Raw genomic sequence first — 144179 nt, 5'->3', positions numbered from 1 at the left:
TCATGGACGCTACCCTAGTTTCTAAATTAGGTGTCCCCACTCAACTCCTCTCTGTTCCCATGGACGCTAGAGCACTGGACGGCCACTCCATTGGTAGAGTTACCCACAGCACTGTTACTGTTAATCTGCGGGTTTCAGGAAATCACAGTAAGGCTATACAGCTTCTCCTCATTGAGTCTCCCCATGTTGCTGTTGTTTTGGGATTTTCTTGGCTCAAAAAACACAACCCTGTTATTGACTGGACCACAAGTTCCATTCTGGGTGGAGTCCATTCTGCCATTCCCATTGCCTCAAAGCAGCGCAGCCTTCCCCGAGACGGCCTCCTCAGGGCTTAAGTCAAGTCTAGGATTTCTCTGCCGTCCCCATAGTGTCATGGCCTCCTCGAGGTCTTCAACAAGGCACGGGCTACTTCTCTTCCCCCACACCGCCCTTATGATTGTGCCATTGATCTCCTCCCAGGCACCACACCACCTCGTGGTCGGCTATATATGCTCTATCCGGGCCGGAGACCAAGGCTATGGAGGAGTACATAGGAGTCTCTGGCTACTGGGGCCGTCCGTCCGTCTGCATCTCATGCCGGCGCAGGGTTTTTCTTTGTGGAGAAGAAGGACAAGACCCTGCGTCCGTGCATTGACTACCGGGGTCTGAATGATATTACGGTTAAGAATCGTTACTCCCTACCACTCCTCTCCTTGGCTTTGGCCACCATTTTTTCCAAGCTGGACCTACGGAATGCCTACCACCTGGTTCGGATACGCGAAGGAGATGAGTGGAAGACAGCATTTAACACAGCCAACGGACATTATGAGTACCAGGTCATGCCGTCTGGACTCACCAACTCACCGCTGTCTTCCAGGCTCTGGTAAACAATGTGCTCCGGGACATGCTAAACCGTTTTGTGTTCATCTACCTTGACGACATCCTGTTTTTTTCCCGGTCTGCCCAAGAACATGTTCTTCATGTCAGACAGGTCCTTCAGCGCCTCCTGGAGAGCCAATTGTTCGTAAAAGCCGAGAAGTGTGAGTTCCACCGCTCTACAATTTCCTTTCTGGGATATGTCATCGCTGATGTAAATGTCCAGATGGATCCTGGAAAGGTGAAAGCAGTGGTGGATATGCCTCAACCTACGTCCAGGGTGCAGTTGCAGGGTTTTGCTAACTTCTACCGACGTTTCATTCGGGGTTACAGCTCCCTGGTGGCCCCTCTCTGCACTCACCTCTCCCAAAGTACCGTTCACATGGTCTCCAGCTGTCGACAGAGACTTTGTGGACCTGAAGCACTGGTTCACCACAGCACCCATCCTCATCCATCTAGATCCGTCCCGTAAATTTGTGGTAGAGGTTGATGCTTCTGATGTTGGAGTGGGGGCCATCCTGTCCCAGCGATCTGCCCAGGACCAAAAGATTAATCCCTGTGCCTTCCGGTCCCATCATCTCAATCCTGCAGAGAGGAACTACGATGTAGTCAACCAAGAACCACTGGTGGTCAAGATAGCGTTGGAACCACTGGCCGGAAGGAGCAGAACAGCCATTCCTGGTCTAGATCGACCATAAAAAATGTGGAATATCTCTGTACAGCAAAGCGCCCTAACTCCAGGCAGGCCCGGTGCACTCTCCTGTTTACAAGATTTAACTTCACCATTTCCTACTGTTCAGGGTCCAAGAATGTGAAGCCTGACGACCTCTCTCGCCTATACAGCTCATCTGCCAAACCCTCAGTCTCCGAAACCATTCTCCCTACCTCATGCCTTGCAGCCTCAGTGGTTTGGGGTATTGAGACCCTGGTTCGCAAGGCACAACGTTCCCAGCCTGGACCTGAAGGGGGCCTGGCTAACCGGCTGTTTGTCCCTATCTCAGTCCGGTCCCAGGTCCTGCAATGGGCTCATTCCTCCAGGCTGACCTGTCATCCTGGTTCCCGCCTACCCTAGCATTCCTCCGACAACGTTTCTGGTGGCCCACAATGGTCCCTGACATCTCTGCCTTCGTCGCTGCATGTACAGTGTGTGGCCAGAACAAGACTCCATGGCAAGCTGGGCAGAGGGTATGGCTGTCCACACGGGACCTGCCCCTTCGGTTAAAGTCCGCAAACTGTCCCCTCGTTTCATTGGTTCGTTTCCCATCTCTAGAGTCCTTAGTTCCACTGCTGTCCGTCTCTTGTTACCCTGTACCATCTGTATTCACCCTACGTTCCATGTATCTAGGATTAAGCCCGTGTCTCACAGTCCATTGTCTTCTGTCTCCAGGCCCACCCCACCTCGCTGTGTCATTGATGGCCATCCGGCATACACGGTGAAACGTCTCCTGGGTGTTCGACCACGGGGCAGGGGTTTCCAGTACCTGGTTGACTGGGAGGTGCTGGGTTCCCACTAGAGACATCCTGGATCCAGCCCTTATCGCCGACTTCCACCTCCGGTCAACTAGGTATGTGCCCAGGTAGGACGCCAGCTGTCACACCCTGATCTGTTTCACCTGTCTTTTGATTGTCTCCACCCCCTCTAGGTGTCGCTTATTTTCCCTAGTGTCTGTTTCTCTGTGCCAGTTCGTCTTGTATGTTTTTCAAGTCAACCAGCGTTTTGCCCGTACTCCTGCTTCCATTCTCTTTTGCTAGTCCTCCCGGTTTTTGACCCTTGCCTGTTTTCTGGACTCCGTACCCGCCTACCTGACCTCGAGCCTGCCTGCCACTCTGTACCTCCTGGACTCTGAACTGGTTTTGACCTTTTGCATGTCCACGACCATTCTCTTGCCTAACCCTTTTGGATTGTTTAATACATATCAAGACTCAAACCATCTGCCTCCCATGTCTGCATCTGTGTCTCGCCTTGTGCCTTTATAAGATTACCATCGCAACAATTGATCAACAAACTTACCGTATCTTAGCCAAACAACCTGCGCAGCTGTGAAAAGTACAATTTACCTAAAAATAGAGGGCATCACGTCCCTCAATCCATTGTGTTATGCATTGAGGTGAAAGATAGAGTGAACATTATTTGAAGTCTCTCTCATAAATATATCCACTTACACCTTTTTCCTCACCGACAAATAAAGTGCTGTTGTCTGTAAATTGATAAGGTGTTAGAAAGGATCAGACCTTAGCCATTTTATTCAATCATTCCATTGTCCTTGTTCTCTGACAGGAAGGAAGTCAATGGCTTCTGAAATTGACTTCTAAAAGGAAGAGTGCACCCTGTGATTTGCAAGATTGAGACTTCTCACGTATCACAGTATACTGAATATCAACCCAAAGGAAAAGAAGACGGTGGGTGCTGTTGCCCGTAAATTGCTGTTGTTACTTGTTCTCTGCCAGAAAGGAAGTGAATGGCTTCTGAAATGGACTTCTAAAAGGAAAACTCCATCCACTGATTTGTAAGATTGAGACTTCTCAATTATAACAGCTATACAGAATATCAACCGATGGTGGGTGTAGTATTAAATCTAATCCAATAATGTGCCTAACCATATTTCATAAGGAAGGTAGCTACTTTATAGCATTTTCTTGGCTCAATTTCCACACTCACTATGAGGCAAATTAGGGTTATTTTCAAATGTAGCTGTTCCTGAAAGTTACACTGTGGAATAAGAATGGTTACCATTTTAAAACGATGTCATATCACTTTACTTTATTGACATTGCATAGCTAACATGACGTTATTAAAAAATGTGTTTCAATACAATCACTCTCTATCTGTGGAAGATCACAAATCTAATACTAAAAGGTATTGAAATGGATTCTGGGAAGGACTGTGTACATGACGAACGCCATCTCAGGAATTGGCAGCTGAGAGCTGAAACACTACACCTCATGTTATTTCATTTTTGCAGATGTGCGATTGAGGCTAAAGAACGGAAATGCATGGCTGCTTAACAGTAGAAGCATACGGATCAAAAAACAAGCAATGGAATTAAATTGCAACTAGGGAGCCCAGCCTGAAGAGGAACACTCAGCCCTGGCAGAGGAACAAGATAGACAGCGATTGAGAAGGCAGACTTGCATCTTTAGATCCAACTTCTTTTTGAACAGACAAAAAAAATAATGAAGAAAATAATGTCTGTTGGCTACAGCAGTGAACAACATACCAAAGAAAGCATTGACATTTGAAGAACAAAAAGACCAGAGGGAGATTCATTCCAACCATGATGATTTTTTTATGTTCATATTTCTTTCTCTATACATGGGTCATGAAAAGATATTACTTCTGCTATGTGTCTGTACACAAAGCATTGCACCATCAATATATTGAAACACAATTACACTGACTGTGCCACGGTATATTGATCAATGGTGGGTTTCAATCAGAAACCAGACTTCCTGGAACTGGTCATCTTGATCCACAAAAACTTTATGAAAACTCCTTGAGTGTTATTGTATCTTTTTGTGAGCAGTGATTCATTGTATGTTCATGACTTGTGTCTGTGTCAGTCAATAACAATGCTTATAATTCCAGCTTTTTAATGTCTTAACATAAAAACAACGTCTCAGAGACATTCCATTATTTACTGTCAGCCAGATGAAGACTCATCAGTCCTTTACTCTGTATCTACCAATCATAGAGATGTGTGTCTGAAGAATTACAAATTGAAATCACGTCGCCAAGAAAAACATCTCAAATTTAGAAACAAACGCTCTAAATGTAGATTGTGTGTTTACTGTGAGAGATGCTGAGAACGCTTGGTTTAGCACAGGGCTACTCTAACAGATAAGTACAGCAAACATCTAATATTGGGGTACATTTCTAGGATTTGTACGATGTGGCGGCATATGTTTAATTAATGCCTCGATCTAAACCTTATTTCTTTGGGACCAATTATTCTCAGTGTGGACAGTTATGTATACTAACATGTACACAGACCGGCACATGGTGCCTTAGTTTAGCTGTGGCTTTGTGGAATCCCGCCTAGTCTCAGTCTCTCTCTCTCACACCCAGGAGAGGAACCCCTAGATCACATCTGAAATTAGCCACATTGAGGAGATTCCCCTTGCTGAATATGATACAGATGGATTTTTATCCTCTTGTTAGAGAGCACACTTATTCCTATTCACTTTAGATGTATGGTATAGTAAATTAATGCAGAAGTACAAGCCCTTTCCTGGGGTTTGGGTAGAATTCATATCCTGATGCATCTGCTTCTCTAATTAGCAAGGAGAGGAAAGGGAGATAGTCAAGAGATGGTTGCTACAGTATTACTGTACATTACCAATTCAAATTGACTCGCGTGGGGAGGCTACTGCCACTGACAGTGCAGTGAGCGTACAAGGTCGTGACTAGATGTGTGTGTTGCTCAGAACCACACAGGCAGCAGACCAGTATATCACAATGCTTTGAAACATATTCTGCCTAGACCTACTCTATTGGTAATTAATAATAATAATACCTTTGTCAAGCAGTAGTGCTCAGAATTACAGTATACTCTCACAATGAGCTGAATACAAGCCACCTCAAGCTGACATTATAACATCCTCAATGAATAGCAAGACTGGAAGGAGATTGGCAAGGCACATCCAATAATGCAGTACCTTCATTTGGCATTCCTTCAGTAACAGAAAGACTACCTTTAGAGATGAACAAAAAAGAATAGAGAATAATTATCTTTAAACAAGGTAAACATGTCAGGAAAAGGACAGGGAAAAGTAACAGGCAGATGTGACACGCACAGTAGAGAGGTGTTTTTCTCAAATGTGCTTTGTTTGCTCATCGTTAAGTCTTTCAAGAAGGCTCCCCTGATATCTCTGACAACCCAGAAAGTGGTTGTGGGAGATCATGGGAGGATGTAAATGATCCGCACACGCATTCTCAAACAGAAACCAGGATTTAATTTGTGTTCATCTAAACCTCCCTGCAGCGAACAAACACCCAGGTGTTCCTTCTACTAATCCTTTAAAATAGACTAGTAATGGAAAGGCAACAACCTCTCTCTGAACTCCTCCATGGGAAAACAGATGAGCGTCCATACCCAACAGCAACAACCCAATTCTTTGCCCTGGTAACAGCTCATCATGACCTCCAGCTGGCTGTGAAAGCAAGCCAATGTTAAACTGTTTCATATTATATATAAATACTGTATGTTGGATGTGGATGGGAATATAATGTTACCTACATGAAGATTAATGTAATATAAAGATATCATAAAGAGATCCTATACACAAACCGGTCTTCAAGTTGTACAAGGATGTAGTGTGTATATCGGGCTTACCATTAAAAGGAAAGAAACAAGGTAAACACAAACAGGAAATTAACTGCACTGGAGTGGCTCCCAAACAACCAAAAGACAGTATTGTCCCACACAACTGTTTGACTGAATGAAAGTGTGAGGCACAATGAGCCTGTAAAAAAGCAGCCCAATGAATGAAGACATGGGTCATTGACCAGCCCAAATCCCCTCTCTAAAGCTGAGATTAAGCTCTCTGTAATGTGATATAGACAGACACTGGTTGTGGCTGTGACTGAGAACTTCCCCTCAGAGATGGATTCTAGATTTATCAAAGACACGATTTCCCCCCCAGGTCAGTCAGGGGTTGAAGGTAATCAAGTAGACTTCTGTAGGATGTTAATGTGGGGGTATAATTATTTTCTTCAGGGGGAAAAGCTTCTCAACATCAATTTTGTACCTTCTGTATATACACTATATACAGCGCACTCAAAGTATTCAGATCCCTTGACTTTTTCCACATTTTGTTAAGGAGTGTGTGTGCAAAGTTTAGACTGATCCAATGAACCATTGTATTTATCTGTAAAAAAAAAAAATCAAGACTGCCCAAATGTGCCAAATTTGTTTATTAAAACTTCTCTAGGATAGGGGGCAGCATTTTCACTTTCGGATAAATAGCGTGCCCAATTTCAACCTCCTTCTACTCATCCCCAGAATATAAGATATGCATATTATTAGTAGATTTGGATAGAAAACACTCTGAAGTTTTTTTAACTGTTTGAATCATGTCTGTGAGTATCACAGAACTTATGTAGCAGGCAAAACCCCGAGGACTAACCATTCAGATTTTTATTTCTTTTGAGGTCACCGTCTGTTCAATGAGGTTTCATTGGGATACTAGATTTCTAATCAACCTGTTTGCAGTTCCTACCGCTTCCACTGGATGTCACCAGTCTTTGGAAATAGGTTGAGGTTATTCCTTTGTGCAATGAAGAAGAACGGCCATCTGGAATCAGTGTAACGTTATGTGTACTGTTTGAGAGTTGCGCAAGACTAGAAAAGTATCGTTAGTTTGTTGTCCTCCTGTATTGAAAACAGATAGACCCGTCTTCAATTTGATCGATTATTAACGTTTACAAATACCTTAAGTTGTATTACAAAAGTAGTTTGAAATGTTTTGGCAAAGTTTAGAGGTAATTTTTTATTAGATATTTTGTAGTGACGTTGCGCAAATTGGAAGCTGTTTTTTTCTGGATCAAAAGTGCCAAATAAATTGATATTTTGGACATATATGGACGGAATTAATCGAACAAAAGGACCATTTGTGATGTTTATGGGACATATTGGAGTGCCAACAAAAGAAATTCGTCAAAGGCATGATTTATATTTTTATTTCTGCGTTTTGTGTTGCGCCTGCAGGGTTGAAATATGCTACACTCTCTTTGTCTACTGTTGTGCTATCATCAGATAATAGCATCTTATGCTTTCGCCGAAAAGCCTTTTTGAAATCTGACATGTTGGCTGGATTCACAACGAGTGTAGCTTTAATTTGGTATCTTATATGTGTGATTTAATGAAAGTTTGATTTTATATCATTTTTTGGAATTTGGCGCTTTACATTTCCCCTGGCTATTGGCCAAGTGGGACGCAAGCGTCCCACATATCCCAGAGAGGTTAATAATAATTAATGTTCAAAATTGTGCACTCTCCTCAAACAATAGCATGGTATTATTTCACTGTAATAGCTACTGTAAATTGGACAGTGCAGTTAGATTAACAAGAATTTAAGCTTTCTGCCAATATCAGGTATGTCAATGTCCTGGGAAATGTTCTTGTTACTTACAACCTCATGCTAGTCGCATTAGCCTACGTTAGCTCAACCTTCCCATGGAAGGGACACCGATCACGAAGAAGTAAAGAGTTTTTTTTTAAGTTACAGCCTTATTCTAAAACTGATTTTTTTAAATTCTCAATCTAGACACAATACCCCAGAATGACAAAGCGAAAAAAGGTTTTATAATTTCTTTACAAATTTCTTTTACAAAAGTATTCAGACCCTTTGCTACGTATGAGACTCTAAATTGAGCTCAGGTGCATCCTGTTTCCATTGATCATCCTTGAGATGTTTCTACAACTTGTTTGGAATTCACCTGTGGTAAATTCAATTGATTGGACATGATTTGGAAAGGCACACACCTGTCTATATAAGGTCCCAGTTGACAGTGCATGTCAGAGCAAAGAGCAAGCCATGTGGTCGAAGGAATTGTCTGTAGAACTCCAAGACAGGACCGCGAGGCACAGATCTGGGGAAGGTCCCCCCAAAAATTCTGCAGCCTTGAAGGTCCCCAAGAACACATTGGCTTCCATCATTCTTAAATGGAAAGATGCTTGGAACCACCAAGACTCTTCCTAGAGCTGGCAACATGGCAAAACTCAGCAGTCAGGGGAGAAGGACCTTGGTCAGGGAGGTGACCAAGAAGCCGATGGTCGCTCTGACAGAGTTCCAGAGTTCCTCTGTGAAGATGGGAGAACCTCCCAGAAGGACAACCATTTCTGCAGCACTCAGGCCTTTATGGTAGAGTGGCCAGATGGAAGCCACTCCTCAGTAAAAGGCACATAATAGCCCGCTTGGAGTTTGACAATAGGCACCTAAAGGACTCTCAGACCATGAGAAACAAGATGCTTTGGTCTGATGAAACCAAGCTTGAACTCTTTTGCCTGAATGCCAAGTGTCACGTCTGGAGAAAACCTGGCACCATCCCTACGGTGAAGCATGGTGGTGGCAGCATCATGCTGTGGGGATGTTTTTCGCATATGTGTTTGAGTTTGTTAGGACGTAAACACAAGCCCCAGGACATGGTCCTCCTGTCAATGACACGGTTGATTCTTTGTGTTGATGCTAGCTGTGTGTTTATCAGACACACAGTGAGCCTCAAAGAGACAGGCCAGACGCCAGTCTCCCTCTTTATGGGAGAGGAGCCAACAGAGTCAAGTGACTAATGATAACAGACAAGCACATCACCAGGCCCTTCCTCAAGTCACCCATATTGATGCAGGCCGGCCGTGTCACTGCCTACATCAAGCGCTCAATGTAACTTTCTGAAACATTGACAACATACAGAGGGAACGCCACCTGCCATCGCTGAGCATCTCTCTTCTTACAGTGTCAACAGTCATGCCTGGGCACCGCCTGACACGATAATCGCCTGTGTCTCTCTTCTGGAAGACTTTTGGTTAAGATGGATGGCTGTTAAAATCCTCCCTGGGATCCTGACAGGTTTGTTTCAGGTCTCCTCTCAGTAAACAAAAGTGTCAAGGCTGACCGATGGGGATAGATCCCAGAGTGACAGATACAGTATGTGAGGCTTTTGTGTGAATGTGTGTATGCCAGTGAGTGCAGGGGAGATTGTGTTTGGGTCATGGCAGTGTACACGAGAGAAGGTATAGATCTGAAAGGATGTTTGTGGATGTTAGATTATGGGAGACACTGAGTACAAAAGTGTGAATGTGTGTGTGTGTGTGTGTGTGTCTGTATGCGCAGCCTCATACCAATGTGTATGAAAATGTTTTGCTCTTGGCACTGTCAGAGAGGCCCAGGGCCGTGGCATATTTGTGGCCCTGTCAGGTGGGGGAGCGCTATTCTGGTGTCACAACTTATCAGCGTCCCTGAGGTGGATAGCCTACATATCAGCCTCTCTGGGATCCACACACACAGGTACACATACCCACAAACACACAGATGCGGTAACGTTAATTAGCAGGCTGTCTATGAGGACTGTAACTGGGGATTCAACTTGTCACCAGGTTTACTCTGGAGACTGTCGTGCTCTGCCATGATTACCAGTCTCTGTACCAGCACATTTGTTCACCTTCAACATATTCTGGCTGAACTTTACAGACAGCCTGAGAATAAACAGCGGGAGAGTGACTGTAAAGTCGGACGGGATCGACCTTCCTTCACTCAGTATGCTGACTAACAACAGCCTGTTAATATGAAAGCTTATGTAAATGACAGACCGGGACCAACCCAGTTGTCAAATATTAGTCCATACGTCTTCATTAATGTTGTCACCTTGTATTCTGTCACCGTAGATGGGGTTTGTTATTCTCTTGATGGCGGGAATACTTTTGGTTGTTGTTGGGGAATCAATTGGCAGAGCGCTCCATAAATCCTCTTTGCAGAAGTAGTATCGCAATTATTCGAAAGTTAATTAACAAGCCAATATTTTCCAGTCAGGTTTGTAACATAATGTGTGGGGCCTCTGAGGCACTTTGAGGTTTACCGATTCTACAACGTGTGAGTACTCCTAAGTCAATACTAACCACGTGTCTATAGTATTTCATTTTGAGACGCTGGGAGGTGGGGATAACGATCACTGGCTGCTCCTAACAGGTTAAGAGCATATTGAATTAGTTAAGGACTAGTTGATTCATCAATACATTTCAGGTTGCGGATGGCGTTTCCAGACACACTTTACTTTGTGGCTGGTTTTTATTGAGATCCCTTTTCATGTCCATCCTAACCCTGGTTCGAATTTCTCTTAACAACGACCACAAACTTTAGTTAACATTAGCCACCCCTAGCTAAACATCAGTGGGAGTAGGGGGCATATGTACAATTGTCCAATTTATGAGCAAATCACCTGAAATCAAGGCCCAAAGACTTCTTTCAGGGTGAGGAACCATCTTACATCAAGTTGTAAAATCCAGAATTTCTCTTTAAAGAGCTTCATGCTGAGCTAATGTAAGCTTATGTAAGCATGTAAGCTAAGTCTACTAAGGTCTCACATGCATGGGACGTGCACATTTCAAAGCACTTGAATACCACTGTCTGACATCATGGACGAGCGCAATTTGACACTTATTTAAAAAAAGAAGTATGCTGCATCCTGTAAGATGTTGTGTGTATTTGTCTGCTAATTAATTAGACCAATGCAAGTTAAACTACCAGCTAACCTACAGGTGTACTATCTTAATATATCTGCTTCTCTTCTAGTTTTTATGAGAAGCATTAACGTAATGAAAATTCCAGATTGTCTGCAAATAACATTCAGCTCAGACATACATACATACATGCCACCAGAGGTCTCTTCACACAGTCCAAAACTAATTCAAACAGTTGATGTAAATGTATATTTTGTTTATCATAGCCTATCAACGTCATTGTCACGACTTCTTCCAAAGTCGAAGCCTCTCCTTGTTCGGGCGGTGCTCGGCGGTCGACGTCACCGGTCTTCTAGCCATCATTGATCCATTTTTCATTTTCCATTAGTTTTGTCTTGTCTTCCTACACACCTGGTTTCGATCCCATTCATTACCTGTTGTGTATTTAACCCTCTGTTTCCCCTCATGTCTTTGTCAGAGATTGTTTTATGTTCAGTATTCGTGTTTTGTATTTGGTGCGCGACGGGTCTTCGTACCCACTTTTGTTTCATTGTATTTTTATGGTTTTGGAGTTGTGTTTTTATGGTTTTGGAGTTGTTGTGTTTTAAGTTATTAAACTACTCCATTCCACCATGTTTTGATTCTCCTGCGTCTGACTTCCCTGCCACCTATACACACACACACGACTGACAGTCATCAACATTTCATAAATATTAAACATATTCAAATGGACATAAATCCATCATTTCAAAGCTCACTACATTTAATCAAACATTACAAAAACCATTTCATAGAGAGTGTTACAAACTGAACTATATTCTGGCTTGCAAAAGTATTCACCCCCCTTGGCATTTTTTCTATTTTGTTGCCTTACAACCTGGAATAAAAATGTCATTTCATCATTTGTATCATTTGATTTACACAACATGCCTACCACTTTGAAAATGCTAAATATTTTATGTTGTGAAACAAACAAGAAATAAGACAAAAACACAGAACTTGAGCGAGCATAACTTTTCACCCCCCCCAAAGTCAATACTTTGTAGAGGCACCATTTGCAACAATTACGGCTGCAAGTCTCTTGGGGTATGTCTCTATAAGCTTGGCACATCTAGCCACTGGGATTTTTGGCCATTCTTCAAGGCAAAACTTCTCAAACTCCTTCAATTTGGATGGGTTCCACTGGTGTACAGTAATCTTTAAGTCATACCACAGATTCTCAATTGGAATTCTGGGCTTTGACTAGGCCATTCCAAGACATTTAAATGTTTCCCCTTAAACCACTCAAGTGTTGCTTTAGCAGTATGCTTACGGTCATCGTCCTGCTGGAAAGTGAACCTCCGTCCCAGTCTCATATCTCTGGAAGACTGAAAAAGGTTTCTCTCAAGAATATCCCTGTATTTAGCGCCATCCATCATTCCTTCAATTCTGACCAGTGTCCCAGTCCCTGCCGATGGAAAAACATCCCCACAGCATGATGCTGACACCACCATGCTTCACTGTGGGGATGGTGTTCTCAGGGTGATGAGAGGTGTTGGGTTTGCGCCAGATATAGCGTATTCCTTGATGGCCAAAATGTGTTTGCTTATTTTTTTTCTTTAAGCAATGTCTTTTTTCTGGCCACTCTTCCATCAAGCCCAGGTCTGTGGAGTGTACAGCTTAAAGTGGTCCTATGGACCGATACTCCAATCTCCGCTGTGGAGCTTTGCAGCTTTGCAGATAACTTCAGGGTTATCTTTGGTCTCTTTGTTGCCTGTCTGATTAATGCCCTCCTTGCCTGGTCCCTGAGTTTTGGTGGGGGGCCCTCTCTTGGCAGGTTTGTTGTGGTGCCATATTCTTTCCAATTTTTTTTTATAATGGATTTAATGGTGCTCCGTGAGATGTTCAAAGTTTCAGATATTTTTCTATAACCCAACCCTGATCTGTACTTCCCCACAACTCCCTGACCTGTTTGGAGAGTTCCTTCGTCTTCATGGTGCCCGCTTGCTTGGTGGTGTCCCTTGCTTAGTGGTGTTGCAGACTCTGAGTCCTTTCAGAACAGGTGTATATATACTGAGATCATTTGACAGATCATGTGACACAAATTGCACACATGTGGACTTTATTTAACTAATTATGTGACTTCTGAAGGTAATTGGTTGCACCAGATCTTATTTAGGGGCTTCATATGCACGCACCACTTTTCCGTTTTAATTTTTTTAATTTTTTGAAACAAGTAATTTTTTTCATTTCACTTCACCAATTTGGACAATTTTTTTGTATGTCCATTACAAGAAATAAAAATAAAAATAAATTTAAATTACAGGTTATGTCACGACTTCCGCCGAAGTGGGTCCCTCTCCTTGTTCGTTCGGCGGTCGAAAACGACTTTCTAGCCATCGCTGATCCTCTTTTCATTTTCCTTTGGTTTTGTCTTGTCTTGTATCACACCTGGTTCCAATCCCATTCATTACATGTTGTGTATTTAACCCTCTGTTCCCCCTCATTGTCCTTGTCGGTGATTGTTTGTTTGTAAGCTATGTGCAAGTTATGTTCTGGTGTGCGACGGGTTTTGTTCCCACTTATATTATTTTGAATATTTTGGTTTTCAGAGTTTTTGATCACTTATTAAACTGCTCCATTTTATACCAAGTTCGATCTCCTGCGCCTGACTTCCCTGCCACCAGCACGCACCCCCTTACAGGTTATAATGCAACAAAATAGGATGAATACTTTTGCAAGAGATGGTGATTGGGTTTAAATAGGCGTTTGGCGTTTGGTGGTCTATATTCAGTGTACTTTAACTTTAACTGCCATTTCCCGCACGTCACTCTTCCCACACACCAAATTATATTTCTCCGCTTCAGAAGCATCTGCATTCACAAAATGTTGTGTGGTTTTCCTTAGATATACTGTATTCTCCAGACTTGTCCAGACAGAATTGTTAATATGTTTTATATTGTAGACAACGTTTTATTGCTCCAAATTCATTTTCCGGAAATGTCTTTAGTATTGTACAGATAGAAAGATGAAATAAGTATTTATCCACAATCTCCTTTTAGACCGGTCCCGGTCCCGGAGTGTCTTAACAAAATAAAACAAAACATTTAGCCTGACTTCATCCAGTGTCCCGAATTTTTTGGGGGTGCAAATATCTTATTACATGCGATATGCAAATATCTAATTACATATAGCTTCATTTGCAGACCACTTATGAGTTGTGAAGTATTCAAATGTGACAGATGAGTAGAAACCCACAGACATCTTGAATAGCTAGAAGCTGGGATGAACTGCTGTCCATTTATGAATCTACTTCCCATTTATGCACATGTATCAAGGAAACAGGACTTTATACATAATAAAATGGCGCTGAAAGGAGGTCTACACTGCCACCGTACACACTCAGGTTGTTCAACTGATGTACAATGCATCTGACACAATGATTGTGCTACAACTGATATTTTGTAATGGAGAGTTCAGAGAGTTTGTCTGGACAAACATGTTGATAACTATTGTGCGGTATCTCCAGAATGCTTGTGAAGTCATTTTTCTGCAGAGAAACTTGAGTGTGTACAGGCCTGGTTCTGGGATGCTTGCGTGGTTGGATGATGTAACATTCATTTGTATCTCTGCATTATAGGAACATTGTTTGGCTGCCTAACTTTGAGTAGAAACCTAGAAACCACATTGGGCATTACAATCAATCACAAGTTTCCAAATCAAAAACATATTAAATACCTTAGCTTTCCACCGCCTTGAAATAGACATGTACCTGACATTCAACCGTCTCCTGTTCATACCGTACAATCAAATCGCTGAATAATCTAGATTTTGTTTCTTGTCAAGTCCATGTCATTGTGCATGCTTTAAACCCAGTATTTTTGAGTGACAAGGCTTTCATGGGCCTGCCATTTTAAAAGCAGCCAGGAGACAGCTTATATTTTATCTCACTGACTTCTGTTGCTCCTGGTGTAAAGGTTATTATTTTTCTCTTCCAACCAGGGGCGCAACTTTGGTTTTAGAAGTTGGGGGGATATTATTATTATTATTACATTTTTATCCAGTCGGATAAACACTCCAAACAGCCTACCCTGGGGGGGGACAAAAATGCAATTTCACAATGTGGGGGGGGGACATGTCCCCGTCCCCAGTGAAAGTTGCGCCCCTGCTCACAACACATCATCCACCTCAAGCGAGAGCTCGCTGGAAGACTTCCTGGTTGTTGCTTTCTTTTGAATTCCACTTTTTATTTTGTTTCGTCATCTTTCCCCACTATCAAAGGGGCGTTAAATCCTTGTGTAAAATCGAACAAATATATTTATTTGTTTCTAGATGGCTGTCTTCAACTTCTTGTTTCCACTTAAAGATTCAGATTGGAGGTGTATGACCTCATTTAAACAATGCTTGTGAATTAATATTAAATCACTTTATTTATTGTGTCAGTCTAAGACTTAAAAGGCAACAAAATGCTTTACCTCGTAGCCTTAAAAGTAGGTTTCAGCTGCCTTTGGTTTGACATCTCCTGTCTAGCTGATGTATCTCTAGATCCTCCTCTTCGTTATTGTTCTGCTCGACTTTGATTTAGAAGTCATGGATATATTGTATCACAAAGGTTAAACAAATGTGCTTTAGATTAACTAAGAACTTTTAGAGCCTTAGAAACACATGACCTAGAATCATACTTTTACATTCAGTCATATGTGTGGACCCCCCAATGACTTTGAGCTCCAGTTTCAGTTGCAACACTTATTCTATATCCTCCATTAAGCATTCCTTTGTCTATTTTCAGTGGCACTACCCCGTGGGCTCGGTTACATGCCCCCCACAGTTGATTATTTCCGACTCTGTTGAGAGCATTTGATTAATTCATGTTTTGCTCTTCTTATACTTGGACACTTTGCACCACTTCGCCTCTGGTCTCAGCGACAGTCCCATGCAGCAGCTCCAACAGTTAGACAGTTTCACATGTCTTTCTAGAGGGCTGAGACTCAGTTAATGCCCCAATACACAGAGAACACTATTAGGCGGCCATTTCGGCTCCCTGTTTCAAGAGCCAAGTTTCCTGTCACCGTGCTCTTAGACTATAGGGGTTGGTCGTCTCTTCTCCCGCCTGGACTGAGAAGTAATCATGCTAAGGGGAAGAAACAAGCCAGAGAGAATTACATTAGTTAGTTCAAGAAGAGTAATTACAAAGTGCTCTTTCTGCTCCACTGGTTTTTTAATACAGAATAGTGTTACAATTCCTTGAATAAATGCAACTAGAATGCATATTTATAGAGCAGGCACAAGGTAATGAAGAGTTGATAAATTGTGAGTTAAAAAAAGAGTAGGCTTTGACGTCTCTCACAGTGTCGGTCCTTGTATCCAGGATACTCAGAATGCATATATTGAATACTGTATATAAAACCATTGTTCTCCTAATGCTGCCTTCAAAGAAAACCATTGTGAACAGATTCAGGAAGGTGGAAGTTTGACCCTAGTTCCTCCTTCACAGTAGGGCCGTTTGAAATATATATTACTCTTCTTTGTTGTTGTTGCAGAAATCCCTTCTTGAACATCTGAACTTTCTTATGCCTTATAACAAACTTGTATGTGATCTGTAAATAAAAAGGAGAAAGCACTGAGCTATAGGGAGAAAGACAGGATCCTTCCGTGCTTCCTTTTCAGCTCATTTATCACCTGATTTACTGAACAAAAGGCACATCTCAATAGGTGGTGCAGGTATGTCATGATATAGCACAAGTGAGGGCCTTTCCTCTTCTGTTCTCTATTGCTCCTCAAGCAAGTGGGAGGCCGATGACATTACGAATCACCATCAGACCAACTCATTGAATGCCTTACTCTTTGAAGTTTGCAATTGTGTCTAAAAAACACTTTTATTCCAAACATATTTGTATAGCCTTTAGTGTGTGTACTTTACTGTATTTATAAACTCGGCAAATAAAGAAACGTCCTCTCACTGTCAACTGCGTTTATTTTAAGCAAACTCAACATGTGTAAATATTTGTATGAACATAACAAGATTCAACAACTGAGACATAAACTGAACAAGTTCCACAGACATGTGACAAACAGAAATTGAATAATGTGTCCCTGAATAAAGGGGGGAGGTGTCAAAATCAAAAGTAACAGTCAGTATCTGGTGTGGCCACCAGCTGCATTCACCTCTCTGGGATATTCAGGACGCTAGCGTCCCACCTCAACAACAGCCAGTGAAATTGCAGGGCGCCAAATTCAAAACAGAAATCGCATAATTAAAATTCCTCAAACATACAAGTATTTTACACCATTTTAAAGATACACTTGTTGTAAATCCAGCCACAGTGTCCGATTTCAAAAAGGCTTTAGGACGAAAGCACACCAAACGATTATGTTAGGTCAGCACCTACTCACAGAAAAACACAGCCATTTTTCCAGCCAAAGAGAGGAGTCACAAAAAGCAGAGATAGAGATAAAATGAATCACTATCCTTTGATGATCTTCATCAGATGACACTCATAGGACTTCATGTTACACAATACATGTATGTTTTGTTCGGTAACGTTCATATTTATATCCAAAAATCTTAGTTTACATTGGCGCGTTATGTTCAGTAATGTTTTGCCTCCAAAACATCCGGTGATTTTGCAGAGAGCCACATCAATTTACAGAAATACTCATAATAAACATTGCTAAAAGATACAATTGTTAAACATGGAATTATAGATAAACTTCTCCTTAATGCAACCGCTGTGTCAGATTTCAAAAAAACTTTTAGGAAAAAGGACACCATGCAATAATCTGAGTACGGTGCTCAGACACAAAAACAAGCCATACAGATACCCGCCATGTTGTGGAAAACAACAGATGTCAGAAATAGCATTATAAATATTCACTTACCTTTGATGATCTTCATCAGAATGCACTCCCAGGAATCCCAGTTCCACAATAAATATTTGTTTTGTTCGATAAAGTCCATCATTTATGTCCAAATACCTCCTTTTTGTTCACGCGTTTAGTACACAAATCCAAACTCAGGAGGCGCGGGCAGGTCCAGGCGAAAGTTCAGACGAAAACTCATATTACAGTTCGTAGAAACATGTCAAACGAAGTATAGAATTAATATTTAGGATGTTTTTATCATAAATCTTCAATAATGTTTCAACCGGAGAATTTCTTTGTCTGTAGAAATGCAATGGATCACAGCTAACTCACGGGAGCGCGCGAGACTGATCTCGTGGCACTCTGCCAGACCCCTTACTCAATCAATATTGAGCAATATGACCCCATAGACACTGTATATTCGATAGACAAGGAAATGAAAAACTACAAACCTCAGATTTCCCACTTCCTGGTTGGATTTTTTCTCAGGTTTTTGCCTGCCATATGAGTTCTGTTATACTCACAGACATCATTCAAACAGTTTTAGAAACTTCAGAGTGTTTTCTATCCAAACCTACTAATTATATGCATAAATTAGCAACTGGGACTGAGGAGCAGGCAGATTACTCTGGGCACCTTTTTATCCAAACTACTCAATACCTTCCCCCAGTCCCAAAGAAGTTAAGTACTGCAGTGCATCTGCACCAGATTTGCCAGTTCTTGCTGTGAGATGTTATCCCACCCTTCCACTAAGGCACATGCAAGTTCCTGAACATATCTGGGTGGAATGGCCCTAGCCTTCACCCTCCATTCCAACAGGTCCCAGAGGTGCTCAATGGGATTGAGATCCGGGCTCTTCGCTGGCCATGGCAGAACACTGACGTTCCTGTCTTGCAGGAAATCACGTACAGAACGAGCAGTATGGCTGGTGGCATTGTCATGCTGGAGGGTCATGTCAGGATGGGCCTGCAGGAAGGGTACCACATGAGGGAGGAGGATGTCTTCCCTGTAACGCAGAGCGTTGAGATTGCCTGCAATGACAACAAGTTGAGTCCGGTGATGCTGTGACACGACTGCCCCAAACCATGACGGAGCCTCCAACTCCAAATCAATCCTTCTCCAGTGTACAGGCCTCGGTGTAAAGCTCATTCCTTCGACGATAAACATGAATCCCAATATCACCCCTGGTGAGACAAAACCATGACTCATCAGTGAAGAGCACTTTTTGCCAGTCCTGTCTGGTCCAGCGATGGTGGGTTTGTGCCCATGGGCGACGTTGTTGCCAGTGATGTCTGGTGAGGACCTGCCTTACAACAGGCCTACAAGCCCTCTGTCCAGCCTCTCAGCTTATTGCGGACAGTCTGAGCACTGATGGAGGGATTGTGCATTCCTGGTGTAACTCGGGGAGTTGTTGTTGCCATCCTGTACCTGTCCCGCAGGTCTGATGTTTGGATGTACCGATCCTGTGCAGGTGTTGTTACACATGATCTGCTTTATACAAGTAGATTATACAAGTCTGCTTTATACACGCAGATGAGCAGGGACCCTGGGCATCTTTCTTTTGGTGTTTTTCAGAGTCAGTAGAAAGGCCTATTTTTAGTGTCCTAAGTTATCATAACTTTGACCTTAATTGCCTACCGTCTGTAAGCTGTTAATGTCTTAACAACCGTTCCACAGGTGCATTTTCATAAATTGTTTATGGTTCATTGAACAAGCATGGGAAACAGTATTTAAACCTTTTACAATGAAGATCTGTGAAGTTATTTGGATTTTTACTAATTATCTTTTAAAGACAGGGTCCTGAAAAAGGGATATTTATTTTTTGCTGAGTTTACATGGAATATTACTTTTCAACAGTAAAAGTAAAAGAATATATGGAGAACGTATTTAACGAGATGGTTGGGGCTGTCTATGGCTTAAGAAGGTGTGACGGATGCTGATTGGGCGTACACAAAGAAGAGCTCTTCAGTAAGTCTAAAAACCTTTTACAAAAACTTTGAAGGACTTTTTCTCAACTGGGTAAACAAGTATATCAACTTTCAAAGCAGCATAATGGCTCTGAGTCTGTACTTTTATAAACTAAAATTACAATAAGCTGGGCCTCCCGAGTGGCGCAGCAGTCTAAGACACTGCATCACAGTGCTAGAGGCGTTACTACAGACCCAGGCTCATTCCCAGGCTGTGCCACAACCAGTCGTGGCCCGGGAGTCCCATAGGACAGCAAACAATTGGTCGCCACACAACCCCAGTCGCCAGTTGAGCGGTGTTTCCTCCGACACATTGGTGCGGCTGGCTTCCGGGTTAAGCTGGCGGGTGTTAAGGGGCGCGGTTAGGCGGGTCATGTTTCGGAGGACTCCCGAGCCCATTGGGGAGTTGCAGCGATGAGACAAGATCCAAATTGGGGAGAAAACACAAAAAAGTATAATAATAAAATGACAATAAGCCTACGATCTTGTAACCAGTCACACTTGTATAAAGCATTGTATCATCACATATTATGGTATGCTAGCTGGCAATTATACTGAATAAATATATTTTTATAAACCACTTGTATCCACCTTACTGTTTAATGTATGTGGGTTACACCCTGGGTTGAGGAGGTATTCAGAGTGCATTCTTATATCAACATTTAATTTAGGTCAATTATTTTGCCCCTTCATCGCTAAGCACCGGGCAGCAGCCTTCCTCTGTCAGTATCCCCAAGTCATGAATAACAAAGGCCTAAATAGGGCCATAGTAGACAGCCAGCCAGCCAGGAGAATAAAATGGAACCCTAGCTCTGGGCAGGCTATTATGTGCTGGGTGTTCTGTAGTCACACCAATGCTGCTAGCAGAAATCAATTCAGATTTGGGCATGTAATGGATGTTCAAGTGCTTTCCTGAGAGAACCACTGTGCATTCAAATTGAAACCCGAGGCCCTCTGATTGGCTCAATTTGCTCACCTCGTCCCTGGTTACCCATTTGACTTTGAGATCGTGTGATGGATGAAGATGGTGTGTGTTGCTTTGGGGGTAGTGTTTTGGGAATATTGCTAAGTTCCACTCTCAACTTAGCACTAATTACCTTACTGTACATTAGGAGTTGGGCATATTTTGACAGTATTACAGTATAATGCAAAATATGTCCATTAAAGAGTTTTTCTAATGTTATTCAAGAATTGTTGAAAGTTATACTGGACTTAACATTTGGGAGAACAGATGAAAGCGAGTTTTCCATGTGTGTGAATTCAGCCATCGCTCTCCAATGCCCTCAGGATTGGATGACATTTACATTTAACCCAAATCAAACGTAAACACTTAACTTTTCTCCAGGCGAAAGAAATACATGGCAATCCTAATCAATAGGGCCTTTAGAGTTTTGAGAATGTCATCTAAACATTCATTCAACCTTAGGAATGTCAGGACCCGGTGCGAGAAACAGTCACTAAATCGGCAGAACCCAGAAGATGAGGCAGACACAGCAGTACTAGAGATGGTGGTTTAATAAAAAATAGATATCTTCCAAAATACAAAGAAAATCCACAAAGTGGTAAAAACAAACCTCAAAAGACTAATCCAAAATACAAAAGAACAAAACCAGAGAACCTCTGGAAAATCCAACAAGAGAAAAATATATGTTCACAACAAGGCTTGGGCTGGGGCTGGGTGCTAACATACAAACACTGAGCAAGGAACTGAGGAACACACAGGGATTAAATACTAACAAGGGAACGACATACAGGTGCAAACAATAATTAGAGCAAGGGAAAAACAAAAGGTACAAAAAAGGTGCAATGGGGACATCTAGTGACAAAAAAACAGAACAGTCCTGGCCAAAACCTGACAGAATCCCCCTCCTAGGAACGGCTCCTGACGTTCCTACCAGCCTTCTCAGGGTGGAGGGCCCTGAACTGACGAATGATGTCAGGGTCCAGTATGTCCTTGGCAGGAACCCAGGAGCGCTCCTCGGGACCGTAGCCTTCCCAGTCCACCAGATACTGCCAGGACCGCTGCACCCGGCGGGAGTCCAGTATCCGGTGGACGGTATAAGCCGACTGGCCTCCGATGACACGGGGCGGAGGGGGAGGTCTGCCTGCCGGAATAAGGGGAGAAAAAACAACAGGTTTTAATAAAGAAATGTGAAATGTGGGATTGATTTTAAGGGATCTGGGTAAGTGCAGGCGAAAAGTAACGGGATTGACTCTCCTGGCAATCTTAAAGGGTCCGATGAATCTCTGGGACAGCTTGCGAGACTCCACCCGTAGCGGTAAGTTTTTTGTTGAGAGCCATACTCTCTGGCCGGGGTACAGGGTAGGACCGGGATGGCGACGTCTGTTGGCTTGTCGTTGGTACTGCTGTGAGGAACGCAGAAGATTAAGACGGGCCTTCTTCCACGTAAGCCGACAGCGTCTGATGAACCTCGAGGCTGAAGGCACTCTGACTTCTGCCTCCTGGTCCGGGAACAATAGAGGAGCATAGCCAAACTGACACTCGTGCGGGGATATACCAGTGGAGGAGGAGCACAAGGTGTTGTGCGCGTACTCAGCCCAAACAATGAAGGATGACCATGTGGATGGGTTGTTGGAAACCATACATCTGAGGGTGGTTTCCAGCTCCTGATTCATCCTCTCAGTTTGGCCGTTGGACTCCGGATGGTACCCTGAAGATAAACTGGCCGTGGCCCCTATGAGTTGGCAGAAGGCCTTCCAAAACCTTGAGGCGAACTGGGGACCTCTGTCGGAAACCATATCTTGCGGGATGCCAAAGACTCGGAACACATGGTTAATCACCAACTCAGCTGTTTCCTTGGCAGAAGGTAATTTGGTCAAGGGAACAAACCTGGCCGCCTTAGAAAACCTGTCGATGATGACTAGGATCGTAGTATTACCATGGGACGGAGGAAGGCCAGTAATAAAGTCCAGCGAGATATGGGACCAGGGTCGGTGGGGAATAGATAAAGGGTGAAGGAGTCCTTGAGGGCGGAGGTGAGAAGATTTGCCCTGGCAGCACACGGAACAGGCCTTGACGAAAGTGGCAACGTCTTCTTTTATGGTGGGCCACCAGAACTTACGCTGGATGAACTCCAAGGTGCGACCTACGCCCGGGTGACAGGTGAGGCGAGAGGAGTGCCCCCACAGAAGGACTTGGGACCTTGCTGCCTTGGGAACAAACAACCGATTAGCAGGACCTCCTCCAGGGCCCGGTTCGATGGCTTGAGCTTGTTTCACGGTATCCTCCACTTGCCACGAGATCGGAGCCACGATCTTAGCGGCAGGAAGAACAGTCATGTCAGTATCTTCTCGAATGGCAGGAGAGTAGACTCGTGACAAGGCATCCGGTTTGAGATTCTTCGACCCGGGTCTATAGGTGAGAATAAACTGGAATCGGCTGAAGAAAAGAGACCATCGAGCTTGTCTGGAGTTCAACCGCTTCGCCTGCTGGATATACTCCAGATTTTTGTGGTCCGTAAGCACTTGAAACGGTTGAGAAGCCCCCTCGAGCCAGTGTCTCCATTCCTTCAATGCCATCTTAACCGCTAGGAGTTCACGATCCCCCACATCGTAATTCCTCTCGGCCGGGGTAAGCCGGTGAGAGAAGAAGGCGCAAGGATGAAGCCTCTTGTCTTCACCCCTCTGAGACAGGACAGCTCCAACACCAACCTCTGATGCGTCTACCTCCACCACAGGTTCATCCGCCGTCGGTAGTGTCAGGATGGGAGCAGAGAGGATGCGCTGCTTGAGTCCTTGGAAGGCCGTCTCAGCTTCTCTTCCCCACAGAAACCTTGTGTTGCCACCCTTGGTTAAAGCTGAGAGAGGGGCTGCCACCGAGCTGAAGTTCTTGATGAACTTGCGGTAGAAGTTAGTGAAGCCCAGGAAACGCTGAACTTCCTTAACGGACTTGGGGGTGGGCCAATCTGCTACTGCCCCTACCTTCTTGGGGTCCATCTGGACTCGACCGGGTTCCACTACAAATCCCAGGAACTGTACTCGAGAGGAATGGAATTCACACTTTTCCGGCTTAACGTACAAATGGCTGTCTAGGAGGCGTTTGAGCACTTGTCTGACATGCTTAGTGTGTTCTTGAAGGGAGCTCGAAAAGATGAGGATGTCATCCAAGTAAACAAACACGAAAATGTTAAGCATATCCCTAAGCACATCGTTTATGAGCGCTTGGAACACAGCCGGGGCGTTGGTCAGGCCGAAGGGCATCACCAAGTATTCGTAGTGACCAGTAGGCGTGTTGAAAGCGGTCTTCCACTCGTCACCGGGTTTGATCCGCACAAGATGGTATGCGTTCCGCAGGTCAAGCTTAGTGAAGACCACTGCTTCCTGGAGCAGCTCAAAGGCTGTGGCCATAAGGGGTAGCGGGTAGCGGTTACGGACGGTTATGGCATTAAGTCCCCGGTAGTCGATGCAAGGACGTAATCCCCCGTCTTTTTTTGGCCACAAAGAAAAACCCTGCTCCCGCCGGCGAGGTGGATGGACGCATGAGGCCTGCTGCCAGAGCGTCCTTGATGTAGGTATCCATAGCAGCTCGTTCGGGAGGAGATAGGGAAAAGATCCGACCCCTGGGGGGGCAGGTGCCCGGAAACAGGTCGATGGGGCAATCGTAAGGTCTATGGGGTGGTAGTTTGGTGGCCCTCTGTTTGCTAAATACCGGTTTGAGGTCATGGTAACACTCGGGAACTCGGGACAGGTCGATGGATTCTAGAGACTCGGGAGGGGAACTCGGGGAACTTGGGAAGATACAAGTGGCTTGGCACGTAGGACCCCACTGCTTGATAGTGCCCACAGACCAGTCGATGTGAGGGTTATGGCTGTGAAGCCAGGGGTATCCAAGGACGAGAGGGAACTCGGAACACGAGGTCAGATGAAAGTTCATCACTTCCTGGTGTTGGGAAACTGAAAGACGCAAGGGGGTAGTGACACGAGTGACAAGTCCAGATCCCAAAGGGCTTCCATCCAACGTAGTAACCCTTATGGGGTCACTTAGAGGTTCAGAGGGAACGCCATTCTCCTTCGCCCAGACACCATCCATGAAGTTACCTGCGGCTCCAGAGTCTACCAAGGCTTGAAGGGGAAGCTCGTGGTTGTCCCAGGAAAGGGTAACTGGAATGAGCAGGCGGGAGTTGGATGGATGAGAGGAGGTTATGTTTCCCGTTACCGTCCTCCCAGGCCTGCACGGGAGAGTGCGTTTTCCCTGGAGCCCGGGACACGTGGAGAGGAAATGGCCCGGTTTGCCGCAATATAGACAGCATCGCTCCCTCATCCGGCGGTCTCTCTCAGCCTGGGAGATGCGTCCAACCTGCATGGGTTCCGGTGGAGTCAGCGGGGATAAAGGTGGAGACTCGGAGCTGGGACCGATAGGAGCTAGGGTGAGAGATCTACGGTTGAGCTCTCTCTCTCTCAGACGCTGGTCTATGCGTGAAGCCAACTTGATCAGGGACTCGAGGTTGTCCGGTGGTTCCCGAGTGACCAGTTCATCTTGGATGGTGTCGGAAAGACCCTTCAAAAAGCACACTGTGAGCGCCTCGTCATTCCAGCCACTCGCTGCTGCCACCGTGCGGAACTGGATGGCATAGTCCGTCACGCTGCGCCGACCTTGGCGGAGAGTCAGGAGCTGTTTGGCTGAGTCAGGACCGCTGGTAGGACCTTGAAACACTCGCTTGAATTCTTCAGCAAAGGTAGAGTAGCTGGCACAGCAGGGACTTTGGGCATCCCACACAGCAGTAGCCCAGGCTAGGGCTTTTTCCGACAGCAGGGTGATGATATATGCTATCTTGGACCGGTCGGTGGGAAATGACGAGGGTTGCAGCTCGAAGGAGAGAGAACATTGGGTGAAAAACCCCTTACAACCACTCGGATCACCTGAGAACCGTTGGGGAGGCGGCAGACGAGGTTCAGCCAGGGGGTTAACTGCCACGGGCACTTGAATCTGATGAACTGGAGCAGAAGCGGTTGCAGGAGAAAGTTGATCAGAAATCTGCTTTATGGAAGTCATCATCTCCGACAGAAGTTGAGAATGTCCAGCCATTAAGGCCTCTTGCTGAACCAGAGCAGCTTCGTGACGTTGGACAGTCCCCTCGTGGTGGGACAGCATGGGAAAAAAGTCCTGGGTACTGGCTGCCTCTGGGTTCATTTTAATGGCTCAGTGTTTCTGTCAGGACCCGGTGCGAGAAACAGTCACTAAATCGGCAGAACCCAGAAGATGAGGCAGACACAGCAGTACTAGAGATGGTGGTTTAATAAACAATAGATATCTTCCAAAATACAAAGAAAATCCACAAAGTGGTAAAAACAGCAAGGGAAAAACAAACCTCAAAAGACTAATCCAAAATACAAAAGAACAAAACCAGAGAACCTCTGGAAAATCCAACAAGAGAAAAATATATGTTCACAACAAGGCTTGGGCTGGGGCTGGGTGCTAACATACAAACACTGAGCAAGGAACTGAGGAACACACAGGGATTAAATACTAACAAGGGAACGACATACAGGTGCAAACAATAATTAGAGCAAGGGAAAAACAAAAGGTACAAAAAAGGTGCAATGGGGACATCTAGTGACAAAAAAACAGAACAGTCCTGGCCAAAACCTGACAAGGAAGTGTGTTATAGATCATCATTGTGCCTTTTGAAAAGATCTAGAAAGTCTGTCAGTCATTTACTTGTAAATCCTGAGCTATATATTTAAAAACTATATGATACACATTATGAGACCTACAGAAAATGGTCTTATCCAGCCAATGTAGAAAAGCCCCATATTCAGTGTCCCATCAGTCTCATTTATAGCAGCGACACATTTATGGCATCTCATGTAAAACGCTGTATGTCCATGGCCAGGCATAAAGCATGGCCGTGCTCTGACAGTTTAATAAAGTTAAAAGGTTTCTGCAGTGATCAACAGTGGCAGGAGCTTAACATATATACTAAAGATTGTCATTCCTGGCTGTAAAGATATCTATCAGGGTAAAGAAGGAGAGAGCAGGGAGATCAAGAAAACAAAACCAGAGCCAACCCTTTTAGAGCCATGGTCCATTGTGGAGGTTGATAATATGTAGTGTTAACCTTTCACGAGCCTCTACCCCGGGTCCGGGATCACCCCCCACCCCCCCCCACACACTGATTAGCATAGCTAGCATAGCTTCACAAGTAGATAGTAGCATCTAAATATCATTAAATCACAAGTCCAAGACTTGAATCTAACACTGAAAGCATAAGCTACAGCTAGCTAGCACTGCAGTGCATAAAATGTGGTGAGTATTTGACTCAAAGAGGAAGACAATAGTTCAACAGTTTTTAACAAATGCATTTATTTTAAAATGAAGGAGAAGCAAGAGAGAGAGAGAAAGAGAGATGGCTATATTTAGTTGTATTTCATTTTCACTTCACTTCACTTCACATCAAATCAAATTGTATGTCACATGCGCCGAATACAACCTTACAGTGAAATGCTACTTACAAGCCCTTAACCAATAATGCAGTTTTAATGAAAATAATTGGTAAGAAAGTATTTACTAAAATAAACTGAAGTAAAAAAATTATAAAATTTAAGAAAAATAACGGTGACTGCAGCCAGCTAGTTTAGCCTATTCAAACACCCGGCTCAAACAGAGAGGGATGCTATGTTAGCTAGCTGGCTATGGCTATCCAATATTGGAACTCGTCTAAGTGAAGGTAAGCTTTTGGTTTTATTCATTTATTGCCACAGGGGCCCGCCGGTGTAACTGCTAAACTGCTTGCTGACTGTACACTGTACTGTATGATTGTTTACTAAAACGTTAGTTCTAATAGCTATAATGATGTAGGCTGTGTGTAGCAGTTAGAGGTTATGATATGAAGGTTTGGCTTAGAAACGTTTTTTTGCCTGGTCACAGACAGCTGATGTGTTGTGCATTGAAGTCCACAAGCGAAGGGAAAAGGTAAGAGGAGGAAAGCATGTAGATGCAAGAAGGAATTCTACAACGAGCAAAATGATCATGCTGTTTGTATGTGGATGCTAAGAAAGTGAACTGTGTTAACTTTTGATCAGAGGTGTATTCATTCAGCCGATTCATTTGAAAAATGTTTATTAAAACAGAAGCAAGCGGAACAAAACAGGGATAAAACCTGAATTTGTCCTGTAGAACCTATTATTTGTAACTGTTGGAGTAATGATTACACCCTAGATCAGCTAGACGCAAGCAAGAGTGTGCAAGGCGGTATTGAATGTGTATCTGTCACCTTGACTACTCACATTTTTCTCTAACTGTATTTAAATTATTTGATTTGATTTCAACTAACTTATGTTTTGAAGTCGGAAGCATAGCTTCACAAGTAGATAGTAGCATCTAAATATCATTAAATCACAAGTCCAAGACACCAGATGAAAGATACAGATCTTGTGAATAAAGCCACCATTTCTGATTTTTTAAATGTTTTACAGGGAAGACAAAATATGTAAATCTATTAGCTAAACACGTTAGCAAAATACACAATTTCTTTGTCCACCATTTTTTCTCTCCACCAGTAGCTATCACCAATTCGGCTAAACTAAGATATTGATAGCCAATAACCTATAAAAAACCTCATCAGATGACAGTCTGATAACATATTTATGGTATAGGATAGGTTTTGTTAGAAAAAAGTGCATATTTCAGGTAGAAATCACAGTTTACAATTGCACCGACCATCACAACACGACTAGAATTACTATAGAGAGCAACGTGTATGACCAATTTACTCTTAATAAAACATTTCATAAGAATAGACAAAGCATAGCAATGGAAAGACCCAGATCTTGTGATTCCAGACAATATTTCAGATTTTCTAAGCGTTTTACAGCGAAAACACAATAAATCGATAAGTTAGCATACCACATGTGAAAACGTTACCAGAGCATCGATTCAAGCCAAAGAGAGCTATAACGTAATCATCGCCAAAATATATAAATTTTTTCACTAACCTTCTCAGAATTCTTCCGATGACACTCCTGTAACATCATTTTACAACATACATATACAGTTTGTTCGAAAATGTGCATATTTAGCCATACAAAACCGTGGTTACACAATGAAAATACTAGGAAATCAAGCCTCAAAATGTCGGACGTCATCTTTCAGAGTGATCTAGTTTAATTGAAAGCTAATCATATACTTGACTAAAAAATACAGGGTTGACAGGAATCGAAAGACAAATGAGTTCTTAATGCAATCGCTGATTTACATTTCTAAAATTATCCTTACTTTCTTATACAGCGTTCGCCAAGAGAAGCTATAACAAACAAAATGGCGTAATATGCGTTTAAAATATTTCGACAGAACAACGATTTATCATATTAAATATTCCTTACTATGAGGTGATTTTCCATCAGATTCTTGGGCAATGTATCCTTTCTTGGGTCTAATCTTCTTTTGGTCGATAGATGTCCTCTGTCCTTCGAAATATCCACTAACGATCGAACGGGACCCCGAAACGTGCCCAAAGTTTCAGAGTGCACGACAAAGAAATTCCTCAAAATCGCACTAAACGGATATAAATTGCTATAAAACGGTTCAAATTAACTACATTATGATGTTTTTAACAACTATAACGACTAAAAACATGACCGGAGAAATATCACTGTCTAAACAACCATTTGGAAAGAGGCAAGTCCGATGTTCATCTTGCGTAAAACGCGCGAAGGGAAAAGACTGTACTTCCACGTTTTGTTGTTTTATAGTGGCTCTGATTGCGCAATCGACTCCATTCAAAACGTCATGACGTACTGACACCCAGAGGAAGACGTAGGCAGTGTCGGTTTCTCCATAGCATCTACTGGCACCTTAAAACCGATCCCAGATCAGGGGTAAAAATTTCTGAAATCTGACTCCCTGTCAGGAAAAGTGCTGTAGAAGTAGTTCTGTACCACTCAGAGACAAAATTCCAACGGCTATAGAAACTAGAAAGTGTTTTCTATCCAATAATAACAATAATATGCATATTGTACGATCAAGAATTGAGCACGAGGCAGTTTAATTTGGAGACCAAAAAATGCTAATGCGGAACAGCACCCCCTATAGTTGCAAGAAGTTAACTATTTCTGATTAATGCTACCCAAGTCCTGGAGAGAAGGTTGTTAATCCCAGTATATTGTTTTACCACATATCCCAAACAAAAGCCCACACCGCTTGTCTCTAGTACAAATTCACTACTTGAGCGATATCTCTAAGAATACCAATCTCAATTTCTCTTCTCACAACAGAGCAAGTTTCTCTTACAAACCATTCCACGTACGATTCCTTTGGAAAAGGGAGGTAGAAAAACACTAAGGATAAAGTATATGTGGAGTAACACCTTGAGTATTATTGTGATTAAAATATGCTAATTAACATTGCACCAATATGTAAAGATAGTTCATTACTCAAACTCACTGCAGAGTACTTAGCTAATCGAAATCCATCAGCAACAACCCTTCAAATCCAGAGAGTCCATTAACATCCAAAAAGCATATTGATCCATTTGAATGATCAATTTCACTGTTTAAGAGTATTCACTTACTTATTCAGAATTATTACAGGTCAAGATGAACTTGTAATTATTGTTTATGATTGCGCTTTTTTTTTTGTCCAACCGGCTCAAATTGGATATTGACTATGACTATATTTTCTTCCAGTGAGTAAGCCCTGCCTCCCAATGGGTTGTTGAAGTGTTGCATAAATAAAAATAAAAATGTATTTGTCACATGCTTTGTAGACAGTAAATGCTTTCCAAAAATGCAGAGTTAAAGATTAAAAAAAATACATTAAAAACTGTAACCAGTAAAAATAACATGGCCATATACAGGGGAGTCCCTGTACCGAGTCGATGTGCAGTGGTACGAGGTAATTGAGGTAGCTATGTACATATATGTAGGGTTAAAGTGACTAGGCAACAGGATAGATCATAGACAGTCGCAGCAGTGTGGTGAGTGTGAAAGTGTCTGTGTCAGTGGAGGCTCTGCAGAGGAGGAACATTCTCCTCAGTGGATTTAATAAAAAAATGGAGACTTTAAAAAAGTTATCATTTTTAGATACAACTATACTAAATATATTCACGTCACCAAATAATTGATTAAAACACTGTTTTGCAATGAAAGTCTACAGTAACCTCAACAACACTCTGTAGGGTAACACCATGGTGTAGCCGGTGGACAGCTAGTTTCCATCCTCCTCTTGAGGTACATTGACTTCAATACAAAACCTAGGAGGCTCATGGCTCTCACCCTCTTTCATACACAGTAATTAGGACAACTTTCGGAGGACGTCCTCCAACCTATCAGAGCTCTTGCAGCCTGAACTAACATGTTGTCCAAACAATCAAAGGATCAGAGAATGAATCTAACACTGAAAGCATAAGCTACAGCTAGCTAGCACTGCAGTGCATAAAATGTGGTGAGTATTTGACTCAAAGAGGAAGACAATAGTTCAACAGTTTTTAACAAATGCATTTATTTTAAAATGAAGGAGAAGCAAGAGAGAGAGAGAAAGAGAGATGGCTATATTTAGTTGTATTTCATTTTCACTTCACTTCACTTCACATCAAATCAAATTGTATGTCACATGCGCCGAATACAACCTTACAGTGAAATGCTACTTACAAGCCCTTAACCAATAATGCAGTTTTAATGAAAATAATTGGTAAGAAAGTATTTACTAAAATAAACTGAAGTAAAAAAATTATAAAATTTAAGAAAAATAACGGTGACTGCAGCCAGCTAGTTTAGCCTATTCAAACACCCGGCTCAAACAGAGAGGGATGCTATGTTAGCTAGCTGGCTATGGCTATCCAATATTGGAACTCGTCTAAGTGAAGGTAAGCTTTTGGTTTTATTCATTTATTGCCACAGGGGCCCGCCGGTGTAACTGCTAAACTGCTTGCTGACTGTACACTGTACTGTATGATTGTTTACTAAAACGTTAGTTCTAATAGCTATAATGATGTAGGCTGTGTGTAGCAGTTAGAGGTTATGATATGAAGGTTTGGCTTAGAAACGTTTTTTTGCCTGGTCACAGACAGCTGATGTGTTGTGCATTGAAGTCCACAAGCGAAGGGAAAAGGTAAGAGGAGGAAAGCATGTAGATGCAAGAAGGAATTCTACAACGAGCAAAATGATCATGCTGTTTGTATGTGGATGCTAAGAAAGTGAACTGTGTTAACTTTTGATCAGAGGTGTATTCATTCGGCCGATTCATTTGAAAAATGTTTATTAAAACAGAAGCAAGCGGAACAAAACAGGGATAAAACCTGAATTTGTCCTGTAGAACCTATTATTTGTAACTGTTGGAGTAATGATTACACCCTGGATCAGCTAGACGCAAGCAAGAGTGTGCAAGGCGGTATTGAATGTGTATCTGTCACCTTGACTACTCACATTTTTCTCTAACTGTATTTAAATTATTTGATTTGATTTCAACTAACTTATGTTTTGAAGTCGGAAGTTTACATACATCTTAGCCAAATACATTTAAACTCAGTTTTTCACAATTCCTGACATTTAATCCTAGTTAAAATTCCCTGTCTTAGGCCGGTTAGGATCACCACTTTATTTTAAGAATGTGAAATGTCAGAATAATAGTAGAGAATGATTTATTTCAGCTTTTATTTCTTTCATCACATTCCCAGTGGGTCAGAAGTTTACATACACTCAATTAGTATTTGGTAGCACTGCTTTTAAATTGTTTAACTTGGATCAAATGTTTCAGGTAGCCTTCCACAAGCTTCTCACAATAAGTTGGGTGAATTTTGGCCCATTCCTCCTGACAGAGCTGGTGTAACTGAGTCAGGTTTGTAGGCCACATTGCTCGCACACGCTTTTTCAGTTCTGCCCACAAATGTTCTATAGGATTGAGGTCAGGGCTTTGTGATGGACACTCCAATACGTTGTTGTCCTTAAGCCATTTTGACACAAGTTTGGAAGTATGCTTGGGGTCATTGTCCATTTGGAAGACCCATTTGCGACCAAGCTTTAACTTCCTGACTGACGTCTTGAGATAATTGCCCTTCCTCATGATGCCTTCTATTTTGTGAAGTGCACCAGTCCCTCCTGCAGTAAAGCATCCCCACAACATGATGCTGCCACCACCGTGTTTCACGGTTGGGATGGTGTTCTTCAGCTTGCAAGCCTCCCCCTTTTTCCTCCAAACATAACAATGGTCATTATGGCCAAACAGTTCTATTTTTGTTTCATCAGACCAGAGGACATTTCTCCATAAAGTACGATCTTTGTCCCCATGTGCAGTTGCAAACCGTAGGTTTTGGAGCAGCCTTTCAGGTTATGTCGATATAGGACTCGTTTTACTGTGGATATAGATACTTTTGTACCTGTTTCCTCCAGCATCTTCACAAGGTCCTTTGCTGTTGTTCTGGGATTGATTTGCACTTTTCGCACCAAAGTACGTTAATCTCTAGGAGACAGAACGCGTCTACTTCCTGAGCGGTATGACGGCTGCGTGGTCCAATGGTGTTTATACTTGCGTACTATTGTTTGTACAGATGAACGTGTTACCTTCAGGCGTTTGGAAATTGCTCGGATGAAGGATGGATGAACCAGACTTGTTGTGGTCTACAATTTTTTTTCTGAGGTCTTGGCTGATTTCTTTTCATTTTCCCATGATGTCAAGCAAAGAGACACTGCGTTTTTTTTTAATGTATTTTTATTTCACCTTTATTTTACCAGGTAGGCTAGTTGAGAACAGGTTCTCATTTACAACTGCAACCTGGCCAAGATAAAGCACAGCAGTTCAACACATACAACAGAGATAGACATGGAATAAACAAACATTCAGTCAATAATACAGTAGAAAAAATAAAAATCTATTTACAGTGAGTGAAAATTAGGTAAGATAAGGGAGGTAAGGCAATAACTAGGCCATGGTGGCAAAGTAATTGCCAAAACTATAATTTTGTTAAGAAGACATTTGTGGAGTGGTTGAAAAACAAGTTTTAAAGACTTCAAACAAGTTTTAAAGACTTCAACCTAAGTGTATGTAAATTTCCGACTTCAGCTGTACGTTGTAAACGTTCATTCATAGGCTAGGTTGTAGCAACCTCATGGGTTGGGAAAATGGGTATAGAGAAAATGTGAGTATCATGTAGTAGCCTAGCCTAAACCTATCGATGTTACATTGAGGTGGGTGAATGGAATATAAATGACAGTCAACCAATATTCTGTAATAGAAATAAGGCCAAGTCCATTCATCTAAAACGTCACTGACTGCCACATAGTGACCTCCCCGTTCCCTTTGTGCTTTACACACTCTTATGGGTCAGTGGTTAGGTTTCATTTGTTAATGGTGCTCTGCTCCAGCCTGTCCAACCTAATGTGGGTTTGTGTGTGTGTCTGTATATCGGGGGGGTTGGATAACAGCAGAAGACACATTTCCATCTTGTGTGGACTAATAAAATATATCTTTAAAAAAAGAATTCATGTTCAGGGAAAATGGTGTCCTCACTATATGATAGGTTAGTGATGCATAATATGAAGCATCTACCTGTTATGGAGGTCTGAGTTGGTTTGAACTCTTCGCAGATTTTGGTTGCTTATGTACTTGGACATTGCACAGCTGGAAAGATCCACTACAGACTACGTGTGGCCAAGTCTGAAACTCTGGTTAATTAGTCTCCCACTTGTAAGAGCTAATTTAACAACATTGCTTGGTCTTGAGCATTGGGACATAGCATTAGCATGCTCTGTCTTTTTCCTGTTTTCCTATGTGGCTCTGGATTGGTAGCCTTTGAGAATGAAATTTGAAAAGACCGATTGAATTTTGAAATACCAAAACATGATTTAATCTTTATTTTTTCCCCCATTTGTATGGTGTTCTTTTTGTTTTTACATTTTGCTTGTTTTCCCGTTATTTAATTGTATATATTTGTATGTATTGTATCTTGAAACTGTCTAGGACATGAAATAAAAATAAAAATAGTTCACCAAAACAATTGACTGTTGATGTAAACATAACTAATTCCCTATCACTGCTACAACCGAGCAGTCCTATGTACAAAATAATGAGTTGATTTCTCTCCTTGGAATGAAGGTTGATAGGAACTTTCCCATACCAATTTTGGCTTCTACGCCAGGCCTGATTCATTTGGCATGGCAAGGCTAATCCAGTTGCCAAGCCTGAAAGGCCCCACAGGACCAATGCTGATTTGGTCCCAGTCTCAATTTCACACGTGCTACTAAACATATGACTAGAAAATATCACGATTCACAGAGACAGCTCACAAATATCTCCTTTTATATCTATCAGACAGTGAGTCACAGTCGAGGGGGCATAATCACAGTTTCTGCTTTGGATACAACGAGGAAGGTCATTTGAAAAAATAAAAACTCTTTCAATGATGCTTAACAAAAGTCCTACAGTACGTTGGTCCGTGCAATGTTCTGTAGTAGGTCCAGACAATTTATTAAAAGGCTGGAAGAAATAAACCCAGTCTCAGAATTCAAATACAGCACAAAACAGTACATTATACAGCTCTAAAAAACATGAATTCTGTACTTTTAGTTGAAAGAGACTTCTGCATATTGGTTGCAGGCATTACACATTTCACATTCGTCTCACATTAGTATGACTAATAAAACATTCATAAGCCTGATTTAATGCTAAATACTGCAAAACTGCACGACTAGAGTATCAATATTCCTCACAGTCCCTGATAATAATGGCCCCTGTTGTGAATGTCCAGATAAAAGACTATGCCACCTTTAGTCTATCTGTAATTTGGACATCATTGGGCATCTGTCTGATGGCAGCAGTGGATTATTGGCCTGAAATATCTGGGAGGCGCTTCTCCAGCTCCAGTCCAGCCAGTGTTTCAGAGCAAAGACTGCTGAAGCACTGGCTTCCTGAGAGGGGGAGAGCAGCATTGCTGAAATGTCCTCAGGGCAACACTGTGTGAGTAATGAACACTAGCTCAGCAGCATGGAGGATGGAGGAGAAACTCAGCATAAAAACGCACTCTGTAGCATCCACTAAAGAAAGAGAAGAGAGAGTGCAATTTACAACTCCCACGAAATAAATCCACCCACCACTGCCACAGAGAGAAAGCAAAACCCACGAAAACTGTCCTGAGACCGTTGAAAAAAGAGAGGTAATGAAAGAGGGAGAGAGGAGGGATAGAGGGGGGGAGAGAGAGGAAATGTATTCACAACAGACACTCTATCCGACCACCATGGGAGAAACGATTTGGTGTCTAAAATAAATAGTATGTTGCAGTTGCACAATCACTGTTCTCTCGCCTCCTTCCAGAACTTTCCACTAGACAACCAGTGAAAGGAAGGGGGGCAGTAAACTACTTATCACACCATGTCTCTCAAATTACAGTAAGTCCATTGATGAAGTGTCTCTCGCAAATGCCACAGTAATGTATTTAATTAGAACATCCTGAGACACCAGACTGCCCTTACTGTAGCATAAGCTGCCATGGTGACATAATCATGTCATGGCCCATATCCACAACGGAAAGCAATGACTGTATCAAGACTAGTCAAATTTGACCGACCGGCTCGATTCAGTCTTACGTAGCAACATTTGAAAGAGTTTTTTACGTTGGATAAAAGTAGAGACTCAAAGCTAGAAAATGGTATATATCAAACTCTACAGTTGAGGAACAGTGGGAAAGTAACTGCTTTAAAAGTTGATAAACTTGCAACTTTATTTCCAGGACACTATAGTGTAATATAGACTGAACATTCGTTGACCTCCGTCCAGAATGACTGGGTTTATCACAACTTTTGGGCATCACTATGGCACCACCGGCAGAGGGCGGCTTGACAACGTTCATAACAATGGCATGACGCGACGGAGTGACAAGAGGTACAACCTACAGTATGAATAGCAGCCCATTGGATTAAATGAAAATGCGATGCCTAGAATTTGGGTGAGCAGCTACCGGAAGTGATGTCAAATCCAATGGGTTGCTTTACCATTAGCTACCCTAGCGTGCTGACAAAAACGGCAGTTTAATTCAAAGCTAGCAGTATATCGTTCTGCTCAATGTATCATTTTGAATAATAGGATAATTAGGAGTACAGCGCCCTCTCCCATCCATGGACTGAGGTACGTTTTCCGAGCCATATCTAGCGGTGGCTCCGCGGTGTCCTGATCACGGCAGTCTGCCGTTCAGACCTTACAGGGAAGAGGTTATTTCAGCAATCGTAAGGTCTTGTAACGGTGTTCCTCCTCCTCTTCATCGGAAGAGGAGGAGCAGGGATTGAACCAAAACGCAGCGTCGTGATAAGACATAATATTTATTTAAACAAATCCGAAAACACGACGAACACTTGAATAGAAACAAAACAACAAAACACGTAGACTGACCTGAACGTAAGAACTTACATGAAACACGAAGAACGCACGAACAGGAAAAACAGACTACACAAAAACCGAACGAACAAACAAACCGAAACAGTCCCGTGTGGCGTAACATACACTGACACAGACACAGGAGACAACCACCCACAAACAAACAATGTGACACCACCTACCTTAATATGATTCTCAATCAGAGGAGATGAAAACCACCTGCCTCTAATTGAGAACCATATCAGGTACCCATTAAACCAACATAGAAACACAAAACATAGACTACCCACCCAAACTCACGCCCTGACCGTCAAACACATACAAAATAACAGAAAACCGGTCAGGAACGTGACATAACCCCCCCCCTCAAGGTGCGTACTCCGAACGCACCACCAAAAGTCTAGGGGAGGGTCTGGGTGGGCGTCTGACCACGGTGGTGGCTCAGGCTCTGGGCGAGGTTCCCACCCCACCATAGTCAATCCCAGCTTACGTCTCCCCCTTAGAATGACCACCCTCATATTCCACCCACTTAATTTAAATGGTAACATCAATATAAGGGGCAGCACCAGGATAAGGTAGCACAGGACAGAGATATAGCTCAAGACAGAGAGGTAGGTCAGGATAGAGAGGTAGCACAGGATAGAGGGGCAACTCCGGACAGAGAGACAGCTCTGGACTGAGAGGCAGTTCTGGATTAATGACAGCTCCAGGCTGAGGGGCTGCTCATGGCTGGCTGGCGGCTCTGGACGCTCATGGCTGGCTGACGGCTCTAGACGCTCATGGCTGGCTGACGGCTCTAGACGCTCATGGCTGGCTGACGGCTCTGGACGCTCATGGCTGGCTGACGGCTCTGTACGCTCATGGCTGGCTGACGGCTCTAGACGCTCATGGCTGGCTGACGGCTCTAGACGCTCATGGCTGGCTGACGGCTCCGGACGCTCATGGCTGGCTGACGGCTCTGTACGCTCATGGCTGGCTGACGGCTCTGGACGCTCATGGCTGGCTGACGGCTCTGGACGCTCATGGCTGGCTGACGGCTCTGGACGCTCATGGCTGGCTGACGGCTCTGGACGCTCATGGCTGGCTGACGGCTCTGGACGCTCATGGCTGGCTGACTGCTCTGGACGCTCATGGCTCACTGGCGGCTCTGGCAGATCCTGGCTCACTGGCGGCTCTGGCAGATCCTGGCTCACTGGCGGCTCTGGCAGATCCTGGCTCACTGGCGGCTCTGGCAGATCCTGGCTCACTGGCGGCTCTGGCAGATCCTGTCTGGTTGGCGGCTCTGGCAGATCCTGTCTGGTTGGCGGCTCTGGCAGATCCTGTCTGGTTGGCGGCTCTGGCAGATCCTGTCTGGTTGGCGGCTCTGGCAGATCCTGTCTGGTTGGCGGCTCTGGCAGATCCTGTCTGGTTGGCGGCTCTGGCAGATCCTGTCTGGTTGGCGACTCTGGCAGATCCTGTCTGGTTGGCGACTCTGGCAGATCCTGTCTGGTTGGCGGCTCTGGCAGATCCTGACTGACGAATGGCTCTAGCGGCTCCTGACTGACGAACGGCTCTGACGGATCGGGACAGACGGGCGGCTCTAATGGCTCGGGACAGACGGATGACTCAGACGGCACTGGGCAGACGGATGGCTCAGACGGCACTGGGCAGATGGATGGCTCAGATGGCGCTGGGGAGACGTATGGCTCAGATGGCGCTGGGGAGACGTATGGCTCAGATGGCGCTGGGGAGACGTATGGCTCAGATGGCGCTGGGGAGACGGATGGCTCAGATGGCGCTGGGGAGACGGATGGCTCAGATGGCGCTGGGGAGACGGATGGCTCAGATGGCGCTGGGGAGACGGATGGCTCAGACGGCGTTGGCCAGACTACAGACTCTAGCCGACTGAGGCGCACTGTAGGCCTGGTGCGTGGTGCCGGAACTGGAGGCACCGGACTGGAGACACGCACTTCAAGGCTAGTGCGGGGAGCAGGGACAGGGCACACTGACCTCTCGAAGCGCACTATAGGCCTGGTGCGTGGTACCGGCACTGGTGGCACCGGGCTGAGGGCACGCACATCAGGACGAGTACGGGGAGAAGGAACAGTGCGTACAGGGCTCTGGAGACGCACAGGAGGCTTAGTGCGTGGTGCCGGAACTGGAGGCACTGAGCTGGAGACACGCACCATAGGAAGAGTGCGTGGAGGAGGAACAGGGCTCTGGAAACGCACTGGAAGCCTGGTGCGTGGTGTAGGCACTGGTAGTACTGGGCTGGGGCGGGAAGGTGGCACCGGAAATACCGGACCGTGCAGGCGTACTGGCTCCCTTGAGCATTGAGCCTGCCCAACCTTACCTGGTTGAATGCTCCCCGTCGCCTGACCAGTGCGGGGAGGTGGAATAACCCGCACCGGGCTATGTAGGCGAACCGGGGACACCATGCGTAAGGCTGGTGCCATGTAAGCCGGCCCAAGGAGACGTACTGGTGGCCAGATATGTAGAGCCGGCTTCATGGCACTTGGCTCAATGCTCAATCTAGCCCTACCAGTGCGGGGAGGTGGAATAACCCGCACCGGGCTATGCACACGTACAGGAGACACCGTGCGCTCTACTGCGTAACACGGTGTCTGCCCGTACTCCCGCTCTCCACGGTTAGCCTGGGAAGTGGGCGCAGGTCTCCTACCTGCCCTTGGCCCCCTATCTCTTAGCCCCCCCCAATACATTTTTGGGGTTTCTTCTCGGGCTTCCTTGCTAGCCGCGTACCTTCATATCTTCGGTCCTGAGCTTGATTCTCCGGCTTCCAGCCACGTCTCCTTGCTGCCTCCTCATATCGCCGCCTCTCTGCTTTCGCTGCCTCCAGCTCAGCTTTGGGACGGCGATATTCTCCCGGCTGTGCCCATGGACCTTTTCCGTCCAATATTTCCTCCCAACTCCAATAATCCTGTGTAGCAGGCCACTGCTCGAATTCACGCTGCTTGGTTCTGGTTTGGTGGGTGGTTCTGTAACGGTGTTCCTCCTCCTCTTCATCCGAAGAGGAGGAGCAGGGATTGAAGCAAAACGCAGCGTCGTGATAAGACATAATATTTATTTAAACAAAACCGAAAACACGACGAACACTTGAATAGAAACAAAACAACAAAACACGTAGACTGACCTGAACGTAAGAACTTACATGAAACACGAAGAACGCACGAACAGGAAAAACAGACTACACAAAAACCGAACGAACAAACAAACCGAAACAGTCCCGTGTGGCATAACATACACTGACACAGACACAGGAGACAACCACCCACAAACAAACAATGTGACACCACCTACCTTAATATGATTCTCAATCAGAGGAGATGAAAACCACCTGCCTCTAATTGAGAACCATATCAGGTACCCATTAAACCAACATAGAAACACAAAACATAGACTACCCACCCAAACTCACGCCCTGACCGTCAAACACATACAAAATAACAGAAAACCGGTCAGGAACGTGACAGGTCTGAATCTTTAGGCTAGCCAAGGACTGAGCCCTGGAGGACAGGGATTTTCCCTCCAGCTGGATTTGAAAGCGTGAGTTTGAAGTGTCACAAAGTAAAGGGAGAGGTTATACGCCTCACTTATATCACCTACATTATAGGTCTATTCAGATATCCCTCCAAAATATCACAATGTGAGTAACTACAAAGGTTTCACTGGCAACAAATCAATCCAAATTTGGTGGTAGGCAGTAGGTTTGTAATGCTGTTATAGTAAATATATATACTAGTCAACGAATAGTAAATGTTGTTACTCAGTAAATGTCAACATAACTAACATCTTGTGCATATTTCTCATATTTAAAAATAAACTCACAAAGTCACAATGGATATGATTTTATAATATTGGACAATCATTAAAGGGTGAGGAGTGTTGCAGTTGTAACATTTTTACATTTTTGTCATTTTAGCAGACGCTCTTATCCAGAGCGACTTACAGTAGAGTGCATACATTTTATTACATTTTACATACTGAGACAAGGATATCCCTACCGGCCAAACCCTCCCTAACCCGGACGAAACTATGCCAATTGTGCGTCGCCCCACGGACCTCCCGGTTGCGGCCGGCTGCGACAGAGCCTGGGCGCGAACCCAGCCCAGCCTGGGCGCGAACCCAGAGACTCTGGTGGCGCAGCTAGCACTGCGATGCAGTGCCCTAGACCACTGCGCCACCCGGGAGTGGTCTAGGGCACCCGGGTAACAATACCTTCACTGTAATGACAATGTAGCTGCCTATATAATAACCATGTAAACACATGATGTATGCTTCACATAATTTAAAGTGGGACTGCAAAGTTACAACACCAAAGTATTTTCTATTCTGGAGAGTAAAACATAATGCCAGGGGTTTTGCACTGTTTAACATGATGCCCACATGCACACTCCAGTTCATGTTCCTAATAACATTTATTTCACTGAGTAAAATAAGCATTAACAATGTCTCTCTCTTCTCTGAATACATACCTGTAGGTGGTAGTTTCAGTCCTTAATTTATGAGAACATTTCCAATGTCCTGAATCAGCATAACTAAGTGTAATTAACACAAAAATGAATGCTTGGTTAAAACCTAAGGGCAATATAATTTCCTGATATCAGGTGATTTAACGTTCATTTCCTCCATTATAAACGGTCATCTGGTTCCATCTGCTCCACTCCAGTGTTTATCAATGGTGGAGACGTGAAGCAGTATAATGGGATCAGACAGGCATGGAGAGAGACAGCCGAAGAAGGCCAACAATTCTGTTTAGCTACACAGCCATGTATGTCAAAGTAAATATCCCACCCAACCATCCATATAGACACAAACATAATGTACACCAGGAGAAAATACAAAATAAGCCATTCAATTACTCAGCATGTTTTAGGAGACCTTAATATTTCCTGTGAATCCCTGAGATCTAGATGTAATCTGGTACAGTCATTAGACTGCTCACCAGGAAGGTTAGATAGGTATAGGATATCAGTCTAAAAAAATGACACTAAAACAGAATCATGACCTTCATGACCTTAATCTTACTGAACTCAATATAATTCCTGTGTAATGAATACTCCTAACAAAACCATACATCATTTTACATAATAGTTTTCCATATACCCTTTTGACCAACAAGTTCATATTTAACCCTGTGAATTCTAAGCAGTGCTGTTAGAAGAATGTCAAAACACTTCAAAGTTGTGTTTAAATGTAAGCTTTCTGAGAGATTGATTCACAGGGGTGATATTGTAGACTTTCTTAAATTTAGTTTTCTCCTGCAAACTGCAAGGAAAGATCAGCTATGCTGCTTTGATGTCTGGAGCTAATCTAATTTTAGTTGTCATGGCCAAAAGCATTCAGTACTCAGCTTAGGAGGAGAAATCTTAGTCATACTCTGAATACTCAATGTATACACTCTGGCTCTACCTATTATCCGCAACCATCACTCCTGTGTTCCAATGGCATGTTGTGTTAGCTAATCCAAGTTTATCATTTTAAAAGGCTAATTAATCAGCTGAAAACTGTTGTTCTGATTAAAGTAGCAATAAAACTGGCCTTCTTTAGGCTAGTTGAGTATCTGGAGAATCAGCACTTGAGGGTTCGATTGCAGGCTTAAAATGGCCAGAAACAAAGAACATTCTTCTCAAACTCGTCAGTCTAGTCTTATTCTGAGAAATAAAGGTTATTCCATGCTAGAAATTGCCAAGAAACTGAAGATCTCGTACAATGCTGTGTACTACTCCCTTCACAGAATAGCGCAAACTGGCTCTAACCAGAATAGAAAGAGGAGTGGGAGGCCCTGGTGCACAACTGAGCAAGAGGACAAGTACATTAGACTGTCTAGTTTGAGAAACAGAAGCCTCACAAGTCCTCAACTGGCAGTTTCCTTAAATAGTACACACAAAACACCAGTCTCAACATCAACAGTGAAGAGCCGACTCCGGGATGCTGGCCTTCTAGGCAGAGTTGTAAAGAAAAAGCTCAGACTGGCTAATAAAAATAAAACATTAAGATGGGCTGGTGTTTTGCGGGTACTATTTAATGAAGCTGTCAGTTGATAAACTTGAATTAGCTAACACAACATGCCATTGGAACACAGGAGTGATGGTTGCTGATAAAGTGCCTATGTAGATATTCCATAAAAAATCAACTGTTTCCAGCTACAATAGTCATTTACAACATTAATTAAAACATCTCCAGGATCGGTGTCCTGTCCACGGGACGGTTGAGCTAATGTAGGCTAATGCGATTAGCATGAGGTTGTAAGTAACAAGAACATTTCCCAGGACATAGACATATCTGATATTGGCAGAAAGCTTCAATTCTTGTTAATCTGACTGCACTGTCCAATTTACAGTAGTTATTACAGTGAAACAATACCATGCTATTGTTTGAGCAGTGTACACAGTATTGAACTTGAACAATTATTAATAAACCAATTAGGCACATTTGGGCAGACTTGATACAACAGTTTGAACAGAAATGCAATGGTTCATTGGATCAGTATTAAACTTTTCACATACACTGCTGCCATCTAGTGGCCAACATCTAAATTGTGCCTAGGCTGGAATATTATATTATGGCCTATCTCTTGCATTTCAAATATGATGGTTACATTTTTTTTATGTTGTTTTTTTCTTTGTATTATCTTCTACTATATCTAATGTGTTATATTCTCCTACATTAATTTCACATTTCCACAAACTTCAAAGTGTTTCCTTTCAAATCGTATCAATAATATGCATATCCTTGCTTCAGGTCCTGAGCTACAGGCAGTTAGATTTGGGTATGCCATTTTAGGCTAAAATTGAAAAAAAAGGGGAGGATCCTTATTAACAATGTCTACACTGTATTTCTGATCAATTTGATGTTATTTTAATGGACTTGTTTTTCTTTCAAAAACAAGGACATTTCTAAGTGACCCCAAACTTTTGAACGGTAGTGTATTTGATTACTTGCTGGTTGAAAACACAGTCTACACAGGATCTTCTATTTAGCGGGCTTTGCATGGATGGAGTTTCGGATTGTCTCGTGAGCTCACTAGGAGCTACAAGTTAAATTAGTTAATAGACGAATAACAAAGCGGTTCCAAACCCCTTTGCCAATAACAGCTAGTTTTCAGGTTGCATATCCCTCCAATTTGGCGCCTCCGCTCTGGTCTCTTCCCCGACCGCTCAGACCACTCCCAGACAATACTAGCAAAATGCTTGCTTGAAAATGTTTTTTTCTTTCTTAAAAGCTATTTTTGTTTTGTTTTTGACCATTTTAATGGAAGACTATTACAGTAAGTAACTTAATTCTTATCCAGAAATTATTTGAGTTGTACAACAAAATGGAAATCTGCATTGACCCTTTAATCTTATTGAAATGTTTGCACTGACTCAATGCACACTCAAAGGACTCAACACATTCACAATAACACACATGCCATCACACACACATTGCATGCGCAAACATTCATACTGACTCTACACACATGCACAGACACTCACATACAATCATATATGCTAAAATGTAAAATGTAATATGCTGCTGCTACACTGTTTATCATATATCCTGATGCCTAGTCACCTTACCGCTATATACAGTTGAAGTCGTAAGTTTGCATACACCTTAGACAAATACATTTAATCTCAGTTTTTCACAATTCCTGACATTTAATCCGAGTAAAGATTCCCTGTCTTAGGTCAGTTAGGATCACCACTTTATTTAAAGAATGTGAAATGTCAGAATAATAGTAGAGAAAATTATTTATTTAAGCTTTTATTGCTTTCATCACATTCCCAGTGGGTCAGAAGTTTACATACACTCATTTAGTATTTGGTAGCATTGCCTTTAAATTGTTTAACTTGGGTCAAACGCTTCGGGTAGCCTTCCACAAGCTTCCCACAATAAGTTGGGTGAACTTTGGCCCATTCCTCCTGACAGAGCTGGTGTAACTGAGTCAGGTTTGTCGGCCTCATTGCTCGCACACACTTTTTCAGTTCTGCCCACAAATGTTCCATAGGATTGAGGTCAGGGCTTTGTGATGGCCACTCCAATACCTTGACTTTGTTGTCCTTAAGCCATTTTGACACAACAGGAGGCTGAAGAAATTCGGCTTGTCACCTAAAACCCTCACAAACTTCTACAGATGCACAATCGAGAGCATCCTGTCGGGCTGTATCACCGCCTGGTACGGCAACTGCTCCGCCCACAACCGTAAGGTTCTCCAGAGGGTAGTGAGGTCTGCACAACGCATAACCGGGGGCAAACTACCTGCCCTCCAGGACACCTACACCACCCGATGTCACAGGAAGGCCATAAAAATCATCAAGGACAACAACCACCCAAGCCACGGCCTGTTCATCCCGCTATCATCCAGAAGGCGAGGTCAGTACAGGTGCATCAAAGCAGGGACTGAGAGACTGAAAAACAGCTTCTATCTCAAGGCCATCAGACTGTTAAACAGCCACCACTAACATTGAGTGGTTGCTGCCAACATATTGACTCAACTCCAGCCACTTTAATAATGGAAAAATTGATGTAAAAAATGTATCACTAGCCACTTTAAACAATGCCACTTAATATAATGTTTACATACCCTACATTACTCATCTCATATGTATATACTGTACTCTATACCATCTACTGCATCTTGCCTATGCCGTTCTGTACCATCACTCATTCATATATTTTTATGTACATATTCTTCATCCCTTTACACTTGTGTGTATAAGGTAGTTGTTGTGAATTGTTGGTTATTAAACATTGTTGGAACTAGAAGCACAAGCATTTCGCTACACTTGCATTAACATCTGCTAACCATGTGTATGTGACAAATAAAATTTGATTTGATTTCATGCTTGGTGTCATTGTCCATTTAGAAGACCCATTTACGACCAAGCTTTAACATCCTGACTGATGTCTTGAAATGTTGCTTCAATATATCCATATCATTTTCCATCCTCATGATGCCATCTATTTTGTGAAGTGCACCAGTCCCTCCTGCAGTAAAGCATCCCCACAACATGATGCTGCCAACCCCATGCTTCATGGTTGGGATGGTGTTCTTTGGCCTGCAAGCCTCCCCCTTTTCCCTCCAAACATAATGATGGTCATTATGGCCTAACAGTTCTATTTTTGTTTCATCAGACCAGAGGACTTTTCTCCAAAAAGTACAACCTTTGTCCCCATGTGCAGTTGCAAACTGTAGTCTGGCTTTTTTATGCCGGTTTTGGAGCAGTGGCTTCTTCGTTGCTGAGCTGCCTTTCAGGTTATGTCGAAATAGGACTTGTTTTACTGTGGATATAGATACTTTTGTACCTGTTTCCTCCAGCATCTTCACAAGGTCCTTTGCTGTTCTGGGATTGATTTGCACTTTTCGCACCAAAGTACGTTCATCTCTAGGAGACAGAACGCGTCTACTTCCTGAGCGGTAAGACGGCTGCGTGGTCCCATGGTGTTTATACTTGCGTACTATTGTTTGTACAGATGAACGTGGTACCTTCAGGAGTTTGGAATTTGCTCCCATGGATGAACCAGACTTGTGGTCTTGGCTGATTTCTTTTGATTTTCCCATGATGTCAAGCAAAGAGGCACTGAGTTTGAAGGTAGGCCTTGAAATACATCCACAGGTACACCTCCAATTGACTCAAATTATGTCAATTAGCCTATCAGAAGCTTCTAAAGCTATGCCATAATTTTCTGGAATGTTCCATGCTGTTTAAAGGCACAGTCAACTTAGTGCATGTAAACTTCTGACATACTGGAATTGTGATACAGTGAATTATAAGTGAAATAATCTGTCTGTTAACAATTGTTGTAAAAATGACTTGTGTCATTCACAAAGTAGATGTCCTACAAACCGACTTGCCGAAACTATAGTTTGTTAACAAGAAATTTGTGGAGTGGTTGAAAAATGAGTTTTAATGACTCCAACCTAAGTGTATGTAAACTTCTGACTTCAACTGTATATCTACCTCTATCAGTACTGGCACTGAAACTGACCCTGCATATAGCTTACTTACTTTGTCCTTTTCTTCTTATTTCTATTTGTCATTAGTTTTACTTTACAGTATAATGTTTTTACTAGTGATATTGATTACTGTATTGTTGAGAAAGAGATTGCAAGAAAGTCATTTCACAATATTTGAGCATGTGTCAAAAATTGAAACTTGAGATGGACTCTGTAACCATGTGAATACAATCCTACTGGAGAACAGGTTCACAACAAAAGCGTTGGAAACAGCAATGGTGTTGCATAACATTTTCCCTGGAGTGTATCCTTGAAAGAGTACCACAAAGACTGTCATATAATTCATATTATTCATTATTCTTATTGAGGATCCCTCCTGACAAGAAAGGTTGATAGGGTTTACAAGTATACTGTCCCTTATGGAGTGCTACAATCAGTGTTTACCTGTTGCACTGGATGGGGGACTGACCTGTGGAGACTTGACACCTGTTCAGTGACTCACAGATGAGTAACAAGGGGTCAAAAAACATTTAGCTAATTTCCATTTTCAGGGTTTGTACTTTTACACAAAAATGTAATTGAGCATGAGGAACACTTTAATGAAGAGACATTTGATGTTGTATAGTTGTAGGATAACCACGCCTGTTTTCTCACTGTCTTTAAATTCATTTAAATTAATCAAATTCATTTTAAGAAATCTAATGTGCTCAGTTTGATGCCTTTTGGAAAATATGAGACAACAAATTATATTAACTTGCAGAGACTTAATAGTTATTACCTTGATAAAGCAAAGCAGTGTCCTCCACTGGTAGATTCAAACAAACCAACATTGTAAAAATGAGGGGAACCTATTTTCTTTGGACACACAGAAGCCATCCTATTTCCCTCTACTTCATAAATCTTGTATTGGATCTTTGCTTTGAAGCCTTTGTGGTGGTACAAGATAGGAAGTGCCCACCTTAAAAATAAACATAAGAGTGGTTGCCTCAGATCATACAGCGGTCAACACCAAACATGGCAAACATTGGAGAAGCACCTTGAAGTGAATACCAACCCTGCACGTTGTTATATCACTAAATATGTCTGGAATTAACATCTTCACAGGGGTCTTCTGTAGAAATATTTTATCTTGCAAGATTTCTGCAACTGTAGATTTTTATGATGAACTTAACAAGGAGTTCAGACACATTGGGTAGTAAAAATAGTGGTTGCAGTTGTTATGGAAATATCAGGTGGAAAGTGGAAATAGAGACTGTCTAGAACCTGGGGATATTAGTAATGGTGGTTTCTAATGATATGAGTATGTACAAATACAATGTATGAGTGACATGGATATTAACTTGCAAAGTTATCATGAACACAGCTTATGGAGCATTATAGTGTGCTGTTGATGGAATCTGATCATCATTTGTCAGATAAATGCCTCAAAATTCAAAACGAAACACTGTCAATTTAATAACGTGAAAGAAATTCGTGACATCTATGTTCAGAGCAAATTGTATTCGAGTAATCTCTGCCATCTTAATTTAAAGTTGCAACGCTTCTTTTAAATATCAACGCTTCTTTTAAAATATCAAATGATGAATCTTTGGAAAGACTATCTCTAATTATTTCTCTATTTTAATATGCATATCAAGATGTAAAGCCTAGGCTATATTGGGTTAAATTACCTGTCATCTCCATGTATTAACATCTATTTTAAAAGCTGACACATCTAATTTTAATCTGAAGTAATCAACTTGTTTTTCACCTCATCAGACGGTTTCAACCAAGGTATTTTGTTCCATGCAACAGTGTTCTAATTTTTTCATTTATAATTTCTCAGTAAGAATAATGGCTATTTTCAGCCAACTACCCAAGTGAGTATTTTTTACAGTTTGCGAGTTGGTATTCAGTATGTAATTAAAAATGGCTATGCTTATGCAATATTACACATTGGTTCTGACCAAATCCCTCATATTACCTGTCCCTCTCCCATTAGATGAGTCAAATCAAAGATGATGATGTATCATTGTCCTCGGGGAATGTGAGGCAAGTCCATTTACCATGACATTCTCCAGTCACATCGGAACCCTCCGAGTTGGTTCACATCAAGGAGAATTACACAATCCTGCAAATGCTTCAATAGGCTGTGTGTCTATGAAGAGTGGATGTGACCCTTAAAATGGCTGGCTTTTCTCCCTCGTTAAATCTACAGCATATTGTGTGTTAGAGTTTAGTGATCTATTTACTAAACCTGGAGGGTTTTGCATATGTAGATCATGGCAAACAGTCTGGACTGTGAAATAGTGACGGGAAAAAGTGTTAACAGTCTAAATAAGCAGGAGTGAGTACATATCTGATTCTTGAACAACGCTCAGATGAATGGCTCCACTGAGTGCTGGCTTTTCACTTGAGTATGTCCTTCAAATAGACTATTTCGGTTTGGGTTTAGCGTGATTGAGAATACCAATTGAGGTTTGAAGGGTATGCACAAGCACTTCAGAGCCATTTCTGCTTCAAATCAGGGGATAAACACGTCATAACCTCTCCAACAAAACAGACACTACCCAAGTCAATCAGAGAGGAAAACAAACCGGTTAATCTTTTACTCGTCAGACAATGGAACACACAGCCTCCAACTTTTTGTGGGTTTGGAAAATATCACATGCTAAAACCTAGGCCTTATGAAGACTTCACATTAATTCATATATTTTCTAATTTTCAACATTATTGTCATTGTAACACTAATCACAATGTCATTTCTTTTAGTATGGCGTTTTCCATCCTCATAAAATGCACACTCCAAAAAAACATGGACTAACAGTTGACAGAGTCTGGACACACTAAACAGTACAAAATATCAACTTAAAAAAAAAAATCTAAAATACATAGATTTTTTTTCATTAAATGTTTTTATTTTTTATTTAACCACGTGAGCCTTTTCCTCAAGAGACCTGGTGTCACGGCCGTCAAAAGAAGTAGACCAAGGTGCAGCGTGGTGAGCGTACATTTTATTTTTATTAGAAAAGACGCCGAACAAAACAATAAACACTACAAAACAAACCGTGAAGCTAAAGGCTAAGTGCCATAAACAAAGTCAACTTCCCACCAAGACAGGTGGGAAAAAGGGCTACCTAAGTATGGTTCTCAATCAGAGACAACGATAGAATGCTGTCCCTGATTGAGAACCCTACCCGGCCAAAACATAGAAATACAAATAATAGAACATAGAATACCCACCCCAATTCACACCCTGACCAAACCAAAATAGAGACATAAAAAGGATCTCTAAGGTCAGGGCGTGACACCTGGCTAGACAACCAGGATACTTTACACAATGACAATACATTAACTTTGCTTTGGCAGATTTTAATCCAGCCCACTGTTCTTGATATAGTTATGCACAGTAGAGATGCGGTTTACATTAATACTGTGGTCAGACAGCCAAGGAAGTGGATGGGAAATATCACAGAAGGACCAAAACCAAAGCAAACCACACTTCCCCTGGCAGAGATCCAAGTGAGTTATGTAATAGCAAAGTTCAAATCACAGCACCCTGGATCAAACAGTTCTCACACGCTCTGAACAGTCAAATGTTAACCCTGTGAAATTAGTAAAATAGACTCTCATACTGTACTGTACGTGGTCATAGCAGCAGCTCAGCTGTATTGTCCTTCATAGGACACTGGACAGCTGAGAGAGAGAAGACTGCTATTGGGGGGGAGTGAGGAGACCTCTACGGTGAAGCAATGGAGAAGATCACCAACTCACTGTAAGTCGCTCTGGTAAGGGCGTCTGCTAAACGACTTAAATGTAAATGCAAAATTGAACTTTTGAAAATGCTGTTGTCGAAGTCGTTTCCTTAGTAGGTGACGTCAGAGGTCAGCATGTGGGAAAAGTGGGAGCTCAGGATGATAGAATAGTTTGCCACTAGCAATTACTAGCTGGAGGGACATTCAAGGGGATTTTCCCCAGTCATATGTTGTAAATCCCCACTTGATTGCAAACGCAGCACTAATCTCAATTAACCCAAAAAAATCTTGCATAATTTGGTCAGCTGTGGATTCATTTATAGGTCTATACATGTTAGAAATTGAGAGTTCGGGCAAAAACAAAGTCTCCAACCTCACAAAAGGAAACTAACAGCCAAATATGTCAATAAAAAAAGGTCAGCCAAAGCAAATACCTGATAAAATATTTTATATGTTATATGTTATATGTTGCTCACTGGGAAATGACTATCCAACTTGTCACGGACAACTGTGTTGAGTTTGTGACAGCAATTGTGTAAGATTATAACAGTATTATAGACACTATGTCCTGGGATTTCCTATGATCTATGTAGAAAAACCCCTTACCTTCTAACGACTCTTGTGTAGCGAAACATGTTACATGTGGGTGTTCTTGAAAGTCTCAGCTTTTCATAGACAGATTTTAGTCGTTTTTAGCACAAACGATACAGACTCTACAGACGTTTTTGTAAAAGGACCCTTGTCTTACAAACACCGCTCTAGCTCAGCCCCCGTTAATCACAGACTAATGGTTGATATCTACGGATGTAGAAGAAATCAACGAATCCAACATTACAACCCAGAAATCTGTAGCTCAAACATCCAATGTTTAGCTCATCTATTTAGTTATGAAGAGATCTCCCGATAGTCATTTTCACAATAGCACATTGGTAGTAGTCATTGACAAATAACAGAACTAAGCAGGGATTGGTTAAAACCCTGGATGGGAGATCAAATTGATAGCTATAGATAGAGCAACTCTCCAGTCCAGAAGGAAATGTTGTCCAGACTATTTTTTCAATATTTTTATAGTGGATATAACATTGAAGATCTGACGTTGTTTCAAAGGTAAACATGTAACATATTTTATACAAGGTTTGTCTATGTTGAAAATTGGTTACCATGATGACATAATCCTGTGGTTGACATTTCACCCTCACAACAACGATTACTTTTTTCAAATCAAATGTATTTTCAACATAGATTTCACGTCACAATACGTTGACACATTACGTTGAAACAACGTTGATTCAACCAGTTTGTGCACAGTGGGGAGATTATAAATAAATATACTGTCTTTCTTTACCCTGACACTGTAGATGTCATGTTTTGTCATTGATTATCATGTCTTGTCCCTGTGCTTCCCTTCTATTCGTTTCCCTCTGCTGGTCTTATTAGGTTCTTTCCCTCTTTCTATCCCTCTCTCTCCCCCTCCCTCTCTCCCTCTCTCGCTCTCTCTCTCTATCGTTCCGTTCCTGCTCCCAGCTGTTCCTCATTCTCCTAACTACCTCATTTACTCTTTCACACCTGTCCCCTATTTTGCCCTCTGATTAGAGTCCCTATTTCTCCCTCTGTTTTCCGCTTCTGTCCTTGTCGGATCCTTGTTTGATTTGTTTGATGTTTGCTGTTCTGTGTCCTTGTTCCGCCCTGTCGTGTTTTTGCCTTCTTCAGATGCTGCGTGTGAGCAGGTGTCTATGTCAGCTACGGCCTGTGCCTTCCCGAAGCGACCTGCAGTCTGTGGTCGCGTCTCCAGTCGTTCCTCTCTACTGACGAGAGGATTTCAGTTTTCCTGTTTTGGATTTACCTAAGATAATATCCAGGAGTATCGTGTTTTGTTTAAGACTGGAATAAAGACTCTGTTTCTATTAAGTCGCTTTTGGGTCCTCATTCACCAGCATAACAGAAGGATCCGACCAAGAATGGACCCAGCGATTACGGATTCCCGCAACACTGCCGTCAAGTTCCAGGGAGCAATGCTCGGCAGACACGAGCAGGAATTGTCTGCTGCTCGTCATGCCGTTGAGACCCTGGCCGCTCAGGTCTCCGACCTCTCAGGACAGTTTCAGAGTCTTCGTCTCGTGCCACCAGCTACTTCCTGGTCTTCCGAGTCTCCGGAACCTAGGGTTAATAACCCACCATGTTACTCTGGGCAGCCCACTGAGTGTCGCTCTTTTCTCACCCAGTGTGATATTGTGTTCTCTCTCCAGCCCAACACATACTCAAGAGAGAGAGCTCGGATCGCTTACGTCATATCACTCCTTACTGGTCGGGCTCGGGAGTGGGGCACAGCTATCTGGGAGGCAAGGGCTGAGTGTTCTAACGATTATCAGAACTTTAAAGAGGAGATGATACGGGTTTTTGATCGTTCAGTTTTTGGGAAGGAGGCTTCCAGGGCCCTGGCTTCCCTATGTCAAGGTGATCGATCCATAACGGATTACTCTATAGAGTTTCGCACTCTTGCTGCCTCCAGTGACTGGAACGAGCCGGCGTTGCTCGCTCGTTTTCTGGAGGGACTCCACGCTGAGGTTAAAGATGAGATTCTCTCCCGGGAGGTTCCTTCCAGCGTGGACTCTTTGATTGCACTCGCCATCCGCATAGAACGACGGGTAGATCTTCGTCACCGAGCTCGTGGAAGAGAGCTCGCGTTAACGGTGTTCCCCCTCTCCGCATCTCAACCATCTCCTCCCACCGGCTCAGAGACTGAGCCCATGCAGCTGGGAGGTATTCGCATCTCGACTAAGGAGAGGGAACGGAGAATCACCAACCGCCTTTGCCTCTATTGCGGTTCTGCTGGACATTTTGTCATTTCATGTCCAGTAAAAGCCAGAGCTCATCAGTAAGCGGAGGGCTACTGGTGAGCGCTACTACTCAGGTCTCTCCATCAAGATCCTGTACTACCTTGTCGGTCCATCTACGCTGGTCTGGTTCGGCTGCTTCCTGCAGTGCCTTGATAGACTCTGGGGCTGAGGGTTGTTTTATGGACGAAGCATGGGCTCGGAAACATGACATTCCTCTCAGACAGTTAGGGAAGCCCACGCCCATGTTCGCCTTAGATGGTAGTCTTCTCCCCAGTATCAGATGTGAGACACTACCTTTAACCCTCACAGTATCTGGTAACCACAGTGAGACCATTTCCTTTTTGATTTTTCGTTCACCTTTTACACCTGTTGTTTTGGGTCATCCCTGGCTAGTATGTCATAATCCTTCTATTAATTGGTCTAGTAATTCTATCCTATCCTGGAACGTTTCTTGTCATGTGAAGTGTTTAATGTCTGCTATCCCTCCTGTTTCTTCTGTCCCCTCTTCTCAGGAGGAACCTGGTGATTTGACAGGAGTGCCGGAGGAATATCATGATCTGCGCACGGTCTTCAGTCGGTCCAGAGCCAACTCCCTTCCTCCTCACCGGTCGTATGATTGTTGTATTGATCTCCTTCCGGGAACCACTCCCCCTCGGGGTAGACTATACTCTCTGTCAGCTCCCGAACGTAAGGCTCTCGAGGATTATCTGTCTGTTTCTCTCGACGCCGGTACCGTGGTGCCTTCTTCCTCTCCCGTCGGAGCGGGGTTTTTTTTGTTAAGAAGAAGGACGGTACTCTGCGCCCCTGCGTGGATTATCGAGGGCTGAATGACATAACGGTTAAGAATCGTTATCCGCTTCCCCTTATGTCGTCAGCCTTCGAGATTCTGCAGGGAGCCAGGTTCTTTACTAAGTTGGACCTTCGTAACGCTTACCATCTCGTGCGCATCAGAGAGGGGGACGAGTGGAAAACGGCGTTTAACACTCCGTTAGGGCATTTTGAGTACCGGGTTCTGCCGTTCGGTCTCGCTAATGCTCCAGCTGTCTTTCAGGCATTAGTTAATGATGTACTGAGAGACATGCTGAACATCTTTGTTTTCGTTTACCTTGACGATATCCTGATTTTTTCACCGTCACTCGAGATTCATGTTCAGCACGTTCGACGTGTACTCCAGCGCCTTTTAGAGAATTGTCTCTACGTGAAGGCTGAGAAGTGCGCCTTTCATGTCTCCTCTGTCACTTTTCTCGGTTCTGTTATTTCCGCTGAAGGCATTCAGATGGATCCCGCTAAGGTCCAGGCTGTCAGCGATTGGCCCGTTCCTAAGTCACGTGTCGCGTTGCAGCGCTTTCTCGGTTTCGCTAATTTCTATCGGCGTTTCATCCGTAATTTCGGTCAAGTGGCTGCTCCTCTCACAGCTCTGACTTCTGTCAAGACGTGCTTTAAGTGGTCCGGTTCCGCCCAGGGAGCTTTTGATCTCCTCAAGAAGCGTTTTACATCCGCTCCTATCCTTGTTACTCCTGACGTCACTAAACAATTCATTGTCGAGGTTGACGCTTCAGAGGTGGGCGTGGGAGCCATTCTGTCCCAGCGCTTCCATTCTGACGATAAGGTCCATCCTTGCGCTTATTTTTCTCATCGCCTGTCGCCATCGGAACGCAACTATGATGTGGGTAACCGCGAACTGCTCGCCATCCGCTTAGCCCTAGGCGAATGGCGACAGTGGTTGGAGAGGGCGACCGTCCCTTTTGTCGTTTGGACTGACCATAAGAACCTTGAGTACATCCGTTCTGCCAAACGACTTAATGCACGTCAAGCTCGTTGGGCGTTGTTTTTCGCTCGTTTCGAGTTCGAGATTTCTTATCGCCCGGGAAATAAGAACACCAAGCCTGATGCCTTATCCCGTCTCTTTAGTTCTTCTGTGGCTTCTACCGACCCCGAGGGGCGTGTTGTCGGGTTGACTGTCTGGGGAATTGAGAGACAGGTAAAGCAAGCACTCTCACACTGCGTCGCCGCGCGCTTGTCCTAGTAACCTTCTGTTCGTTCCTGTCTCTACTCGTCTGGCTGTTCTTCAGTGGGCTCACTCTGCCAAGTTAGCTGGCCACCCCGGCGTTCGGGGTACGCTTGCTTCTATTCGCCAGCGGTTTTGGTGGCCTACTCAGGAGCGTGACACGCGCCGTTTCGTGGCTGCTTGTTCGGACTGCGCGCAGACTAAGTCAGGTAACTCTCCTCCTGCCGGTCGTCTCAGACCGCTTCCCATTCCTTCTCGACCATGGTCTCACATCGCCTTAGACTTTATTACCGGTCTGCCTTCGTCTGCGGGGAAGACTGTGAGAGCCGCCAATAAACGTAGGATTAAGAGTCCTAGGTATTGTCGCGGTCAGAGAGTGTGGCTTTCCACTTGTAACCTTCCCCTTACGACAGCTTCTCGCAAGTTGACTCCGCGGTTCATTGGTCCGTTCCGTGTCTCTCAGGTCGTCAATCCTGTCGCTGTGCGACAGCTTCTTCCGCGACATCTTCGTCGCGTCCACCCTGTCTTCCATGTCTCCTGTGTCAAGCCTTTTCTTCGCGCCCCCGTTCGTCTTCCCTCCCCCCCCCCGCCCTTGTCGAGGGCGCACCTATTTACAAGGTACGGAAGATCATGGACATGCGTTCTCGGGGACGTGGTCACCAGTACTTAGTGGATTGGGAGGGTTACGGTCCTGAGGAGAGGAGTTGGGTTCCATCTCGGGACGTGCTGGACCGTTCGTTGATTGATGATTTCCTCCGTTGCCGCCAGGGTTCCTCCTCGAGTGCGCCAGGAGGCGCTCGGTGAGTGGGGGGGTACTGTCATGTTTTGTCATTGATTATCATGTCTTGTCCCTGTGCTTCCCTTCTATTCGTTTCCCTCTGCTGGTCTTATTAGGTTCTTTCCCTCTTTCTATCCCTCTCTCTCCCCCTCCCTCTCTCCCTCTCTCGCTCTCTCTCTCTATCATTCTCCTAACTACCTCATTTACTCTTTCACACCTGTCCCCTATTTTGCCCTCTGATTAGAGTCCCTATTTCTCCCTCTGTTTTCCGCTTCTGTCCTTGTCGGATCCTTGTTTGATTTGTTTGATGTTTGCTGTTCTGTGTCCTTGTTCCGCCCTGTCGTGTTTTTGCCTTCTTCAGATGCTGCGTGTGAGCAGGTGTCTATGTCAGCTACGGCCTGTGCCTTCCCGAAGCGACCTGCAGTCTGTGGTCGCGTCTCCAGTCGTTCCTCTCTACTGACGAGAGGATTTCAGTTTTCCTGTTTTGGATTTACCTAAGATAATATCCAGGAGTATCGTGTTTTGTTTAAGACTGGAATAAAGACTCTGTTTCTATTAAGTCGCTTTTGGGTCCTCATTCACCAGCATAACAGTAGACGCTTCCATAATGCAGAGAAACAGGGGCTCATCTTCAAACACAAGTTAGGTTAATTATGAATGCCAGACAACCTGCAGAATATTCACACAAGTGAAACGAGATGATTACTCTGACACTGGCAGGGCCCTAGCTAGCATTTGTGCTCTGCAAGGTTTTATTGGAGTCTCATAGCCAGGTCTCCATCCAGGCAGGCTAAATGATCCCCGTTACCTTGCCTAGTAAATTTGAGGCCTTGTGTGAGATGGATAATTACGATTTAATTTTATTTCGTTAATTGGATTTCTGGGGGGAAACAGAAACAGGAGGAGAGACACTTTCTCATTTTGGGCTGTTTTGTAAGAGAAATGGAGAACACATCTAAATTAAAAAGGTAGTGCCCAGATTCTTGGTGATGTTTTGAGGGAAAAAAAAAGATGCTCGAGGATTGAACAAAGCCCACCCTGTTTTAAACGCCAGGTGAGCCCAGGCACTAATCAAAGGGCACTGTGTCACGCCTTAGAAATTGCCATTGTGTTATGCCTATTACCGACCCAGAAGAGCAGGGGATAAATGCTCTTCAACCGGCAGGGCTGACTTATACAGAACACAGTCTGGTGGAGCTGACCTCATACTCTGTTTGACTAATGTGGTTCAACAATCAAGCTAGTTTCTGCTATATTATACATTCAACAGTTAAAATGGCCGACACTCATGGAGTTACTGTAGTCTACTCCTACCACTAGGACTAAAAGGACTGTGTACTCTACAGTAATTTGGTAACTTACTGTAGCTCCCTAAATATATCTGTGGCAGTTTTTATTATGAAAAGTCCCTCTATGGTTTTAATAACAGTTTATTATTGCAAATGAAATAAACCTTCAAGATGATTGATCTCATCGTAAAGAGAAGCTTTACATTAATAAAGGCACAAGTCATATTGATTTATCGTTCAGATTCTAAACAGTAAGTGGAAATACGTCCATGCCTAAGCCCACGTGTCAACTCTTCAAAGCCTGTTCACTCGTTAAGAGGGTACGTTGTATTAGATAGAAAAGACATACTGACAGTCCTTTAATAAACCCTGGTTTCTCTGTTCAGCTATCAGAGAAATGGTACCTCTCTCGTCCAGTCATTCCACCAATCACGTCCTATTGAGAGATTAGAAACACACAAGTCACTCTATATTGGAGCCCCACAGCAGCCCAAAATAGTCTGACCAAAATCTTTGCACCGGTCTGACAATACTTAGTAGCGTCCATTACAGGAATCTATCTATCACCTCCACTTTTTGGACTTGGCTCCACTTTGTCTAGTTGAAATGTATTACATTTTTTATATTTTTAGTCATTTAGCAGACGCTCTTATCCAGAGCGACTTACAGTAGAGTGCATACATTTTATTACATTTTACACACTGAGACAAGGATATCCCTACCGGCCAAACCCTCCCTAACCCGGACGACGCTATGCCAATTGTGCGTCGCCCCACGGACCTCCCGGTTGCGGCCGGCTGCGACAGAGCCTGGGCGCGAACCCAGCCCAGCCTGGGCGCGAACCCAGAGACTCTGGTGGCGCAGCTAGCACTGCGATGCAGTGCCCTAGACCACTGCGCCACCCGGGAGGTCATGTATGATTGACTGTGATGTTATTCTGTATTACAGGTTCTAGAGGGCATTGTAGGTGTGTACCAATCAAGTCACAAGATGAATGTCACCTGTGCTTCAGCAGTCATTATATCACAAGTTCTTCTATTTTGAGTACCAGCTCACTGTCATAGCCATTACCAGTGACTATTATGAAGGATACAGTGGCTTTGGAACTACGAACACACTCAATATAGCAGAGAGATTATGAGTTTTCTGGATATGCAATATTCCACATACCCTTGAGTAAAAGACCACATATTGATATCATAAACTCCATCATGTGCATTTTCCTTTGGAGGGTTTTAATAATTCTCATGGATGAACTCCTCTAACTATGAGATTTTATATCTACTGCTGGGCATGAGCCGTAAGACCTGTTAATGGAAGGGTATTGATTGGTAATGTGAGGGAGTGTAACTGGTTTGGCATCAGCCATGTTTCCTGTTGGAGAAAGGCAATCATGGTGGATTTAGGGGAGTTTTCTGTCCAAACACTAATGTTCCTCTCTGGGTGGAAGGGAGCAGTGAAACATGACACTACATGATGACTCTGGGAGAACAGAGAGCGTGTCTAGTGTGACCAGCTATATTCTGCTTCTGGTGATGGCCAGATAACAAAGCATGACAGTAACCTTCTACAGACACACTAGACTTTTTATGTCATAAGTTTTGTTCTTTATACCTTTACCCTCTACCCTTATCTCTCTCTTTTCAACTTCAAGTGTACCTTGGATTTGGAGGTGTCAGATGACATCTGAGTTGCATGCCCCTTAGATCTTCATAGATACAAAAAAAGCTGTGAGCGTCTCCTTCTTTAGAAACGCTTTTGATTGACTGATTTTTAACCCACTTTGTATGTGGCAGACATAACAGGTATAGCCTAATTTTAAAACCTGCTTCACAGATCTGAGATTAAGCCTTGGCTGTCTTTGAGCAAAGAGATAATGTGTACTTTCACACTTTATTATTATAATAATTTGTTTACCTTTATATAACTACGGAGGGTCAGTTAAGAACAAATTCTTATTTATAATGACGGCCTACTTTAAATGACAATCTGATTCAACACTGCTCTAATTTATTTACACTCTACTTTATTTGCCCCCTTGCTCCACACACACACACACACACACACACACACACACACACACACACACACACACACACACACACACACACACACACACACACACACACACACACACACACACACACACACACACACACAGTAAGCCCCTTTTTCCTTAATTTTAATAGCCAAGACATGGAGAGCAATATTGAGCTGTGATAATGGATTTTTATCTCTTGCCAATATATAGGGCCCTGGACAGCTATTCTCTTCAATGGAGAAAAAAATCATGTTTGTATCATCCCATCTCCAAGGCTTTTTGATCTATTCCTCCTGTCAATTGCAATCAAAATATAATAGTTTTTCTCATAGTAAAACAATGGGACACTCACACAGTAATAATGTTGCTGTCATCTCAATCATTCCTCCACCCATGGAAGTCACTTAGTGTTCCCTTCGCTGAATCTGTCTGGCTAATATTACAGAATATTTTATGACAAAGCCCCTGTAGAGGCTCTTCCTTACATCTGAAGACAACAATGGAAGTACTTTTGGAGGGCTGTCTAAACTGATGTAGTAGCTATTGAGGAAAAGCAGATAAGGTGCGTCCATCATCGGAGCCAGGCTGACCCGGAGCTGCCGCTTCTCTCTCCCGGCAGTTGTGCCTTTGTGAGAGCTCTCCCTCTCTTTCTTGATCTGTGCCATGATAAGCCAGAGTGCCATGAGATCCTTTTCAGACCTGTCTGATAAAGAAGTCCACAGAGAGCCCTAGTCAGTCTACATTCACTCTGTCTAATTCGTATTTGTATTTGTATTTATTATGTATCCCCAGTCAGCAGCTACTCTTCCTGGGGTCCAGAAAAATTACGGCAGTTATACAATTTTAAAAACTTTACAATACATTCACAACAGATTTCACAACACACTAAGTGTGTGCCCTCAGGCCCCTACTCCACTACCACATATCTACAACACAAAATCCAGGTGTACGTGTGTGTATACTGAGTGTGTAATCATGTGTGTGTATGCATGTGTCTGTGCCTATATTTGTTTTGCATCACAGTCCCCGCTGTTACATAAGGTGTACTTTTATATATTTTTTTAATCGGATTCTACGGCTTACATCATTTACCCGATGTGGAATATAGTTCCATGTAATACTGTGCGCCTCCCATAGTCTGTTCTGGACTTGAAGACTGTGAAGAGACCTCTGGTGGCATGTCCTGTGGTGTGTGCATGGGTGTCTGAGCTGTGTGCTAGTCGTTTAAACAGACAGCGCTGTGCTTTAAACATGTTAATACCTCTCACAAAAACAAGTAGAAATGAAGTCAATCTCTCCTCCACTTTTAGCCAGGAGAGATTGACATGCATATTATTCATGTTTTTTCTCTGTGTACATCCAAGGGCCAGCCGTGCTGCCCTGTTCTGAGCAAATTGCAATTTTCCTAAGTCCCTCTTTGTGGCACCTGACCGCATCACTGAGCAGTAGTCCAGGTGCAATAAAACTAGAGCCTGTAGGACCTGCCTTGTTGATTAGTGCTGTTAAGAAGGTAGAGCAGTGCTATATTATAGACAGACTTCTCTCCATCTTAGCTACTGTTGTATCAATATGTTTTGACCATGACAGTGTACAATCCAGGGTTACTCCAAGAAGTGTAGTCACCTCAACTTGCTCAATTTCCACATTATTTATTACAAGATTTAATTAAGTTTAGGGTTTAGTGAATGATTTGTCTCAAATACAATGCTTTCAGTTTTTTAAATATTTAGGACTAACTTATTCCTTGCCACCCATTCTGAAACTAATTGCAGTTCTTTGTTAAGTGTTGCAGTCATTTCAGTCACTGTAGTAGCTGATGTGTATAGTGTTGAGTCATCCGCATACATAGACACACTGGCTTTACTCAAAGCCAGTGGCATGTCATTAGTAAAACAATTAAAAAGTAAGGGGCCTAGACAGCTGCCATGGGGAATTCCTGATTCTACCTGATGTGATGCCTTTATACTGCAACCCATATAGGCTGAGTATAGATTGCAGCAGGGATGTCCACTATGGCTAGATAAGATAATATACCCCAACCAGATTCATGAATGATAACTGTAGCTGTATGAACATGAATAATATCATATCAGCAGACAGCAATGCTTCAAAAGGCCTACATCAGACATTGATTGAAGGGTTTGATTTTCACAATCATAGGCTACCCTTAAAACACATACAAATACTGTAAGTACGTCATTGCTACAAGTGAAAGGAATGACTACTTAACCATCTCATATCAAATACTAATGAGCCTTAATTGTCTGTACTTCCATGATATCACATACGGAAAATGAACTGAAACCCCAAGTGGCACTCAGGGACTTGAGGTGGGTTTTAGCTGTAAATGTTTCAGGCAGAACATCTGGAAAGTGCAGGTGAATGTAGATATTTATGATATTTACTGATCATGAAATGCATGCAGTTACTTGCTGTATAACTCTGTTGATAGAGCTAAATGTGCACAAATGTTTTTCCTGGAAAAATATGAAATGTTTTCTTCTGACTATGCTCTTCAAGTGCCAAATTGTTTACATTTATTTAACAATTCCTTGAAAACGGCACGCAGTTTCAATGGTTTTTGCGGAGTTGTGGGTCTACTTGCTCCCCAGCAGGCAAATGGAATACTCAGCACCTTATTGTGACATTTTATTGAAAACGACCTATAGAAAGAGTCTGTCCTTTAACAAAGGAGGTCCTCATATAGCTGGTCACACTCAAAATACAGAACACAGCCCCGGGAAGCAGTAGGACCTGCCAGTTAGCCACCACTTCCCAAAGGACTGACTGCTATCAAGGGGGATCTAGCTAACTAGGCTATAAACCTGCTCTTATTTTGGTCTGTGACAGATCCCCTGGAAAATATTTGGACATGTTGCATCTTTGATAAATTAAATTTAAGTCCATTTAACAGATCTCACAAGGTCAGAATTCATTAGAATGTACGTTATTTCACAAGGAAATCATTCTTCTTCAAGATACATCATTTCAGTGTTAAATGTGACTAAACATTATTTGTCAGAATGTGATTAAACTCTACATGGAAAGACTATTCAAAAGTTCAACAGTTTAGCCTTTTCTCTGTTACTGAGGCTATAGGACATCAATAGAGTCGTGTAGCATATATTTATCAATCCCTGGCAGGAATGATCTCAGTTGCTGGAGCAGTCATTTTCAATGCTTGGTGATGCACATTTTCAGTGCTTGGTGAGATTCCATTGAAGGCAATTATTTCCACTGGATACAGAATGACTAGTTTCAATCATCACTTGCAGACCCATCCCATTTTTCCAAATGTACACATGGAACTTGAGCTCTTACGTGACCTACCTCCAGCTAAATCTAAATACAAGACTCTGATCTGTTTGATTTAGCTGGGGTTGTTCTTGCTGAAATTCTGGTATGACTGGACAATTTTTTTATCAGATAGGATTTAAGCAACTACACCTGCATTTCTAATTGATGGTTCTTTTAATGAGGTTGTAATAGGCCTTATACTTCTCAGAGGAATCAACAATATTCAGAACAGTTTGCTCAGCTCATAACCTGCGCATCATAACTAGAGGGGTGGTGGCAGCACAACTGTCTTCCCAGGCATTAGCAATTCTATTACCTATTCTATTCTGTGCTGAAAATCCAAGAAGATCAGACAGAAGCTTACGAGCATTGAAATGTTCAACCCACTGCATGACCAATGATTACTAATGCATGGTGGGTTTGCAATGTTCTATTTATACAGACAAATCTACACGCCCTCATTGACCGTTGAATAACCCCCTGAGTACCGTTGAGAGTGATTCATTGACATGTGTAGGCTCTATTCTGCATTTGCTTAATAGAGAGGAGATTGAGGGGGAACATGCAGTGCATTCTGAAAGTATCAGACCCCTTGACTTTTTACACAGTTTGTGACCTTATAGTCTTAGTCAAAAATGTATTAAATCGTTTTTTTCCCCTCATCAATCTACATACACAATACCCAATAATAAGGAAGCAAAAACATGTTTATATACTGTATTTTTTGCAAATGTATATTAAAAAAAAAACGAAAATAATACATTTACATAAGTATTCAGACCCTTTTCTCAGTACTTTTTTGAAGCACCTTCGGCAGCGATTACATTCTTCATGGGTATGATGCATTACATTCTTCATGGGTATGATGCATTACATTCTTCATGGGTATGATGCATTACATTCTTCATGGGTATGATGCATTATATTCTTCATGGGTATGATGCTACAAGCTTGGCACACCTGTATTTGCGGAGTTTCTCCCATTCTTCTTTGCAGATCCTTTCAAGCTCTCTCAGGTTGGATGGGGAACGTTGATGCACAGCTATTTTCAGGTCTCTCCAGAAATGTTCGCATCGGGTTCAAGTCCGGGCTCTAGCTGGGCCACTAAAGGACATTTGGGCTGTCAAGTGCCTTTTACTAAGGAGTGGGCTTCGTCTGGCCACTCTACCATAAACGCCTGATAGGTGGAGTGATGCAGAGATGGTTGTCCTTCTGGAAGGCTCTCCCATCTCCACAGAGGAACTTTGGAGCTCTTTCGGGTTCTTGGTCACCTCCCTGACCAAGGCCCTTCTCCCCCGAATTCTCAGTTTGGCCAGGCGGCCAGCTCTAGGAAGAGTCTTGGTGGTTCCAAACTTTGACCTCATGGCTTGGTTATTGCTCTGACATGCACTGTCAACTGTGGGACCTTATCTAGACAGGTCTGTGCCTTTCCAAACCATTTCCAATCAATTTAATTTACAACAGGTGGACTCCAATCAATTTGTAGAATCATCTATAGCCAGCAGCATACCACCCTGCATACCACTGCTGGCTTGCTTCTGAAGATAAGCAGGATTGGTCCTGGTCAGTCCCTGGCGGGGAGACCAGATGCTGCTGGAAGTGGTGTTGGAGGGCCAGTAGGAGCACTCTGTCCTCTGGTCTAAAATAATATCCCAATGCCCCAGGGCAGTGATTGGGGACACTGCCCTGTGTAGGGTGCCGTCTTTCGGATGGGATGTTAAACGGGTGTCCTGACTCTCTGAGGTCATTAAAGATCCCATGGCACTTATCGTAAGAGTAGGGGTGTTAACCCTGGTGTCCTGGCTAAATTCCCAATCTGGCCCTCAAACCATTCACGGTCACCTAATTAATCCCCAGTTTACGATTGTCTCATTCATCCCCCTCCTCTCCCCTGTAACTATTCCCCAGGTCGTTGCTGTAAATGAGAACGTGTTCTCAGTCACCTTACCTGGTAAAATAACGGATAATTAAAAAATCTCAAAGATGATCAATGGAAACATGATGCACCTGAGCTCAATTTCGAGTCTCCTAGCAAAGGGTCTGAATACTTATGTAAATAAGATACTTCTGTTTAAAAATATAAATTAGCAAAAATGTCTAAAAAACGTTTTTTGCTTTGTCATTATGGGTTATTGTGTGTAGATTAATGGGATTATACATTTTTAAATCAATTTTGAAATAAGGCTGTAACGTAATAATATTTGGAAAAAGTCAAGGGATCTGAATACTTTCCGAATGCACTGCACTTTGATGCCTTCAAAAAGAAAGAAGAAGAATAGCCGACGCAATTAAAATACAAAATGAATACAATCCTCAAGGGTACAGATAAGACTAGCAGCAGTTCGTCTATAACTGCTTATCTAAGTTAGTCAGCCGGAATGCTTTCCTGCTACAGCCACAATGAGAACAACCCAACAGCAACTACAGGTCAGTGTTCACAGGGTGAGTTATGGGGCTAGTGATCCTACTCTATGGTTGTAAACGCATTCACAGACACACACACACACACGAGTCTCAAAGCAAAGTGAGTGGGCTATGAGGCTATCACACACCAGCATGATAAGCAGAGATCCAACCTGGTGATATTGCCATAGGGCCTTTATACATACACAAGCACAGCGCCCAATTGGGGCTTCTGTGTTTCTGCCCTAGGGCCTCTGTGTTAAACATGAACCTCACTACTAAAGCTCACAGTGTAGCCTGTGACTTATAGGGCCATCATGAAAACTGAAGAGCAATTCATTTAATTCTACTAGAGGGTAATAAAAAGAGCACACCTCCATACAACCGATGAACAACTGGGGCATCATATACACAAACACAAGTGCAACTACACCTGACGTGGGCCCACATCCCTCACATCCTCCCTGCTGCTATCGGCATAAGCATACCTCTGTAGGCATACACAAATAAATGAGAAGAAACATATTGAGGAGTGAATAATGCTAATCAAGTCGAGGTGTTTTGTGTTGGTGTCTGACAGCACAGAGGGGGAATAATGCTGTGATTACATCTGCTCTCCAACTCTATTGATGGCAGATACACAGGTACAACTGTAGCCACAGGCAACACACACAGGAAAGAGTGGCTCTTAACAGAGAGGAGCCTGGAAGTTCAAATCAGGAAGCGTGTCTCAGCAAGGGTGTTACGACCGACGGTAACTCACTATCAACGTTCACCTTTTGATGGATAGGAAGCCATTGAGGTTTTACAGAGGCTTCCGCCCCTAAACGACAGCAAAGCCATTCCTCACTGTCTTCTCCTTAAAGGTTGTTAGCAGCACTGACTTACCTGAAAGAAAAGACAAAGAAAAGGAAGTGGCATTAGGTGGTGAAGATTACAGAGTCATTCATTATTAGTGTGATTTGAACCAAATTTTTCAACATCATGTTTTCCATTTATTTTAAACAGGAGAACAATACGAAATATGCATTAACTCTGCACCTGTCCATAAACTGTCTAATTACTTTTGACAAATACTCTCTCACTTCTCCAGATATCACATTCCACAACGGTAGTGAAATGTGACACATAAACGTCCTTGACAATAGGTCTCCATTTGTGGCATATTTAGTTTCAGATATTGCAGATGAAGGTCTATAAAAGCTGTAGTCTCAGAGAACGTCAATGATCTGTCAAATCCCCTTGTTGTCTGGTGTGCAATTAAAAATCTACTTGATTATCATTTGTAAAAAGCAATTGACATTTTATTTGAAGAGGGAAATGATTCCGGTTGGTGTATGACAGTTACCCTGGTTGGTGTATGACAGTTATCCCGGGTGGTGTATCCCGGTTGGTGTATGACAGTTATCCCGGTTGGTGTATGACAGTTATTCCGGTTGGTGTATGACAGTTATCCCGGGTAGTGTATGCCAGTTATCCCGGTTGGTGTATGACAGTTATCCCGGTTGGTGTATGACAGTTATCCCGGTTGGTGTATGACAGTTATCCCGGTTGGTGTATGACAGTTATCCCGGTTGGTGTATGACAGTTATCCCGGTTGGTGTATGACAGTTATCCCGGTTGGTGTATGACAGTTAACCCGGTTGGTGTATGACAGTTATCCCGGTTGGTGTATGACAGTTATCCCGGTTGGTATATGACAGTTAACCCGGTTGGTGTATGGTGTGTGACACTCTAGGTGAAAAAGCATTTGCGCATCAAACTGATTTGAATCTAGTCATGTATTAAATAATTCCAGCCACTTTATACCTCATAGAAATAGCAGACAGAGCATTAATTTCACAGTTCATATTCCATATAGCCTTTCTCTACAGGGTGAGGCATACTTCATCAGCTTCGAGACAGACACACTTCCTTCCGCCCATATAATAAAAAGAAAAATCAATTCAGTCTAGTTTGAGAACGGTAGCCCTTATCTGCAAAAGCAGGGTGTCTGCAGAAAGCTGAGTATCTTGGCTTTTGATCTGTGCCTTAAAATCTTTGGTGTGACTTACTACCATATATGGGCTTACAAACGTATAAGGGCAGGCCGAGCCAATGACCTCATTTCAAGATCGCTGCTACCTACATTCCGGTTAGCCTTGTGAGGCATAAACGACATAAACACGGACTATGTTGATTCACACTGAAAGGTGAGACTCCACATATCATTATGATTTTTTATTTATTTATTTTATTTCACCTTTATTTAACCAGGGTAGGCAAGTTGAGAACACGTTCTCATTTACAATTGCGACCTAGCCAAGATAAAGCAAAGCAGTTTGACACATACAACAACACAGAGTTACACATGGAATAAAACAAACATACAGTCAATAATACAGTAGAAAAATAAGTCTATATACAATGTGAGCAAGTGAGGTGAGATAAGGGAGGTGAAGGCAAAAAAAAGGCCATGGTGGCGAAGTAAATACAATATAGCAAGTAAAACACTGGAATGGTTGATTTGCAGTGGAAGAATGTGCAAAGTAGAGATAGAAATAATGGGGTGCAAAGGAGCAAAATAAATAAATACAGTAGGGAAAGAGGTAGTTGTTTGGGCTAAATTATAGATGGGCTATGTACAGGCGCAGTAATCTATGAGCTGCTCTGACAGATGGTGCTTAAAGCTAGTGAGGGAGATAAGTGTTTCCAGTTTCAGAGATTTTTGTAGTTCGTTCCAGTCATTGGCAGCAGAGAACTGGAAGGAGAGGCAGCCAAAGGAAGAATTGGTTTTGGGGGTGACCAGAGAGATATACCTGCTGGAGCGCGTGCTACAGGTGGGTGCTGCTATGGTGACCAGCGAGCTGAGATAAGGGGGGACTTTACCTAGCAGGGTCTTGTAGATGACCTGGAGCCAGTGGGTTTGGCAACGAGTATGACGCGAGGGCCAGCCAACGAGAGTGTACAGGTCGCAGTAGTGGGTATTATATGGGGCTTTGGTGACAAAACAGATGGCACTGTGATAGACTGTATCCAATTTCTTGAGTAGGGTATTGGAGGCTATTTTGTAAATGACATCACCGAAGTCGAGGATTGGTAGGATGGTCAGTTTTACAAGGGTATGTTTGGCAGCATGAGTGAAGGATGCTTTGTTGTGGAATAGGAAGCCAATTCTAGATTTAACTTTGGATTGGAGATGTTTGATGTGAGTCTGGAAGGAGAGTTTACAGTCTAACCAGACACCTAGGTATTTGTAGGTGTCCACATATTCTAAGTCAGAGCCGTCCAGAGTAGTGATGTTGGACAGGCGGGCAGGTGCAGGCAGCGATCGGTTGAAGAGCATGCATTTAGTTTTACTTGTATTTAAGAGCAATTGGAGGCCACGGAAGGAGAGTTGTATGGCATTGAAGCTCGCCTGGAGGTTTGTTAACACAGTGTCCAAAGAAGGGCCAGAAGTATACAGAATGGTGTCGTCTGCGTAGAGGTGGATCAGAGACTCACCAGCAGCAAGAGCGACATCATTGATGTATACAGAGAAGAGAGTCAGTCCAAGTATTGAACCCTGTGGCACCCCCATAGAGACTGCCAGAGGCCCGGACAACAGACCCTCCGATTTGACACACTGAACTCTATCAGAGAAGTAGTTGGTGAACCAGGCGAGGCAATCATTTGAGAAACCAAGGCTGTCGAGTCTGCCGATGAGGACGTGGTGATTGACAGAGTCGAAAGCCTTGGCCAGGTCAATGAATACGGCTGCACAGTATTGTTTCTTATCGATGGTGGTTAAGATATCGTTTAGGACCTTGAGCGTGGTTGAGGTGCACCCATGACCAGCTCTGAAACCAGATTGCATAGCGGAGAAGGTATGGTGGGATTCGAAATGGTCGGTAATCTGTTTGTTGACTTGGCTTTCGAAGACCTTAGAAAGGCAGGGTAGGATAGATATAGGTCTGTAGCAGTTTGGGTCAAGAGTGTCCCCCCTTTTGAAGAGGGGGATGACCACAGCTGCTTTCCAATCTTTGGGAATCTCAGACGACACGAAAGAGAGGTTGAACAGGCTAGTAATAGGGGTGGCAACAATTTCAGCAGATAATTTTAGAAAGAAAGGGTCCGGCTGATTTGTAGGGGTCCAGATTTTGCAGCTCTTTCAGAACATCAGCTGACTGGATTTGGGAGAAGGAGAAATGGGGAAGGCTTGGGCGAGTAGCTGTGGGGGGTGCAGTGCTGTTGACCGGAGTAGGGGTAGCCAGGTGGAAAGTATGGCCAGCCGTAGAAAAATGCTTTTTGAAATTCTCAATTATAGTGGATTTGTCGGTGGTGACAGTGTTTCCTATCTTCAGTGCAGTGGGCAGCTGGGAGGAGATGTTCTTATTCTCCATGGACTTTACAGTGTCCCAGAACTTTTTTGAGTTTGTGTTGCAGGAAGCAAATTTCTGCTTGAAAAAGCTAGCCTTGGCTTTTCTAACTGCCTGTGTATATTGGTTTCTAGCTTCCCTGAAAAGTTGCATATCACGGGGGCTGTTCGATGCTAATGCAGAACGCCATAGGATGTTTTTCTGTTGGTTAAGGGCAGTCAGGTCTGGAGAGAACCAAGGGCTATATCTGTTCTTGGTTCTAAATTTCTTGAATGGGGCATGCTTATTTAAGATGGTGAGGAAGGCATTTAAAAAAAAAAACAGGCATCCTCTACTGACGGGATGAAATCAATATCCTTCCAGGATACCCCGGCCAGGTCGATTAGAAAGGCCTGCTCGCTGAAGTGTTTCAGGGAGCGTTTGACAGTGATGAGTGGAGGTCGTTTGACCGCTGACCCATTACGGATGCAGGCAATGAGGCAGTGATTGCTGAGATCTTGGTTGAAAACAGCAGAGGTGTATTTAGAGGGCAAGTTGGTTAGGATGATATCTATGAGGGTGCCCGTGTTTACGGCTTTGGGGTGGTACCTGGTAGGTTCATTGATAATTTGTGTGAGATTGAGGGCATCAAGCTTAGATTGTAGGATGGCTGGGGTGATAAGCATGTTCCAGTTTAGGTCGCCTAGCAGCACGAGCTCTGAAGATAGATGGGGGGCAATCAGTTCACATATGGTGTCCATAGCACAGCTGGGGGCAGAGGGTGGTCTATAGCAGGCGGCAACGGTGAGAGACTTGTTTTTAGAGAGGTGGATTTTTAAAAGTAGAAGTTCAAATTGTTTGGGAACAGACCTGGATAGTAGGACAGAACTCTGCATGCTATCTTTGCAGTAGATTGCAACACCGCCCCCTTTGGCCGTTCTATCTTGTCTGAAAATGTTGTAGTTAGGGATGAAAATGTCAGAATTTTTGGTGGTCTTCCTAAGCCAGGATTCAGACACGGCTAAAACATCCGGGTTGGCAGAGTGTGCTAAAGCAGTGAATAAAACAAACTTAGGGAGGAGGCTTCTAATGTTAACATGCATGAAACCAAGGCTATTACGGTTACAGAAGTCATCAAAGAGAGCGCCTGGGGAATAGGAGTGGAGCTAGGCACTGCTAGGCACTGCAGGGCCTGGCTTCACCTCTACATCAACAGAGGAACAGAGGAGGAGTAGGATAAGGGTACGGCTAAAAGCTATGAGAATTGGTCGTCTAGAACAGAGAGTAAAAGGAAGTTCCTGGGGGCGATAAAATAGCTTCAAGGAATAATGTACAGACGAAAGGTATGGTAGGATGTGAATACAGTGGAGGTAAACCTAGGTATTGAGTGATGATGAGAGAGATATATCTAGAAACATCATTGAAACCAGGTGAACTGAACTGAAAGTTTGGATAAGGTATAGTGAGCAGGGCTAGAGGCTCTACAGTGAAATAAGCCAATAAACACTAACCAGAACAGCAATGGACAAGGCATATTGACATTAAGGAGAGGCATGCTTAGTCGAGTGATCATAAGGGTCCAGTGAGTAGAGGTTGGTTGGGGTCATGGCGATTCAGACAGCTAGCCGGGCTATCGGTAGCAAGCTAGCATAGGATGGAGGTCTGTTTTTAGCCACCTCGTGCTTTTCCGTCGGTAGATTAGTGGGGTTCCGTGTGGTAGAGGGGATCAATCCAATTGGCAAAATAGATATAGTTATAGTGACCCAAGAAAAATTGTCCGATAGACTTATTCAGATAGCAGCCGATAAGACAGCTAATGATTAGCGGGCCGCAGATGGGCGTTCAGGTAACGTCGCGACGGAGGTGCCAGTTGGATAACTCCCTCGGGCAGATAACGTCGGTAGTCAGTCGTGAAAGGCCCGGTGGGGCTCCGCATTGGCAGTAAAACGGGTCCGGATAGGTGATTGTAGCCCAGGAGTGGCTGATGGAACTCTTCAGCTGGCTAGCTCCGGAATAATTTATGTTTGCTCCGGGATCGACGTAAGCCAATAGTCACACGGGTAGCAGCTAGCTAGCTGCGAAATCAAGGTGTAAAAGTCCAGAGCTTGCGGTTGAAATCCGGGGATATGGAGAAAAATAGGTCCGGTATGTTCTGGTCTGAGTCGCGTTGTACAAAAGTGGCGATAGATTATCGAGCTGAAGGAATAGCTGATGACCACACACCGTGGTTAGCTGAAATACTAACGTTAGCCAGTAAACTGGCTAGCTTCTTGGTAGCTTCTGGCTAGCTTCAGGTTAGCTTCTGGCTAGCTTCAGGTTAGCTTCTGGCTAGCTTCTGGCTAGTTTCTGGTTAGCTTCTGGTTAGCTTCTGGCTAGCTTCTATTGTGGATTTTCAGATTTGAGGTAAATAATACTTTTTTTGTAATTGGTGAGGCGGGTTGCAGGAAAGCGTTTTGAAGTTGAGTTTTTGGAAAAGAAAATATATAAAAGAAATGCGAAGAAAGGTGTAAATATATATATATATACGGGACACGACAAGAAGAGGACAAAAGGACGTCTGACTGCTATGCCATCTTGGATTGAAAAAATGGAAAATAAGGATGTCTTATTTGTTTCCCTGTGACCTACCATTATTGATCACCAGCCCTGAGAGTCAACATTTTTATTTTACACAACGTTTTCACCAAAAATAAGATTCGATTTGGTCTGTGTTTGAGCTATAGCTACATGGTGGTATGAAATGAACCCTTCAGTTGGTAGGAACAAATCTAGCTTTTTGCTAATGTTATCTGATGATGAATGACTTAATGGCAACATTGAATGTCCACCAAGTAACTATATCTTGAGGCTAGAAAACACTGTAACCACCGAAAAATCCACGCTAATCGAGAACTTCAATAAGCATTTCTCTATGGCTGGCCATGCTTTCCTCCTGGCTACCCCAACCTACCCCTAGCTACCCCTGGCTACCCCAAAATCCAGATAGCAGATGTTCTGAAAGAGCTGCTAAACCTGGACCCGTACAAATCAGCCGCGCTAGACAATCTGGACCCTCTCTTTCTAAATTATCCTCGGCCATTGTTGCTACCCCTATTACCAGTCTGTTCAAGCTCTCTTTCGTATTGTTCGAGATCCCTAACGATTGGAAAGCTGCCATGGTCTTCCCCCTCTTCAAAGGCGGTGACACTCTAGACCCAAACTGTTACAGACCTATATCCATCCTGCCCTGCCTTTCTAAAGTCTTCAAAAGCCAAGTTAATAAACAGATTACTGACCATTTCGAATCCCACTGTACCTTCTCCGTTGTGCAATCTGGTTTCCGAGCTGGTCACGGGTGCACCGCAGCCACGCTCAAGGTACTCAACGATATCATAACCGCCATCGATTAAATACAGTACTGCGCAGCTGTCTTCATAGACCTGGCCAAGGCTTTCGACTCTGTAAATCACTGTATTCTTATCGGCAGACTCAACAGCCTCGCTTTCTCAAATGACTGCCTCGCCTGGTTCACCAACTACTTCTCAGACAGAGTTCAGTGTGTCACATCGGAGGGCCTGTTGTCCGGACCTCTGGCAGTCTCTATGGGGGTACCACAGGGTTCAATTCTCGGGCCGACTCTTTTCTCTGTATATATCAATGATGTCGCTCTTGCTGCAGGTGATTCCTTGATCCACCTCTACGCAGACAACACCATTCTGTATACATCTGGCCCTTCTTTGGACACTATGTTAACAAACCTCCAAACGAGCTTCAATGCCATATAACACTCCTTCCGTGGCCTCCAACTGCTCTTACACGCTAGTAAAACTATATGCATGCTTTAAAACCAATCGCTGCCCGCACCCGCATGCCCGACTAGCATCACCACTCTGGACGGTTCTGACTTAGAATATTTGGACAACTACAAATACCTAGGTGTCCGGCTAGACTGTAAACTCTCCTTCCAGACTCATATTAAGCATCTCCAATCCAAAATGAAATCTAGAATTGCCTTCCTGTTCCGCAACAAAGCATCCTTCACTCATGCTGCCAAACATACCCTCGTAAAACTGACCATCTTACCGATCCTCGACTTTGGCGATGTCATTTACAAAATAGCCTCCAACACTCTACTCAACAAATTGGATGCAGTCTATCACAGTGCCATCTGTTTTGTCACCAAAGCCCCATATAATACCCACCACTGTGACCTGTACGCTCTCGTCGGCTGGGCCTCGCTCCATACTCGTTGCCAAACCCACTGGCTCCAGGTCATCTACAAGTCTCTGCTAGGTAAAGCCCCACCTTATCTCAGCTCACTGGTCAACATAGCAGCACCCACTCGTAGCGCTCCAGCAGGTATATCTCACTGGTCACCCCCAAAGCCAATTACCCCTTTCCTTCCAGTTCTCTGCTGCCACTGACTGGAACAAACCACAAAAATTGCTGAAGCTGGAGACACAGATCTCCCTCACTAGCTTTAAGCACCAGCTGTCAGAGCAGCTCACAGATCACTGCACCTGTACATAGCCCATCTGTAAACAGCCCATCCAACTACCTCATTCCCAAGCTGTACTACTTGCACATTCATCTTCTGCACATCTACCATTCCAGTGTCTAATTGCTATATTGTAATTTACTTTGCCACCATGGCCTATTTATTGGCTTACCTCCCTTATCTTACCTCATTTGCACTCACTGTATATAGACTGTTTGTTTTATTTTTTCTAACGTATTATTGACTGTATGTTTTGTTTATTCCATGTGTAAATCTGTGTTGTTGTATGTGTCGAACTGCTATGCTTTATCTTGGCCAGGTCGCAGTTGTAAATGAGAACTTGTTCTCAACTAGCCTACCTGGTTGAATAAAGGTGAGAAAAAAAAAGAAAAAAGAAAATACATTGTCTATCATGTACAGTTGAAGTCGGAAGTTTACATACACCTTAGCCAAATACATTTAAACTCAGTTTTTCACAATTCCTGACATTTTAATCTGAGTAAAAATTCCCTGTTTTAAGTCAATTAGGATCACCAATTTATTTTAAGAATGTGAAATGTCAGAATAATAGTAGAGAGAATGATTTATTTCAGTTTATGTCAGGTTTGTAGGCCTCCTTGCTCGCACGTGCCTTTTCAGTTCTGCCCAAAAATGTTCTATAGGATTGAGATCAGGGCTTTGTGATGGTCACTCCAATACCTTGACTTTGTTGTCCTTTAGCCATTTTGACACAACTTTGGAAGTATGCTTAGGGCCATTGTCCATTTGGAAGACCCATTTGTGACCAAGCTTTAACTTCCTGACTGATGTCTTGAGATGTTGCTTCAATATATCCACATAAATTTCCATCCTCATGATGCCATCTATTTTGTGAAGTGCACCAGTCCCTCCTGCAGCAAAGCACCCCCACAACATGATGCTGACACCCCCGTGCTTCACGGTTGGGATGGTGTTCTTTGACATAGCAAGCCTCCCCCTTTTTCCTCCAAACATAACGATGGTCATTATAGCCTAACAGTTCTATTTTTGTTTCATTAGACCAGAGGACATTTCTCCAAAAAGTACGATCTTTGTCCCCATGTGCAGTTGCAAACCGTAGTCTGGCTATTTTATGACAGTTTTGGAGCAATGGCTTCTTCCTTGCTGAGCGGCTTTCAGGTTATGTCGATATTGGACTCGTTTTACTGTGGATATAGATACTTTTTTACCTGTTCCTCCAGCATCTTCACAAGGTTCTTTGCTGCTGTTCTGGGATTGATTTGCACTTTTCGCACCAAAGTACGTTCATCTTTAGGAGACAGAACACATCTCCTTCCTGAGCGGTATGACAGCTACGTGGTCCCACGGAGTTTATACTTGCGTACTATTCTTTGTACAGGTGAACGGGGTACCTTCAGGTGTTTGGAAATTGCTCCCAAGGATGAACCAGACCAGAGGTCTACATTTTTTTTCTGGGTTCTTGGCTGATTTCTTTAGATTTTCCCATGATGTCAAGCAAAGAGGCACTGAGTTTGAGGGTAGGCCTTGAAATAGATCCACAGGTACACCTCCAATTGACTCAAATGATGTCAATTAGCCTATCAGAAGCTTCTAAAGCCATGACAAAATTTTCTGGAATTTTCCAAGCAGTTTAAAGGCTCAGTCAACTTAGTGTATGTAAACTTCTGACATATTGGAATTGTAATACAGTGAAGTATAAGTGAAATAATCTGTCTGTAAACTATTTTTTGATAAATTACTTGTGTCATACATAACCGACTTGCCAAAACTATAGTTTGTTAACATGAAATTTGTGGAGTGGTTGAAAAATTAGTTTTAATGACTCCAACCTAAGTGTATGTTAACTTCCTACTTCAACTGTAGGTGAAAGGACTGTATTTGTCATTTTGCCAAAAGCTGACAACTGAAGAACGATCTTACGCGTCTAGTCCCACAACATTAAAATATATGAAATTACTTACTAAACAATTATTCTAATGAATTCTACGTGTTAAAAAGTCTACCTAACCTGAAACCTATTCATGTTCAGAATCTACAACTTGACTGACTAATTGACCAGAAGCAGTCAACTGACATTGTATTCAGGCACTTACTCTTACTGAAAGAGCTCAGTCTGCAGACATGTACAAATCTGTCTGAAAGAAATAGTTTGCGTCATATTCCTTTAACAAAGAGATCCAATGGGTGCTATGTAGAGATTAAGTGCAAGTAGGGACGACTCAGTGCCACATTTGATTGAAGAGGCACATGAATATATTCGCCACAGAAACTACAGTTTCAGCAGAAGATGACTATTTCCCCTCATAAACGGTCAGAGCTGCCACATAAAAATAACCTGGTAGTACAATTTGCATGTAGAGTACAGCTCTGGCCATGCTTCTTTGGTGAAAAATGTGACATAAAGTCATTTACTCCTGAACCCTTTGACTAAGGGATCCTGAATCGGTCCAGAGGGTTTTAGTGGAGTGACATCAGGTCAGCCTTGTACAACTAAATTACTGTCAAGCATGTCAACAGAAATGTGCCTCCCGCTCTCAAAAGGTAATTACACATCATTGTGTTTAAAATCTTGAAAATTTGAAAGTGGCTCAGCAAGAATGAGACAGGGTTAAGAGAGGTGGAGGGACACATCTCTGACAAATGTATGTATCAGGTTGAAAAATTAAAATATTTTTTGGTATTTTTAGGTATTTTTTGTTGTGTGAGTTCTCCAGTCGTCTTTATACATCATGGTATTCAAATGGACAACTCCCAAAATAGATGTAATTTGTGTAAATCTGTTGCTATAATGAATCATCTTAAATTACATCCTCATTCTTTTACCAGCTGTGAAGGGAGTCAAAAAACTATCTTATCATCTGACAGTGATTGATTCATGAACACAAACCCACAGTATGCTATAGTGAATAAACTGTTGCTATAGTTGTCTACACCAGATCTCTAACACCGTGATCCTCCTCTCATTGTAGCCTAGTTCTAAGACCTATCACTTTTGTTGAACGATACCTTACATTACATGGGGCCTCATATGAGGACAACCCCCTACACTTATAACATTCAAGTTTAATTGAGGTCTTATCTGATACAATTCAAGACAAAATATAAAAACTGATACAAAAACACTGGATTATTTGGGAGAGCTGAGAGCGATGCTGGAGAAAACTATTTTGTTAACTTATTAGTGAAAGTGCTGCCACTCTGAACTGCTGTCAAATGTTCAGAGATGTCAATTTGCAGAACAGAATGCAATTAACAGCTCATAGAGGCCTGATTCATTGGTCATGTGGGAGGGGAACTAGTGGATCGGTACCCAGGGACAAGACCTCAGAGACACTTTTCTGATAAATTATGTTTTGCTCAAACTCCAAAGAACAAGGGTTTGCCATTTTGAATACAAATAACAAACAGACAAAGGGAATAATACATGTACAAAGAAGTTCCAGAACAATGCTCTTTTACTTTTAGAGAAGCCAAGTCCAAAACGTATTTGTTCTTTTGACAAAACCATACAGAAAAAAGGCCAACTTTCAACTTACAGTATTTTGGAACAAACATCTGTTATGTCACTAAGTGTAACGATGTGCGCTGAGAGTCAGGAAGCAAGTTCAGGGAGTGAGTGTTTTAATAAATAAACACAAGATAATACAAAAACAAGAAACACGAACAACACGCAGGCATAACACAGGAACAGAAACAATAACACCTGGTGAAGGAACCAAAGATAGTGACATATATAGGGAAGGTAATCAGGGAAGTGATGGAGTCCAGGTGAGTCTGATGACGTGCAGGTGCGCGTAACGATGGTGACAGGTGTGTGCCATAACGAGCAGGCTGGTGACCTAGAGGCCGGAAAGGGAGCACACCTGACACTAAGCTGGCACACCTTTAGTAAACTTCAGTAGACGATGACAACATTTCAGTCTGTGTAACGTCTTTGTTCATGACCATGAGGGTGCTGTACTAGAACGATACTCTGATCAGACAGAGCTGGTCCCTCTCTCTCTTCATCTCTTTTCCAACTCAGTGAACACTTGGGCAAGAGGATGTTCACATTCACTCTGTGCAAACCCCTCGAAAGGCTGGTTGGTAGAAGACTTACATAAATAGTCATGTTCAGGGCTACGGTGGTTAAAGCTAATCTCAGACCAGTGTTTAGGGAAACGTTTTCTCAGAAATTCTTGTGAATCTGGGCTTAAGTGTCCCACGTCTCTCTGACCAGCCATCAGTGTGCTTTAGCCCAGCCTTTTGAAGCAGCCCAACACATTTGCTGTTATCTGTTCTGTGTTATCCTCCTATCCTCCTGTTTCATCTCTGTCACACCTTAGCAGACATCACAGGGATTTTTTTATTCCATGATGTATGGTGAAACATCAAACCTGAAGAGATGGAGTGAGCTGTAACCGTATTTCATGGTGCATGGATTCCAAAAGATGGGAAGGTATTGTAATCTCTGATGTAGACCACAGTAATATGGCTCACTTTACCAATGGACGCCAGAGTCCTAAAGAAATGTTCCATATAAGAATTATTCAAAACTAGCAGACAGCAGCTGGATTTCAATCAAACCCACTAATGATTGTTTACAAATGACTGTCTCCACACGCATTCAAAATGAAAGCCTCTACATGTATCTGTGAGGGAAATCTAGGCTTATCTGATATTTTGAGTAGGTGTTTATAGTACCCAAAACCATTATCTCCTTTTATGTGACCATGGTTGAAAAAAAGCTACTGCATTAAAAGCAGGTTTAAATTAATTGAGCACCAACTAATTTTGCAAGCACAACCATGAGTGATGAATTGACAATGGTTTTTGTCTAGAAATAGATTCTGTTGTACTGGTCAGAGCAGATTGTTTTGAGTGTCTGCGATGGATGACTGCGCCCGTGGTTTATTATTTAAGTTATCATATGTGTTTTTCCCATGATAGGAATAGCAGCTGAACAAATCTCTTATCGCTGAAATATGCGTATTCAATCAGAATATGACATATTCTGAAATATGCCAGCTAGACCTGTGCCCAGCGTTTCATCATGCATTCAAGGAATGCTCATCCAGGACTAAGCACAAGGGCTCCAAAGCACATCCTTTCAGGATTCAATATCGTTGATTTTGTTGAGGCCCACCAGATCTTCACTCGCGTATATTGGAATAAAGGAATAATTGTAACAGAATGTGGAGTGCATATCCTTCAATGTTTCAGTATCACACATTTGGGCCTAACTAGATGCTGTCAAATGCACTTAGAAACACAAACTCCTCCGTGTTACTGGAAAGGGATAATTATAATAATAGTTACCGATAACAATAGCAGAGGAGATAGCAGGACAGAGGTCATTTAATTGTAATTGTAGTTGAGCGATAGTGTAGGCCTGTATACTGTATAGGCTTTAGTTTTTTTCCACAACCAAACAAGGAGAAAAATATGACAATCTAATTGTAAATGTACACATACCATGTGTTTGTTTGCCTGGTGAGGGTTTTCCGCAGCAAATAGGTTTTCATTGTTAAATCTTCTGTCACTCGCAAAACCAAAGTAATCAATGTTAGTTCAAACTTATTAGTAACCATTGCTGCCCTTGTGTTCTTGAAAAATAGTTGCCGAATCCATTTGTGAGCCCCACAGTGTAGGTTTATCTCCAACTCACTACTCAGAGGCAGTATCTGTGCTTTCCCCAGGGGACCCCTTGGAGCCTGGGAGGGTTTATACACTAACGCAAATGACAAGACAGTAGTCTAAAGTCTTCTGCCTCAATTTAACAACAATGCACCATTCCTGTAGCATTCACAACAGTAATTTGGTTACAAACTATTGTTCACAACACGTTGATGTCTTCATGGAAGGGTACTTCTCAATTCACTTTGTATTTGTTCTTTTTACATGTCATTTTCTGATATTCCGCCATCATGGATATAGACACAGCGTTTCAGTTTAACGCTTGTATTTGCTTCATGTATCACTCAGTGCAAACGAGCGACCAGAGATCCACATAAGATGAGGCATCAATGACTCAATGTTCCGTATCTATTATTTAACTGAGGTGCTGCAATATCCTGTCTCTTCATGTGTTCTCCACAGAATGTGCCTTTGTGTGATGTGATTTGGATTATTACAATCCCAGCCCCAACTAGAAAACAGGGTGACGTATGAAAAGTGCCCGTGGCAGAATAGGCTCACAGTAAATATATTTGACAAACAAAAACACTGAAGGTCAAAGCATTCACCAGAGTACACAAACACGCTCGCACACACACACACACACACACACACACACACACACAGTACGTATAATTAATAAATGATTCATAACTGCTAACGTAATTGTGGAAATAATGGAATAAATCATCCATTTGAACAACAGGAAAACACCCCAACTGATTTCTCCAGATTAATTGATTTTAATGAGAGGAAATGGCTACCTCGTTCAGAAAAAGAGAGAAAGAGGGAGAATAAAAGGACCCTAAGAATTTATATTCAAGAGCAGACCCTCAGAACACCAATTTAGAAACACTCTTCAGACTGAAAAAAAGACGTCAGGCTTACAAGGTGAAAGCCAAATGGAAAATGACAACTAATGCAGAAGAGAAATAAGGCTTTTATGTGCCCTGACTGCTGAGAATCTCCCCTCAACTTGTGAAAGACAATAACCTAAACTAAGTCCCGTTTCATTCTCTAAACCTGCATTTAATATACATTCACAATGTCAGGGTCCCTAAGCTGCAGACCCCCACACAGACACTGATTGATATGGGATTTTGTTGGGCACACACCGATTTAAATCTACAGGGGTGGCACACACGGGTTCACAAACATAATAAAAAATACATTACATCAAAGATTACTTGAAATATGTCTACTCAAGTGTCAAACCAACATAAGCGGATTCCACAAAGGCACTCGGCTGTATTTCATGAACGGTTGCTACCAGAAAATCACAAATGACAAGAACCATGTCAAACACATAGAACACGGATCATTTTTCAAAACAGATGGTAAGTGTGCCATTATATTCAAAACTCTAAAAAGTACAAGACAAAAGAAGAAAAAATTATTTTGCGCCACATCTTGATAGACCCCACCCCTTTGACAGAACAAACTTCTCCCTAAGCCTCACTTTTTATACTGGGTTAATGAGCGATTTGTACGTGTAAATGGCCCATTATCCTATTACCCTGACAACACGTCAGGATCAGAGAATAACCACAAGGTTTGTTTAAGACCTCATTACACTAGGCTTGGGGCTTTACAATGAAGAGAGCATACTGTGTCATACCGCTGGTAATCCTCACGTATTTACAATGCCCTCTTCTCTAATTACCCATCTCCTCCCCTGGGTGTGCAGCTAAAGCATTGCAGGAGCTATGTGGGATTACCTCTAGATCTACCATCGTGATCACCATGCACCCACTTTCATACTTTCATCACCAGCAGCAACATCTGAACTTATTATTGTCAATATGTGTGTAATTACATGCTGTTTTAGTGTCTGAAGATGAAATCCAGTGAGCTATTCCCCAGTGGAATTGGACTATAAATGCTCATTGTGTACGTCAAAATATATTTAATCCAACCGAGCCCTGGGGTAGCCATATCGTTAGAGTGAGATTAAATAAAGCTGTAGAGTACACCAAGATGAGACCACATGTCATTCATAAAACAGTCTGAATAAGCCTTGTGTGTATTGAGGGATAACAAACAACTTTAGAATTATCTTACTTAGAAAGTACATTACCCAAATAACCTACAAGCCCTGTCGTAATTCACCCGAGCCCATGGCAACAGCAAAGACAAGTTGTCATAGCAATAATCTGTGCCAGATTCAGAAACTACTAAAATTCTCAGTGACTACAACGATTCCCTCCTCTCCCTGTGACAAAAAAATAAAACATGTCCTTTCCCCATGAATAAATGTTTCTCCAAACAGTCAGATATTTTCTTCCCACAGAATTCATTTTGGTGGCACTGATGTTTTTTGGATACTCCGTGGTATCACATGAAAGACCCCAGTAGAAATATAGTATGCCAACCATCTAAGAGGTCTTCATCGAAGAGGGGTGCCTACTACTGTATGAACTGAAAAGGGGAAACTAGTATTATTTAATTTTTTTATCTGGTGACCCAAATAAAGCCATGTTTCTATCCGCAACCAAGGCTTCTGTTAGGCGGAGCAGCACATGGGACCCCAAGAGCAGACTCAGACCAGGAAACAGGGATGAATGAACCAAGATATTTATTGTAACACAGGGAGAGATAAAGTGCAGATCCAGGGAAGCTCGGATAAGTTGTAGGAAACCAGACTTGGAGGCTGAGGTTGGAGTGAGCTGGGTTGGGACAGGGTAAACGGGTCCGGAGGGGAATCCAAGGGAGTGATGGTGAGTTGAATCCAGAACAGGGTAGCGAGATGTGGAACAGGAGACAGGAACCAGAGTCAGAGCGGCAAAACTGCACTGAGAGGAGAAACAGTGTCAGGCAAGGAAGCAGGCACAGCAGGATACAGGATCTTAAATAATAACAAATAGCTAATAGACTGAGTATTTATGGAGGTCTTGATTATGGAACGGGTTGCAGCTGGTGAGGATCCGCTCTGGCTCCAGCACACCTGTCTCCAACCACATAATCACACACAAACAGAAAAGGTGTGCAACTGGGTCCTGGACTTCCTGACAGGCCACCGCCAGGTGGGGAAGGTAGACAACAACACCTCCACTACGCTGATCCTCAACACAGGGGCTCCCCAGTTGTGCTTGCTTAGCCGCCTCCTGTACTCCCTGTTCACTCAACTCAATCATCAAGTTTGCAGACGACACAACAGTTGTAGGCCTGATTACCAGCAACGATGAAAAAGCCTCCAGAAAGCCTCCAGAAAGTTCCTCGGCATACACATCACTGACAATCGGAAATGGTCCACCCACACAGACAGGGTGGTGAAGAAGGCGCAAAAGCACCTCTTCAACCTCAGGAGGCTGAAGAAATTTGGTTTGGCCCCTAAGACCTTCACAGACTTCTACAGATGCACCATTGAGAGCATCCTGTCAGGCTGTAGCACCACCTGGTAAGGCAACTTCACCATCCTCAACCGCGGTCAGCTCAACGCATCACAGGGAGCACACTGCCTGCCCTTCAGTACTTCTACAGCTCCCAGTGTCACAGGAAGCACAAAAAGATCATCAAAGACCTCAGCCACCCCAGCCAAGGCCTGTTTACCCTGCTATCATCCAGAAGGTGAGGTCAGTACAGGTGCATCAAAGCTGGGACCCAGACACTGAAAAACTGTTTCTATCTCAAGGCCATCAGACTGGTAAATAGTCACCACTAGCCGACCCCGCCCAGTACCCTGCCCTAAACTTTAGTCACTGTCACTAGCTGGCTTCCAACCAGTTACTCGACCATGCACCTTGGAGGCTGCTGCCCTATGTACAGTACACAGTCATGGAACACTGGTCACTTTAAAAATGTTTGCATACTATTCTTCAGATATACTACATATTATGTCCATACTGTCCATATTGTCAATACATCCCATCACACACACACACACACACGTTGTTTATTGTTATATATATATATATATACACGTACATATTTTATCCATATACTGTCCATATTGTCTATACATCCCATCCCTTACACATATGTTGTGTATTGTTATACAGTGCATTCAGAAAGTATTCAGACCCCTTCTCTTTTTCCACATTTTCTTCCATTACAGCCTTATTCTCAAATGTATTAACTTCTCTAGGGTATGTGGGACGGTAGCGTCCCACCTCGTCAACAGCCAGTGAAACTGCAGGGCACCAAATTCAAAACAACAGAAATCCCATAATTTAAATTCCTCAAACATACAAGTATTTTACACCATTTTAAAGCTACACTTGTTGTAAATCCAGCCAAAGTGTCCGATTTTCAAAAAGGTTTTACGACGAAAGCACACCAAACGATTATGTTAGGTATGAGCCAAGTCACAGAAAAGACAGCCATTTTTCCAGCCAAAGAGCGCAGAAACAAAAAGCAGAAATAGAGATAAAATTAATCACTAACCTTTGATGATCTTCATCAGATGACACTCATAGGACTTCATGTTACACAATACATGTATGTTTTGTTTGGTAAAGTTCATATTTATATCCAAAAATCTGAGTGTATGCGGGACACTACTGTTTCACTTGGCAAAAAGCCTGAGAAAATGCAGAGCGCCATATTCAAATTAATTACTATGAAAATTACTATAAAATCAAACTTTCATTAAATCACACATGAAAGATACCAAATTAAAGCTACACTGGTTGTGAATCCAGCCGACATGTCAGAATTCAAATAGGCTTTTCGGCGAAAGCATACGATGCTATTTTCTGAGGATAGCACCATTTTAAACAAAGAGAGATAAGCATATTCCAACCCTGCAGGCACGACACAAAACGCAGAAATAAAAATATAATTCATGCCTTACCTTTGACGCGCTTCTGTTGTTGGCACTCCAATATGTCCCATAAATATCACAAATGGTCCTTTTGTTCGATTAATTCCGTCGATATACACTGCTCAAAAAAATAAAGGGAACACTTAAACAACACAATGTAACTCCAAGTCAATCACACTTCTGTGAAATCAAACTGTCCACTTAGGAAGCAACACTGATTGACAATACATTTCACATGCTGTTGTGCAAATGGAATAGACAAAAGGTGGAAATTATAGGCAATTAGCAAGACACCCCCAATAAAGGAGTGGTTCTGCAGGTGGTGACCACAGACTTCTCAGTTCCTACGCTTCCTGGCTGATGTTTTGGTCACTTTTGAATGCTGGCGGTGCTTTCACTCTAGTGGTAGCATGAGACGGAGTCTACAACCCACAGAAGTGGCTCAGGTAGTGCAGCTCATCCAGGATGGCACATCAATGCGAGCTGTGGCAAGAAGGTTTGCTGTGTCTGTCAGCGTAGTGTCCAGAGCATGGAGGCGCTACCAGGAGACAGGCCAGTACATCAGGAGATGTGGAGGAGGCCGTAGGAGGGCAACAACCCAGCAGCAGGACCGCTACCTCCGCCTTTGTGCAAGGAGGAGCACTGCCAGAGCCCTGCAAAATGACCTCCAGCAGGCCACAAATGTGCATGTGTCTGCTCAAACAGTCAGAAACAGACTCCATGAGGGTGGTATGAGGGCCGGACGTCCACAGGTGGGGGTTGTGCTTACAGCCCAACACCGTGCAGGACGTTTGGCATTTGAACTAAACTTTGCCAAAAAAGTTCAAACTACTTTTGTAATAAAACTTTAGGTATTTTTTTACATTAATAATCTATAAAATTGAAGACGGGATGATCTGTGTTCAATACAGGATTAAAACCACCGTAGCATGCCTTCTGGTCATGCGCTTCAATCAAACAGGACACCTAGAGTGACTCGACTTCAAGATGGCCGTATTTCTTCATTACACAAAGGAATAACCTCAACCAATTTCTCTAGACTGTTGACATCCAGTGGAAGCTGTAGGAACTGCAAACAGGTCGCTTAGAAATCTGGTTTCCCAATGAAACCTCATTGAAAAGAGGGTGACCTCAATTTTTTTTTATCTGAATGGTTTGTCCTCGGGGTTTCGCCTGCTAAATAAGTTCTGTTATACTCACAGACATGATTCAAACAGTTTTAGAAACTTCAGAGTGTTTTCTATACAAATCTACTAACAATATGCATATCTTATCTTCTGGGGATGAGTAGCTGGCAGTTGAATTTGGGTATGCTTTTCATCCAAACATGAAAATGCTGCCCCCTACCCTAGAGAAGTTAAATAAATGCTTTTTCTCTTCAATCTACACACAATACCCCATAATGACAAAGTGAAAACAGGTTATTTACTTAAATCTTCAGACCTTTGCTATGAAACTCGAAATTGAGCTCAGGTGGATCCTGTTTCCATTGATTATCCTGAGATGTACCAAAAAATGTCTGCAGCATTGAAGGTCCCCAAGAACACAGTGGACTCCATAATTCTTAAATGGAAGACATTTGGAAAAACCAAGACTCCTCCCAGTCCAACTGAGCAACCGGGGTAGAACGGCCTTGGTCAGAGAGGTGACCAAGAACTCCATGGTCACTCTGACAGAGCTCCAGAGGTCCTCTGTGGAGATGGAATAACCTTCCAGAAGGACAACCATCTTTGCAGCACTCCACCAAACCAATTTCAGCCATAATCTGAAACACCTACTGACTGAGAAATAGAAGAATATGCAATGAGAAATCATGTATTTTATGGACACAATGTTCACCCTTCATGGTCATGATCTTTTTCCTTGACTAATGTTTGATAGCTTGCACACAGGGTGATTTCTGTGGTAATTTGTAGTTAGGTAGCAATGATTCACAGTACAGAGAACTCATAGGGACGCCAGCTAGTTTGGAAAAAACACCATTACTGTCAGTCTTTTACAAGCACCATTATATGGGCCATTGACTTCACCCTATGTAGGTCCAACTGAACAGTCCCGGTGGTTTCATTTTCACAAGCTATTGCTAATCAGCCAAGAGAAAGAGAGGCCTTTGAACCCCACCAATGTTAATATTGATTATTTTCAAATAGCTCCTTGTAGGTCTATAAGAGTTACCGTGTTTACAATGCTAGCGGAATAAAAATGGGACTTGTTTCATAATGACTACACACCATACAACTAAAACAGAAATCAGCTATGGAAGAATTAGGGGGAAAAAATTAAAACTTGATGAAGTAAATGGTGAGATGTCTGTTGAAGATAACTGCATGGTGGAGGATATTCAAAGATTGACACTCTCTGTGCACGAGACGCTACAGCTAACAAAGAGAAAGCAGCCATTTTTTCCATTGTTCACAGGGCGACACCCTGTGCTGGGGAAAACGGAAGTTCCGCCTCCTTTGGACTCCCGTTTGGGTTCAGCTTTCTGCGATCAGTGACCGCTGGTGGTGAAGAATCGGCAGTAATATTAAAAAAAATATATATAATAGTTCGTTCTGTGACATCAACCGTATGCTCACGTCTATTGAAACGAGGTACACTGTATCTTATCCAACCAATCTACACTGATTGGATATGGGTCTCATTCAATTTAACAAATACGTTAAAATTGCCTAACAAATCGTTTGAGGTGGATCTTTCAGATAATATCCAAAGTGATTGGTTTCTACAAATGAGACAATGAAACATTTTCCATATTAGCCTCGATCAACAAGGCTGTCAGGTTAATTCAAGTTTAATTCTCAAATAGCCTATACAGGTTTGATTTATCATTGACATTGATTTATCAGTCAAATTTGCTTTTGCAAAACTCATTCAGTACAACCCCCAGTACTGACGGAAGTCCCGCCTTTGCGGAAATCCCATGTGGCTTTACTATAAAATAGTAAAACATTTATTAAAACCCTTGAATGAGTAGGTGCGTCCAATCTTTTGACTGGTACTACAATTGCATCTTCAATACACACTCACCGGACAGTTTATTAGGTACTGTTCATGAAAATGAATTACTCCTTCAGACAGTGAGTCACGTGGGCCATGGCTTGCTATATAAAGCAGGAAGACAGGCATCTAGGCATTAAGTTATTGTTAGATTGAACGTTAAAATGGGCAAAACGAGTGATCTACACAGCTTTGAGCGTGGTATGATCGTCGGAGCCATGCACCCCGGATCAAGTATCTAAGAAACGGGCGCCCTCCTGGGCTTTTCACGCACGACAGTCTCTACGGTTTCCCGAGAATTGTGCGACAAACAAAAAACATCCAGTCCTTAGCAGTCCTGTGGGCGAAAACAGCTCGTTGATGAGAGATGTCGAAGGAGAATGGCAAGAATCATGCAAGCTAACAGGAGGACCACAGACAAATGACGGCGCAGTACAACAGTGGAGTGTAGAACGGCATCTTGGAACTGGCTCCAGTGGGCACTGGACATTGCCTGGTCAAACAAATCACGGTTCCTATTGCATCATGCTGATGGCAGAGTCAGGATTTGGCATAAGCACCATGAATCCATGGACCCACCCTGCCTGTAGTCAACGGTACACGTTGGTGGTGGTGGTGTACTGCTGTCCAATCCGCAGCAACTGTGTGATGCTATCACGTCAGCATTGACCAGCATCACTTTGGAACATTTCCGACTTGTAGAATCCATGCCCCGGAAAAAATCAGCCTGTTCTGTAGGAAACGGGGGGTCCCACCCGGTACTAGAAGGGTGTACCTAATAAACTGGCCTGTGATATCCACCGTTTCTAATACTAATAATAATTTATCTGTGTTAGCTAAAACAAACTGAGACATTTATGGTCTGTTTACATATGTTTTAGAAGCTATTTATCCAGAAAATGGGTATAAAATCCATATAAACAGTATTTCTAATTATATGACAATATTTTAGGTTGATTATAATTCAATTTCCAAATTTCTGATACATCACATGCCTTTTATTTTCCTACATAAGTAAAAGCAGGAAAGGCATCACCTATGCCTCTACTGCCATTCATTCCAATTAGATTAGGTTTTGGATTTCTCCTTGACCAAGATGGATGCCATTTTCACCGCATTCTGGAATATTGAGGGATTATGACAGAGCTCCTCTGGTACGGGTTCGAGCAGCTTCTCACTTTTTTGTTTTTTACATATTCATCAAGTATTAGTGATGTAATCGATACAGTTACATATCAGGATATTATTTTTGACGATATATCGTGTCGTTTTGATAATTATCGCAATTGTTGCGGTAGTTGGCTGTACCTGCACCAAAAAAATGTCCCTCATAGCTTGTTCTCAGTCTTCTTTTTAAATAAGGAGCCAATTTGTTTTCAGTACTTTTATTTCCATTATCAAAACTCAACATTTCTCTTATCCCTCTGCAGCAGACATAAGGTGAACAATATGTTAGGAACATCGAATCGCAATAAAATCACAGTATCGAATCGCAACACATACAGAATATTGAGAATCACAATACATATCGTATCAGCACCTAAGTATTGTGATAATATCTTATCATGAGGTGCCTGTCAATTCCCAGCCCTATCAAGTATCTCCTAAATCACCTCCTCACCCCCATGATATGATATTCTGCTTCCTCCACTCCAGTCATCTCCCTGGCCCTCTCACTGTGTCTTTCCAGAGTGGGCCATGTGTTGCACATTGTAATGTGCCACTTTTTGCTCAATGCATTGTGTTACACCCTGGGAAATGCAGCATGCACAACTCCAAAATGTACCATATGTCCCGATATGACTTTTGCACATGAAGTGGATATTTGCTATGTGTCCGGCTGTCCCATAAATGCACATTCTCCTTTAAAGAGAAAACAAAAGTAATACTGTATCTCGTGGAGAATCCAAACTAGGTCCCATCTGGATCTATACCTTAGATATGACACATGATTCCTTTAGTGCAGCTGGAGAATCATTGATAGGTTGGATATATTCTCTCTTCACAAGTAGTAACCCAGGTGTGCGGCGCTTTGCTCATGAACATCCACCTGGTTTCCAAGCCACTTAACCATGCATGACCCCGAATGAATCAAATTCACGTCTGAAGATTTCCCTTTCCTGAGCAAGATGCCATTCTCTTCTTGGGAGACTTTTTTTTGCACAGATCCACATTTTGTAATTACAAAAGCACATTATTCAAATGTGTTCATAAATATGTATTGTGAGATGCGTCTGAGGGAACGGTATTCTACTCTCGCCCCCCTGGTCATGGAAATAATGCAATACAAGATCTGAATAGCAACTATTTTGCTGAGAGCCAGGGGGTTGAGGTGAAAACGGGTCAGAAATGGAGAGGGAGCAGCATGCAGGGCGAGAGGATGGTTGTGCTTGAAGCACTGCTGGCCTAGGTCACATGTGAGCTGATTCACAAACCTGCTCCACTCATGGCTGCCTGGGTCCTGGGTTGGAGTCGAGGCCCTCTCTCTCTCCCACTCTGCTCTGCTAGATGCATAGAGAGCCCCTCTAGTAATTCAATAGGATGTCAGAAACCCTCAAATGTCCATAATGGGGCAAAAATGCCGGCCACCTTGTCATTGAGAAATCCAAAATCAGTCTGATTGGAATGAATGGTAGGTGGTGATTCATTTCCTGCTTTTTCTTATGTAGGAAAATAAAAGTAAGATGTGATGCATCAGAAATTGTGTAATGGAATTATAGTCAACCTAAAATAGTCATACAATTATAAATACAGTTTAAATGGGTTTTATACACATAATTTGTTTAAATAGCCTCTACAATACACTACATGACCAAAGGTATGTGGACACCTGCTCGTCGAACATCTCATTCCAAATTCATGGGCATTAATATGGAGTTGGTCCCCCCGTTGCTGCTATAACAGCCTCCACTCTTCTGGGAAGGCTTTCCACTAGATGTTGAAACATTGCTGCGGGGACTTGCTTCCATTCAGCCATGAGCATTAGTGAGGTTGGGCACTGATGTTGGGCGATTAGGCCTGGCTCGCATTCAGCATTCCAATTCATCCCAAAGATGTTTGATGGGGTTGAGGTCAGGACACTGTGCAGGCCAGTCAAGTTCTTCTTCATTGATTTCGACAAACAATTTCTGTACGGACCTCACTTTGTGCACGGGGCACTGTCATGCTGAAACAGGAAAGGGCCTTCTCCAAACTATTGCCTCAAAGTTGGAAGCACATTGTATGCTGTAGCTTTAAGATTTCCCTTCACTGGAACTAAAGGGCCTAGCCCGAACCATGAAAACAGCCACAGACTATTATTCCTCCTCCTCCAAACTTTACAGTTGGCACTATGCATTGGGGCGGGTTGAGTTCTCGGTATCGGCCTAACCCAGATTCATCCGTCGGACTGCCAGATGGTGAAGCGTGATTCATAATTCCAGGGAACGCATTTCCACTGCTCCAGTCCAATGGCGGCGAGCTTTACACCACTCCAACTGACGCTTGGCATTGCGCATGGTGATCTTAGGCTTGTGTGCGGCTGCTCGGCCTTGGAAACCCATTTCATGAAGCTCCCGACGAACAGTTCTTGTGCTGACGTTGCTTCCGTAGACAGTTTGGAACTCAGTAGTGAGTGTTGCAACCGAAGACATACGCGCTTCAGCACTCAGTGGTCCCGCTCTGTGAGCATGTGTGACCCACCACTTCACGGCTGAGCCGTTGTTGCTCCTAGATGTTTCCACTTCACAATAACAACACTTACAGTTGACCGGGGCAGCTGTAGCAGGGCATAAATTTGATGAATTGACTTGTTGGAAAGGTGGCATCCTATGACGGTGCCACATTGAAAGTCACTGAGCTGTTTAATAAGGCCATTCTACTGCCAATGCTTGTCTATGGAGATTGCATGGCTGTGTGCTCAATTATATACACCTGTCAGCAACGGGTGTGGCTGAAATAGCCGAATCCACGAATTTGAAGTGGTGTCCACAGTGCATTCGGAAAGTATTCAGACCTCTTGACTTTTTGCACATTTTGTTTCGTTACAGCTTTATTTTAAAATGGATTAAATACAAATTTTCCTCATCAATCTAAACACAATACCCAAGAATGACTAAGCAAAAACTGGTTTTTAGATTTGTTTGCAAATGTATAAAACAATTAAAACCGAAATACCTTACTTACATAAGTATTCAGACCCTTTGCTATGAGACTTGAAATTGAGACCAAGTGCCTCCTGTTTCCATTGATCATCCTTGAGATGTTTCTATAAATTGATTGGAGTCCACCTATGGTAAATACAATTGATTGGACATGATTTGGAAAGGCACACACCTGTCTATATAAGGTCCCACAGTTGACATTGCATGTCAGAGCAAAAACCAATCCATGAGGTCGAAGAAATTGTCCGTAGAGTTCTGAGACAGGATTGTGATGAGGCACAGACCTGGGGAAGGATACCAGAACATGTTTGCAACATTGAAGGTCCCCAAGAATACAGTGGCCTCCATCATTCTTAAATGGAAGATGTTTGGAACCACTAAGACTCATCCCAGAGCTGGCGGCCTGGGCCAAACTGAGCAATTGAGGGAGAAAGGCCTTGGTTAGGGAGGTGACCAAGAATCCGGCCTTGGTTAGGGAGGTGAGGTGACCAAGAGTTCCTCTGTGGAGCTGGGAGAACCGTCCAGAAGGACAAACATCTCTGCAGCACTCCACCAATCAGGCCTTTATGGTAGAGTGTCCAGATGGAAGCCACTCCTCAGTAAAAGGCACATGACAGCCCGCTTGGAGTTTGACAAAAGGCACCTAAAGGTTCTCAGACAATGAGAAACAAGATTCTCTGGTCTGATAAAACCAAGATTGAACTCTTTGGCCTGAATGCCAAGTGTCGCGTCTGGAGGAAACCTGGCACCATCCCTACGGTGAGGCATGGTGGTGGCAGCATCATGTTGTGGGGATGTTTTTCAGCGGCAGGGACTGGCAGTCTAGTCAGAATCGAGGGAAAGATGAACAGAGCAAAGTACAGAGAGATCCTTCCTCAAAACCCGCTCAGGACCTCAGACTGGGCGAAGGTTCACCTTCCAACAGGACAACGACCCTAAGCACATAGCCAAGAGTGGCTTCGGGACAAGTCACTGAATGTCCTTGAGTGGCCCAGCAGGAGCCCAGACTTGAACCCGATCGAACATATCTGGAGACACCTGAAAATAGCTGTGTAACGACGCTCCCCATCCAACCTGACAGAGCTAGAGAGGATATGCAGAGAAGAATGGGAGAAACTCCCCAAATACATGTGTGCCAAGCTTGTAGCGTCATACCAAAGAATACTTGAGGCTGTAATTGCTGCCAAAGTTGCTTCAACAAAGTCCTGAGTAAAGGGTTGGAATACTAATGTTAATGTGATATTTGATATTTTTGCTTTGTAATTATGGGGTATTGTGTGTAGATTGATGGTAAAAAAAATGCAATTTAATCAATTTTAGAATAAACCTGTAATGCAACAAAATGTGAAAAAAGTAAAGGTGTCTGAAAATCCTTCTGAATGCACTGTATGTAAATGGACCATTTTGTTTTCATGTAAAGCTGTGAGTTTTATTATATGATAGATTATCATTACTGGTTTCATTTACAACTTGTCTGAGTCCTATCAACAACTGATTTGACCCAGTATATGGCATCTTGGCAGTTAATAAAACATTTAAAAAAGGAATTATTCCCCTAAAACTTGCTGGCAAGTTAGCTAACACACATACTTTGCAGATAAATTCTTCACATTCTTACATTCATTGTTTTACACAATATCTTATTTACCCCCCCCCCCCCTCCCCTTTTCCACAATTTCGATCTCGTCTCATTGCTGCATCTCCCCAACAGGCTCGGGTTGCAAAGGTCGAGTCATGCGTCCTCCGAAAAATAACCGGCCAAACAACACTTCTTACCACTGTTTAATAGGAATACCTATGTAAGAATGCTGTTCGTCGATTACAGCTCAGCATTTAACACCAGAGTACCCTCCAAACTTGTCATTAACCTTGGGTCTCGACCCCGCCCATTTTCTGACGGGCCGCCCCCAGGTGGTGAGGGTAGGAAATAACATCTCCACCCCACTGATCCTCAACACTGGGGCCCCACAAGGGTGCGTTCTCAGCCCTCCTGTACTCCCTGTTCACCCATGACTGAGTGGCCATGCACGCCTCCAACTCATTCATCAAGTTTGCAGACGACACTACAGTGGTATGCTTGATTACCAACAACGACGAGGCGGTCTACAGGGAGGAGGTGAGGGCCCTCAGAGTGTGGTGTCAGGAAAATAACCTCACACTCAACATCAACAAAACAAAGGAGATGATCGTGGACTTCAGGAAACAGCAGAGGGAGCACCCCCCCTATCCACATCGACGGGACAGTCGTGGAGAAGGTGGAAAGTTTTAAGTTCCTGGGCGTACACGTCATGGACAAACTGAAATTGTTCACCCACACAGACAGCGCAGTGAAGAAGGTGCAACAGCGTCTCTTCAACCTCAGGAGGCTGAAGAAATTTGGCTTGTCACCGAAAACACTCACAAACTTTTATAGATGCACAATCGAGAGCATCCTGTCGGGGTGTATCACCGCCTGGTACGGCAACTGCTCCACCCACAACCGTAAGGCTCTCCAGAGGGTAGTGAGGTCTGCACAAAGCATCACCGGGGGCAAACTACCTGCCCTGCAGGACACCTACACCTCCCGATGTCACAGGAAGGACAACAACCGTTCGAACCACTGGCTGCTCACCCCGCTATCATCCAGAAGGCGAGGTCAGTACAGGTGCATCAAAGCTGGCACGAGAGATTGAAAAACAGCTTCTATCTCAAGGCCATCAGACTGTTAAACAGCCATCATTAATATTGAGTGGCTGCTGCTAACATACTGACTCAAATCTCTAGCCACTTTAATAATAAAAAATTGGATGTAATAAATGTATCACTAGTCACTTTAAACAATGGCACTTTACATAATGTTTACATACCCTACATTACTCATCTCATATGTATATACTGTATTCTATGCCATCTACTGCATCTTGCCTATGCCGCACAGCTATCGCTCATCCATGCATTTACAGTTCAAGTCGGAAGCTTACATACGCTTATGTTGGAGTCATTAAAACTCATTTTTCAACCACTCCACAAATGTCTTGTTAACAAACAAACAAGTCAGTAAGGACATCTGCTTTGTGCACGACACAAGTAATTTTTCCAACAATTGTTTACAGACAGATTATTTCACTTCTAATTCACTGTATCACAATTCCAGTGGGTCAGCAGTTTACATACACTAAGTTGACTGTGCCTTTAAACAGCTTGGAAAATTCCAGAAAATTGTCATGGCTTTAGACGCTTCTGATAGGCTAATTGCCCTCATTTGAGTCAATTGGAGGTGTACCTGTGGAGGTATTTCAAGGCCTACCTTCAAACTCAGTGCCTCTTTGCTTGACATCATGGGAAAATCAAAAGAAATCAGCCAATACCTCAGAAAAAAAATTGTAGACCTCCACAAGTCTGGTTCATCCTTGGGAGCAATTTCCAAACGGCTGATGGTACCACGTTCATCTGTACAAACAATAGCACTCAAGTATAAACACTATGGGACCACGCAGCCGTCATACCGTTCAGGAAGGAGACGCGTTCTGTCTTCTAGACATGAATGTACTTTGGTGCGAAAAGTGCAAATCAATCCCAGAACAACAGCAAAGGACCTTGTGAAGATGCTGGAGGAAACAGGTACAAAAGTATCTATATCCACAGTAAAACGAGTACTATATCGGCATAACCTGAAGGCCGCTCAGCAAGGAAGACGCCACTGCTCCAAAACTGCCATTAAATAGCCAGACTACATTTTGCAACCGCACATGGGGACAAAGATCGTACTTTTTGGAGAAATGTCTTCTGCTCTGATGAAACAAAAATAGAACTGTTTGGCCATAATGACCATCGTTATGTTTGGAGGGAAAAGGGGGAGGCTTGCAAGCTGAAGAACACCATCCCAATCGTGAAGCACGGGGGTGTCAGCATCATGTTGTGGGGGTCTTTTGCTGCAGGAGGGACTGGTGCACTTCACGAAATGGATGGCTTCATGAGGATGGAAAATGATATTGATATATTGAAGCAACATCAGTCAGGAAGTTAAAGCTTGGTCGCAAATGGGTCTTCCAAATGGACACTGACCCCAAGCATACTTCCAAATTTGTGGCAAAATGGCTTAAGGACAACAAAGTCAAGGTATTTGAGTGGCCATCACAAAGCCCTGACCTTAATCCTATGGAACATTTTTGGGTAGAACTGAAAAAGCGCGTGCGAGCAAGGAGGCCAACAAACCTGATTCAGTTACACCTGCACTGTCAGGAGGAATGGGCCAAAATTCACCCAACTTATTGTGGGAAGCTTGTGGAAGGCTACCCTAAACATTTGACCCAATTCAACAATTTTAATGGCAATGCTACCAAATACTAATTGAGTGTATGTAAACTTCTGACCCACTAGGAATGTGATAAAATAAATAAAAGATGAAATAAATCATTCTCTCTACTATTATTCTGACATTTCACATTCTTAAAATAAAATGGTGATCCTAACTGACCTAAAACAGGGAATTTTTACTAAGATTAAATGTCAGGAATTGTAGAAAACTGAGTTTAAATGTATTTGGCTAAAGTGTATGTAAACTTCCGACTTCAACTGTATATGTACAGATTTGTATTCATTCCTTTACACTTGTGTGTATAAGGTAGATGTTGTGAAATTGTTAGATTGCTTGTCGGAACTAGAAGCACAAGCATTTCTCTACACTCGCGTTAACATCTGCATGTGACCAATAAAATTTGATTTGATTTAACCTGGAAGCCAGCCACACCACTGTGTCAGAGGAAACATCATTCAACCGACGACCGTGGTCAGCCTGCATGCGCCCTGCCCAACACAAGGAGTCGCTAGAGCCCGATGAGCCAAGTAATGCCCCCCCGGCCAAACCCTCACAACACTGGGCCAATTGTGCGCCACCCTATGCGACTCCCGATCACGGCCAGGTGTGACACAGCCTGGGATCAAACCCGGGTCTGTAGTGACGCCTCCAGCACTGCGATGCAGTGCCTTAGACCGCTGCACCATTCAGGAGGCCTTTTACACAATGTCTTATCATAGCACTGGCAAATCTTAGTTGACCAACTCCCTAACCAACATGGATGACCATTGGACCATCATAAGAAGGTCCATATCCATTCCAGTATTCTAATTCCTAATCATATGGCCTGATGCCTGTGATAAAGCCTCTCGTTTAGCCATCCTCAGGTCCAGCACATCTGCCAGTCTCTGTGCCAGGTTGGCAGTGCCCAGTCAGGAGAGTCTGGGTGGAGTCAAAGGGCAACTTCATCACATGGTCTTTTTTGTACTTTACTGATGTGAACGTGATAAAATATTCCCTGTAAGAGGGATAATTACCACTACCTCCAGTGGTTGCAAAGGGTAAGCGTTTTTTTTTTATTGTCTTGGACACTAAGTGCCATTTTAGATTATATTATATTATGCATTTTCATTCTATACACTGATGTTTGGAGGTGTGGCTCAAACAATAAAGCCAAGTCTGATTAGAAGTTTTTCTACAGTCACATGATAATAAAAACGTTTTTACTGTATATAATACAGCCCATTTGGTGACTGCATGAAACATAATCTGGATCAAAGAGTCTCTGATTAATTGACCATTCTTTCATAATTTCTTAATACAATTATGGCGAATTGAATAATGATATTAATCTCTTTAGAGAAAATGGTTCTATTCCATCAAATCCTTATTAATCTTGCAACAGTGATTTCAGGCACAGCTGTTACTGTGTTAACGTGACAAACATACTGTGGGTGTTTGGTTAAGGAAGCAGCGTACTGTTTGGGTTCCCATTTCAGTCCCCCAACGGCCCTTTAAAAAGTGCTATGACTTTTTACCATAAATGTTCACATACAGTAGAAAGTGCTGTTGCATTTGTTGTTCCGAAACAGACCAGTTTTAAAATGAAATGCCATGTGTGAAACAGCACTGATTTAAAATATAATATTGATTGGTGTCCTTAAGACTCATTGTCAGTCTATTTCAAAATTTTCTCCCTCTGCCTACGAGTTTGACACGTTTAACATATTTATTTCATATTTGTCTGTGCATGTACCATACGTGTTCTGGAATAAGTTTTATAGCGTGGGCACCCGGGCGAAGGAGACTAAAAAAAGTATGAAACAAAATCATGAGAGTCTGAGCCCAGTGAGAGGCTTTGCTGTTTTGTTCACTTGTCAAGTTATTAATTATTTAAAACCCACCTGTCACTCAACTGTGACCGGGAAGCCTGAAGCTTCTCCTGAGGCACTGACAGGAAACCGCAGGGAACCATAATATTCCCAACACCTCTGTGTTTTCCACCTCAGAGCTCACAGCTCTATCTCTGGCTCCACTCACAGAGCAGTGCAACACGCGTCAGCCAAGCTATTCACCTATGGGGGCAGAGTCCTTGGTGCCAGGATGGCTTCCACCGCCTAACATCCTCTCTATGCCAGCCTGTTATCCATCTTATGGGACAGATTGTTGTTGCACGTGTTATGCTACCCTGGCACCTCCCTTTAGGGCTTGTGTGGCAGCACCAGCCTGGTTCTTTTACCTTGCCAGCTTGCCCTTGTATGCCAGTTGTGTGGTTCGTCCCCTCTGACAGCATGCTATTTCACCTCTGGCAAGGTGTTCTGTGCGGGTGATGGCTCACCTCTGGCACTGTCAATTGTCCTGGTGCTGGAAGTCAGTGTCTCTGCCTGCTGTGTGCCAATTAACTATCCTATCCACAGTCTCATATCCATCCCCCAGAACCACCCGTGACCCTCTGGCAGGCACCTACCCAACAACAGAGCCACCAGAGCTCTTATGATTACTAGAATGTTCCCTAAATCCCTGTCAATGTGCCTGGTGGGTTTTTGCCTTGCTCCCAGTTACATGGTAGCTCCATAGGAACCTTGCATGCTGGGGGGAGAGGGTCCACAAAAGCTTTCTCAAAAAACATAATAAAATAAAATGCTTAACAGATTATTATTATTAAAAAATTGAATCATTCCTAAATCCAAGCGTGATGATGTAGGCCTATTTTTATACATAGGCTTTGTATAAACCTCCTACTGTCCACAAAATACTGTACAAATATGTGGAAGTTTCTTCTTTCCATGTACTGTACAATACATGTGTTTAATATTCCTGCATGGCTTTAATTCATCTCTCTATTGTTTAGGCATAACATGTAAACCCTGGGGCTAATATGAGCTATAATTGAACCAAACACAACACATAGGAAAGTGTGTTCAGGTTTTACATTAAGAAAATGTCACCTCCCACCTCCCTGGTGTGACCTCCCTCCCACAATCGGTTCCAGCAGCTCTCCCCCATTAGGGAGTTGACAGCTTTGATCAGGTGATGTTCTGCTTGACTATTTCCTCTGAGAATCAATGACCACTGTTAATCAAATGGCAACCCTGGAAAGTAATGGGTTTAGTAGGACTCTGGGGTAAAGGCGAGAGTGCACTGGCTTTAGGTCCTATCCTGATGCCTGATGCCAGATAATCTAATCTCTGGAAACGCCTGATTTGAACCGTGGTTTCCTGAAATGTTCACTGAAAAGAGCCCATCCCTGGTATTGCATTGCATTTACCATATACAGTGGGGCAAAAAAGTATTTAGTCAGCCACCAATTGTGCAAGTTCTCCCACTTAAAAAGATGAGAGGCCTGTAATTTTCATCATAGGTACACTTCAACTGTGACAGACAAAATGAAAAAAAAAATCCAGAAAATCACATTGTAGGATTTTTAATGAATTTATTTGCAAATTATGGTGGAAAATATGTATTTGGTCAATAAAAAACAAGCAAGATTTCTGGCTCTCACAGACCTGTAACTTCTTCTTTAAGAGGCTCCTCTGTCCTCCACTCGTTACCTGTATTAATGGCACCTGTTTGAACTTGTTATCGGTATAAAAGACACCTGTCCACAACCTCAAACAGTCACACTCCAAACTCCACTATGGCCAAGACCAAAGAGCTGTCAAAAGACACCAGAAACAAAATTGTAGACCTACACCAGGCTGGGAAGACTGAATCTGCAATAGGTAAGCAGCTTGGTTTGAAGAAATCAACTGTGGGAGCACTTATTAGGAAATGGAAGACATACAAGACCACTGATAATCTCCCTCGATCTGGGGCTCCACGCAAGATCTCACCCCGTGGGGTCAAAATGATCACAAGAACGGTGAGCAAAAATCCCAGAACCACACGGGGGGACCTAGTGAATGACCTGCAGAGAGCTGGGACCAAAGTAACAAAGCCTACCATCAGTAACACACTACGCCGCCAGGGACTCAAATCCTGCAGTGCCAGATGTGTCCCCCTGCTTAAGCCAGTACATGTCCAGACCCGTCTGAAGTTTGCTAGAGAGCATTTGGATGATCCAGAAGAAGATAGGGAGAATGTCATATGGTCAGATGAAACCAAAATATAACTTTTTTGGTAAAAACTCAACTCGTCGTGTTTGGAGGACAAAGAATGCTGAGTTGCATCCAAAGAACACCATACCTACTGTGAAGCATGGGGGTGGAAACATCATGCTTTGGGGCTGTTTTTCTGCAAAGGGACCAGGACGACTGATCCGTGTAAAGGAAAGAATGAATGGGGCCATGTATCGTGAGATTTTGAGTGAAAACCTCCTTCCATCAGCAAGGGCATTGAAGATGAAACGTGGCTGGGTCTTTCAGCATGACAATGATCCCAAACACACCGCCCGGGAAATGAAGGAGTGGCTTCGTAAGAAGCATTTCAAGGTCCTGGAGTGGCCTAGCCAGTCTCCAGATCTCAACCCCATAGAAAATCTTTGGAGGGAGTTGAAAGTCCGTGTTGCCCAGCAACAGCCCCAAAACATCACTGCTCTAGAGGAGATCTGCATGGAGGAATGGGCCAAAATACCAGCAACAGTGTGTGAAAACGTTGTGAAGACTTACAGAAAACGTTTGACCTCTGTCATTGCCAACAAAGGGTATATAACAAAGTATTGAGATAAACTTTTGTTATTGACCAAATACTTATTTTCCACCATAATTTGCAAATAAATTCATAAAAAATCCTACAATGTGATTTTCTGGATTTTTTTTTCTCATTTTGTCTGTCATAGTTGAAGTGTACCTATGATGAAAATTACAGGCCTCTCTCATCTTTTTAAGTGGGAGAACTTGCACAATTGGTGGCTGACTAAATACTTTTTTGCCCCACTGTAGTTGAGTTTAATGTGAAAATTATAGAAAATGCAAATGATCTGAAGTAAAATATCAGATCTGACTCTTATGACAATTTGTTTTTACAAATGTAGTCTAGAAGCTGATCACACTCACTGCCCTCAGAGATCCAAAACTAACAGCAAAGTAAAGCATTTCGGCTAGTTTATTATCCAGTGTTCTTCTAGCATTGAATCAGCTGTGAGAGGGCTATAACTGACTATATGAGCAGACTAATCTGCCTAGTATTGTGGCTCTGGGGAAAAGTGAAAGAAAGGCTAGTGGAGGGGTTCCAGGCCTGTCTTGGCAGAGTTAAAGCTATTTGTAACACAATGAAAAAGGTAGACAGTGCTGGATGAGTAGCCATTGAGTCTTAATCCTGATGAAGAGTGTGGAACCCTCCAAGCCGTTACATCATTATTTGCAGGTAACTCTTGTCTAGTGATGAAAAGTGATGAGTGTTCTGAATCAGTCGCATTGCTCTGGAGTTCAGGACTAATGATTTCACAGAGAGCCTTCCATAATGGAAAAACAATGGACTGTGCATCATCCACTACCGTTAGTCATATGACCAAGAATCATGTTGTATTTTCATTTATAAAAGAAAAAAGGGGTCAATATAGCATTCAGAGGGGCAAAGGAAACACATTCTTACAATAAAAATCAGCTGAAATGTGCTTTTGAGTGCATTAGAACAGGAATACAGTACTTCCTGTAGCTTGTTCTCCAGAACATTCACAGCTGAAGTCCGGAGATAAAACATGTATGTAATAGACTATGTACCTCATACATATTCATAGATCTTTAAGAATGAAACCTGTTATTACAGCACCAACTTATAGGGCTGACAAGAGGCTTACTGCCTTTGATGGCTAGACGGTACGCTGTCCTTCTCTCAACACATATCAAAGCTGCAGGCTAAAGTTAAATCTAGACTTGGTTTCCTCTATCGTAATCGCTCCTCTTTCACCCCAGCTGCCAAACTAACCCTGACTCAGATGACCATCCTACCCATGCTAGATTACGGAGAAGTAATTTATAGATCGGCAGGTAAGGGTGCTCTCGAGCGGCTAGATGTTCTTCATTCGGCCATCAGATTTGCCACCAATGCTCCTTATAGGACACATCACTGCACTCTATACTCCTCTGTAAACTGGTCATCTCTGTATACCCGTCGCAAGACCCACTGGTTGACGCTTATTTATAAAACCCTCTTAGGGGGGAGTGAGGCCTATCTGAGATATCTACTGCAGCCCTCATCCTCCACATACAACACCCGTTCTGCCAGTCACATTCTGCTAAAGGTCCCAAGAGCACACACATCCCTGGGTCACTCATCTTTTCAGTTCGCTGCAGCTAGCGACTAGAACAAGCTGCAACAAACACTCAAACTGGACAGTTTTATCTCAATCTCCTCATTCAAAGACTCAATCATGGACACTCTTACTGACAGTCGTGGCTGCTTTGCGTGATGTATTGTTGTCTCTACCTTCTTGCCCTTTGTGTTGTTGTCTGTGCCCAATAATGTTTGTACCATGTTTTGTGCTGCTACCATGTTGTGCTGCTACCATGCTGTTTTGTCATGTGTTGCTGCCTTGCTATGTTGTTGTCTTAGGTCTCTCTTTATGTAATGTTGTCTCTTGTCGTGATGTGTGTTTTGTCCTATATTTGTATAAAAAAATGTTATCCCAGCCCCCGTCCCCGCAGGAGACCTTTTGCCTTTTGTAAGCCGTCATTGTAAATAAGAATTTGTCCTGACTTGCCTAGTTAAATAAAAAGATACAGATCTGCTAAGTACACTATTACATTATCAGTGTGTGACATTACTAACGCATGACCTATGGTAACTAACTACACCATTCCTTTTCCAGATGTCACACAGCTCTGTTTGACATCAGTATTCAGTAAGCCAGTCAACAACAGTCACTTAGACGCCTCTCTCACAGTACACCGCTTCCTCAGTCTTTTTTGGTATCAGCAGTTTTAGAGGGGTTTTAAAGTGAGCAGCCATCAACCATTTATTACCACCCACTGATGGTTATTTTATTGGTGTTTGAAGGGGAGTATCACGTTGTTGTTGATCTAAGGGAGTGGGTACTGTGCACAGAGCATGGCACTCCAGTCTAAGTCAAAATCATCCTTTAGGATATTTAATTGTTTTATTCTTTGATCTGAAAATGGGACTTTTTTTTTTTTTTTCTCGAGCCCACATGTACAGTACATCAGTGAGCCAGTGATGATTATTTAAATAGGTTTAAATTGTCGTGCAGAAATGGAAGTAGTTTTCCACCTGACTTTTCTTAAAAGATGCTGAAAGAGGTTTTCTTTATCACTCTCTGACATGTGGTTTAATGCTATGTATTTGTGGGATAGGCTTTCGTTGTGGGTGGGAAGGAGATAAAGAGAAAGACAGAGCACAGCTACACAGTAGTTTAACATAGCCTGTTAAATTCACAATGATGTGTTTCTCCAAACTCTTGTATCCAGACTAATTGTAGGGATGTCTCTAAAATAGGTTACTAAACTGCACTCTGCAATTACGTGTGCAGACTTATGGGGCGATAGATCAGTGTTTATACCCCTAAGTGGATAAATGCTAGAGGAATTAGCTTGGATAATTAATTTCTTTCCCTGCAAACATAATACAGGTAATTCTGTAATTCCACAAGGTCAATCCTCAATAAGATTGATGTTAATGTATCTTCAGACATTGACAAACGTAATCCTCTACTGAACAACACACCTCCACCCCAGAAGAGGATGTATCTGCAGATATTACACTAATTAGATTACTGGAAAAACCTATGATGTATATTAGTTGATATGCTCTGTGCATTCACATCGCCTACAGACCATTATGAATTGCAGTAGAGTTTCTACCAGTGAAACATTGTTAGGCCTTGGAAAGATAAGAACCTCTCTCTTTCTAGTTCATTCATATACGCGTAAAATCTGGGTATGTGCCGCTGTCCCATTAATGAATGTCCCTTTTATCCTTTGTTCGACTGAACATCCAGTGACAATGGATAACATTACAGAGTCATCAAGCCATCTAATGAATAACAAATCCATCAAGCTATCCAACATTACACTCATTTTGAAAGCGATTGCGCGTCTTTGTTTGGGGGACGTTCCCTCTAATGAATAGCTAACACAATGCACACACCCATCGTGGTGCACCGAGAGGTTAAGTTCCTGTTGTTCCTCCTCAGACGGAGAGAGGGAGACTTAGAATGTCTCTGAGGGGACCAGGGGAAGCTGAATCTCTAGTTCAGTTAGACACTTTGGCACATGCTGTTTCTTCACGTTCTTCTGCCAAAGAACGAGACAGGCTGAATGTCCCTCGTTTAAGAGGAAGGTAAGTCTACAGGCTCCCAACGGTATGGATAGTCACTGTCTTAACAAGGGGGAACTTCACATTTATACTTGAGATGACAAATTTTGTGGATATTAAACACATCCTGATGTGCAATAAAGAAATAACTATTCCTCTGCAAAGCTTAAACATGAAGCAGTGACTCCTGTAGCTGGCACAGTCAGAAAGGAAGTAGGTGTTGACCTGCTCCCTCATAGTCTTTCATTCTATCAGTGAGTGAAAATTAACCAATACTTTATTTGTCTGTACATTATTGAAATCATATTTTACACGAGAAATTCAAGACACAGCTCAGTTTTATTACAGAAACTCTATGGCTACACTTCCTCTCAGATCAACCCAGTGTGCAGCAAAAATAAACCATTTAGATTACATTTAGATTGTTACTAAGCATAAATGTTGAACGTCTCAAAATGGATTGAACAACAATCCCAGCACTTGCCAGGTCCTCTAAGGCAGGGTAGTACTACTTTCTCTCTGCTGGTATTCACATTGTCTTGTTGAACAAAAAGCCATAAATATTGCTGCCAAAATAATTTGGGTAATCTCATTTCACAATGCTAGATAGGCATAAAATTCACAATCCATGTTAATCCATCAGCACCGCTAATACCGCTTGAAGAAGTGGCTGAAGCAAAGGGAACGGAATTATAGCAACCTCCTGGAGGTCCAAATGATATCTGTTGTATACAACGTGACACTAAAGCAATGCACAGAGATTTTTTCCTCAGTCTCATTTCCATTTTATTGAACAGCAGGTAATGCATGACGTGTTGCCTTAAGAATTAGCATATAAATCACTGAAATGCTTATCAAGCCTCTTTAAAAAGACCACAGCACAGAGAAAAGAGTTGGCTTTATATTGATGTGATGGATTTCCTTCATTCCCTTACCATCTGGGTCCTTGTGGGGCCTGATCTTTTGAGGGGTGGGTTAGTGTTGGCGACAGGTGTTGATGGAATCTCTTACCATTGAACTAGGAGTCCTGATCATGCATTGGTTTACTTAAATAAAGGTATCAACCCCCCATCCTCCTTGATGAATTCTGGGTACTAACTCCTAAACTTGGGTTAATTATTGAGTGCTATGATTAAGAGGGTCTACACCAGAAGTTAATGGTTATCTGTAGGAGGAAGGTATATAGTGGGTGTAATTAAGGGGGCGGCAGGTAGCCTAGTGGTTAGAGCATTGGACCGTTAACTGAAAGGTTGCTAGATCGAATCCCCTAGCTGACAAGGTAAAAATCTGTTGTTCTGCCCCTGAACAAGGCAGTTAACCCGCTGTTCCTAGGCCGTCATTGTAAATAAGAATTTGTTCTTACCAGAATTGCCTAGTTAAATAAAGGTTACTTAAACAATATATAAACTTGGAATGTGCTGAGTGCAGGGAAAGCGATCACATGTGGCAGGCATTGATAAGGGGAGAGAGTCATGGATTAGTGATGAGGGGGGGTCGAGGTCAGGTCAGGTCACGTTAAGGGAGAAAGAAATGTTTATTGCCATATCACTTAGTTTCCTGCCTAGCAGTAAAGATACGATGTTTGTACAGATGTGTAGGAGGAGACTCAGCCTAAGAGGAAGGGTTAAATATCAGTGCTTGTGTGAATATGTCTTTGTCTAATGCAGCTGTATTGACTCTCTAGGAAGAATAAACTTGGTTTAAGCTTTCATATTGTCCCTTGAGTTTTTACTCTGAAAAAAAATGTGAACCTAACATCCTAAATGCAACTAGGTTAACAGAGCTCTACAAAGATAAGGGGAGAGGCAGAGTGTAAACCCCTGGGTCTCTCATTTCCCCCATTACCACAGCCCACCAAAGGACCCCGGCACAATATTATTGACGCTTCCAAAATGGAGAGGCTGAACACATTAACCTTGCTTGATAATTATGTGGGACAACAAGCCAGTGGTGGACATGTTTAGTTGCTTTCAGCATTAAAGCCCCCATCCAATCAATAGTTGAGTGTATAAACGACATCCCAGTGAACGATCGCTTCCATGGACTCATCGCGTTCCTCAGTGAAACTTCCAGGGTTTTCCAGGGCTTTGATATGCATAAACCAGCCAAGTATAGAGAGATGAGAAAGTAAGATCATAGGCTTCTCAATGGTTTCCTCATAGACTAACTGATAAAGGGGCTCATGTAGATGGATATAATATGACTTATTATTCAGGCAGCAGTTCATCCCATCCAAAGTCACCTCTGGCTCTCCTCTTTCGATGCTTTCATGAGGAGCACAATTAGCCTAATTTAAGCACATTACAAATAAAACAGCCGGATCTGTAAACGCAGTGTGTCAAGGTAGAGTTACTTAAGATGCTATTAGCACAACTTTTCACTAGGCTATTTGAGTTATGTCACTGTTATATCTCAAATAGCTAATAGCTTTTCTTTTTCAAGCATGTTGGTAATTGGGGCAGCAGGTAGCCTAGTGGTTAAAGTGTTGGGCCAGTAACCGAAAGGTTGCTCGATTGAATCCCCGAGCTGACAAGGTAAAAATCTGTTGTTCTGCCCCTGAACAAAGCAGTTAACCCACTGTTCCCTGGTAGGCCGTCATTATAAATTAAGAATTTTTTCTTAACTGACTTGCCGAGTTAAATAAAGGTTAATTAAATTAAATAAATTGAATGCTGGTGGTTCCTGTTATAAAGATACACCTACAGTACACGATTCCTACTCATTTGTATAAGAAAAGCAGGTCTATCTGAATAATATAGAGACATTATAATTGCATCATAACCTTGGGAGAGTGAATTGTTTTCTTGTCCTTCCTGAAAACACTGCATTGTCGTAATATGTTTCTATGCATGCACTCTGACATTCAAATCTTAAGTCTTTTAAAGCCTTCACCCAGAATTCTCTCGGTCACACTGAATTCCCCTAATCATTTCCTAGATGTGTACAGTGACTCAATAACCTTGATGCTTTCTGCATCTCCTCAATAGAAGTCAGCCAGAAAAAGAGAAGGGAAAGAAGACCTTGTTCTGAATGCTGATCATGATGACAATGCTCTACATCAAATCATGTTGGAAATCACATCTCAAATCTGCAGATGTTCTCTCTCATCTGGGAGGACAGTGTGATGATGACTAATCAACAGCTACAGCACCTTCGGTCCTACCTCTGATTGCAGCCAACCATGATTCAGGGTTATTCTATTTTGCAGCAAAAGCTGTGACCGAATGATCACCTCTGTTCAGTTGGCTAGCCTGCACAAAACAGCTGTTTCCACCATTTCAATTGTTTGTCTCTGCACATATTCCCAGGGTTATTTGTGTTATTGGAAAATATCCTGTTTCACCTACACATAATAGTATTATCTGGCATTGGGCTTACTATAGGAGATTCCATTGTATTTACTAAGTTAGAACATGACTTAAGGTCACTTCTGTCTATTCAAAGTTCTCCAATATTTCTGTTTGAATGATTGCTTTCAATTAATTTAATTTCACCTTCACATGGTTCACATATGAAACAAAACCTTTTAATATGTTCTGTACACTTCTCTAAAGAAAAGAGAAATTGTAATTTGTGTACGCGGAAAGCTCCAAAGATGTGATGTTGATTCGAAACAGTGAGTCATCAACTTGGTAGGGATATAAGTACACTGGAAACGAACTGTGTAATAAATATAATTCAATTAAAATTAATTAACTACCCTACCTCAGACATAATACTTAACTCTCCTTGGGCTGGCCTCATTCCACAAAAAAACATGTATATATTGTAGAGTGGTACCAAAGTGGGGCTAGTAAATGAGGAGTATTGATCATATTGACGGACAGTTTGGATGTCTGGCTGATACTAGCGGTCTGTAAAATGTTGTTTCTGTCCCCTGACTAACCCTTTTGTAACACTCTGTGACAGACTGATCCCCTGGGGACATGGGCTCATCAATGGCTCCACAATCGAATAGAACAGAGTGCTTTTGTGGTAATATTGGGCCCCATTTTTATCCAACAAGTTAATCTGGAGTCAACACTGTTCATTGGCCATGCTGGTTTCTAGTTTAAGTCGTTCTACTGATGATCATAATGGGCATTTTAGACATGGACTTATTCCACCCTGGTGTGGGAGATGTCTGTAAGTCACAGAGATATAAAAAATGTGAATGATTATGTGGGAATATTTAACAGCTACATGTTCCCTTGCATAGTGCTACTGACTAGCATCAGTACCTCAAATTGCAGGCTGAGAAATAATCATTTGAAGGTTATGACTAAATACGGGCTGGAAAATCCACCTAATAAGAGTTATGGTGACGAGATGAATCCTGCCTTATCTTTATAAGAATAAAGAAAGGCAATTTCTCAAAGTGAAAGTGGAAAACTCACAGTGCATTTCTTTCCCATAATTACCATACAAATATAGACTTCTTCCACACTTCTTTGAGGTGTATATAGGCTTCACATTATATGTGCTATGTGACCTCCAGACAAAATAAAGTGTTGTCGTTTGAGGTGCAAAGTGCTGGATCTAAAATCCATCCAATGCCCAATTTTCCTTACTACAAGGGTGTGCTCAGCTGTGCTGCTACCAACCTTGGGAAATAGGCTACTTTTCATTGTTTGAAATAGGCCTACATCTTTCGCTCAGAAACATTCCCCTTGTGTGTTCCTTCAACAAAAAAATCTCTGAAATGTCATTTCCCAACTTCATGGGAAAATACAAAATAAATAAAATAACTACTGGAAGAGTGAATTTGCTGAATTTAATTCAACAGCTGTTCTTTAAAGTGCATCATCTGTGCTGTTTCCAGACTCTTTGGGAAACTATTTGCCTGCTTCTTCCAAGTGAGTCTTGAGTGGCCAGTAATTTTGATTCCAGGAAGTAAATCTGCTCTCACATTTCTTTCTATAAATCTTAAAGATGTTAACTCACTGGGAGCAACTGTCAGTTCTGTGACTCACTGCCAGAGTTGCAAACGTTGAATTATAGTGGAAAGGTAGGGCTGCACTTCAATTGTATTTCAAAGACTGTTATTCATATTGGAATCAATTATGACCAATTGAAGCAGTCAGAGGTCTTTATGGTTAACATGACGTTATGGAGCTGCATGGAAAAGACTGCATTACACAGCATATTGTATGTGTGAGTGTGGGTGAGGGATATGTGGAACTCAAGCCAAGCAAGACATAACCTGTAGAAAAATATCTGGTTTATTGGCATATCAAACAATGTAGCTAAGCTTTATATATGATTAAATGTCTTCGACATTAACACGTCTCGGGGGAAGTTATCTGGGCTGAATACCACAATTTGACCCAAGGAGATTGTCCACCATACTTCCTGAGAATAATATCTCAGAATGATGAGGGTATGTTCACAAATCAACCATACTGAATAAGGGATAGGTCTAATCATCAGCAAAACACAAATGACTGATTCTATACAGTGTATTATTGATTCTTTGGATACAAGCTACGTGAATTCCTATTTAGCATTGCTGGCCCTGCTTTATCCAGACACCCTGTTTATTCTTCAAAGATGCATCAACGAGTAACTAGTAACAGAAGCCGACTAACCTCTTATATCAAGATTCAGGAAAGAAAAACACTCCTTTATCCACCCCATTATACTGAGAACCATTTTAGATTGCAAACCCTCCCTATATCCCAAAATACTTCATCCTCCAACCATTGTTATGCATTTCCAGGTTGGTAGTAAACATAGCTGTTAAGCACTTCTCTCCCCAAATGCAGTTCTGCTAAGCGTATGCAATACGTCCAAGAAATCAATACATGTCATAACCTGCAAGTCCCGCATGGAGTGAAAAGCACCAGGATGCTTCATCGGATGCTGAGCTTTGAATTTCCTTCTCTACCTCCCACTGTCTTCTACAGAACACTGGATCCTTTAGGAATCCATGTCTCCTATTCAACTGTGAACTAAGAGCACTAAGTGGAAAACTGTAGTGGTTCTTTAAGGACAGCAAGAGCAAAGTATGTTTAGTACCACTATACTCAAGCCACCTGAAACATCCAACTTTGGCAAAGTTTTCCAATGTGTTGCAATGCTTTGGATAATATTTGTGACAAGAATATCCCTATGAACCATACTGTTTAAGCAGTAGTTATGTAACTTCCATTACCTATAGAATCTTCTGGACAGTGGTGCTGAAAGTGCTGAGTACTGAATCTATCTACGGCGCACAATATAGGACTGGCCTACCACATATCACACACTGCACTCCTTCACACAGACGTGCATGTGCACCCACAAAGAAATCTGAATCTAATGAATCATTTATCATGCGTTTTGTGTCAGAAAACTCACATTTTCCCTTTTTGCTTATCCACAAGTATGACCTTCTCTTTACTGAAAGGGTGCCAACATTTAAGTACACCAGATCTGTTCTCAGTGGGAACGTCCTCCTCTTCAATTTGTAAAATGTGTCTCTCACTTATTGCCTAAATGTGAGGATATGGAGCTGTCTGAAAGTATTACATGAGAGAGGGGGATTACGCAGCGTATTAAATGATATGTCACTAATATGGAATATCAGGGGAAGGTGTCCCTTTCAAATGGCCCCGTTTTCTCTGAAGAACTGAGATATATATGTATGTATGATATATATATAGTATGTCATTGCAGTGAATGTTTTGATGGCACTGTTTTCCCTGAAGACCTCAGAAAGTCTGTCACATTAACCCAGCTATGAGCAGTATGACACAAAAGGGTAGTGATCAATCACGATGGTGATGCAGACGTTAACCTCATAGCAGCTGAAAACAAACATTATCCTGTTAGCCGTCTAGTGTACATTTAAAAGATGCTGATCGATGGCCTCCCGAGTGGTGCAGTGGTCTAAGGCACTGCATCGCAGTGCTAGAGGCGTCACTATAGACCCGGGTTTCGATCCCAGGCTGTGTCGCAGCCGGCCCGACCCATGACGCGGCTCACAATTGGCCCAGCGTCGTCCGGGTTAGGGAAGGGTTTGACCAGCCGGGATGTACTTGTCCCATCGCACTCTAGCGACTCCTTGTGGTGGGCCAGGTGCATGCACGCTGACTTCGGTTGCCAGCTGTACGGTATTTTGTCCGACACATTGGTGCGACAGACTTCCTTGTTAAGCGAACAGTGTGTCAAGAAGCAGTGCCGCTTGGCGGGGTCGTGTTTCGGAAGATGCATGGCTCTTGACCTTTGCCTCTCCCGAGTCTGTACGGGAGTTGCAGCGATGGGACAAGACTAACTATCACAAAATTGTGGAGAAAAATGGTATTTTTTTTTTTTTTACAAAATTCAACAAAAGATGCTGATCGGACTTAAATGTCTCCTTCAGTGTCGCTGATCATAGATATGCAGGGTATATAGAAAATCCTTAGAATGTTGCGTCCGTCACTTGCTGGACTTTGGTAAAGGTCTAAGCACAGATTTTCATTGCATCATTAACACTAGGCATTTTAGGGCAGATTTTTCAATTATTTTATCACCGTTTCCTAATGAAGACCCTAAGTCAGTGATGCACACTTATTTTCACACAAAAATACAGCACCAGACAAAAGTTTGGACACACCTACCAATTCAAGGGTTTTTCATTATTTTCTACATTGTAGTAAAGACATCAAAGCTATGAAATGACACATATGGAATCATGTAGTAACCAGAAAAGTGTTCAACAAATCAAAATATATTTGATATTTGAGATTTTTCAAAGAAGCCACCCTTTGCCTTGATGACAGCTTTGCACACTCTTGGCATTCTCTCAACCAGCTTCACCTGTAATGCTTTTCCAACATGCTTGAATGAGTTCCCACATATGCTGAGCACTTGTTGGCTGCTTTTCCTTCACTCTGTGGTCCAACTCATCCCAAACCATCTCAATTGGGTTGAAGTCGGGTGATTGTGTAGGCCAGGACATCTGATGCAGCACTCCATCACTCTCCTTCTTGGTCAAATAGCCCTTACACAGCCTGGAGGTGTGTTGGGTCATTGTCCTGTTGAAAAACAAATTATAGTCCCACTAAGCGCAAAACAGATGGGATGGCGTATCGCTGCAGAATGCTGTGGTAACCACGCTGGTTAAGTGTGGCTTGAATTCTAAATAAATTGAAAACAGTGTCACCAGCAAAGCACCCCCACACCATCACACTTCCTCCTCCTCCATTCTTCACGGTGGGAACCGCATATGCAGCGATCATTCGTTCACCTACTCTGTCTTACAACGACACAAAAATTTCAAATTTGGTCTCATCAGACCAAAGGACAGATTTCCACCGGTATAATGTCCATTGCTCGTGTTTCCTGGCCCAAGCAAGTCTCTTCTTATTATTGGTGTTCTTTAATAGTGGTTTCTTTGCAGTAATTCGACCATGAAGGCCTGATTCACGCAGTCTCCTCTGAACAGTTGATTTTGAGATGTGTCTGTTACTTGCACTGTGTGAAGCATTTATTTGGGCTGCAATCTGAGGTGCAGTTAATTCAAATGAACTTATCCTCTGCAGCAGAGGTAACTCTGGGTTTTACTTTCTTGTGGCGGTCCTCATGAGGGCCAGTTTCATCATAGCATTTGATGTTTTTTCCCAGATTGACTGACCTTCATGTCTTAAAGTAATGTGAGCGGACCAAGTACTGGGAGGTTGCTCTAAAGCGGAAAGGTGGAATAAACGAGTCAGGAGCAGGTTTTCTTAATTGAACAAAGTTCTCTATTGAGGTATTTTTTCCTTCTCAAACACTCCAACACAATCAAGGATGATATCCCAAGGAAAACACAAATCTTCTTCTTTACAAGAACAAGGAACATAAGGTGAGTATCTAAACTATAACATATATCACGGGTGTGTCACAGCCTTTACGATCCATCCATGGAAAGCTCCCTTCGGGTGGTTGTCCAGATCCGTGGTGACCATTCCGTAGAGGTGGTGTGTCCCCTTCTTCTCCCTTCTGAAAGGTACGGCCTCTCCTTTGTAGAAGCAAACCCTCTTTTCTTTCTCATCTCTCTCCCGGATCCCTCCTCACTCTTGTTGGGGAAAGAGAATAGCTCATTAGTACTGCCAGCTGTGCTTACTTGCCTCTGATCACCTTGACTCACATGCCGGGCTGGGCTACTGTCGATGGGAGCAGCCTGCCCTCTGGTGGTCCTTCCACATACCTCCCCCCTCAGGACCGGACCGGAGGGCCGGGCAACAGACGCGCCGTCTTGGTCGCGTCGGGACAGCGCGTCTGCATTCCCGTTCCTCGATCCAGCCCTGTGGATGACATGGAAAGAGAATGGTTGTAAAGCAAGAAACCATCTAGCTATTCTGTTGTTTCTCTTACCGGCCGTCCACGTGAGGGGAGCATGGTCAGTAACGAGGGCAAACCTACAACCGAGTAGGTAGTACCGGAGATAATTGAGGGCCCACTTAACTACTTATGGGCAGGTGGGACAGTAGCGTCCGACCTGGCCAACATCCGGTGAAATTGCAGAGCGCCAAATTCTAAATACTCAAAATAAACATTCATAAAATATACAAGTCTTATACATCGGTTTAAAGATTAACTTCTTGTTAATCCAGCCGCTGTGTCAGATTTGAAAAAGGCTTTACGGCGAAAGCATACCATGCGATTATCTGAGGACAGCGCCCCACTTACAAAAGCATACAAACATTTTACAACCAAGTAAAGGAATTACAAAAGTCAGAAATAGCAATAAAATTAATCTCTTACTTTTGATGATATTCATATGTTTGCAGTCACAAGAGTCCATGTTACACAATAAATGTTCATTTTGTTCGATAAAGTCCCTCTTTATGTCCCAAAACCTCTGTTTTGTTGGTGCATTTTGTTCAGTAATCCACTGGCTCAAAGGCGGTCACGACATGCAGACGAAAACATCCTAATACTACCTGGAAAGTTCGTTGAAACATGTCAAACGATGTTTATAATTAATCCTCAGGTTGTCTATTGTCTAAATAATTGATAATATTTCAACCGGACAATAGCGTCTTCAATAGAAAAGAAAAACAACGAACTGCGCGCAATTGGTCACACGCTCAAAACAGCTCTGGTTCATTTAGAGTCCACTGAAACAATGTTCTCATTCCTCCTCGTTTTTCAGAATACAAGCCTGAAAAAATGTCTAAAGACTGGTGACATCTAGTGGAAGCCATAGGAACTGCAATTTGGTTCCTATCCAAATACATACTGTACAGGTATTCAATAGAAAAGTACCCACATCAAAAATATCCCACTTCCTGGATGGATTTTCCTCAGGTTTTCACCTGCCATATCAGTTCTGTTATACTCACAGACATTATTTTAACAGTTTTGGAAACTTTATAGTGTTTTCTATCCAATACTACCATATGCATATTCTAGCTTCTGGGCCTGAGTAACAGGCAGTAACAAGAGAGGTTAATGGCTAGGGCCTCTTTCTCTACGGTAGCATATCTCTGTTCCCGGTCACTGAGCTTCCTACTTATAAAGAGAATAGGCCTCTCTGCTTCGCCCTCACCTTGAGCTAGGATGGCTCCGAGCCCCGTATCTGAGGCGTCTACCTGCACAATGAACTCTTGGGAGAAGTCAGGAGCCTGCAGGATGGGATCAGAGCACAGGCTATCTTTTAGCAACTGGAAAGAGTCTTCTGTCTCATCCTTCCACACTACACGGTTTGGCAGGTTTTTCTCGATGAGGTTTGTGAGGGGGTTGGCAATGGTTGTATATCCAGGGATGAAAGGGATGATAATATCCCGTTATCCCCAAGAAGGCTTGGACGTCCCGCTTCGTCTGGGGCTGGGGTCAGTCCCGAATGGCCCTCGTCTTTTCTGCCTGTGGGCGTATTTTTCCGTTCCCCACGGTGTATCCCAGTTATTCCATTCGGACAGACCCAGGCAGCATGGGTTGACCACATCATTTATGTACGCCGCAGCGTACTCCTGATGGGGCCGTAGAATGGCATCCATGAGGCGTTGGAAAGTTGCCGCAGTCCCATGCAGTCCGAAGGGCATCCTCACGTACTAAAACAGCCCCTGGTGTGGCGAAGGTAGTCTTTGGGTGGTCTTCCGGAGCCACCAGCACATGCCAATATCCCTTAGTCAAATCCAGGGTGGTGCGCTCCAGGAGTTCATCCACACGGGGCATGGGATACGCATCGAACGTAGAGATGGCGTTTACACCCCTAAAGTCGTTGCAGAGCCTCATACCGACATCAGGTTTGGGGACCAGGACTATGGGAGTCGTAGATGGCTCGATCACCCTCATCCTCAGCATCTCCCTTACCTTGTTCTGTAAGGCAGGATATGCACCTTCTTGCCGGGTTCAGTGTGGATATGATGAAACAGGACATCTGTTTGTCCTGGGAAAGGCGAGAATACCCTGCCAAATTTGCATAATCAGCTTGTCTAACTGTCTCGACTGCTCTGGCAGGAGAGTTCGGCCACGGCGCACCTGTAGCAGGGCCTCCTCTTTTTCCTTGTCCTCCACGGCCATCAAAGCCACACCCTCCTCGCTCCCATGGTACTTCTTCAGCAGGTTGATATGATAGAGTTGTAACTTCTTCCTCCTGTCCAGTGGCTTGATGAGCTAATTGACCAGTGAGACCCTTTCCGTTACCTCGTAGGGCCCCCTCCACTGCGTGCAAGCGGTGTTCGGCCGTGGGCATGAGTAACATCGCTTTCTCTCCCCCGGTGTCGTTGACTTATCGTAGGCCCGGCCTTCCGTTGCACCTTTTCCATATGCTCCTTTACTATGGGCCAGACTGCCGACAGGCGGTCCCTCATCAGGGTAACATGTTCTATCGTCAACCGGAATGGGCATGGTTGGACCTCCCAGGTCTCCTTGGCTAAGTCGACATGGCCTGCCGTAGAGCAATTCGAATGGGGAGAACCCAGTGGACACCTGGGGTACTTCCCGCAGGGCAAACATTAAGTGGGGCAGGAGCTTGTCCCAGTTTTTCCCGTCTCTGGACACCACTCTTCTCAACATACTTTTAATTGTTTTGTTCAGAAATTAGCACAAACTGTCTGTCTGCGGGTGGAATATGCTTGTGCGTATCTGTTGAACCTTGTATAACCGACACAAGTCCTTCATCAACCGGGACATGAACAGGGTTCCCTGGTCGGTTAGGATCATCTTTGGAAGGCCCATCCGGAAGAACAGCATGAACAATTCCTTGGCAATTCCCTTTGACGACATGTTGCGAAGGGGTATGGCCTCTTAGAACTTGGTAGTGTAATTTACAACAACCAGGATGTACTCTTGTCCTCTGGCGGATTTTGGGAGTGGTCCCATGAGGTCCATAGCTATGCGTTCAAATGGAGTCTCTATAATGGGGAGAGAAATGAAAGGATTGCGCAGGTGTGGCCGTGGGGCTGTACGCTGAAATTGATCACACGTCCTACAATACCTGGCCACATCTCGGGTGACACGGGGCCAATAGAACCTCTGCATGATTCTGTTGATCGTTTTGTCTCGTGCCAGGTGTAATCCTAGGACGTGGGAATGGGCTAGCTGTAGGACAGTATCCCTGTATGGTCTAGGCACCATTAGTAATTCCCGTTTTTCCCCCCTTTGTTCCACGACCTGGTTGCATAGTAGGGAAGAGAGGGCTCACCTGATCCGTTGACATTCCTCCCATTGATCACCTTCACCTTCCGCATGGGATCCTGTAGCTCTGGGTCTCTATGCTGAGAGGTACTGAACTGTCCCTTTAATTCTTGGGGCAGGTCGACCTCGGTAGAGGGGAGTGGAGGTTATTCTTCATCCCCGTCGGGGGTGCCCGAGGAGAATCCCTTCCATGTTACCTCCTCTGATGGCGCTTCAAATATAGCCCTTAGCCTCTGGTGACTCCTTTCTTCCTTTGTTGGGTATAACCATTCGCAGGTGTCTTCATCGGAGGTTTCCTTTTTTTTCTTCCTCTGCTTTCCTGCCCCCCAACTGTGGCCTGGCTCTTGGCGTGCGATAGAGCGACCTGGTCCCCTTTGTCCGGTGCTTAACGTCATCTGCCGAAGCTCCTTATATAGGAGACAGTCTCTCCCGATCAATAATGGCACCTTCAGCTGGGGTACTTTCCCTGCTCTGACTGTACAACTTCCTTTCGGGGTGAGAATGGACAGACTCATGGTGGAGTAAGAGTGGGTGTCTCCATGGACACGGGGCACGGCTACTTTGTCTGGTAGCAGTGTTGCTGTGGTCACCATCTGCTCCTCCACTAACGTAACCATACTTCCCGAGTCGAGAATGGCTACCACGTCTCGTCCTTCTATTCGAACCGAAATCTTTGGGGCTGGAGCTATTTCTGCTAAGGTGATCCTGCCCTCTCGGACCGGGATGCATGGGGACGGGCAGTGATGACTTGGTGGCCATGGACTCGTCCTTTCTGGGACATTGTGGGGCGTAATGGTCCGGAGACTGAGCCTGTTGTGTGTGTGATGACTTCTCCCACGTCTCGAGCTAGTTCGGTTGTTTCGGTGGCGGCCGTGCCGGGGTTAGTCGGGGATCGGGCTTAGCGGAGTCCTTCTGGTTCTCCTTTTACCCTTTTAACTACTCCCATATAGATTGGTATGTTTCCACAGCCTGGGCTATGTCATCGGCTGACGACGGGTTTGCTTGCCCCACGACCCTTTTTTTAAGACCCTGGGTAATTCCCTCAAAATCTTGTCCACTACATGTATCTTGTCCTACTCCCTTCCCGGGCTCCAGCCACTGTTTCGTTATTCATATGATTGCGAAGATCTGGGCACGGATGGGTTGGTCGGCCATACAGGTCCATTGATGGAACTTTACGGCTCTATCTCGGACAGTCAGCTGGTACCGGGACAGAATCTCAGTTTTTAGTCGCCCATTGTCAGCAGCTTCGCGGGGTCCAGGTCATAGTAGGCTTCCTGGGCTATCCCGATCAAAAGAGGAGCTAACGCACTCACCCATTCGGTGGGGGGCCACTCTTCCAGGGTGGCCGTCATTTCGAATGTCATGATGAAAGCCTCACTATTATCCTCCTTTGAGAGGCGAGGTAAGATGGCATGAGCAGCAGCTCTCGGCTCTCAACAGCTCAGCTGTTTTTGCATGAGTTCTATGGTTGTCTGCTGGGCCGTGATCAACTGTTGTAGTAGTTCCTCTGTGTCTACAGGTAGATTTTCATTTTCCTCATTTATCCTTGTGTCACTCGTCCACCTAACGCCCGCAATCTCTACCAATATGAGAAGACCAAGTACATGGAGGTGCTCTAAAGCAAAAATAGTAAAAATAAAGAAAAACCCTGGAATGAGTAGGTGTGGCCAAACGTTTGGTTGGTACAGTAAGTATTCCAACCCTTTAGTCAGTGCTTTGTTGAAGCACCTTTGGCAGCGATTACAGCATGGAGTCCTCTTGGGTATGACGCTACAAGCTTGGCACACCTGTATTTGGGGAGTTTCTCCCATTCTTCTCTGTAGATCCTATCAAGCTCTGCCAGGTTGGATGGGGAGCATTGCTGCACAGCTATTTTCAGGTCTCTCCAGAGATGTTAGACCGGGTTCAAGTCAGAGCTCTGGCTGGGCCACTCAATGACATTCAAAGACTTGTCTAGAAGCCACTCCTGCATTGTCTTGCCTGTGTGCTTAAGGTTGATGTCCTGTTGGAAGGTGAACCTTCGCCCCAGTCTGATGTCCTGAGCGCTCTGGATAAGAGCGTCTGCTAAATGACTTAAATGTAAATGTAAATGTAAGGATCTCTCTGTAATTTGCTGCATTCATCGTTGCCTTGATCCTGATTAGACTCCCAGTTCCTGCCGCTGAAAAACATCCCCACAGCATGCTGCCACCATCATGCTTCACCGTAGGGATGGTGTCAGGTTTCATCCAGACGTGGCGCTTGGCATTCAGGCCAAAGAGTTCAATCTTGGTTTCATCAGACCAGAGGATCTTGTTTCTCATGGTCTGAGGGTCCTTTAGGTGCCTTTTGGCAACCTCCAAGCAGTTTATCATGTGCCTTTTACTGAGGAGTGGCTTCCGTCTGGCCACACTACCATAAAGGCCTGATTGGTGGAGTGCTGCATAGATGTTTGTCCTTCTGTAAATGTCTCCCATCTCCACAGAGGAACTCTAGAGCTCTGTCAGAGTGACCATCGGTTTCTTGGTCACCTACCTGACCAAGGCCTGTCTCCCCAGACTGCTCAGTTTGGCCGGGCAGCCATCTCTACAAAGAGCCTTGGTGGGTCCAAAATTCTTCCATTGAAGAATGATGGAGGCCACTGTGTTCTTGGGGACCTTCAATGCTGCAGAAATATTTTGGTACCCTTCCCAAGATCTGTGCCTCGACAGAATCCTGTCTACCGACAATTCCTTCGACCTCGGGGCTTGGTTTTTGCTCTGACATGCACTGTCAACTGAGGGACCTTATATAGACAGGTGTGTGCCTTTCCAAATAATGTGTAATCAAATGAATTTAACACAGGTGGACTCCAATCAAGTTGTAGAGGACATCTCAAGGATGATCAATGGAAACAGGATGCACCTGAGCTCAATTTCGAGTTTCATAGCAAAGGGTCTATATACTTATGTAAATAAGGTATTTCTGTGTTTTAAGTTTTAATACATTTGCTAAAATAAAAATATAATGTTTTTTGCTTTGTCATTATGGGGTATTGTGTGTAGGTTGCTGAGGATTTTTTTAGATTCCATTTTAGAATTAGGCTGTAACGTAACAAAATGTGGAAAAAGTCAAGGGGTTTGAATACTTTCCAAAGGCACTGTATAGATGATAATATATATATATATATACACACACACATATGTATACATAGCTATACACATACATATACACTACCGTTCAAAAGTTTGGGGTCACTTAGACATGTCCTTGTTTTTGAAAGAAAAGCACATTTTTTTGTCCATTAAAATAACATCAAATTGATCAGAAATACAGTGTAGACATTGTTAATGTTGTATGTTGTTAATGTTAATTAATGGAATATCTACATAGGCATACAGAGGCCCATTATCAGCAACTATCACTCCTGTGTTCCAATGGCACGTTGTGTTAGCTAATCCAAGTTTATCATTTTAAAAGGATAATCAAATCAAATCAATTGATCATTAGAAACATATTAGAAAACCCTTTTTTTAGAAAACCCTTTTGCAATTATGTTAGTACAGCTGAAAACTGTTGTGCTAATTAAAGAAGCAATAAAACCTTCTTAAGACTAGTTGAGTATCTGGAGCATCAGCATTTGTGGGTTCGATTATAGGCTCAAAATGGCCAGAAACAAATAACTTTCTTCTGAAACTCATCAGTCTGTTCTTGTTCTGAGAAAGGAAGGCTATTCCATGCCAGAAATTGCCAAGAAACTGAAGATCTCGTACAACGCTGTGTACTACTCCCTTCACAGAACAGCGCAAAATGGCTCTAACCAGAATAGAAAGAGTGGGAGGCCTCGGTGCACAATTGAGCAAGAGGACAAGCACATTAGAGTGTCTAGTTTGATAAACAGACACCTCACAAGTCCTCAACTGGCAGCTTCATTAAATAGTGTCCGCAAAACACCAGTCTCAACGTCAACAGTGAAGAGACGACTCTGGCATGCTGGCCTTCTGTTTTGGGAAACACTAAACAACACATTACTGAGTACCACTCTCCATATTTGCAATCATAGTGGTGGCTACATCATGTTATGGGTATCCTTGTAATCGCTAAGGACTGGAGAGTTGTTCAGGAACAAAAAGAAATGGAATAGAGCTAAGCACTGGCAAAATCCTATTGGAAAACCTGCTTCAGTCTGCTTTCCCCCAGACACTGGGAGATAGATTCACCTTTCAGCAGGACAATAACCTAAAACAAAAGGCCAAAACTACACTGGAGTTGCTTACCAAGAAGACAGTAAATGCTCCTGAGTTGCCGAGTTAAGTTTTTATTTAAATTTGCTTAAATCTATGGCAAAACTTGAAAATGGGTGTCTAGCAATGATCAACAACCAATTTGACAAACCTTGAATAATTTTGAAAAAAACTTTGAAAAGAATAATGTGCAGATGTTGAGACACTTTGTTTTTTCACTGCTGCTACTCGCTGTTTATTATCTATGCATAGTCACTGTACCCATACCTACATGTACAAATTACCTCGACTAACCTGTACCCCTACACATTGACTCGGTACCGGTACCCCCTGTATATAGTTTTTACTAGTTTATTTAGTATATAGTTTTTACTAGTTTATTTAGTAAATATTTGTTTTACTCTATTTTCTTAACTGCATGGTTGGTTAAGGGCTTGTAGGCATTTCACAGTAAGGTCTACACCTGTTGTATTTGGCCCATGTGACCATTTTTATTTTATTTGATGTTACACAATCCAGGTGTGGAAAGCTTTTAGAGAATTACCCAGAAAGCTGTAATTGCTGCCAAAGGTCATTCTAACATGAAATGACTTATGTAAATTTGATATTTCTGCATTTCATTTTCAATAAATTTGCTAAAATGTGTAAAATCATGTTTTCACTTTGTCGTTATGGGGAATTGTGTGTAGATGGGTGAGCTGTAAAAAAAAATATTTAATACATTTTGAATTCAGGCTGTAACAACAAAATGTGGAATAAGTCAAGGTGTATGAATACTTTCTGAAGGCACTTTATAATAGTATTTTACATATCTTTCCAGTTGTTATGGAAAGGTATTCAAACATTGACAATTTAACCTCTTTGAATGGCTTTGAAAGCTATCCAGTCCACATGCACTGCACACAGCACCTTTCTCATTACATGGTATGCATCCATACTGAATCCATACTCTTCGCTTAGACTCATATCACATTCATGGGAGGATTCTTAGGTAGGAGTCCCATTGCAATGAAATGTTTAGATCATTATGTAACTAATTAAGTGTAAATGCCTGGTGCAACCAACTCTGTTTAGTAATCTAAAGTGATTAGATGCGTTGTACATTTCAAACACTGCATTTGAACAAGACCTTTTGTAGCTTAATAGAGTGTTTCCAATAAAATGCCAATGTCCGAGGGATTTAACACGGGGCTCTCTCATCCAATCTCCCCATACACAAAGCCCTAACAGAGCATCAATGATTCCCTAATGTTGAGAACAGCATGGTGACAAATGGGCTCCAAATTGGTACACAACTCCTGGACGAACGCTGCCGATGGAATGGCCTGTAAGTGTATCTAATAAGCGGCACACATCAAGAACACCTGCAACACTAGGCCTTCGTGGCATACTAATGAATCTGCCGCTTCCACACAAAGAGAACCAGTTACCCAGATCGTTCTCCAAGTCCAACCGTACCGATGCCAACGGGGGGTAAAAGGTCCCACTCTGCCTGCATGTGGTGAAAATTATTGATCAGTCGAATGAAAAAGCTTTTTTGTGGACGAATCAGTCTGCATTAGATCAGCTCAGCCTCTTCATCACTCATGCACTGATTATTCATGAGGGTGGTTTAGAATGTTGCAGCATGCTCTCTCATGCTACACAGGACACTGGGAAATACTATTGCACTTTTGGAGTGAATCGTTTTTAAAAATGGACATCCTGACAATTAAGGACGGTTGCCTTCTTCATTGAGGCACAAAAATGGGGGTGAGCCACCAGATGCTTTTATGTGAGTAGGATGTGAGTGGGAGGCCCAGTCATAGTTGAGATCAGGAGAAACTTGTTTGGGAAGCCCAGTCTTAGTAGCAGCAGCCTTTACAATGCACTCTGTATCTCCCCAGAGCCTTCCAGGGCCTTTGACTTACACTAACAATGCATAGAGCAACCACAGTCCAATTACTTATTCATCTAGTGTTGTGTGTGAGTGTACAGTTGAAGTCGGAAGTTTACATACACCTTAGCCAAATACATTTAAACTCAGTTTTTCACAATTCCTGACATTTAATACTAGTAAAAATTCCCTGTCTTAGGTCAGTTAGGATCACCACTTTATTTTAAAAACGTGAAATGTCAGAATAATAGTAGAGAGAATGATTTATTTCAGCTTTTATTTCTTTCATCACATTCCCAGTGGCTCAGAAGTTTACATACACTCAATTAGTATTTGGTAGCATTGCCTTTAAATTGTTTAACTTGGGTCAAATGTTTTGGGTAGCCTTTCAGAAGCTTCCCACAATAATTTGGGTGAATTTTGGCCAATTCCTCTTGACAGAGCTTGTGTAACTGAGTCAGGTTTGTAGGCCTCAGTGGTCAGAACACACGCTTTTTCAGTTCTGCCTTTGTGATATCCAATCCAGTACCTTGACTTTGTTGTCCTTAAGCAATTTTGCCACAACTTTGGAGGAATCCTTGGGGTCATTGTCCATTTGGAAGACCCATTTGCGACCAAGCTTTAACTTCCTGACTGATGTCTTGAGATGTTGCTTCAATATATCCACATAATTGCCCTGCCTCATGATGCCATCTATTTTGTGAAGTGCACAAGTCCCTCCTGCAGCAAAGCACCCCCAAAACATGATGCTGACACCCCTGTGCTTCACGGTTGGGATGGTGTTCTTCGGCTTGCAAGCCTCCCCATTTTTCCTCCAAACATAACGATGGTCATTATGACCAAAGGATATTTCTCCAAAAAGTACGATCTTTGTCCCCATGTGCAGTTGCAAACTGTAGTCTGGCTTTTATATGGCGCTTTTGGAGCAGTGGCTTCTTCCTTGCTGAGTGGCCTTTCAGGTTATATCGATATAGGACTTGTTTTATTGTGGTTATAGATACTTTTGTACCTGTTTCCTCCAGCATCTTTACAAGGTCCTTTGCTGTTGTTCTGGGATTGATTTGCACTTTTCGCATCAAAGTACGTTCACCTCTAGGAGACAGAACACGTCTCCTTCCTGAGCGGTATGACGGCCTTGTGGGCCCATGGTGTTTATACTTGCGTACTATTGTTTGTACAGATGAACGTGGTACCTTCAGGCGTTTGGAAATTGCTCCCAAGGATGAACCAGACTTGTGGAGGTCTACAATTTTTTTTTTCTGAGGTATTGGCTGATTTCTTTTGATTTTCCTATGACGTCAATCAAAGAGGCACTGAGTATGAAGGTATGCCTTAAAATACATCCACAGGTACACCTCCAATTGACTCAAATGATGTCAATTAGCCTATCAGAAGCATCTAAAGCAATGATATCATTTTCTGGAATTTTCCAAGCTGTTTAAAGGTACAGTCAACTTAGTGTATGTAAACCTCTGACCCACTGGAATTGTGATACAGTGAAATAATCTGTCTGTAACAATTGTTGGAAAAATTACTTGTGTCATGCACAAAGTAGTCCTAACCAACTTGCCAAAACTATAGTTTATTAACAATACATTTTTTGAGTGATTGAAAAACGAGTTTTAATGACTACAACCTAAGTGTATGTAAACTTCTGACTTCAACTGTATGTGATGACTCTTGTGTCCAAATAAAGTTGAAAATACCAGAGAGAGCACCACAGTGCCTTTATTTATTTACAGGGGACAATGCACATTAACCAACATCAATATAACAATAATGCAACATCCATGTAAATGTGTCGGGGGTTAGCCAAATGCTCATTTGCACTCATAGTCCCTGGGCAGGATACTCACTGAAATAATCTAAAATACATTACATCTAATAATATCATTCTAACAACAACACTAGCATCAACTGTCATCTTACATATGAGGAACCACAGATAATTCTTGTGTACAGGTTTGGATAGATTTGAGCCATGTTTTCAATTCAAATTCAAATCAGTGCAGCTTCTCAAGTCCATGGGCATTGCATTCCAGTATATTGTAGCTCTATATAACCGTATCCTCCTTAGATTTTTGTTTTCTGAGAAACCTTTTATGACAACAAAAATAAACTCATTCTTAAATCTAAAAAGGTGAATGGAACTTCTCTTGGTTGAATGCAAGTACTTACACATTTCCACCTGCATAAATTCAACCAATCAATATAACAACACAGATTGATCTGGATGTGAATGATACATACATTTTTTCAAAATAGTATACTCTTAAATAAATGTTGTATAAGCCACAAGTGCTCCTAGATTTCAGCCCTTGCCACTCTTAAGGTCAACATCCATCGAATGCAAATCATGTGCTTGATTCTGTCAATGCAAATATCAACCCTGCTCTCTCACTTCCTCCAGAGCAGTCACATCTTGTCTCTGTCTCCTTCACTCTCATCTTCAGATCAGTGGGCAGCTAGCTAGCTAACAGGAACAACAGAGGCAAGCCCCATGTGTTGTCAGAGCTAAACCTGAGTCTTTCACATCTACCACCACAATCTAATAAAACAATTCAAAGGCAGTTCCAAGAATAAATATTGTGCAGTGTAAACAGGGAAAAGTTAAGGGATAGTTTGCCATTTCAAAGAGACCGAGTGATAAGACACAATTTAAAATGGCTGCAACCTATATTCTGCTGCCGCAGTGCTCCACAGAATTTAAATGGACCGTTTCCTCTGTTTTAATGGGATCTTTAGAAAAGAGAAGAGATAATGGTTCAGACACAAACCCCATTGACAAAAGAACATAGCTCATAACTCAGAATAACACAAAGAACATACCTAATACCATTTAAGTGCCTGGGCTAATATTGGAGCACATTTCATACCTGTGTTCCATTTCAAGACATGAAAGTCAATATTGTTCTCATGTGTGAAACCACTTCAGATCCTTGAGTGCGTTCATGCAAGACAAGTAGTTAAAGATGGAATCCACAGTCGTCGGAAACTGGGCCATGGCCGCCCCACCACCATTGTTATTGTTCTTGTTGGGGAGCTGAGGAGATGTCACACAACATGGTAAAAAAAAAGAATGGGCCTCCCATCGCAGTGTTAGCTGTGCCACCAGAGACTCTGGGTTCGAGCACAGGCTCTGTCACAGCCAGCCGCAACCGGGAGGTCCATGGGGCAAAACACAATTGGCCCAGCGTCGTCCGGGTTAGGGAGGGTTTGGCCGGCAGGGATATCCTTGTCTCATTGTGATAAAAAGAGATGGCTGGTTAACTATTAACCCTCAGTTTCATAGGATAGACATGTTTAAGTTCTGCTGTTTATCCTTTGACTGACAAAAGACTGTCACCAATTTGGCAATGCTAGCAAAGATTATTTTCTTTAGTAACCTTATATACTATACTGTCTGTATAGACTTTAGTGTATGTATAGCTTGACACCTGACACCTGATAATTACTGAAGCATTTTACTTAACAACAACCAACTACATGTTAATATACTATAAAGATGTTAGGTCAAAAGTAAAACAATTTATTTAAAACATGCTTCAAGGATATTTCAATAAATTGGTTAGCTGTTACATGACTCTGTGGAAGTTTATAGCAGGGCTCTCCAACCATGTTCATGGTGAGCTACCATTCTGTAAATTATCATGCTAACCCTAATCTAGCGCACCTGATTGATAAGCTAAATCAGGTTAGTTATAACTGGGGTTGGCGCAAAAACCTACTGGAGGATAGCTCTCCAGGAACAGGGGTGGAGAGCCCTGGTTTACAGGTTCAAATTAGGTCAATTGATGTCCTAGTTCTTTATTCAATCATGAACCCACTGAAGAGTCAGGCTATCATCACTGACCAAGACGTATGGTTGTCAGCCAACACAAACTCAGACCCCTTTATTTTTCAGGGAAAGAAAAATAGATCCACATTAAAATCCCTATTTGTTGTGAAGTTAACTTTGCTATCGTTGTCACATAATCACTAGTTTGAAAACCCCTCCTTGAGCTGCCCAGAGGAAATAGGCAGTAAATCAGGAAAACAAACAGCAGGTTGGACGACTGTTTGATTAAGCTAGTGTCCCCCTGGTGTGAGATCTAAGAAGGTCAAGGGGTTGCTTTGCAGTGCTGCCGAGGAGAACCAGAGAAACCTAAAAGTCATGGCTAAAAAGGTTCGCTGGAGAGCTCATTATTATGGGGTAAAAGGAGACTAGCAGTGCTGGGATTATCAACCATAGACCCATATAGATAGATGAAGGAAGCAATGGACAATTGAAAGTAGAGGCTTGAGGGGTGATGCTAAGTAGCCAAAGGAACTAATATGGGAAGAGAAATCAGGTAAATATCCACGGGAAGTAAGGGTGCTGCAGCACCCAATGAAAAATCACAAAATATTAATAAAAAATATATTTTGCATAATATTTTGGGGCTCACTAAAGTTGTGCCCTGAGACTTTACAATTCCTGTATTAGTGGACAGATACAGCCGTATGTAGTGTGGGCACATTTTATTTTGTTCAGCGCCAGTATATTGCATACTACATTTAATTTACTGAATTCGAACAGCGAAAATGTGCAGCATGTATCGTTCAGAATACCTAAAACATTTTATAATGCTATTCTACACATTCGTCATGAGGCTGAGAGATAATTTTGTTGTTTTAAACCTAATTTCCTGCAATTCTACACATGATGCCATAGGACAGAGATAAAACATTTCCATTTTATAGCTCATCTCGTGCTATTCTTCACATTTTGCCATGAGGATAAGAGAAAGTTGTGCAGTTTTAAAGAAAATGTCCTGCTATTCTACACAAAATGTTTTTTGTTCTGTTTTTGGTTGGGGGCCCCCTGGAGGTTGGGGGCCCAGGGGCAGTTGCCCTGCATGCCTATTCGGTATTCCGGCCCAGGCTATGGAGTCCATTTAGGAGGCACAAAGTATTAGGTTTCTGTCTCTTACTAATTATTATATCACCACAGAGAATAGATTACTTACAAACGGCTTTATGTCCGAAGGAATTATGGCCATTAATTTGCTGCCAAAATGAGGTCTTTGCATTGTCAGTATAATTGTTGAGTGGATGCAGGTAGCGCCAAGCCCAGTGGTTCCCTTTGCAACATTACGACGCAATAAACCACAGCTACACTGTCAGATCTGCTGCACAAATGTGCCCAATAATTCTGGCATCCTCAATAAATACAGCTCTGTAAAACAGAAATAATTTCCACAGCCAGCTACATTTGGGAAAGACTTATGCCTTGTCAGGAGGAGAGAGCCTGTTTTTTTTATGCAGTGGACTGCAAAATGTGGCGGCCCACCCTCCTCTCTACACAGCCTTATCTAGTGACATGGCTTTCACTGGGCCGACAAATAGAATGCGTTCTTTATTTAGCGGATATGTGATTGCTGAGAGGGAATGTATACATTGGGCATTGTGCTGGCACAAAAAAAATGCCTCAAGATGGCATTACCTGACCCTCCTCAAGATGGTATTACCTCACCCTCCTTGCATTTTCAGCTCCCAAGTGGCAGAGCTGTCTAAGGCACTGCATCTCTGTGCTAAAGGTGTAACTACAGACACCCTGGTTCAATTCCAGGCTCTATCACAACTGGCCTAGTGTCATCCGGTGTAGGCCATCATTGTAAATAAGAATTTGTTTTTAACTGACTTGTGTGGTTTAATACATTTTTTAAAATAAAAACAGTTCCACTTTATGGACTGAACCATCTTCACGGTCACCCATTTGATGTTGTCCTGAGGAATTACACGTGTTATACACATACCTCTTCATGCATGTTGTTCAGGCTTTTAGTCCTCTTCATAGGCATGATTTGGTGAATGAGAAAACATTCCTATGGTTGACAACAAAATGTGTTGAATGAACGGTCATAACAGATAAAAATAAAGAAGGGTCTGAAGCAGTAGAAGTCAGTAGTAGATTCCCCAACCTGGCAATGCATTTGTTCAAAGATTACCTGTAGTTTTGCAAACGTAAATGTATGTTATCTCAGAAAATGTATCTGGTGCTAGCAATATCAAATAGAGTGATCCGGTTGAGCGAAGAAAAAATATTTCCATGTGAGAATTTTGTATTATATAAATTGTATACGATTCCACAAGAGAACAGTGAATGACATAGAAATTGAACAAAGGTTGTTTTGTGTACATTCATACTTATGTACTGTATTTTCTGCCATGTGCTTGATGATGACATGAATCTGCTATAGCATGGTGGTGTTATGCAGACTCTATGTAAGGAGAAAATCAGTGGGTGTACTCTCCTCCTCAACTCTCCCCCTCAACTGTAATTCGCACTGGATAAGAAACTAAAATGTAAATGTGTCACGCCCTGACCTTAGAGATCCTTATTTATTCTCTGTGTTTGGTTAGGTCAGGGTGTGACTCGGGTGGGAAAATCTATGTTTTCTATTTCTTTGTTGTTTTGCCGTGTGTGTGTGGTTCCCAATCAGAGGCAGCTGTCTATCGTTGTCTCTGATTGGGGATCATATATAAGTTGTCATTTTCCGTTTGGGTTTTGTGGGGTGTTGTTTTCTGTTTAGGTTGTTTCCCTGACAGAACTGTGCGCTTTCGTTTTCTCTTTTTGTTTGAGTGTTTTTGGAACATTAAATTATGAACAGTTTCCACGCTGCGCTTTGGTCTCATTCCGACGACGAACGTTACAAAATGTAAATAAAGAGTTCATCATAGAGGCGTCATAGAGGCGTTCATCATAGCGATTAATCACTAACCTTTGATCTTCATCAGATGACACTCATAGGACTTCATGTTACACAATACATATACAGTGGGGCAAAAAAGTATTTAGTCAGCCACCAATTGTGCAAGTTCTCCCACTTAAAAAGATGAGAGAGGCCTGTAATTTTCATCATAGGTACACTTCAACTATGACAGACAAAATGAGAAAAAAAAATCCAGAAAATCACATTGTAGGATATTTAATGTATGTATTTGCAAATTATGATGGAAAATAAGTATTTGGTCAATAACAAAAGTTTCTCAATACTTTGTTATATACCCTTTGTTGGCAATGACAGAGGTCAAACGTTTTCTGTAAGTCTTCACAAGGTTTTCACACACTGTTGCTGGTATTTTGGCCCATTCCTCCATGCAGATCTCCTCTAGAGCAGTGATGTTTTGGGGCTGTTGCTGGGCAACACGGACTTTCAACTCCCTCCAAAGATTTTCTATGGGGTTGAGATCTGGAGACTGGCTAGGACACTCCAGGACCTTGAAATGCTTCTTATGAAGCCACTCCTTCGTTGCCCGGGCGGTGTGTTTGGGATCATTGTCATGCTGAAAGACCCTGCCACGTTTCATCTTCAATGCCCTTGCTGATGGAAGGAGGTTTTCACTCAAAATCTCACGATACATGGCCCCATTCATTCTGTCCTTTACACGGATCAGTCGTCCTGGTCCCTTTGCAGAAAAACAGCCTCAAAGCATGATGTTTCCACCCCCATGCTTCACAGTAGGTATGGTGTTCTTTGGATGCTACTCAGCATTCTTTGTCCTCCAAACACGACGAGTTTTTACCAAAAAGTTATATTTTGGTTTCATCTGACCATATGACATTCTCCCAATCTTCTTCTGGATCATCCAAATGCTCTCTAGCAAACTTCAGACGGGCCTGGACATGTACTGGCTTAAGCAGGGGGACATGTCTGGCACTGCAGGATTTGAGTCCCTGGCGGCGTAGTGTGTTACTGATGGTAGGCTTTGTTACTTTGGTCCCAGCTCTCTGCAGGTCATTCACTAGGTCCCCCCGTCTGGTTCTGGGATTTTTGCTCACCGTTCTTGTGATCATTTTGACCCCACGGGGTGAGATCTTGCGTGGAGCCCCAGATCGAGGGAGATTATCAGTGGTCTTGTATGTCTTCCATTTCCTAATAATTGCTCCCACAGTTGATTTCTTCAAACCAAGCTGCTTACCTATTGCAGATTCAGTCTTCCCAGCCTGGTGCAGGTCTACAATTTTGTTTCTGGTGTCCTTTGACAGCTCTTTGGTCTTGGTCATAGTGGAGTTTGGAGTGTGACTGTGAGGTTGTGGACAGGTGTCTTTTATACTGATAAAAAGTTCAAACAGGTCCCATTAATACAGGTAACGAGTGGAGGACAGAGGAGCCTCTTAAAGAAGAAGTTACAGGTCTGTGAGAGCCAGAAATCTTGCTTGTTTGTAGGTGACCAAATACTTATTTTCCACCATAATTTGCAAATAAATTCATAAAAAATCCTACAATGTGATTTTCTGGATTTTTTTTTCTCATTTTGTCTGTCGTAGTTGAAGTGTACCTATGATGAAAATTACAGGCCTCTCATCTTTTTAAGTGGGAGAACTTGCACAATTGGTGGCTGACTAAATACTTTTTTGCCCCACTGTATGTCTTATTCGATTAAGTTCATGTTTATATCCAAAAACCTCCGTTTACTTTGGCGCCATGTTCAGAATTGCCTCCAAAATATCCGGAGAAATTGCAGAGAGCCACGTCAAATAACAGAAATACTCATCATAAACTTTGATGAAAGATACATGTTTTACATAGAATTAAAGATACACTTGTTCTTAATGCAACCGCTGTGTCAGATTTCCAAAAGCTTTACGGCAAAACACAATATTCAATAATCTGAAAACGGTGTTCAGCCACAAAAGCAAGCCATACAGTTACCCACCAAATTGTGCAGTCAACAAAACTCATAAAAAGCATTATAAAGCTTCACTTACCTTTGCTGATCTTCGTATTAATGCACTCCCAGGACTCCCACTTCCACAAGAAATGTTCGTTTTTTTCAGTAATGTCCATCATTTATGTCCAAATAGCTATTTTTGTAGCGTGTTTGGTAAACAAATCCAACGTCAGGGAAGCGTGTTCACTAAAACCTGACGAAATGTCCAAAAGTTCCGTAACAGTCCGTAGAAACATGTCAAACGATGTATTGAATCAATCTTTAGAATGTTTTTAACATAAATCTTGAATAACGTTCAAACCGGAGAATTACATTGACTTCAGATGAGCGATGGAACAGAGCTCCCTCTCATGTGAACGCGCATGGTCAAAGAATGGTCAGGTCATGGCAGTCCTGACTAATTCCCCTCTCATTCGGCCCCGCTTCACAGTAGAGGCATCAGACAAGGTTCTACAGACTGTTGACATCTAGTGGAAGCCGTAGGAAGTGCAAACTCAACCATATCTCGCAGTGATTTCACTGGGATCTTGGTTGAAAATCGACCAGCCTCAGAATTTCCAATTCCTGTTTGGATTTTTTCTCAGGTTTTTGCCTGCCATATGAGTTCTGTTATACTCACATACATAATTCAAACAGTTTTAGAAACTTCAGAGTGTTTTCTATCCAATACTACTAATAATATGCATATATTAGCAACTATGACTGAGGAGCAGGCCGTTTACTCTGGGCACCTCTGTGCACCTTTCATCCAAGCTACTCAATACTTCCCCTGCAGCCATAAGAAGTTAAACAGCATGATCATTACACAGGTGCAAAAAATGCCACTCTAAAATGTGCAGATCTGTCACAACACAATGCCACAGATGTCTTGTGTTTTGAGGGAGTGTGCAATTGGCATTCTGACTGCAGGAACGTCCACCACAAATGTTGCCAGAGAATTGAATGTTCATTTCTCTACCATAAGCCGCATCCAACGTCATTATAGAGAATTTGGCAGTACGTCCAACCGGCCTCACAACCGCAGACCACGTGTATGGCATTGTGTGGGCGAGCGGTTTGCTGATGTCAGCGTTGTGAACAGAGTGTCCCATGGTGGCAGTTGGGTTATGGTATGGGCAGGCAGAAGCTACGGACAATGAACACAATTGCATTTTATCGATGGCACAGAGATACCTTGACGAGATCCTGAGGCCCATTATAATGTTTCAGCATGATAATTCATGGCCCCATGTTGCAAGGATCTGTACACATTTCCAGACAGCTGAAAATGTCCCAGTTCTTCCATGGCTTGCATACTCACCAGACATGTCACGAATTCAGCATGTTTGGGATGCTCTGGGTCGATGTGTTCGACAGCATGTTACAGTTCCCGCCAATATCCAGCAACATTGCACAGCCATTGAAGAGGAGTGGGGCAAGGTTCCACAGACCACAATCAACAGCCTGATCAACTCTATGTGAAAGTTCTGCATGAGGCAAATGGTGGTCACACCAGACACTGACTGGTTTTCTGATCCACACTCAAGTTTTTTTTTAAAGTATCTGTGACGAATAGATGCATATGTGACCCGATTCAGGAAACTAAATGCGTTGTTTGGCAGAAATGCCTTCTTGAACATGTGAACTTTCATGTGCCTTAATAACAAATGTGTATGAGCAACCTTCCCACTAGCCGTGATTGGCTGAGATAATAAGTGGGCTGGACATGCCGAGAGAGGAGTTCGGATTGGTCTGCCATAGAAGCTGTGTTGGTAATCCTGTCGAACGTGGCTTTAACATTTTTTTATTGTGTTGCTAACGTGACGTGTGTGAATTTACACTTTGTTTACCTAGCTAGGTACATTGTTTACCTAGCTAGCTATATGTCTTAAGCTAAAGTGTACTGTTAGCTAGCTAGTTAATGTTAGCTGGCTGGCTCCCTTGCTGACGTTATTATTAGTTTCCCAGAACCGTTTGCTGTTCTAGTTAGAGCCTAATGTTAGCTATGTTAGCTATCTAACATTTCATTGTTGGTTACCTCCCAACACTGTGGCATTGTTGACACTGTTCAATGTTGTTTAACTAGCTAACGTTGGCTGGCTGGCTCGTTAGCTAACGTTACGTGACGTGTATACAACTCCCGTTGAATATGGCCGGTGTCAGTAAACGTTTGTAAAAAAGCGTAATGAAATTGTTGCCAGCTGAGCTGGTTAGGCTGTTTTCATGTTATCCATAGGTAAACAAATCATCGGCCAGATCATCAAGTGTGCGCTCCGAGAGCGAAACGAGATGGGTGGGGCTAAAGCTTAAGAGGGTGTGAACGATGCTGAATGGGTTTAGACAAAGAAGAGCTCTTCACTAGATAGCTCTTCACTAGATAGCAAAACATTCGAAGGCTTTAATCATGTGCATGTTTCATGTGAACGACTTTAAAGGAACATTTTGGCGCAATGTTTTTGAGAGATTGCATGGTAGGACAACATTATGAACTGTATATTTTCATTAAATCGAATGCCCTTTAAGACCTTGCAAAGCGGCATTTACATTGGCATGCACCTCTCAAACTGTAACCTTCTTTCATGTTCCAAACCAAGCCCAAATGAATGTACCCCTGTCCTACTGCTAGATTCTTGCACTGATGCAGTCCTGTACACAAAGCCCATTCCAACTTGAAGATACTTATTAACGAGAGAGGGATCCATGCAGTGAAGGACTGCTGGCTACGGGGAGGGAGTGTTTTAAAAGTTATCTATAGGATGCTCCTCCGGCCAGTTACTTTGTAAATAATGATCCATCAAAGCCTAAAGACAAGTAATTTGTCATAAAAGCAATGTTCTACAGCAACATAGCTGCATACACAACAACAAAATATGTGGACATTGTTTATCTCTGGACGTGATAGGCTTGATATTTATCGTTACCCTGTTGACAATGGTGGATAATCTAAAGCTAGTAGATATTTTTACAAATTAAAATATTTAAAGGGGCAATCCGGAGTTGACTTTTAAACGTTTCATCATACCACTTGATTGTTTCTGCGACTGCACTTGAAGAAACTTTCAAAGTTCTTGAAATGTTCCGTATTGACTAACCTTCATGTCTTAAAGTAATGATGGCCTGTCATTTCTCTTTGCTTATTTGAGCTGTTCTTGCCATAATATGGACTTGGTCTTCTACCAAATAGGGTTTTCTTCTGAATACCCCCCATACCTTGCCAAACACAATTTATTGGCTTAAACACATTAAGAAATTACACAAATTAACTTTTAAGAAGACACACCTGTCAATTGAAATGCATTCCAGGTGACTACCTCATGAAGCTGGTTGAGAGAATGTCAAGAGTGTGCAAAGCTGTCATCAGAGGTGGCTATTTGAAGAACCTCAAATATAAAATATATTTTTACACTTTTTTGGTTACTACAGTACATGATTCCATATGTGTTATTTCATAGTTTTGATGCCTTCACTATTATTGTTCGTAAACAATGCAACTGTAAACAAACAATGGTTAGCTTCGAAACATGGTTAAACCTATAATTTTGATCTCATGGATGGACAGTCCATAGATCCTTGCATCACTAAATAAACATCAGATGTAGCGTAGTATATCTTCACTTAGGAACATAAAAGTATAATCATATTTTAGATTATTCATAAATGTATTTATAAAGCCCTTTTTACATTAGCAGGTCTCACAGCGCTTAAACAGAAACTGAACCTAAAACCACAGAGCGGTGGAGAGAGAGAGATGGGGCGAGAGAGGGATAGAGAGAAAGGGAGAGAGAGAGAGAGAGAGGGTCTAAACATCAGGTCCGTGAAAGGGTAGATCAGGGTTCCATAGCCGCAGGCAGAACAGCAGAAACTGGATCAGCAGCACGACCAGGTGGATTGATGCTGGGCAACCAACGAAACTCATTAATGAAAGTGCAAAATATCTATAAAAAGTGCCAAAGGGGATTTTTTAACACAGCTGCCCATTGGTGCCCCTTTGACTTCCCTATTAGAACACATACTCACCACTAGTTTTCAGTGGAAAAACTTCTTAAAGGGAAAATGATTGGCCTTACTCTCATAAGCTAATGATGTAGCCTATTTTTGACTCTCTCTCTCAATCCTCCACTACTGACTGCTAGCCAGGGACGTTGCTAGGCCTATTTTAGGGGGGCTTTATCCCCCTAAAATATTCATTAGCCCCCCCATAAATAAATCAATATATCAGTCAATATATATATATTTTTTTTCGTTAACTGTTCCATCGCATCTTAAACTTCTTACCGGGCGGGCACTAGGACCTGAGGGGCTGCTGCTGCAGAGTCTGCTGCACGTGCCAGTGACAGTTACACAGAACCCAAACCGGCTGCGCACATGCGCCATCGTGCATACATTTATTTTGTCCCCCTACACCAAACACGATCACGACACGCAGGTTAAAATATCAAAACAAACTCTGAACCAATGAAAATCATTTGGGGACAGGTTGAAAAGCATTAAACATGTATGGCAATTTAGCTAGTTAGCTTGCACTTGCTAGCTAATTTGTCATATTTAGCTAGCTTGCTGTTGCTAGCTAATTTGGCCTGGGATATAAACATTGAGTTGTTCTTTTACCTGAAATGCACACGGTCTTCTACTCCGACAATTAATCCACAAATAAAACGGCCAACCGAATCGTTTCTAGTCATCTCTCCTCCTTCCAGGCTTTTTCATCTTTGAACTTATATGGTGATTGGTATCTACACTTTTACCAGACAACAGGCAAAACATTTTGTCTTTCAATCACCCACGTGGGTACAACCAATGAGGAGATGGCACGTGAGTACCTGCTTCTATAAACCAATGAGGAGATGGGAGAGGCAGGACTTGTAGCGCGATCTGCGTCAGAAATTGGAATGACTTCTATTTTAGCCTTTGCAATGCAGACGCTCGTTGGCGCGCGCGAGCAGTGTGGGTACAATAAATGAATAACATGGATTTCTAAATTTATTTTGCGACGCTCGCGCACGCGACGTGTCCGGCCTGGTCAGCATGTCTACTTGTATCTAACATTTTGGTTAACGTTAGCTACTGCTGTAGCTTGAGACTGCTAGCTAACAGTAAACTGACAGGAAAAGGCTCTGACAGGACGGATTCATGCAGATAGGCTACGATGTGAATTTGTGGTAAGTTAGAACAGAGAGAGAGAGAGTATACACTACTATAGACTTTGGTCATAATCAAAGCTTTGTTAACCAATACGTTTTTATGTGAAGCTGCCTGTATGTTATGTGGCGATGATATCTAGTTAATGTTGTATTTAATGTAGTTTTGCTGTCTGTGCCAGGCTATAAGTGAGACAGATGATATCTAATTAACATTATATTTAATGTAGTCTTGCTATCTGTGTAAGGCTATAAATGAGACAGATGACGTAACATTATGCACATATCTTTTCATACGCAAATGCTTTCATTCAGTAGGCCATTGCAAAACAATTATCAGTAGGTCATGTGTAGAAAAGGTTACATAGTGTTGATCACAATGTCATTGTATTATCCTCAATTTCTCAACTGTAGGCTAGCTAACGACTAACGTTAGATGGATATACGGAAATTATTCAAGAGAGGCATTGCCAGCAGCTCTGCCGAAGGCCAATCCGGTGAGAAATTAAGATTTTACCAGTTCAAACAAATAAATTAATACTTAAACTGATTAATCACCTATTAAGCCTTGAGTTATTGTAAATGTGAGTTTAATAACAACACATGTCAAAACACAGCAGACAAGAATGAGGGAAAGAAGCTGGAGGCTGACAGGGTTGAGGGAGAATGTCTGATGAAGGTTAGTGATTAAAAAAAGCAAGTAGATGTTTAAGCTTTCAGTTAAATTTGAACAGCATATGACAGCATATGTCTTACTTTTGTTAGGCATAAATAAATTATGCTCATGATATCTTAAAGGGTCATGCAGAAAGAGAGACTTCTATGCAAGGCAGAGATCAACATGCGAGCTGTATAAGTGAGAGAGAGCAAACATGCCCAGAGAGAGAGGGACCTTAAATCAGATCCAGACAGGGAGGGACAACAAACAGATCCAGACAGGGAGGGACAACAAACATATCCAGAGAGAGAGGGACAACAAACCGATTCAGACAGGGAGGGAGAACAAACATATCCAGAGAAAGAAAGAATCAAGCCACTGCAGCAACTCCTTCCAGAAATGAGAGCGATTTAGGTAACAAAGACACTGGGCCCAGACAAGTGAAGCTGAATAGCTACCGACACTAAAGTTTTGGTACACAGAAAAGGGCATTTCAGCACTGCTGGTTTGAGAAATACAATTGGGTAGAGTACTCTGTCCACAAAAACACAGCTTTCTGCTTTCCATGCAGAGGTTTTGACAAAAACATTCAATTTGATTATTTTGCCAGTAATGGCTGCAAAAATGGGAAAAAAGCTTTGTTTATCGTCGGTAAACATGAAATGGCACGAAAACACAGAGACAGTGTTTTGGCATGGCAAAGCTACCAGGCAACTAGCAGTCAAGAGAACATTGCTCAGATTTTAACTTCTGCCCATGCTAGTGATATTGCAGAGAGAAGGGAGTATCTGAGGAGAATTGTTGCGGTCACCTCAATGTTAGGAAGACAGGAACTCTCTTTCCTAGCCAATGATGAATCTAGTGAAAGCACAAATAGAGGGAACTTTCTTGAATGTATGGAGCTTTGAAGGAGTTCGACCCTTTCCTGCAAAGGTACAATACTCCATCAAATGCGACGTATCTCTCTCCAGAATTTTTTGTATGTATTTATTTCACCTTTATTTAACCAGGTAAGCTAGTTGAGAACAAGTTCTCATTTACAACTGCGGCCTGGCCAAGATAAAGCAAAGCAGTGCGACACAAACAACAACACAGAGTTACATGGAATAAACAAGCCTACAGTCAATAACACAATAGAAAAAAAGAAAGTCTATATACAGTGTGTGCAAATGGCATGAGGAGGTATGGCAATAAATAGGCCATAGTAGCAAAGTAATTACAATTTAGCAAATTAACACTGGAGTGATTGATGAGCAGATGATGGTGTGTAAGTTGTGATATTGGTGTGCAAAAGAGCAGCAAAGTAAATAAAAACAATATGGGGATGAGGTAGGTAGATTGGGTGGGCTATTTACAGATGGACTATGTACAGCTGCAGCGATCGGTTAGCTGCTCCGACAGCTGATGTTTAAAGTTAGTGAGGGAAATGTAAGTCTCCATTCCAGAATCTCAGAATGACATGATCGAATGCTGTGCTCAAGAGATTATGGACACCATGGTCTCTAAGATGTCAAAGTCTGGAATGTATGCCATTATGGCGGATGAGGCCAGGGATGGGCAGTCTGAACAGTTGGCTCTGTGATAGGTATGTGACAGAGGGGACAGTTAAGGAGCGTTTAGCAGAAATCAAGTCATTTGATGCCTAATTGATAGCAAATGAGTTGCAACAGCAGCTCCAAATGAGAGGGGTAGCAGGCCTGAAGTGCGTTGCACAGACCTATGATGGTGCGGCTGTCATGAGTGGGTTCAAAGGAGGTGTGCGGCACATTTCAGAGTGCTGCATCCGGAGGCTATTTATGTACATTGCTTTGCTCATGAGCTTAATTTGGTGTTGTGTCATACTTGCAGGGCTATTCCGGAGGCTGCTGAGTTTTTCAGTTTCTTGGAGAATGTGTATTTATTTTTCAGTACATCCCTAGTTAACCACCACAAGTTCAAAGAAGCTCAGTCCAAACTTGGAATAGCATCAGCTGAACTTGTACAGCCCTCAAACACTCGCTGGGCATGCCAGCTGTGGTCCATAAATGCAGTCCTGGACACTTTAACTGCTATTTTTTATGTCTATCTGCCATTAGATCCCCCCATGGCTGTTGGTCTGAGAGCAAAGCTTCATAAGTTCTCCACCGTGTATTTGCTACTGATGATTCAGTCCCTTCTTTGTATAACTGAGGGACTTCATAAGTTCCTCCAGAAAGAGACTGTAGACCTGGCAGAAGCTTGTTTCGGCAAACAAGCCGTATGTGACACACTGATAGGCAAACTCACAGATGCATTTGCCACAAAACTTTATGACAGAACCAAAGCACTCTGTGAAATTCACAATATTCCAGAGGCAGATGCAGCAAGAAAGCACAAACAAAGGAAAATGGGAGATTTTGTGATGGAGACCTCCTTTGGGTTTAGGCACAGAACTGTCATGTTCCCAAACAATGAAAACAGAGTTGTTGCTCCCCAGCTTGGACAGGATGGTTTGTGAGCTTGACCAGCGATTCTCGACTGTAGATGCAGGTCTGCTCAAAGGCATACAGGCATGCAGTCCCAAATCAAAAAACTTCCTAGATACATCATGCTTAACTGAGTTTGCCAAGCACCACGGTATTGATGTTAAAACAGAAGAGATGTTGGTGGCCAGAAACTTTCTTGCCCGGAAAAGAGAGGCTGGACGTCCTCCCAAAGATATGCTTGCTGTGCATAACCTCCTGGATGATGTGTTTCCTTTTCTGAAGGAAATCATTCAGGTTGTCCTCACAATTCCTGTGAGCAGCTGCTCCTGTAGTCTGTGGTCCTTTAGTGCACTGCGCCGGCTGCACTCCTGGTTGCGTAAGACAATGGGTCAGAAAAGGCTTGCTAGTCTTGCAGCCATGTCCATTGAGGGTGAAGTGCTTAGGCCACTAAGCCACAATAGTGTTATTGACCGCTTTGCCACCTTTAAAAATAGGATGGGTCCACCCACAAAATAAGCATCAAAAGAGAGAAGCAGGAGGAGAGGTTCTGAAATATAGGTTGTAATATTTGTTTGGGATCTTACTTTTTTATCAGATTTTATTCCTAATTATTTTTCAGTTTTTAAAATCGTATTTAGCTCATTAGTTGAATTTAGTCTTGGCCCATTGTGGATGATACAGTTTAAGATGTTCCATGTGTCTGAATTATTGGGTTAATTTTGAGTAACAAATTTAAATAAAGATTTTTTTCTCATGGTATAATATGACATGCGTGTCTTCACATTTCTCTCTCTCTCGCTCTCTCTCTCTCTCAAAATAACATCCAAAAAGTATTTTGGCTAGATCGTACAGCTATTTTTGTGCCTTTTGTTGGTGTTGGTGTTGGATGGGGACAGAGTGGACTTTAATTTCTTTATTTGGATAGAATTTAAGTAAGTCATATTAGATCAGTGTCTAACACAAACTATGAGACAGGTATACTTTTAGCCAACCTTGACCAAAAATAACCTTATTTTGATCGATTTTACACCCGTTGTTACTCTAAAAATACGTTTTGGGTGCTTTAAACAGATCCTGGGGGAGTATGCCCAGACACCCCTAAAAGAGGCTTAGCCCCCCTATCCATGAATCTCTAGTGACATCCCTGCTGCTAGCCTTTACCAAGTTGGCAGAGAGAGAGAGCATAATCAAACAGTCAGGGATGATACAGATGTACACTGCTGCTTTGAGGATGTATTAAATATTGATTTACCAAGAGGCTAACATAAAGTCCTGGTGATTTCTCTCTACATTTACTTCCCTATTTGAAATATGAGACACAATGCAATGAACAATATAGTTTAAGGGACTAGCAACCATATCATTATCAAGACTTTGTTGAGAAAATCCTTATAATTACTAGTGCAGACAACTGGAAAACACTATCCATGATCAACAATTAGCCACAGTACCACTCTCTGACATGTAGCTCGGGGGATATTTTTATCTAATTTCAGACATAAAGATTCCAACTGTAAATCTAAATCACATGACGCTAAATCACTCCACCAGATAAACCAGCTCTAGATTACAGAGCAATTGATGAGCAGGGCTACGTACAGAAGCAGTGGTTCTGCTACAAACACTTTCAGGTGGACGACCAATGTTCCCCAATGAGGGGGAGTTAAAGCTGATGTCACTGCCATTAATCTGGAGTTCAGTGTTCCTTCCGTTGACAACACAAATAGATCATTCTGATGGCCAGGTCGCTATCGTGCCGTATCTTATTCCACCACTAGCGTGGATGATTTATGGAAAAACTGCATTTTGTGAGATAAGCATTTCACACTTCTCGTTTTGTGAAATATGACCTGGACGTAATCCTCAGAGTTGACACAATCCAAGGCTTCAGCTCCAACCACTGTTCACAGTCACCCTAGAGATTAATATTACTACGAAGAGTTTAGGATGCTGACAGATATAATATACTACTTGCTACAGGTTCAACACATCTGCTCGTGCTCCTTACGGGATCAAATTATAAAAATACAAACAAATTGGTACACTTTTGAAATTCTAAGCATGTAATGGCAATGCATAATATTTGTGTGTTGTTGTTGTCTGGTAAGCCTATATTATGTCTGGTAAGGCTATATTATGTTTCTGTATCAAATATACAATGCATGGTGTTTTAAATGTCCTGTTTCGTATTTTTTCATTAATTATTGCAATGTACAAACTGCTGATTTTTTAAAATGTTGTTGAGCTAACTAACTTTTCTTCAGAAAAGTTCTTTCAAATTGACAACAACATGGTAGCAACACAACATGGCAGCAGCCCAAAACATGGTACAAACATTATTGGGCAAAGAGAACAGCACAAAGCGCAAGAAGGTAGAGACAACAATACATCACACAAAGAAGCCACAACTGTCAGTAAGAGTGTCCATGATTGAGTCTTTGAATGAAGAGATTCAGATAAAACTGTCCAGTGTGAGTGTTTGTTGCAGCTCGTTCCAGTCGCTAGCTGCAGCGAACTGAAAATAGGAGCGACCCAGGGATGTGTGTGCTCTGGGGACCTTTAACAGAATGTGACTGGCAGAACGGGTGTTGTATGTGAAGGATGAGGGCTGCAGTAGATATCTCAGATAGGGTGGAGTGAGGTCGAAGACGGTTTTATAAATAAGCATCAACCAGTGGTCTTGCGACGGGTATACAGAGATGAACAGTTTACAGAAGAGTATAGAGTGCAGTGATTGTCCTATAAGGAGCATTGGTGGCAAATCTGATGGCCGAATGGTAAAGGACACTAGCCGCCCGAGAGCACCCTTACCTGCCGATCTAGCATGGGTAGGATGGTCATCTGAATCAGGGTTAGTTCGGCAGCTTGGGTGAAAGAGGAGTGATTACGATAGAGGAAACCAAGTCTAGATTTAACTTCAGCCTGCAGCTTTGATATGTGCTGAGAGAAGGACAGTGTACCGTCTAGCCATACTCCCAAGTACTTGTATGTGGTGACTACCTCAAGCTCTAAACCTTCAGAGTTAGTAATCACGCGTGACACGACCTTTCAACAATATGGATAACTATGAATGCCAAATATCAAACACATTGGTAATGTACTGTGGCATATAGTGAAGTAGTAAGACTACAGTAGTTTGGAAAACATGAGTTGATTTCATGTTAGTATCATGTGTGATTTTCAATGTTGTAATGTTTAAAGGCCATAAAATGCTCTCAAAACCAAAAGTACAGCCATAAAAAGCTAAACCAAAGTGCATTCATTTACATAAAGAATTGGCATCGGTTGCCAAATATGACACATGGGGACCTGAGTTCTACTTTACAAAATACATTCGTTACCCATTTTCAAAGATGTAACTGTTAAATCTGAAAACAGCGAATGATTTCCCTCATGAATATTCATACTAGTACTCAGCAAGGATGACTGCCTCATCCTCATGAATATTCAATATGGCCCAGTCAACAGTAGAGGGCCCACTGCTTTTTGCACCTTGCTGCAATACAGCATCAGTGATCTATCCTGAGGTAGCCATTCAATGGACACCTCTCATGAGTAAGTTAGTGTATAGTGCATATATCATTTGCTGAGTTGGTAAATTATTGAAAGAGCTTTTAAATAATGCAAGGCCAAGTATCAATCGAAGCAGATTTTCAGCAGTACAGTTTTGTCCAGTTGATCAAATTTGGAAAAGAATCTCAAACTATTGGAGGTGAATATAATAAGGAGAAATCTAAATGAAATAATGAATTATATGGTCTTATAAGCTTGTCTAACATAATTATTTCACTTAAAGCCACTTCAATTCTGACAGTTCTGTTTCCAAGTTGTCACTATCTCCAGCCATTTAAGCTAAACCCTAATGAATATACTGCAAAGACTAATTTCTAGACAATTAATTCATGAAACTGATTCAGACACCTTTTCCTGGGGGGGGGGGGGGGTAGATCTATTCCCATGGCTTTGTTCCTGAACCCCTGGTTTGATTTGAACATCATGAGACATTTCCTTTCCTGTAGATATTTTAATGAGGACTACTGCCCTCAAGTCTCTCTCTGTGTCTCTGGAGACCTGGCAGGGACTAACATTTTAAATAATGAATTACCTGGTGTGGCTTGGGATCCATTTAATTAGCGATAAGGACACGCACAAAGCAACGTGTCTTCAGAGAAAGTAAAACAATCCAACTTAGAATAGCAATCGCAATAGACATAGCAGTTCACCTTGAAACAACGTTTCTCTGGCATTAGCGCATGGATTTTTCTCTGGTCAGGAGTCGGTATAAGAGTATTAATGAA

Source organism: Salvelinus alpinus, chromosome 21 (genome assembly GCF_045679555.1).
Source record: "Salvelinus alpinus chromosome 21, SLU_Salpinus.1, whole genome shotgun sequence".
Classification (NCBI taxonomy): domain Eukaryota; kingdom Metazoa; phylum Chordata; class Actinopteri; order Salmoniformes; family Salmonidae; genus Salvelinus; species Salvelinus alpinus.
Note: the sequence above shows the minus strand (reverse complement) of the source record.